At 35.9% G+C, this 144,179-nt stretch overlaps 1 protein-coding gene, 1 non-coding gene and 1 pseudogene across 2 annotated transcripts; 1 reads left to right on the top strand and 2 right to left on the bottom strand.

Annotated features, from left to right (window-relative positions):
- Positions 1-47,911: 47,911 nt before the first annotated feature.
- LOC143389688 (transport and Golgi organization protein 1 homolog) lies at positions 47,912-87,700 on the top strand. The gene is made up of 29 exons (XM_077108379.1): positions 47,912-48,044; positions 50,810-50,943; positions 53,819-53,926; positions 55,774-58,585; positions 60,170-60,373; positions 62,795-62,943; positions 68,843-68,974; positions 71,156-71,177; positions 72,088-72,176; positions 72,417-72,494; positions 72,581-72,691; positions 73,929-74,000; positions 74,198-74,302; positions 74,944-75,066; positions 75,165-75,273; positions 76,252-76,307; positions 76,396-76,486; positions 76,658-76,799; positions 81,716-81,817; positions 82,689-82,749; positions 82,878-82,913; positions 82,990-83,057; positions 83,168-83,268; positions 83,452-83,589; positions 84,362-84,430; positions 84,534-84,610; positions 84,736-84,807; positions 86,214-86,376; positions 87,387-87,700. Exons 1-29 carry the CDS (start codon positions 47,912-47,914, stop codon positions 87,698-87,700), a joined length of 5,871 nt encoding a protein of 1,956 aa, XP_076964494.1.
- Positions 65,976-66,082, bottom strand: LOC143386472 (U6 spliceosomal RNA). The gene has a single exon (XR_013089585.2). It is a non-coding gene; the product is annotated as a U6 spliceosomal RNA (small nuclear RNA).
- A 4,259-nt stretch (positions 87,701-91,959) lies between the features above and the next one.
- On the bottom strand, positions 91,960-95,067 carry LOC143640806 (axin interactor, dorsalization-associated protein-like; annotated as a pseudogene).
- Between the last annotated feature and the right edge of the window lie 49,112 nt (positions 95,068-144,179).

Raw genomic sequence — 144,179 nt, 5'->3', positions numbered from 1 at the left:
GTAGGAGGTAAGGGGGGTAGGAGCCTGGAGTCTGCATGGTGGTCAGCTAGGATGCCGCAGCGGAACCTTCCTTCCCACAGCGAGGTAAGTTGGCGGGGCTTGGGTCCGGTGGGCACCAGCCAGGGCGGCGGCTACAGCTTCACTCTGGCCCCGAGGTAAGGCGTTGGGGCTGGGGTCCGCGTGGGGGGCAGCCTGGGCATGGCGGCGGCAGCTTCCTTGCCACCGCAACGTAAGAGGGCTGGAGTCCGCGTGGGGGCAGTGGAGGGGGGCGGCGGTGGCTTCCTTCAGGCGGCGAGGTAAGGCAGGAGGCTGGGGTTTGCAAGGTCCGCAGCGGCAGCAGCAGCTTCGTCCCACCTCGAGGTAAGGCAGCGGGTCTGGGCTGCTGTAGGCGGTGGCAGCGGCTGCTTCCTTCTTGCCGGGAGGTAAGGCAATGGGGGCGTGGGGGTTGGCTTCGGCAACTTCCGCCTGGTTCCTGCTGCCGCCGCCGCCTCCTTCCTGCCGCCGCCTCGTTCCTGCCTCCGCCAACGCCTGGTTCCAGCCGCCGCAGCCGCCTGGTTCCTGCCGCTGCAGCCACCCGGTTCCTGCCACCGCCTCGTTTCTGCCGCCGCCTGGTTCCTGCTTCCGCCGCCGCCTGGTTCCTGCCGCCGCCTGGTTCCTGCCATCGCCTTCCTGCCGCAGACGCCGCCTCTTTCCTGCCGCCGCCGACTTCCTGCTGCCACTGCCGCCTCCTTCCTGCCGCCGCCGACTTCCTGCTGCCGCTGCCCGCCGCCACCTCGTTCCTGCCGCGGCCGCCGCCTCCTTCCTGTCGCCGCCGCCTCGTTCCTGCCGCGGCCGCCTGGTTCCTGCCGCCGCCTGGTTCCTGCCGCCGCCTGGTTCCTGCCGCCGCCGCCGCCTGGTTCATGCCGCCGCCTGGTTCCTGCCGCTGCCGCCTCCTTCCTGCCACCGCCTCGTTCCTGCCGCCACTGCCGCCTTGTTCCTGCCGCCGCAGCCGCGACGTTCCTGCCGCCGCAGCCGCCACGTTCCTGCAGCCGCTGCCGCCTGGTTCCTGCCGCCGCCGCCTGGTTCCTGCCACCACCTGGTTCCTGCAGCCGCCGCCGCCTGGTTCCTGCCGCCGCCGCCGCCTGGTTCCTGCCGCCGCCGCCTTCCTGCCGCCGCCGACTTCCTGCCGCCGCCGACTTCCTGCCGCCGCCGCCACATGGTTCCTGCTGCTGCCGCCGCCTTTGTTCCTGCCGCCGCCGCCTGGTTCCTGCCGCTGCCGCCGCCGCCTGGTTCCTGCCGCCGCCTGGTTCCTGCTGGTTCCTGCCGCCGCCGACTTCCTGCCGCCGCCGACTTCCTGCCGCCGCCGACTTCCTGCCGCCGCCGCCACATGGTTCCTGCTGCTGCCGCCGCCTTTGTTCCTGCCGCCGCCGCCTGGTTCCTGCCGCCGCCACCGCCTGGTTCCTGCCGCTGCCTGGTTCCTGCCACTGCCTGGTTCCTGCCGCTGCCTGGTTCCTGCCACCGCCTGGTTCCTGCCGCTGCCGCCTCCTTCCTGCCACCGCCTCGTTCCTGCCACCACCGCCGCCTTGTTCCTGCCGCCGCAGCCGCCATGTTCCTGCCGCTGCAGCCGCCACGTTCCTGCCGCCGCAGCCGCCACGTTCCTGCCGCCGCCTGGTTCCTGCTGCCGCCGCCCCCGCCTGGTTCCTGCCACCGCCTGGTTCCTGCCACCGCCTGGTTCCTGCCACCGCCTGGTTCCTGCCGCCGCCGCTGCCTCTTTCCTGCAGCCGCCTCCTTCCTGCCGCCGCCGCCGCTGCCTCCTTCCTGCCGCCGCCACCTCGTTCCTGCCGCCGCTGCCGCCTCTTTCCTGCTGCCACCTGGTTCCTGTCGCCGCCTGGTTCCTGCCGCCGCCGCCTCTTTCCTGCTGCCGCCTGGTTCTTGCCCCCGCCTGGTTCCTGCCGCCGTGTCTCCTCCTCAGGTGGGGGAACTGAGGTCGGCTTTGGGGGCAGCTATGGCTGTGGTAGCGGCAGCGGCAGCTTTGTTCCCGCCAGGAAGTAGGGCAGTGGGGATGTTGTCCACGTGGGCTTCAGCCAGGGCGGTGGTGGCAGCAGCTTCATTCCCACCGTGAGGTAAGGCGCCGGGGCTGGGGTCTGCGTGGGGGGCAGTAGGGGCGGCAAGGTAGGGCGGTGGTGGCGGCAGCTTCATTCCCACCGCGAGGTAAGGCACCGGGGCTGGGGTCCGCGTGGGGGGCAGTAGGGGCGGCAAGGTAGGGCAGCAGGGCTGGCAAGGTAGGGCAGCAGGGCTGGGGTCCTGGGTGGTGGGCAGTTAGGGCAGCCGCAGCGGCAGCTACATTCACGCCAGGTATCCACCGGTGTCCGCGAGGTGTGGGGCCTTTTGGCTGCTCCTATTATTTGGCGGCTTGGGCAGGGAGCTGTCCGTGGGCGGCCTTCCCCACAAAGGGCCGCGGAGCTGCGTGGACACCGGCAGCAGCAGCGACAGCAGCAGCAGCTCGCCTATGAGGGCGCAGACAATTGTTGCAGTTCTTGAGGCTTTGTTGTTTTTCCTTGGGCTTTTACCCTTCTTTTCGTTAATTTTGGATAAAATGCCCCCCCCATGTAAAGATTGAGCAAGGAACCTTGGTGATGTGGGGAGCTTTGCCTAAAGTGCAGCTTGGATTCTGCTTTTCCCATGGTGGCAGCTGGATGAATCTTCACTGCTGGCCCTGGAAAAGGCTAGGGCAGCTTGTTAGTTGAGTTTTAAATTTCCCAGTGTTGTGTTTAAAGGTTTTACGTGCATAGAAGAGGAATGTTCACCTTAAATAAACATATGAACGGTTAACAGGGAATGTTTTCCTCTGGGAAAGGGAATTTGGTAGCTCTGACCCATGTCAGTCTGTGAATATTTAGACCTGTAGTGACTTTTTAACATTTTTCATAAAAATCTGTTATTTACAGTGTGTCATGTTGTTAATACTCCTTGCCTTAAGTTCCCCGGCATATCTTTTTCATGCCTTCTGAGAAAGTAGACAATTGATAGATTATCCAAGGAATGGAAGAAAAAAAAATGTGAGTGGGTGATTTTGGACAATCCCTGAGAGCTGGCATTGTAAGACTCATCCTATCCCCAGTAACATTTTCATACAATAAATGTGAACACTTTTGAAGCCTTTTTATAAAGATACAATTTGGGCATGATATTAAGATAAGGAAAAGCTGTTGATTGATTTCTTAGATTAACATTTCTTCCCTTTTCTCTTTAAAAAAGTTTTCCAAGTGATAACTTCATCAAGATGGCCAGTGATAAGCAAATGTCCGATGATGATGACAGCCCCAGCACCAGCAGTGGCAGTTCAGATGTGGACCAGCAAGACGCTGCTGCTGCAGAGCCTGAAGATCATGAAGAAAGAACCTTCTGCCACCCAGTGGAAGAAGAGCACCAACTCTCTAGCAAAACCACTGCTAAGTTATCCACTAGTGCTGAAAGGTAACATTGTCTGGTTGTCTTCCAAGCAATTGGATGCTTTTATTTTTACATCAAGAACAATACTCCAGAAATACTTCATGACCAATTTTATTTGTACTTGAATGAATTGTCATCCTTTAGGGAGCATGAAAACATCCTCACTAAAACTATGCTTCTAAGCAAACTTATTCTGTATTTTGGTAATTTCAGCAAGAGTCCTAGAGACTGAATTCTCATCATGACAGTTTAAGGAGTTGGCAAGGAAAATGTGTGAAACTGAATTAGATGGTACACTGGGGATGTTTCCTTTTGTGAGTTATACTCTTGAGTGAAATTAGCACGTGTCCACCTGGGTGTCAGTCCAGGCATCTGTGGTGGCAGGTTCATAAAAGGAAATGTGTCACTTTTCATGAAAGGAAATGATCAAAAAAGTTTATATTTGCTAAAAAATGTTGAATGTCAGGCCTTGGCCTTTTTTGAAAGCAGATTTTAAATTTGCTTAGTTTTACAAACAAGTCTTTAAATCCTGCATAATAAGTATAATTTTTTTGTAGTTATAGTTATCCCTCCTTATTCTTGTGAGAACAAATAAAACTGAAAAGTAGCCATTAACAATCTCAGGTATCATTTTGCTGTTAAAACTTTGCACATCTTTAAAATTCGTGGATGTTCTTGACATAGTAGTGAAAATCAACAGCAGGAAAAAACATTTTGTTGGTTGTAAGTGAAAGATTATTTGTTTCCTGCTGACTTTTATTTTCTATGATGGCAAAAAAAAATCCATCAATGGGACTCCATCAGTGATAGTGGTTATATTGAGTAGAACTCTTGTATCAAACATAAAATGTACCTATAGCATTACTTAATGTTGATGTTTTGTTGTTTTTCATTGATCACAACTAAAAGAAAAATAGAATATAAAAACTGATCAATTATTGCATTTTATAGTGATTCATGGTCTTATTTTTCTATATATTTTCACCTTCATTGCACCATTAATCAAACACTAATGAACTTGAGAATATTATATTGAATAGCAGAAGTCATTGAAATAATTTAAAATTCTTCTCAGTGTGTTGTAATCTTGTGGAGAGAACATTAATCAACTTTTGAAAACATTGTAAATTTCAAGAAAATCAGAGAAATGCTCTTTTTCCCCTTACCTCAAGGCTCTCTTTCCTCCAAGAGTATGAAATTTAAATTTACGTGCTGAACCTAAGATCAGAGAAAAGAAATGGTTAAGTAAGATTGCTAAAATAGTCCTTGGAAGTTTTTCATTGGTAAAGGTATTTGTAAATTTTAAACTTTTTTTAAACAGAAAAATAATTATAAAACTATTAATGTGCTTTTGCAATAGCTTTCTAATTTTTACCACAATAAAATTGGATTGAAGTCATTGTCAAAAATATTCTAGTGCTTTTCCTCCTTCCGTTTTGTCTCAATGGCATATAAGCTTGAAAAGAGAATGTCTTTGGTAAAAAGAGTTTTAAAATAGATTTTATATCCTTTTGTTTAGTAGTAGTGGAGGACTTTCTCAAATCAGGTGTAAATGACTTACCTATTTACAGTAGCAAGTGAGAAAAAAGCTGCAATTTTCTGTTAAGGAGTTTGGGTTATGCCTATGAGAACAAAGAGGAAGCAGCCATGTTAGCATTACTGAAGGCAAAACCAGCCTTGCATTTACTTGCATGATGGTAGAGGGCATTCTGATTTTCTGGTTATTCTGTAGACTGTCTCAAATCCTTTTTGTCTGTTCCCATTTCACCAACGGAATTCAGAAGGATCCAGCTGAAATAACCCTTAATCCTCTCCTAACTGCAGGTAAGAAACAAATATTGTTGTTTTGATTTCTAAATTGTGGAATAATATCAGGAGATGAATGTATTATCCTTGTATGTATGTGCAGCAGAAGAGGCTAGCTAGCTATGTTTGCTTCCTTAAAGCTTTGCAAGTGCTTTAAACAAAAATTGCCTTGGTGAATTAAATTAGGAGAAAAATACTCTTAGTATGTATCATATATTCTGTACTTATGAATATAGTGATCTTGTGCTTCTTGCTGAGATTTGTTTGAGTGGTGTTGATTTTTCTGTTGTTTTTCTGTGGAATATATTTATTCACAAGTATTTTGTAGAAACCTGTAAGGTTTTAAGTTTTAAAGTTAGTGCTTGTGTGCAATCTGAATTGATTTTCCAAATTTAGAAATTGTTGAATATGGTGTTACAAAATGTAAAAGCATTAAACAGGAGTATAGTTGTATCTGTTGGATTTATTCAATAACTTGCCTAAAGGACAAATTTTATGTGCTAAGCTATGGTTGTAGTTGTTATTTTCTAGAAAGCACATTGTTGGAATTGTTTACATTTTAAGCAAATATCCTAATGACTTGGGAAATTTCTTAGCAGTAAATTAATTGGAATTGTGAGAAGAATCAAATTCAGTGGAACTCAGAATTTAAGATTGGTTGACAAATTGTACTAAAAGTAGCTGGTTGATTTTTTTTTCATTTGTGTCTTATATAGTGTTCTGGTTTTTTTTTGAATGGTGACTATGGTTGACAAAATTTATCAAATTTAGAGAGCAATATTATAAATAAATTGCATAGAAGTATGTGCTCAAGAATGAGAGGGGAAGGGATGCTATAATTAAGGCAGTGTTATGATTTGATATAAAAATGTTTTGGTGTTTAACCTGTGTTTTGGCTGCAAATTGTGTTTGCTCTTGTTGATCAGCACCATCTCTGAAGTCTACCTGAGACATAATAAGGAATAATCCATTTACTACTTTGTGTGTGTTAACCAGATCCCCAGATGAGGGGGATCTGATCCTGATTTATCTATTGAATTAACAGTTTTGCTTATATTTGTAGTCGCAGCCATTTCATTTTAAAAAGGAGACATGAATGTGAACTAATTATAAACAGAGTGGTATGTCAGATCTCAAAATATTACTTAAAAAGTATACTGCTCAGTAGTGTAGCCACTAGCCACATTCTGACTATGGATCAGGATGTTGTGGTTAGTTGAAAATGTGATATGCTGTAAGTGTAAAATGCATACTGGATTTTGAAAACTTAGTACAATTTGTAAAAGAATAAATATTTGAAAGATATTTATTACATGTTGAAATAATATTTGGCATGTTTAGTAAATGTTTTAAAAATTGTATGTTTATCATTTTAGCATAGTTATTAGAAAATTCAAAATTACATGTGTAACTTGCATTATAATTTTGTTGAACAGTATTGCTTTAGAGAAGAAGTAAATCAGTATTTCTTTTAGCCTTCTAAATGGTGTGTCAAATCTGTACCATTTAGGAGGTCAAGTTAAATTTGCTCTGTGGAAGAATCACTTAACTTTCAGAGTATATTCTGATAATTTCCATTACAAAAGATGTAAAGATCTGTCAATTTAAAACTCACATGTCTTAAAGTTGCATATCAGGTCAAACGTTTTTAAGGGTTTCTGTTGATTTTCTGCAAATGGCTTAAACCACTGTATGAATATACATCTAAAGAACATAGTAGACATATTGAATGCTTTCAGAGCAGTAATTTACTGGTACATTTGGTAAAGGAATGTACATTAAGTGTTTAACCCAAGACTGTTTCTACAAGGTCACAGGATTATTTTAGATGGAGTAAAATCTTTCTGTGAAATAGAAAGTAAGTTTCACTTATTGCATATTTTTTCTCTTTATATACCAGATTTCATTTAAGTTCATGAAATAATGCTTAACATTTAGTGATTTAACTAGTGAAGCAGTAAAACTTTGGGCTTGCTTGTGCACAGTAACATGGAATACTTATATCTATTTTCTTTTGTCACAGTCTTTGGTCACTGTTGGCTATTGAAAAGGACATATTTTAACTTCTCTAGTTCTTTAATATCTGAGTTTCTTTGTGCCTGTGTAAGTGATTCAGGAAAAAAAAATGTAAAATACAAGTTTCTTAGGAAATTAGAAGTTGTTTCTTACTACTTTGAGGAGAGACTTTTTTCCATATACCTCATTTGTAAAATAATGCAGATGCTTTTGTGTGTCTTTGGATTCTTCTGGGTAGTAATTTTGATAGAAAAGCCTAAATTTGTATTGTGTTTTTGCTTTCATGCCAGAAAATGCAATAGATTTTGGTATTATAATTCTTTTAACTCATAGCTGCATAAATGAGAATTTTAGTTTTATGGTAGTTGTATTATTTAGATTTGTTAATTTACGTTGTAATTAAAAATGGGATTCCACAATCATAAGTACACTTAGAATTTGTGGGTTAATATTGCATGAGACCTTTGAAACCTTATGCTTGCTACTTCCAGGTGTGATTATTTAATTATGGCTTTTGGTAAGTTGTGTGTGTGTGTGTGTGTGTGTGTGTGTAAACTTGTCAAAGTATGTGACAGTGTTAATTATCCCTCAGGGAAGAAATGTTAAGTGTATCTGGGTACATTCAGGAAAATGTTGAATGAGATATAGGAAAACCAGAATTACTTGTACTAGGGAGATTTGTCTTAAATCCCATATTTTGTTTTAATTAATAAGTTATTCTTTAGTTATATAATTAGGTCTAATATACACATCCAGGATGGCCTTTGGGTAGATATCATTGTCAAATTAAATGCATGACTTTAAAAGTGTTTGATTATATGTCAATAGGAATACTTCTTTTTCTTTTAGTAAAAAAGGTTGATAAACAATTAATTTCTAATGATTTGATGGTATTTTAGGTTTTAAGTATTGAAGAACTGTGGGCCAATGCATTTTAAACACAGGGAAATAATATATGTTTTTTGATTTATGTTTATACTTTTTACATTCTATATTTTAGATTAGGGTATAAAAATCAATTCACCAGTAAGCGTGAAGGGAAATTATAATGAACATCCCTTTGTTTTACAGAAAGTTATGCACGAGAGTTGTTTAGTAATGTGTTGACATTTACGTTCTATTTATCAAAGATGTGCTTCCTTCACTTACAGTCAGCACTTGTGTAAACAGCAAAAGTTTAGAAAGGTGCTGGATTTCTAAGTTAATCTTGAATTTCTTTTCCTGTATAGAGGGTACAAACATGTACTCATAAATATTAATGGGTTTGGACTGAATCTATGTTAAAGATTATATTCAAGAGTAATTGTAAATCTGTAAATCGTTTTTGGATGAGGGGAAGGCCTTATGGGGGGTAGATATTACAGTTTCAAGTTTATGTTAATCATATGTTGACTATCAAAACCTGAAATCAGCTACTATAATACTTGTAAATACTATAATACTTGCAAATTTTGTTAACTTCCCTTTTTAAAAGAAAGAAAAAGAAGTAGCCTAAGTTCTAAATCAGAAGTTTGCAATTTGTACATAAGAGTAATTTTCTGAGGATAAACTGTGTTTCTGATGGTTGCCATATCTCTCACTATTGTCCAGTGTAGATTAGAACTTTGCTAATTAAAGGGTGATCTTCAGACTAGCAACATCTGTATCATAGGTGTGATTGTTAAAACTCAGAATGTTGTTTTCCCCTAACCAGAAATACTGAGTCTGAATCTGAATTTAATAAGATTGCTAACTGAATTGTGTGTCTATTGAGGTTGGAAAAATCCTGCTACTGAAGCAAGACTGTTCAGATCCATTCTGTGCTATTATTGGCATGCCACTTTATATAAGTTATGGGATGTTTTTGTTCTTCAGTTTCCCAAGTTGTAAAATGAAGATTAAGTTGATCTCCCCATTGTATAATTGTTGTGAGGATGAAATAAATTTGTTGAAAGTTTTGTTAACCACATAAATTGGATCCCTAAAGTGGATACAGTATGATAAAAGTAGGTGAGACCGTTTAGCAGCATGCCCTCACTCTTGCTGGCTAAGGGAGTGTTTAAAAAAAAGTTTAAAGTATAAGATAAAAATCTATCTTTGCCCAGCTTCTGAGATGAATGAGTTTTAGTTGATCTGAGAAGGAGTAAAACATCTTTTGTGGGAAATTGAGCAGATATTAAAAGTAACAGCCCAAGGGTGAGGCCGTGGCCTCTGCACCCTGCCTCTGTGGGGAGTGGGGCAGCCTGTGTGTGTCCATTCAGCTGAGCACTAGGTTGAGAGCAGACCACCTTTCCTTTTTCTTTCTGTTTTTTTGTTTTGGTACCAGGATTGAACTTGGGGAGGCACTCGACCCCTGAGCCCCATCCCCAGCCCTATTTTGTATTTTATTTAGAGACAGGGTCTCACTGAGTTGCTAAGCACCTCACTTTTGCTGAGGCTGGCTTTGAACTTGAGATCCTCCTGTCTCAGCCTCCTGAGCTGCCTTGATGACAGTCCTGTGCCATCGCACCCAGAAGGCCACCTGTCCTTTGAGTCTTCCTGTCGTCCCAACTCAGTGTCTCTGCAGACTCAACCATATCTGTTCGTGTTTCCATAGCAGAGTAGGAACATCTCTTGGAGGAGAGATGTTTGAATCAGGTCAGGTGTTGCAGGAAGGAACCCCATTCCTGGGCTTCCTCCCACCCCCACTTCCTCGCTGCAGAACAGATCCTTCCCCACATCCTCTCCACTCCCACACTCCACAGGAAGCTCCTTCTCTCCCCATTTTGGGTTTGACAGTCTTCCTTGATGTGTAGGTGGACCCAAAATATAGTTCATCACAGGAGATTTATTTATGTCTTGTGAGCTCATCAAGGCACTTGGTGCAGATGTGCAGCTTCTATCAAAGGAACATTCTCTTTGGCCAGATGTGTCCAATAGCGGAGCTGAGGCCTGCCAGAAACAAAGGCAACATCAAAAAAAAAAAAAAAAAAAAGCAGAGGAATGTAATCTGCTGTCCTTCAACATTTAATTTGTTTATTTTTCATTAGAGGTCATGCCTCTGCGTGAATGAATCAGATAGTAAAGGAAAGCAGCTGCTGCCCACCCATCATCCGTCCCCTCTCTCCCCCTCCCTCCCCATCCCTGTTCTTCTCCCAGAAGACAGTTGGGTCTCAGCATTTCCTCTTGGTTTTCCTGTTTTCAGGTTTGCGGGTGGTTACTTCCAAGTTGGCACATCTTCACCAGTATCTTTACCCACTTCTTTCCTTCACTACTTGTCTTTATAACTGAAACCAAGCCCAGAAGCTTAGGTCCAGGCCCCACAGTGTACTGTGCAGAAGCATCTCTGCTTTGCATGACCAGGATGCTAGTGGCTTCTCCTCCTTTGCCACTTCAGCTGGGCTGGAGCTCTGTGGTGCATATTCCAGAACACTCTTCCTTCCTCAAGTCTGTCATTTAGAATCTGAAGTTCTAAGTTGATGATGGTCTGAGGATTAAGAGAATTTTCAGAAGAAAACAGTGTGAGGCTCTACCATTTCATTTTTATGTGGAACGAATTTATACAAATTAGGGCCGGTCATGGTGGTGTATGCCTGTAATCCCAGTGGCTCAGGAGGCTGAGGCAGGAGGATTGCCAGTTTGAGGCCAGCCTCAGCAACTTATCAAGATCCTAAGCAACTCAGCGAGACCCTGTCTCTAAATCAAATATAAAAAAGGGTGGGGGTGTGGCTCAGTGGTTAAGCACCCCTGAGTTCAATCCCTGGTACCAAAAAAAGAGCAAAATGTGCATCGGTAACTTCCATGAGAGAAACCAGGTGTCTAGGCAGAGCTGTCATTGGTGAGGATTCTGAGAAGTGAGGGAATGGCACACGAATGCTCTTCATTCAGTGGGGTCATATCCTGAGATCCCCACTGTGAGCTGAGGATGTCATAAGTTGAAAATACACTTAATTCCTAGTCCCCAGGGCATCCTAGCTTGTAGCACAACACATGGTAGAGTGTCAGTTGTTTCCTCTGGGTACCACAGGGCTGAGGGGGAGCCATCTCTCTGCCACTCCCAGCATTGAGAAAGGATTGTACCAGTTAGGAAAGATCTAGATTCGGAATTCAAAGCGGAGTTTCTGCATAATGTGTGTTAGTCTCACACCTTCATAGAGTGTGGACATCACAAGTTGGAATACTGTAAGTCAGGGACCTACTGTGCATACTTAATGAGCTTGTTGAGAGCCAGATCCTCACACTGCCCACAACCCCGAGGTACATTCTCTATTCCCTCTCCATACAGCACTATGAGGTGGATTCTTCTGGATATTTCCATTTAGCAGGTGTTCAGACTCATTAAGCCATCAAAATAGCAAAATCAAGATTTAAATCTGGTAGTCATGGAGCTGGGAGTAGTGGCACACACCTGTAATTCCAGCGTCTCAGGAGGCTGAGGCAGGAGGATCGTGGGTTCAAAGCCAGCCTCAGCAACTTAGCAAAGACCTAAGCAACTCAGTGAGACCCTGTCTCTAAATAAAAAATATAAGTAGGGCTGGGGCTGGGGCTCAGTGGTTAAGCACTCCTGGGTTCAATCCTGGGTACCAGAAAAACAAAAATCATACAATCATTGGACCCCAGAGCTAATGCCATGTCTCCTGGCCCAGTGGATTTTTTCAGTTGGATGAGGATAAGGGCTGCCTCCCTTTTCCCCTTCTCTCTTTGTTCCTCTCCTGGCTTTGCCCTTGCTGAGAGCTCCTCTGCCCACTCATCTGCCTGGTTCACTTTGACTTAGCTGAAAGTGACTTATGGCTAACATCCCCTGCCCTTCCAAACTTTCTGAGTATGTCTTGGCCTGCAGACCCTCCACTGGGGTCTGCCTGTCTTCTCTCCGCCATGTGTATGCACACCAGGGGGTCTCCATACTTCCCATGTGCTCTTACACCCTCAGTGTGACCGCCGTGTCTGATCGGAGCACTGACCAGGCACACTCCAGGTATTGGGTAAAGGTTGGACCCCTTTGACCCCGGGCACTGTCATTGCAGACACCTCGAGCACAACAGCCTGGTGGAAGTGAACAGCAGCTCCCTCTTTGGCCTCACGGCCCTGCACCAGCTGCACCTTGGCCACAACTCCATCTCACGCATCCACTGCGATGGCTGGAACTTCGGTCAGAAGCTGCTTGAGTTGTGAGTGCCCTCGGCTTTGGTCTGTGGAGGCAGATCCTCCAGAGCCCAGAGAGCAGTGGACTAAGAAGGGGTGTAGGCCTCGGGGGCAAAGGCAGCTCAGAGGCTGCCTTTTTCTTTCTCCCACTGGGGCTTGCATATGGTTGTTGTCAATAGGCTTCTGTTAAAGGAGTGATGGAGGTAAGGACTGTTACTAGACATCTGCAAGGTAAAACTTATTCACCAGCTTATTAACTTATTGTCTATCTTTAGTTGTTGCCCATATCCCTTGCACATTTTTTCCTACCATCTATTGTTCATATTTTTCTCTGAATTGTTGTTATTACAATACTCCATATTTAGCAAATAGCCACCTTTCCCTTTCATGCAGAATGATAGAAACATGACAGGCTGAATTGTCACTCTTAAAGAGAATTAAATAGATGTTATACTAAACCTTGAGAGTCTTATGGGTAGAAACTTACCTGAAATATTTTCCTAGAGAATTTTTTAAAATAATGTATGTCAATTAAACTTTTTTCCTTAGCCCCCCTCCCCCAAGTATGGCATTGTACAAAAAGGTTCAACAATTTTGGAATGTGTAACTGACACCTCTAATGGTTCAGTGCTGGTTAAAGTGAAGGCAGTTGCAAGGGTACTATGGAGAAACTAACAGAAAAGAACAGGAGACACTAATATGACATCCATAACCCCTAGCCAGTCTCTGGATGGGACTTAAGAGCTCTGTAAATCTCTTAAATTCCATGCAACATTTTGTATTTTGTGTTGATGGACATTTTTCCACCTATTCTTTCTTTGACTTTCAAATTCATAATTGAGAGAGCTTTAAAAAAAGAAATTAAAAAACCCCTAAACAAGAGAAGAAAGGGTGTTTATAAAAGTGAGGGGGATGTGTTGGGGAATGCTTCAAGACTTCCTGTGTTTGTAAGATACCACCTATTACAGACAAGCTGTAGCTTGTCTGGACAGTTAGTGGGGAAGCGTATATACCTACTGCACATGAAGAGTTATAAAAAATAATCACATGTTAACAAAAATAAATGTAAACAAAAATTTTCATAATCTTATATAATCTTATTTTAAACCATCTTAATTAGACATTGCAATAGCTGTGTAATGAATTTCCTAAAATAACTTGTTAAATCTTAATGTTAATTTGTAAATAGGTTCATCAAGCCTTGAAAACCTAATGAGGCTCCTTTGAAGCTGAACCACATTACTAAAACAAGAATAATATCCATAAATATTATAGATCTGGTGAAATGGCTTTGTAACTTAGCACTGCTATTTGATTTTAAACATGCCATATAATTAATCTAAATCTTATTATTTAAAAATGTTGGTTAAATGTCCCTATAGAAACTAAATTTTCTTTCTGTTAAGAAGTTTCCCTTTCTTTAAAGTTCAAAATGACTTCTGATATGCCAGTAAATAAAGCTAGGAAATGCTCCCTTTCCAGAGAAACAGACCAGGCAACTTACAAATGTGTGACATATATTTAAGAGGTATTAGGTCATATGATGGGAAATGAAGCAGGATAAGAACAACAAAGCAGATCAAAGAGAGGGTACTCTTTTACATGCAAAGACCGAGAGCAAAGAAATTGCCCTACTACTGTCATATTTTGATTATTGTGGACATCATACAAAAAATGTAAAAAACAACAAAGAAAAGTCAAACTTAAGTAACTTAGATATACCCTAACATGAAAATTTTAAGGGTATAAAATATTGATTAATAGTGGTAAATCTGTCAAAGAAATCCAAAAGAGAAGCCTTAATATCCAAAATATACAAAATTTGTACCTCATGACTAATAAATTTGTTTTAAAACTAGAAATATAAAACACACACTTATTCCAGAATATCAATGAATTTATTTTCATACGGCTTAAAATTTATTTTAAGGTGTTTAGAAATACATTAATTTATTTGAGTAGAAAAACATGTCTCAGTTCTAATAATTATTTTGCAAAGCACAGTACTAGTTATCCATAGACTTCATGTGTGTTAAGCAACATTTGAGGCTTACTCCATATCTAGGTCTTCCAGACCTGTGCTATATTAATGTCAACACCATGTGTTTTCATGAGATTAAAAAAATACTTGCTTCAACCCTCCTGAAATCATCTTGATAATTGCAGGTTGATGCATAGAAGTTATGCATTTATAATCTAACTTTTATTCTTCATCTTCAACATTACTATCTATGTGTTTTTTTCTTCTTTTTAGTATCAATCTTCCTATTTACCTGGATTTTCTTATCTCTCATGTTGAAGACATATGGATCCTTTTAATTTTGAATTTATTTAATGTGTTTGTAAGAGTGAAAAAAGTAGTTCAAAAAGAAAAAAGTCAACTTGCTAAATATTTATTGAACATTAATAGCAGATAATGTGCTAGATACTGGGTAAGAGTAATGTGAAAGAAAAAATACTGTATTCAAAATATTTGCTTCTTTAACATTCAGGAAATGAGAAAGAAAGAGGGAAAGAAAGAAAGGAAAAGAAAAAGAAGGGTCTTACTTCTGCAATTCAGCTCCCACACTGCTAGGCACATAATAAGCATTTAATAAGTGAACATTCACTAAATTGATTATAAAACATAGTATTTAGCTTTTTTAAGCTCTTCTACATAAAAACCTAAGTACAACAGCTAAGCATGAAACTTTATGATCTTTTCAACTCCCTGGGCTTTAATATGAAGGCAGCCACTTAATTTCTAATTGTAGTTAAGAAAAGAGATAGGTTCTTTCTCAAATGCCACGAAGGTGCACTCTACAAGCTCAAGATTTAGTTCTCGAGAGACATCATCCAGATTTCTACCACACAGAGACACTGGGCCAGATTAAACGAATTTTACCAATCTGTGCTCAGGGACAGAGCATGATGCAGAGTGGAGCAAGGTTGGAAACACGGGAGAGACTGGAGACAGGAGGTGGGATATGTGGAGGGGCTGGAAGGGGTTTCACCAGGACTGATAGGCCCACGAGGGCTGAGGTAGGGGAGGTTGGCCACTAAATTTAAACTTTTATATTTCCATTTAACTCCAGTTTAGAAGTTACCCTTCTAAACCAAAGCAAAATGATTCTTTGAATATATTAACACCAAATGGAAATATTGACTGCTGCTTTTTTTTCATAAGGTCTCCCAAAATGTTCCCTTTCTTGTTATGTTGGAAGCCATGCAAATCTTCAGGATGCCACCTGGTGTTCTTTGAACACATGATCTATTAAATTACCACTTAGAGACTGCTCTGTGCATTCTATCTCGATTCAATTTATCTTTTTTTATAATCAACTTTTTAATTTATATATGACAGTGGAATGCATTACAATTCTTATTACACATATATAGCACAGTTTTTCATTTCTCTGATTGTATACAAAGCATATTCACACCAATTCGTGTCTTCATACATGTACTTTGCATAATAACATCCATCACATTTCACCATTGTTTCTAACCTCCTATTGCCTCCTTTCCCCTCCCACCCCTCTGCCCTATCTAGAATTTGTCTATTCCTCCCATGCTTCCTCTCCCTATCCCACTATGATCAGCTTCCTTATATCAGAGAAAACATTCAACATTTGGTTTCTTGGGATTGGCTAACTTCACTAAGCATAATCTTCTCTAACTCCATCCATTTACCTGAAAATGCAATGATTTTATTCTCTTTTATTGCTGAGTAATATTCCGTTGTGTACGTATGCCACATTTTTTAATCCATTCATCTACTGAAGGGTATTTAATTTGGTTCCACAGTTTAGCTATTGTGAATTGTGCTGCTGTGACATTGATGTGGCTGTGTCCCTTTAGTATACTGTTTTTAAGTCCTTTGGGAATAGACTGAGGAGAGGGATAGCTGGGTCTAATTGTGGTTCCATTCCCAATTTTCCAAGAAATCTCCATATTACTTTCCATATTGGCTGCACCAGTTTGCAGTCCCACCAGCAGTGTATGAGTGTATAATTTTTTCCCACATCCTCACCAACACTTATTGTTCTTTGTCTTCACATAGCTGACATTCTGACTGGAGTGAGATGAAATCTAAGATTCACTTTATCTTTATGAAAGCATTATTATTATCCTTGTTGTAGCAATGAGGAAACCAAGTCCCAGAGTGTTTGTTTCTCTGTTCCAAGGTTGGTTACCGGACTCTCTTGGTCCAAAATCTGTGCCCTTAAATGATTTACAGCCTCCCTCTGCACAAGAGTTCCAGGATTGAGAGCTGGAAAAGGGAGGGCCAGATGAAGGCTCTGAGAACCCTTAGATGCTCTTCGAAAGACCTCAGTCCTCTCTTCCTTTTATTTCACTCAACACTGCTCTCTGCATTCTGGCTGCTTACAACATTATGGGCTCTCTCTCTCTCTCTCTCATTAATTACTTAATTAAATCTTAATTAGGTATATATGATAGCAGAACACATTTTGATTCATTGTATATAATTGCATCACAACTTTTCATTTCTCTGGTTGTACACAATATAGCGTTGCACCTTATATGCAGTCATACATGCACTTAGGGTAGTGATGTCCATCTCATTCCAACATCTTTCCTTCCCCCATACCCCCACCCTACCCCACCTTCCCCTGTGCCCAAAGTTTCTCCATTTTTCCCATGCTATCCCCTCCATTATGCATCAGCATCCACTCATCAGAGAAAACATTTGGCCTTTAGTTTTTTGGGATTGGCTTATTTTGCTTAGCATGATATTCTCCAACTTCATCCATTTACCTGCAAATGCCATTATTTTATTTTTTAATGCTGAGTAATATTCCGTTGTGTGTATATAACACACTTTATCCATTCATATATTGAAGGACATCTAGGTTAGTTCCATAGTTCAGCTATTGTGAATTGAGCTGCTGTAAACATTAATGTGGCCACATTACCATAGTATGCCATTTGTAAGTCCTTTGGGTATAAACCAAGAGTGGGATACCTGGTGAAATGGTGGTTCCATTCCAAGTTTTCTAAGGAATCTCAAAAATGCTTTCCAGTTTGGTAGCACCAATGTGCAGTCCCACCAGCAATGTATGAGTGTGTCTTTTCCTCCACATCCTCAACAACACTGTTGTTTGTATTCTTGATAACTGCCATTCTGACTGGTGCGAGATGAAATCTTAGAGTAGTTTTGATTTCCATTTCTCTAGTTGCTAGAGATGTTAAACTTTTTTATATACTTATTGATCAATTATGTATCATCTTCTGAGAAGTGTCTGTTCAGCTCTTTAGCTCATTTATTGATTGGGTTGTTTGCTTTTTTGAGTTCTGATCTTGGAGATTAATGCTCTATCAGACTTGCATGTGGCAAAAATTCACTCCCAAAAGGTAGGCTCCCTCTTCAACTTGTTGATTTTTTTTTTTTTTTTTTTTTGCTGAGAAGAAGGTTTTTATTTTGAGGCTATTTTCTTGTAATTATGCTATTTTTGCTTCTTTGATCTTCAGCCTGTGGGGCCAGAGAAGAGGCAGGACCAGTCTTTGCTTCTCTGCTGCTTACAGATTTTGATCTATCAATTTACCTGGCGCACAACCACCCCTCAAAAAAAAATCATCCCTAGAATTGTGGCTTCCAGAATATCATGTTTTCAGCCTGATCATCATCCACATGTTCTTGAAGCCATGCTTGACCATCCCCTGGTCTTTCCCCCTTCCCACTTAGGCACTTTCCCTAAATCCTTATCTTCCTGGTGAAATCAATATAAACATAAGTGATTCTTCCCCAAATCTGATCCCTCCTTTCCTTCACCTGCTCTTCATTATTGGTTTTGAATTCCACCTTGTCTGACCCACTCATTCCGTCTATCATATCCTGGACCCTCTCATTATCATTATCTGCCATTGCTATTGTCAATTTTAGGTATCTCACCCTCTCTCAGCCTTTGTCCTTGTTCATTCCTTCTGGCACCCAACTTTTGGGTGTGCCAAGTTTCCATCCTGATAATTTTTGATTCTGTTAAATTTCCATTGCTCCTGACCCACCACCTTGTTCCTTGTTTTTCTCCTTATTCAGCTTTTGTCCATGGCCCACTATTGTAGTCAGTCTCTTGAAGATACCTTCAACTCACTGGACTCTCGTTTCCTTTGTCTTAGTTTCCTTTTAACAATCCATTTCTTCTTTCTGTGGTGAAACCAGCAAAGGCTGGAGAACCTGTGGCTCCACTGGCTGGCGTCACTGAACTCATGACCTCCCAAATGCAGGTGCACGCTGGAGCTGCTCGGCGAAGTTGTTGCCAGTGGCTGAACAATCCACATATCCACTTTCCTCAGAAATGATTTCACGTCTTCACTTCTCTCCTCAAATCCCAAACTCTTCTCCTCCTCTTCTTCTCTAATGATGATGCTGCTGCCTGTTTCATGGAGGAAATAGGTTCAAAGACTCTTCCTCCACAAGCACCCTCCCAGCACCACGGGTGGGCTTATCTCACCTGTGCCCAAATGGGTGCAGCCCACACTCCCACCCAAAACAAGCCCCTCACTTGGTTCTAGATGCATAGTCTCAGCCACTATGCAAGCTGCTTATTCCCTGTGTCTGCCTCTATTCTCTCTGCTAGATCATTCCCATCAGCATAAAACTCTGATGGGATGCCTCTCTACAAAAGGAAGCCTCCTTCCTGGCCACAGCTGTCAATGCTCTGTTTTTCATTGTTCTTACAGCCAGGCTCCTCACAGCCATTATTTTCTGTTCACTATCCCCCTCTACTTGTAATCTTTTCCCAAAAGAATTTTATTTCCATCACCTGTTGAAACCACCTTTATCAATGTCAACCAGAAGGCTTTTAATGTCTCCCATTGTCATTCCAATGACTTAACTTCTGCCTTCTGAAATTCCAGTATCAAGACTCATCAATGCTCATCAAGGCTCAGCCCCCACCTAACATTAGCATTTGGGAACCTATCAATTGTGTGTTCCGATGTGTTCCTCACAGTCCTTATCTGTAATTATGAAATTCAATCTGCTCAGAAAACTGAAATGGTCTTCATAACTCATGACAGCAAAACCAGATCTGAACACCGTAGATTCTTTATTTAACCTACTCAGTGGTGATGCTGATACATAACGACATAGAAAACTACTGTAATTGATAGCAAAGTCAAGCCTCAGACCCTCCTTGGAGGTGTCACATAATATACAGTTTATGCAGCTGAGCACATCCAGCCTCAAGGAATCTAGAAAAACAGTTATGGACCTGGAGTAGAAATCTAAGATTACATTCAGGAAGATAAATTTATTTGTAACTAGGCATGTTTTGATCATATATTAGCTTTACAAAACAATGTTATTTTATGGGAATGAAAATAAACATTGGCGTTATGTTTATTTATATCAAATAACATCTTTAAGATAGTATATATCTTAATTTTGCATAAAACATGTAATTTCTAGTTATTGTATATAATTTAGGTAGATAATAATAAATAAACTTGTCAGAATCTTCATAAAACACCTGCTTCAAACAGTAATACTTGGAGAATTATTATTTATTAATAAAGGGGAAAATATCTATAGAACTATAATTGAATTTTTGCATAAAAACAAAGTAATTTTGTTAAGCATATGATATTATTCAATAAAATATTTTGTTGTCATTTAAGTTTACAGTATAAAATGCAAAATCATAAATGAGAACTTCAGTTGCTCTATTCAACAGGCATATTAATCTAGCTACTTTCCATAGTGCTACAGATATTAGCCCTTTTAAATTGTCAAATTGTCTATATAATAGGAAATACTATAATCTACATTACAGACAATGAAAGCAAGAAAAGAAATCTTGTATATATAGAATATCTTTTTATATGTCTTAGTGAAGCATATGTATGTTTTGCTCCTGTATAAATTTCTCTTATTTATTTATTTATTGTGGCATAAGGGATTGAACCCAGGGCCTTGTGCATGCTAGGCAAATGCTGTACCACTGAAATACACCCTTAACTCCCCAAAACATAGGTAGTTTTTAAATTGAGCCTCACTTTGGAAAATCATTTTTTCAAAAGAAGAAAATGAAATTTTATTTTAGAGAGTTAGCCATCTGTAACACAATGTGTTTTTAATTCAGTGATATCAGTTTTTCCATATAAATATTTAAAATAATTTCTGAATTTTTTTGTGACAAGATACTACTATATTTAACTGGAAAGAGAAAAATAAGGTAATACTTTGAAAGCTTCACATAAGTTTTACATATAAAATATGAAGTCCCAGGGAGAAAAAGAAATGTTCTAAAAATAGTTTTTTTCTAAATCACATTTCTTGATTTAAAGTGTCAATGGTAGTAAAGTACTTTCATTATAATAAATGATGCATGTCTCCATATTTATACTTCAGAGGTGTTACATAGTCAATAATGGCAGGTTCAAAATGGTTCCTGGTATAATAACTGCATTAGTTCCACCATTAGGGAAACTGTATAGTGGCATTTTTTACTACATGCAATTAATAATCTTTCTTTTTTTTGCATTTTAAAGCAATTAACTCTTTCTCCTCACCTCTAAATCATTAGTGTGGTAGATGTGCCAGATGTAGTCACAGTATCTACATTCAACTTCCATTCAACATTCAATAAACATTTACTGAGCACTTATGTGCTAGGCTGGGTTTGGTCCCGGGGATATAAAAATAAAATAATTATTGCCTGTTTGCAGGAACTTTGCACTCAAAGCACTCAAAATAAAAATGTAAATACATCACTCTAGTGGTGTTTTCTACCTGCAATAATTGGGCTAAGCACCCACTTGCATATAAAGGTGACATTTAATCCAGAAGTGAGGGACAGTGATCAGAGAATGTGTCTTAGACATGCTGATGCCCCTGGTTAGTCCTGAAGGACAAGTAGGAATAAGATTATTGGGTGTCGTGTTGTCATTTCTCCTGTAGGTTTGTTCACAGAGATATGGGCTCTTCTGTGATGGTCCTCTGTTTTGGTCAGTAACAGTGAGGGGGGATGAGACCAAGGGATTCTTAAATGAGACACAGGTTACTTCTCAGTGCTGGTATCCCCTACATCTCAACTGCTCTGTTATGACATTTCTTGTTTTCCAACTAGAGGATTGGGTTTTGGAGAATATGTAATGATAAGCAATTCATAATTGTCCTTTGTTAATTCTTTTTTTTTTCATTTAGACATTTTAGTCTGTGTACTGAGCAAGTTTAATATTTCAGTTTGGACTTTCTCTTTGTAATTCCACACATCTTAGCAGAGGTTAGTGGTGGAAGAATAATGTTGGTTTCTAAGTTATAAAGTTTCCCTGTGATGTACATTTTCTTAGTTTTGAAACTGTTTGTAGAGTGACATGCAAAATACAAATGTTAAGTTCTTGAAAATTTATGTGATATCAAATTTTAGGACATAGAACTATTGTAAGATGCAAGAGAGACATTTGGTATTTCAAATATCTTCTTGAATCTATGATATGTTGTAGAATGAGTATGCTAAAACTTATGTGTTTTTAAGGGTTTAACTTGTTATGTATATCAGGATATAACTGGCTAAAATTTAATTTATCATGCATGGGAAGCACTCTGTAAACCTTATGAGGTAATGCATAAGTCAAAGGTATAATTATTACCTAATATTAATATAAACAATGATTATTCCTCAATAAAATAGGTTGATATAAAGGGAAACATTTTTTACTTGTACTAGTAGATATTAGTAAAAGTGGTGATTCTTATTTCAGCCATGAAAATATCTAGCATTGTTAATATATTATTGATTAATAGTTAATTACTCAGTTGTTTAATTGTATAAATGTGGATTTCTTTTTTAACTGTTTTAGGTATATGAAAATATTATATATGGCATCTATAATTTTTAAAATAGAATAAGTGTTCTCTGTAAGATTGTTTTAAATACTGTCAATAAATGCATAGTACAAAAGTAGGTTAATATAATATTAATGCTAAATATCAGGTAATAAAATAGCCAAACTTGTAGAATTTTAATACACAACAGTTTTAAACACCTTGGAAATTGATTCTGTAATTATGAGACATTGAATAATATATCTGACATGTAACGTCAAACCATGTAGTTCTCAACCACAAATGCAAAACATTCTTAAATATTTATGTTGGCAATTAATGGCCACAATGAGTAAAATATTTTACTAAGAATTTTTCTTAAAAATTATTAAAATCTAGACAGGCATGGTGGTGCATGCCCATAATCCCAGTGATTCAAGAGGCTGAGGTAGGACAATCACAAGTTCAAAGACATCCTCAGCAACTTACAACGACCCTAAGCAACTTAATGAGACCTTATCTCAAACTATAAAAAAAAATAGAAAGGGCTAGGGATGTGGCTCAGTAGTTAAGTGCCTCTGGGTTCAATGCCTGGTACCAATTTTTTAAAAAAGATGTATTGAAATCAGTTTTTTTTTGAAAATATGGTGAAAAGGTGTCATGATAGAAAACAAAGTAATTTATAAAAATTATATTTATTCCATTCTTCTTAAAGAAAATTTTGAGGGGCTTCATTAGTTTAAAATATTTTTCAGTTTGTAAATATGAGCCCATTTTTATTACATTGCATGAATTTATCATCTTATTCTAGTTGAAACTCAAATAGCTATTATGTGTTTGATTTTTTTCCATGTGATTTATTCTGATTTTTATTCATTTTTTAAATCCTCAGAATTATATTTGACAGATAACTAGCTTTCTACAGATTTTATTATGAAATATTACTTGTAAAAATTTTTAGGCTTTCTTATAATTGGTGCTGAGGCATATATCTAAAATTCACATTCCAGAGATGTTTAAAAATTAAAACATTAGTCATGCTTTATGCTTTCCATCCTTAGCTCATAATTATATAAAACTAAAATTATATTGCCAACCTAAATAAAGTTATTACAAACAGATATCACTTGTTTTAAAATGAGTAATCATGAACAGTTTATAATTATACTGATTATTTTGCTGAATGTCGTCATTGAATTTCTGTAACCTCAATATCATGCCAAATTTTGTAAAATAAAAACTTAATTTGTTAGAGGGACTCATTACCTTAAGGCATTCTTTTGGCAAATTGTTTTACATCCTGATCAACCTTCTAGAAAAAGAATATTCACTGTTGTTTTTTTTAATCAAAGACCCCTGAAAACAAAAAGCTCCCCATCCTTGCAAATTAAGAACACAAGTTTCACCTAGTGAAGAAATGAATGCTTTTTCTCAATGATATCAAAATACAAAAAGGAAGGGGACCCTAAATGTTTTCTGAAAAATTATCTATGTATGTATGTATGTATCTATCTATCTATCTATGTATGTATCTATCTATCTACGTATCTATCTATCTATCTGTCTATATTTTAAGGTATATAGAACACTCTGAAATACAGAGTACCATACAAATGCACTTTTGTCAGTTTTTTTTTCTTTTGAGTATTGATGAATAGAACTCTTGGGATGCCAAAAAAATTGTCACTTTAAAATGAGGATTAAAAGATTCTTGACAAAAATCTGAAGATTTTAAAAATTTAAATCTGTGTATCCTTCAATATTGTCCGTAAGATTGCTTAAAATACTATATGTAAAGTTATTCAATACAATACAAAAATGATTTAATATAGAATTAGTACATAGTGGAGAATAACATACCCCAACATGTGTTGTTTTAAGATATAACAATTTTTTTAAGAACCACTGAAGTTAGTGCTCTAAATCTCAGATACTGATAAAATAACTTCCCAATTACCTCAATCTGAGTAGGTCTCATCTTGAAATATATGATATTCTAAAAAATTCCAGTAATTATTGTGACTGTTGATGACCGCAGTTAACCAGATTATTGAAAATCTACACGTGTATTTTTTTTTACTTTTCACTAAACCAATCTGCATAGTTGAAAAAAATAGGACTTTATGATGATGTATGAAAACATCTTTCACATGCTAAATACTGTTTTATCCTGGTAAGCCTGTGTTTTACAGTAACAGTCCTGTGAAATGTTCCTCACTACAGAGTTTTCACTTATGTTTCTGAATCCTAACTTCAGCTGTTTTTGGTGCCATCTCTGCCTGCACAAATTCCAAGTGAGTGCAGGTTGAAGTGTGGCCTTTGAGGAGCTGAACATGGCCCTGTGCTTGCCTTGCTATAATCCAATGATGACATTTGAGAAAATCCATTCAAACACATTCATTCAGCAAGTATAATGCACCTGGACTGAATCTTCTAAATCTGAGGCAAAATACATCTTTTTTTTTTCCTTTAAAAATTAATTACCAGGTCTGGGGTTGTGGCTCAGAGGTAGAGCATTTGCCTAGCATGCGTGAGGCACTGGATTTGATCCTCAGCTCCACACAAATATAAAATGTGTCCACCCACCTATAACTAAAAAATAAATATTAAAAAATTAATTCTCAGGTATCCCATTATAATGACAGGAAACTAATACATATCCTGCATCTCCAAGAGTCTCTTCTGCAAAACACACATGATTGTTATCCATCCTCTAGTCACTGATTTCAACTCTGAACTCAACTGCTTACTATATGATATTGACCAAGTTAATTACATATATTTGCCTTGGTTTTCCCATCTATAAAATACAAATAATAATATCTATTGCATGGTGTTGCTCTTAGGAATAAATAAGTTCATAAGGATTCAAACTTAAATAACTGCCTGTCACCTAGCACAATACTCTATTATCATTTATAATTATAACCACTTGAGGTCACAATTTTCTATTCACAAGAAAAAAAAAATCCTTGTTTCTAAGTTGGCAAAGTTCTATACAAGCCAGTCTCTCTACTTCTCATTAAAAGAAAACATATTTGACCTTGAACCATCAAGAACTGAAAAGCAGGAACCAATCCAAGTTAAAGCAAAATGCAGGAATGAACCAGATCCATGACATGAATCATTCATTTATTGAAAATTTAAGATGGCAGCATTTAAAAAGATTTTATGTGACTCCTAAAAGTTCAAAATTCTCTGTAATTTTTTTCCGCCTCTGGTCCAGGACTGGTCAAGCATGAAGTTTCCTGGAAGCTTCTTAGTTTTCTTTTGCCCACACCATCCCACCTCAGTGCCTGGGAATAAGTTAGCATCCAGCCACCATGGTGAGATCCATGTAATACAATAATGCAGCCAGTGGAAAAGTTAAGAACCCATCAAGTCCTGAAGATATTTTCTTGTGTTTCAGCATCTATTCGGTAACATTTTGTTATCGAGTGTTATGGGAACCCAAACAATGTTCTAAGCCATGTGCCAAATGCAGTTCAAGTTCCTAAGATGTTATAAGTAATAGTAAATGCATTTACTAAGTTTTTGAAAGTTTTTTATTCTATATAATGTGAAAAAATATTTTCACGATCATTAGATTAGTCAGAGTTTATTTAAGTGCATATTTGTGCACAAGGTACTGTTTAAGCTAGAAGAATTACTGTAGACTCAGAACATAAATCTCTGAAACTAAACATAGAAGATAATATGGATTTTACTTTTTAGACTGTCAAAAGGCCTGCACATTTTCTGGTTTTATTTTTCTTCTTCTTCTCCTCCTTCTTTCTTAAAGAAAACCTTCCTTGGTTTTGCTTCAAACTATTATACTTGGTTGTTGACATAGTGTCAACTTGAGTTCGAACTTCATTATTTAGATGGGAATATCCAGAAATCATTTGCAGAGAATTATAATACATGAAAATTAAAACATTCCAGTGATCATTTGCAAATCTCCTCCAAAGGAACTTTTAGTTATATTTTTAGTAGACATATTGAAGGGGAGTGTCTCTAACATGCTTTTGGTCATCTCTTCATTTGCATTAATATATGCAAAAATTTCCTATTCCCTAGAATAATAAACAACAACAATAAAAACCTTCAGGGGTCCAGAGATCTAACAGTCAGATGTATCACTGCCATGCTGGGTACTTTGTGTTGGGGGGCATATATGATACTATTTTTTGACAAAAAATAGTATAATATAGTATAATATATGTTATTCTATGTTGCAGATGTTGGGGAACAATCCTTAAGCTATAATACACACCATGAAGGAGTTGGAACATCCTTTGAGGTATTTATAGTCAAGTAAGAAATACAGTATGCAGTGTGTGTGTGTGTAGACACATATATACAAATATAATAGAAAGTAACCAATGTGATTCTGCAATCTGTACACATGGTAAAAATGGGAGTTCATAACCCACTTGAATCAAATGTATGAAATATGATGTGTCAACAGCATTGTAATGTTTTGAACAACCATTAAAAAACAAATATACTAGAAAGTTTTACAGATTACAACTTGAGAGTGTGAATTAGATTAATGGAGACAGGTAGTTAATGTCTGTGCAAGAAGGAAAGAATCAGAGAAAAGGAAAATAAAGTAACATTTATTAGGCAGTGCAGTAACTATGATTTCACATGACTCATCTCATTTATTTTACATATCGACTCTGCATAGTCAGTATTATTTTTGATATGAGTAGAAAGAGATTTGAACCGAGGTCAGTATATTCCAAAACACCAGATTTTGTGCACTATGATGCATTAACTCACCATGCCTCACATTATTAATTTGCTTCTATTTAAATATTTTCCTCTGTATTTTGGAGATTTTCCAGTGTGCATGTGCATGCACACATGACATGTATTGTATACTATATTTCCTACTATACTGTGAAGCATGCCAAAGGCAAGGGTAATCTCACTCATCATAGTATCTATTATAGCTTCAAAAGAGGCAATCTCTTGATGACACAAAATAAAATTGTAATCAAAAAGTTGTAATTGATTTACATTCACAATAAAGTGATTGCAAGTGACTACTACATTTCACTAAATAATTAACAAAAACTATGGAAACCCTCCATCCAACAAAATCTTATGTGTAACTCCATACATGAAATTAATAAAGATGGCATTTCTCTGGGGGAAGCAAAATTGCCTCCACCTTGGCCGTGCCTGACTACTCAACAATCTATGATCCACTGCCTGCAGACCCTCTCAACTTCACAACACAGTTTAAGAAACAAATAGATAAAAATACTTGAGCTTAAAACTTCAATTTCCCAGAGCAATCAACACCCCATTTTTGGCCTCAAATGGAGAGTTTGTAAGAATGATGATGATGATGATAACAACAACAAAATATGACTGGGTTTCTTCTTCAATTGCCTAATAAATACAAGGCACAGTCAGGATTCTATGCCCCAGAGTTGTTCCCAAGGCAATTCCCTAAGCATTTTGATAATGGGGGAAATTTAGTATCTGTATGAATATAAAAATGGGTCAGATGTTTTCCTCATTAAAATATTAGTCTAGAACATGCCATTTCAAGTATAATGAAGCACAGTTGAAATCAGGAAATTAGTTTAATTATAACCCACATTATTATTCTAGTTTGGAGTTTTTCCTGTTCAGAAATCAGAACAGATAAAAAATAGGGAAACAGGTTGCTATAGTTTGGATTTAAAATGTCCCTCAAGGGCCCATGTGGTAAATACTGGTCACCAGGGTGGTGGTATTGGGATCCTTTAAGAGGGGGACTCGTGGGAGGTCTTCTGATCACTGGGTGTGTACCCTTAAAGGGCAAAGGTGCTTACCAGTCCCTTTCTCTTTCTCCCTTTCATTTTCTGGCCCTAAGATGATCTGCTTTACTCTGCCATGTGCTTACTGCCATAATGTCCTGCCTCACCACAGCCCCAAAGCAAAAGGGCCAGCTGACCATGGACTGAAACCTTCAAAAATGTGAGCCAAAGTATTAACTTTTCTCTTTACAAGTTGATTTGTCTCCAGTATTTTTCACAGTGATAGAAAGCTGGCTAACATACAGGAGGAATCAAGGAGAGTTAGTGTACCACCACCAGGCAGTTTAAAAGTAGAGCAGATTGCTCCCATTCTAAGAAATGTTCAAAGAACTGAGTTTCAGAGAAATAAATGATAAATAGGGGCCTCCTTTGGTCCATGTCTCTTTCTGTTTTGGGTAATCTGCAACAGTTTACCCACTGAAGATTTACTGTAAGTAAAGACAATTAGTAGATTTCTGGCCCCCAAATAATTAGCATGTATTTTCACATAGTAGATTTCACAACTCTATCCTTTTTGATTCAAATAATTCATCCTGAGCTCAAACACTGAGGTTTCTACATAAAAGAGAATGTTAATGAATCAAAAGAGTAAAAATCCAATTTCAAAAAAAATAAAGATGATTATGAACACACAGATGAGTCAACCAAAAAATGCTAACAAATGATCTCAAAATCATTAATAATCAGAAAAATAAAATTAAAACAAAATTATATCACTTTCAGTCAAATACAATGCAATAATTTTCAAAATTCAGGCAGGTTTTGTAGTAGGACATCAGAAAGAATTAAATTACCTTCACTTGAGAAGAGGAAGGATAGAGCAGATTTTTGAGAAAAATCTAGATTTCTGGTGTTGGCACATTGACTTTGAGGTTCTATTAGATATTCAAGTGGAAAGGTCAAGAAGGTATAACCTTAGTTATACAAGACTGGAGCTTGAGTTACGATTTAAGCAGGGGACATAATTTAACTATTGTCAATGCATAGATGGCATCTAAATCTACAAACCTGGCTTAGATTATCAATGGAATAAGTATGGATAGAAAAGAAAAGAAGGTCAAGATTGATCCATGGAGTTCTCCAAAAATAATATTAGGAATAAAAAGAGAGCCCAAGCAAAAGAGAAGGAAGATTCAGGGAGTAAAGGATAGTTCAGATAAATGGGGTCTCTGGAAATAAGAAGGGGTGACTGACCATGTCAAATACCACTGATGTTCATGGAATAGAAAGATAAGACTTGGTCCTTGAAAACAGGTTGATGTAAAACAAAATTTTTAAAGTGCAAAGGAAAGGTACTAGAGAATGAGAGTGATCAAATTATGTGTATGAACAAAGATGGCATAATAAATCCATTATGTATAATTATAATGTACCAATAAAAAAGGTTTTTAAACACTCAGTGGAAGAGAATTAGGAGGCTAAAGCATAGGGGCATTATTATCTTTTGCATTTTATTTCTATTATATGTTCACAGACAAGTAGAATTTTTATGAATCAAAAGTTAAACAACAGATTAGTAAGTATGTTTGAGGAAGAGTTATTAAGCCATTGGATACATTTAAAAATCATTACATTGCAACATAGAAATACAGGAAATTAAGAAGAGGGATAAGAATAAACCTAACCAAGTAGGTAAAAGAACTCTTCAATAAAAATCATAAAACACTGAAGGAAGAAGGAAGAAATTAAAGAAGACACTACAAGATGAAAAGACCTCCCATGTTCAGGACTGGGAGAATTAATATTGTTAAATATTACTGAAAGTGATCCACAGATTCAAAATGCAATTATCATCAAAATACCAATATCATTCTTCACAGAACTAGAAAAAACAATCATAAAATTTACATAGAACCACAAAATACTCCAAATAACCAAAACAATTCTGAGAAAAATAGCAATGCTAGAACTATCATAGTACCTGATTGGAAATATACCACAGAGCCATAGCAACAAAATCAACACAGAATTGGCATATCAGACACATAATCAACAGAATAAAATAGAGGAACCAAAATAAACTGAAGCAGCAACAGCCATCTGATTCTAGACAAACATGCTCAAAACATATGCTGGAGAAAAAGCATTCTTTTCAATAAATGATACTAGAAAAATTGGGTATTTACATGTAGCAGATTGACATGAGGTCTCTCTCTCTCCAATCCTGTACAAAAAATCAGTTCAAAGTGGATCAAATACCTGAAATTCTGAAACTGTTAGAGGAAAATGCTTCAAGATATTGGCACATGCAACAATTTCCTGAATAGGACACCTCAGAAAATAAAAGCTAAAATTGACAAATGGTATTACACCAAATTAAAAAGTCTCTGCACAGCCAAGGAAACTATCAACAGACACAACCTACTGAATGGGAAAAAATCTTTTCCAGCTATTCAACTGACATAGGATTAATATCGCTCGAGTAGTGAAGGTCTGGGAATCGTTTCCCTAATGACCCATGCGCGCCTCTATCCCAGCATGAATCAATTTTGGTTTCAAATGTAGGTATACCATTTTCCCTTTACTCTTTTGTGTGTGGTTCTTTTTGCTAAGGCTTATTTCTGAACTCTTAATTAATTACCTGATATATTAGTGAAGCTGCTGCAACCTGACTCTGCTGGAAACCTAATTTCTTCCAACATTACCATTTAGCATCATCTTCAGTCTTTATAGCAGTCAAACTCTGCTAAGCCTTAAAGAGTCTCATCTGGTACATTCATATCAAAAATAAATTTCCTCCAGGCTTTTAGTATTCTCTCTCTAACACACACACATAATCACATTGCACCCACCATACATAACTCAGACATTCTTGTCCACAAAATTCCAACCACTATGATAATCTTGCACTTTGATAATTTTCTCCTTAACTCAGTATGACCACCATCTTACTTGAGCTTCATCTCCCTGTATAAGTGTGTGTTGTGCACCAGGCCTACAGTCATGTCTGAAATTAATACCTGAAAACGTTTAGTTTTTCTAGTTTTATACTCTTTTGTGTCAGGAAAACAAATCCAGTACAGTAGATCTATAACAGTTTCAAGTAAAAGTACTAAATTACTTATATCCTTGCCCATCAATAGTGGTAGAGGCACTTAGATGAACTTACATAAAAACTGCAACATCTTACATACTCAACAACAATTTCATTGCCCATGGAACCCAAAATTAATTGAAAGAGTAAACCACAAAATGGATATCTGAAAAATAAACTGGTCAAAATTAGTAAGGCAGTCAGACTTAAGTAATCATATATTTTACCAATAGCACTAGCTTAAAAGTATGGGTCTACATTAACTAGAAAAATACAAGTTAATGTCTAGAGTCATAACAGTTTCTATTACAATCCAATAGGCAGTCTCCTATGATGCTTTAATATTATATGATAGTTGTGAAATGATTACAAACTAATAATGAACATAATCTATTTGCAGATTAAAATGTTCTTCCCTGTATTATCTACAAAGTTTAGATACACTTCAAAATGTCCTGGAAAAGAAATTTCTTAACTCTCATCAAAATGAACTGCCAGGTTTTTTCCTACATTTGACATGACACAGTGTCAAGATTTCTAGTCCTGAATACACACTTTCTATAGGGAAGAGACATTTATCTTGGCAATTAACAGATCATTTATCTCATTTCATACAGCCAATTTTTTTCGTAAGAAAAGAAATGTTTATGTATTTATTCTGCTGACTTTAATCTATAATCTAATCAGGGATCAACAAACTTTTCCTGAAAAGAGACTGATAATAAATATATTAGACTTTGTAGGCAAGTCTTCATTGCTACTCAAGTGCCAGTGTAGCACAAAAACAGCCTAGAGTGTGGGTAAATAATATAAGCTTCTGTGTTCTAATAAAACTTTGTTTACAAAAGCAAGTGTTATTGTTGGACACCGTGGTGTGCTCCAACAGTCGCAACTACTCAGAAAGCTGAGGCAGGAAGATTACTTGAGCCTAGGAGTTCAGGCCAGCCTGGGAAATATGAAAGAAAGAGAGAGAGAGGGAGGGAGGGAGGGAGGGAGGGAGGGAGGGAGGGAGGGTGAGAGAGAAGAATGAAAAAAAAAGAAAGAGAAAAAAGGAAAAAAGAGAACAATTTTAAAAAAACAGTGTCAGGCTGACAGCTATGATTTGCTCATCACTGTTCCAGAGTATTAATTAATGTTTATGCTCACAACAAATGTTTGGCTAAGCTGTGTATATACATACATACATACATGAAAGCAATTTTGTTCTTTTTGTTTGCTTTTTTTCATTTTTTCCATTTTTTTGGTGATACATTATAGTCGTAAATCATGGCAGTATTTGTCGTTACATATTTCCACATGCACAATATAACACTACAGTTTGGCCAATATCATTCCCCAGTATTTTCCCTTCACTCCTCCCTCTCCTGGTCCCTTTCCTACACTCTACTGATCTCCTTTTGATTTTCAGTTTTCTTTTCCTTTTTCCTCTCTTGCTTTCACATACAAGAGAAAACATATGCTCCCTTGACCTTATGAGTTTAGCTTATTTTGTATAACAGAATGTTCTCAAGTTTCATCCGTTTTCCAGCAAATGATATAATTCACCTTTATGGCTGAATAAAGCTCCATTGTGTGTATATGCCACATTTTCTTTTTATTCATCCTTGATAAGCACCTAGTTTGGTTTCATAGTTTGGCAACTGTGAACTGTGCTGCTATAAACATGGGTATGCATGTACTACTCTAGTATTATGACTTTAATATTTTAGGATAAACATTGAGTAGTTGTATAGCTGGGTTATATGGTGGTTTCCTGCCTAGTCTTTTGAGGAACCTCCATACTGATTTCAATAGTGGTTATATTCATTTACAATCCTATCAACAGAGAAAAAAGTGTCCCTTCTTCTCCACATTCTCTCTAGCATTTATTATTGTTCATATTCTTTTTTTTTAAATAGTTGGACACAATACCTTTATTTTTATTTATTTATTTTTAATGTGGTGCTGAGGATAGAACCCAGGGCCTCGCACGTGCTAGACAAGCGATCTGCTGCTGAGCCACAACCCCAGCCCCATATCATTCGCATTCTTGATGGCTGCTATTCTGATTAGAGTGAGATGAAAGCTCACTGTAGTTTTGATTTGCATTTCCCTAATTGCTAATGATGTTGAACATTTTCATAGATTTGTTGCCCATTTTTTATTTCTTCTTTTGAGAACTATCTGTTTAATTCATTTGCCCAATTAAGCTAGGTTACTTGAGGTTTGATGTTAAGTTTTTTAAAGTTTCTTATATAGTCTGGATATTAATCCTGTGTCAAAAGAGTAGTTAGCAGGGCTGGGGATGTGGCTCAAGTGGTAGCGCACTTGCCTGGCATGCATGCAGTCCAGGTTCAATCCTCAGCACCACATACGAACAAAGATGTTGTGTCTTCCAAAAACTAAAAAATAAATATTAAAAAATTCTCTCTCTCATTAAAAAAAAAGAGTAGTTAGCAAATATTTTCTCCCATTCTGTAGGTTCTTTCTTCATGTTACTAATTGTTTCCTTTGCTGTGCAGAAGCTTTTTAATTTGATGCCATTCTGTTTATTAACTTTTGTTATTATTTTCTGAGCTTTAGGAGTTCTAATAAGAAAGTCATTGCCTGTACCTATATGCTGGAGTCTCAAACCTATATTTTCTTCCAAGGATTTGCATAGTTTCTGGTCTATTTCCTGGGCTTTTGATCTCTTTCAAGTTTGTACAGGGTCTAGTCTTATTTGTCTACATATGGATAACCAATTTTCCTGGCACCATTTGTTTAAAAGCCTGTCTTTTCTCCCAATATGTTTTGGCACCTTTGTCAAGGATCAGATGACTATGAACTGTGTTGGATCTTTTTCTGTGTCTTCTCTTCTCTCCCATTGGTCTATGTATCTGGTTTTATGTCGGAGCCATGCAATGGTTATTTCAATAGCTTTGTAGTATAATTTGAAGTCAGGTATTGTGATGATGCCTCCAGCTTGCTTTATTGACTTAGAATCGTTTTGGCTATTCTGAATATTTTATTCTTCCAAATGGATTTCAGGACTGTTTTTTCTAGTTCTGGAAAAATGACATTTATTATTATTATTATTATTATTATTATTATTATTATTATTATTTTAAATATATATATGACAACAGAATGCATTACAATTCATATTACATATATAGAGCACAGTTTTTCATATCTCTGGTTGTATACAAAGTATGTTCACACCAATTCGTGGGTATTTTGATGGGAATTGCATCAAATCTGTATGTTGCTCATAAAACCAATTTCAAACATATACAATCATATTAGTAGTGATTTTAGTGTCCAAAAAGAGATCTACTAAACAATAATTACTGGGCTGGTTTGGTGACTTGTAGTCCTAACTACTCAGAAGGCCAAGCCAGGAGGACTGCTTGAGTCCAGGAGTTGGAGATCAGGTTAGGCAACATAGCAAAACCCCCATCTTAAAAATAATAATAATTACTGATGTCAAAACACATCTCAATCATTATGATAGTCACTAACTCTTCAGTGTTTTCCTTGAAACTCTAATATACAATTAGTGAATGTCAATTTAGGACTAATTGTGCTGTTTTATAGAGGAGAAAGTTGATTATAATGGTAAATGAAATCAGCTATCATGAACTGATTTGTGTTTATTTAATTACAATTATCATGCTGATGACTCTACATATTAAGTCTCCACCTATAGTCCCCATAGGTGCTAATTTTAAAAACATGAGTTTTCATTAAAAATAAGAAAATAAACCCCTCCATATGCATTTCAATAATTCAAATTGTATCATAATTTGACTATTAACACAAAGGAAAATCAATGCAACTAATTCAGATTTAAATTTAAGATTACACAGTGCAAAAGAGGGAATAGTCTTGGAAAGGGAAGTAGAAAAATGTAAGATCCCTCTTAGATGTCAGAAAAAATAAATTCAAAAATGTGATTTTTTTGAAAGGTAGTGTTAACTTGAAGTGGAAAACAAAAAGCAAAAAACCTTTGAAGCAAAGTCAGTTGTGTTTACAAGGGCCTTTGGGTTTCTTTGATGTTTTAGTGCTTCTGGTTTTTAAAATGTTGATTTGTGGAGGATGGGCACAGGGGAATTGAATCTAGGTGCTTAACCACTGGTCCACATCACCAGCCCTTTCTAACATTGTTTTATTTTGAGATAGGAAATCCATAATTACTAAAGGCCTTGCTAAATTGCTGAGGGTGACTTTGAACTCAAGATCCTCCTGCCTCAGCCTCCAGAGCCACTGGGATTACAGTGTGCATCATGAAGCCCGGCCTTAAATGTTGATTTTATAATCCTTTCTTTTTAGCTGATAAGAGAAATTACAAAATGCAGAATACTTGCAAACTACAAAATATAGGATACTTACAACTAAAGGTGCTTTGTTAAATGATCAGAGTTTAACTTAAGTTTCAAGCAGTGACTCTCAAACTGGGAGAGTGATACTATCTTATCAAGAGAAGTTTAGAAATGCCTGAGGGCATTTTGTTGTTGTTTCACCATGACTGAGGAAACTACTAACATTTTTTGGCCAGGCCCATAGATAGTATATAACCTTCAGCTAGAAGGAAGAGTCCAAACCAAAGTACGAATAGAGTTCTATCAAGAAACCCTGGTGCAAAGAAGTAATCTACCAAGGTCTCTTACTTAACTGCAAGGAAAACACAGTTGCAGTTAAGTAAGAGAACAGAGCAAGTGCCCGGTGCAGTGCTGCATGCCTGTAATCCCAGTGGCTCTGGAGGCTGAGGCAGGAGGATCCTGAGTTCAAAGCCAGCCTCAGCAAAAGTAAGGCCCTAAACAATTCAGTGAGACCCTATCTCTAAATAAAATACAAAATAGGGCTGGAGATGTGGCTCAGTGGTCGAGAGCCCTTGAGTTCAATCCCTGTTACCAAAGAAAAATAGACCACCCAGGTGACTTGTTTGTACCAGTAGGTCTAACTAAAACGAAAAGGGATTTTATGCAGTCAAATTGTTTTATTATCCATTTAAATATAATTCTTTATTTCTTTATGTTTGTCAAGAAGTAAATATATTTAAGATAAAAATGAAAAATAATAAAAGAATGACAAGTGTAGGAACCTAATGATGACTTACACTTTTTGATTACAGACTTGAGATTCATCTGAAATGACAATGCAATCCCTAGCTATTGCAACAGAAATCTTAACCTCTGAGTGAAAAAAAAAGAGGGATGTTGAGATACCTTCAATCATCTTTTCTCACTTCTGCCTAAGTACCAAGAGAGGTTGGCCAAAAATATTTTAAAACCTAAAACATACTTTTAAACTTGGCTTTTCTTTAAAATAAGTGCAAATATATGATATGGCCTAGTGTTAATTTACAATCCCTACTTTCTTATGCTGCGACTGTCTTTAAATGTGCCCAGTTTGAACTGAGATGTGCCATAAGTCAGCTATCAAAGACTTATTATGAAGAGTGTAGAATAACAGTTATATATTTATTTTGATTACAAGTTAAAAGGATGACATTTTGAATATATTGAATTATGTAAAATGTATTATTAAATGAAACTCATCTGTCTTACTTTTTAAAATATGACTTCTAGAAAATTTGATTTACATGTAGAGTTAATATTATATTTTTATTGGTGGTTCTAAGGGATCAGTGAGAAATAAGAGAAAGATCATGTTCAGATTCTCTATTTCATCATTTGGGTTTGATGTCATTCACTGATCCTCTTATGTATTCCAAACCATTTCAAATTTCATGTGGATTTGGGTAAGACTGAGCTTTCATACTAATCGCAGAGAACTTACTTTCCCATATATGTTTGATCAGTGTCCCCCACTGAGTATAGTCTTCATAATAGTGTTTATGATCCTGTTTCTAATTTTATACTGCATGCATCAGTTAAAATGCTGAAGATTCAGGAGGGCTTGCTTTGCTTCAATGTAGGCTCTAGTAGACTATATGTTATCCCAAAGAACATATTTTCTCCCCCACTCTCCCTGTCTCCTCCAAGAGGTGCTTGTGATCTTCCAAGCACACTTTGGGAGGATGTTACCAGCCTTACTTTGTTTCAGTGAGAAGAGAACAGTTCCCAGAATAGGCACTATCTAAAAATGGCTCCTTAGTGATGAAAGCATTTATTGCCAAGACTTTTGTTGCTTCGTCAGTTGTCTATATTGGCTGTAACAGCCAGGATTTTGCTGTTTAATTATTTAAACCACATAAATGGGCGATCTTTCATATATTATCTCATTTTCTTCTTAAAAAATGAACTATACAATTTTAACTTTGACCCATATTTGTATAGATGAAATATCTGAGACTCAGAAAAGTTAATGATTTGCCTATAGTCACACAGACTTCTGACTCTTACTACAATCCTTTTGGCTATATTCCTTACTTCTGCTGTTGTTCTGGTAAGGAAGTAATTTATATTTCTGAAAACTAAATGGATCAAGCCAAACAGTGCAGGGCTGGGGATGTGGCTCAAGTGGTAGCGTGCTCGCCTGGCATGCGTGCGGCCCGGGTTCGATCCTCAGCACCACATACATGTTGTGTCTGCTGAAAACTAAAAAATAAATATTAAAAAATAGCCAAACAGTGCACTGTGGAAATTGAGATGTATAGGCCACATGTCCGCAATATCTGTTCTGCATTTATTTCAACACACCAAATATTTGACCTCCATGAAAAGAATGTCAAGGTACATTAGGCAGAACCAGAAACAGGAACTCATATACATGCCATATATTAGTGGCAATTTCAGATGTTTGAGTTTCTTTCTTTGTACAGTTGAAAGTGGAATAATATTTGTCAGGGCTAGACAAACAGTAGATGCTGGCAGAAGACCTTGCCTTGTATATGACTCACTCCCATTAGTACAGTACACTTCAACATGACTTTTTAATTGTGGGGAATGCCTCAGCCCTACTGGTCATGCCCAGCCTAAAACTCCATCTTCCCTGGATCTAAGGACAAGATACTTGTTTAAATTCCACTTAAGTTATATGATCCCTTTACTTAAAGTCTAATATTTTCTGCATTTTTATTCTATTAAGTCTAAATCCTTATGCTTGATTTTCAAGGAATTTCATAATCTGACCTAAGCACAAAAATATGTCATCCTTTATAGAATCCTTTCCTCTTAGCAAAATGAGGTGTCTTTACTGTCCTTTAAACATATTTCTTTCTGCTGAGTCTTTCTTATGCTGTTTAATTCACTTGCCTTTTATTCTCTTTTTAGAATCTGAATCCTATGTACTTATCCAGGTCTAACTCAAATCCCAAGACTCATCTCTTACTTTTAACTATTTAGTGTTTACAATTTGTACCAAAATGCATTTTAGCATTTATTTTGTGGCAGGGTAGGGCCCTTGCCACCCTCTCACTACACTAACTCTTACCAAAGAGGAAACTGGTGTTACCAAGAAAGACCTGTTTATTTTTTAGGAGTTCCCACTCTTGAGATTATAATGAGGATCTAGAGTCACCTCCACCCTTGGAGATAGATCCAAGATTGGGGTCCTTAGGCACAGGTGTAAAGGTTGATCCATTGCCTAAACCTCTTACACTGGCACAGAAGATGATGTGTACACACACACACACACACACACACACACACGCCAAAACTCAGAAAGGAAGAAAGGAAGGGAGGGAGGGCAAGGAAAGAAGGAAGGAGACCCTTTGAAATCCATTGAGAAATGATATTGTTCTGGTCAACCTGAAAGAAAATGGATATTTGTTGTCATTTTCTGACTTACCATATTGTGACCAAGCATAGTGCTCTCATTTTTATTAATTTTTTACTAAGACCTTTACTAGGATTCACCTGGTTTATAACTTTCTACCTTTAAATATAACTGAATCTGCTGGGAGGTGGTGGCAGAGTCTGTAATCCCAGATATTTAGGAGGCTGAGGCTGGAGGATCGCAAGTTTGAGGTAAACTTGGGGAACTGAGCCAGACTCTGTTTCAAAATAAAAACTAAACTGGGCATGGTGGCACACACCTGTAATCCCAGTGGCTCAGAATGGTGAAACAGGAGAATTGGGAGTTCAAAGCCAACCTTAGCAACTTAACGAGGCCCTGAGTAACTCAGTGGGACCTATCCCTAAATAAAATACAAAAGAGGGCTGGGGATGTGGCTCAGTGGTTGAGTTCCCAAGAGTTCCATCTCTGATAGCAAAAAAATAATAATAATAATAGTAAATGAATAAATAAAATAAAAAGGGCTGGGGATGTAGCTCAGCAGTAGAGCACCCTTGGATATTTGTACTAGGAAGTACAAAAAAAACGAATTTTTCAATGCATATTACTTTTTGTCTAGTTTATTTCATTCAGAATCTCCCTGTTTTTGCTATTATCAATAGTTCTTTATTCTTGCTAAATATGTTTCCAAAATTTATTATGTATTTTCCTATTGATATACATTGGGGATTTTTTTTAAGGAAACCAGGTTATATTTATACAGTTGAAAATTATTAAGCAATGAAAATAAGAAATACATTCACATTGAACAACTTGGATAAATCTTATAAAAATGCATATGGAGCTAAAAAAGCCACATACCAAAGAACACATGTGTATGATTACACTGAATAAAGTAACAAAATAGGCAAAACTAGTCCTTGTTATTAGAAGTTAAAATAGTGCCTAACTCTGGGGGAACGTAGGGAATAATTAGGGGAGCCATGAGAGAGGGCTCATGAAGGTGCATTTGATGTCCAATTTCTTGACCTGGGTTAGGGTTTAGTGGATATGTTTACTTTGTGATAATTCATTGTGCTATACGTGATTTTCTTTTGGCTGTTATATTTAATAAAAGAGAATTTCTATTAACAGTAAAAAAATCAATCTCTACATTCATGGAATAGTTAGTAATCAAATGCCTACTATATGGTTAATATGAGTATAAGGGTTCTGAGGCATGACCTGTTCCCACAGTCCAACATTGGGGATTTTTTGACTATTACAAATAAAACCACCATGAATAGTTGTGCACAAGTCTCAGTGTGGATGTATGCTTTTATTTCTCTGGAGTAAATATCTCAACAGATGTGATTTAATTTTTAAAGCAACTGCCAAACAGTTTTCTAACAGTTTGTGCCATTGTTTGTACTACATGTTATAGTCTGCAGTTCTAAGAGAGATACCATAGTCTTCATCTTTGTCAACATTTGTTATGATCAGTCTTAAATTTTGTCCATCCTACTGTATGTGTAATAACACTGCAGTTTTGATTTACATTTCAAATTATGTTGGATATCCTTTCATGTGCACATTCACCATATTTGTATCTACTTTGGTGAAGAAAAAAATCTTCTGCCCATCCTATCAAATTGGGTCATTTTTCTTATTAATAAGTTGCAAGAATCATTTGTATATCCTAGATATCATTCTCTTGAGAGATATATGTTTTGCCAATACTTTGTCCTAGTCTGTCAGCTTACCTTTCCATTTCCATAACAATGAATATAGAATAGACAAAGTTTGTTGTTGTTGTTGTTGTTTTTAGTACTGGGGATTGAACTCAGGGGCATACCACCACTGAGCCACATCCCCAGTCCTCTTTTGTATTTTATTTAGAGACAGGGTCTCACTGAGTTGCTTAGTGCCTCACTTTTGCTGAGGCTGGCTTTGAATTTACAATCCCCCTGCCTCAGGCTCTTGAGCCACTGGTATTACAGGTATGTACCACCACGCCCAGCATGAGATGCTGCGCCCCTCCCCTGACTCAGGCAATGGCAAGGCCCTACTGAGGTGGATGGCGCAAGGCGTCCATCCTCTGAAGGAGCGCAGTATGTTTCTGGGAATGGGCTAATTTGTTTTTGTATTCCTTTAATAAGTATACTTGTGACTTCTCATATGACCATTAAGTATGAAGGAAAAAACATGACTTTCCCAATTAATGCAACTACTTCTAAAGAATAGATCTGTTTGCTCTAAATGCAATGATTCAGCTGTGGAGTGTAAATTGTTAATGTCTAATGAAAAACTCCCTGTATTCCTGTCAAGGAAGTTTTTGAGAAATTAAATTAAAATCTAGAGAAGAAAAATTAATGTTAAGAAGACAGATTAGTGCTTAGTACTGGGCAACTTGTTCTTGTTCCTGTGCACAATGGTTTGTGCTCTTACTCTTGTTTGATTAAAATTAATAACAAGTCAACCACTTGCCATAACCATGGCACCGGTTCCAGTCAGTAAGTCAAGAAAGAATAGTCAAGGTATAGGCCAATAGTTTGGGACATTTGTAACTATTATTAAAAGTTAACTAAGCAAAAACAGCTCAAAGCAAAACACGAACTGAAAGTACAAATGTTTGCTTATGTATAAGCCAAGATACATTCTTCTATTCTGATTGTAGCTAGGTAATATTTTGTTTCTTTGAATAATGATTCCTGTTTTGTAACCACAAAGTACTGTGAGCCTGCCAAAATGAAAAGTATATATGATCAACTTCACAAGTAAAGATTGGGATCAACACCTGCACTTTGGTGTCTGTGTTGTTTCTCCACCCCTCTTTCGCCGACTCCTCACCATCCGTTCATCTCCTGAGACCCCCTGTTGGAGCTGGTCTCCGACAATGAGACAAAGTTTTTAAGTCTGATCTATTTCTGAGAGGAGAGAGAGAAAAAAGAGAGCATGAGGCAGAGAGAGTCTCTGCCAAGCAGCTTTTTATATTTTCTTCCAGAAGTTGTAGAGGTTTAGCTGCTACATTTAGGTCTGTAGTCTATCCCTACCAGTAGTGTGTGAGGGCTCCCATTGATCCACATCCTTGCCAACTTATTATTATCTTTTTGATTATAACCATCTTAATAGATGTGAAGTAGTATCTCACTGAGGTTGTACATTTCCCTAATGGTGCTGGGTATCCTTTCATTTGCTTATTGGCTTTTGCTTATTTTCTTTAGAGAAATGTCTATTCTAATTTCTTGCCATTTGTCTTTTCATATTGAACAATAAGAATTGCTTATATATTCTAGGTAGTTATATTCTAACTACATGAATTGTAAATATTTTCTTCTATGATTGTATTTTCACTTTCTTCGATGGTAGCCTTTAAAAGTTTTAAATTTGATGAAGTTTATTACTTTATTATTTTTTCTTTTGGTGCTTGGGCCTTTGGTGTCTTAACTACGAAGTCATTGTCTACTCCAAGATTTACTTATGCTTTCTTACATTTGGTTTTGGTTCTTACATATATATGTGTTGTCCATTTTGAGTTCTTACATTTATGTCTGTGGTCCATTTTGAGGTAATTTTTATGTGGGGTAGGGTTTAACTTAATTCTTTTGCATTAAAGACTACATCATTTTGAAATATATTTTCATTTGGAATGCAATTCTAGGATGTCAATGTTTTTTTCTTTCAGAACTTGAAAATACCGATGTACTGTTTTCTGGTTTGCATGGTCTTGAATGAATTTTGAGATTTTACTCTCACTCCTTTGTACATAATGGTATCTGTTTTCTGTAGATGCTTTTCAATTTTTTTCTTAGCACTGGTTTTAAGCATTTAGTGTATATCTGTGTCATCTTTATCATTTTTCTTGTTCATTGAGCTTTTTGAATCTGAGTGTTCATCAGATATGGAACATTTTTATTTATTATTTCTTCAAATGTGTTTTTCTCACCTCTTAACATAACACATATATTGGACTGGTTGAAGCTGTGCATACTGATGCTCTGTTCAGTTCAGTCTCTTTCTCCATGTTTCATTTTGGAGAGTCTTTATCACTGCATATTCAGTTTGCTGATATTGACTTCTTCAATGTAGAATTTGCTGTTAATCTCATTCAGTGTAATTTTCACCTTAGCCATTGTTTTTTCTGAGTTTGAATTAGATCATTTTTATATCTTCTTTTTTCTCCTTTACATGCTTACGCTTTTCCATAGCATCTTGAACATATGGTATACAACTGTATTAATGTATTAATATCCTTGAATAATAACTCTATCACAGTGTAATTAATGATCATTTCTATTAATTTTCTTTTCAACATGGGTTATATTTTCCTACCTCTTTGCATGCCTCATACATTTTTATTGGATTTCAAACATTGTGAATTTACCTTGTTGAGTATTGGATATTTTGTATTCTTTTAAATATTCTTGAGCTGTGTACATTTTTTTTCTGAACTATCTTGGAAACATTTTTATCTTTTTAAGATTCTGCTAGATAGGAGTTACCTTCAATTTTGGGCTAATTTTTGCCTTTTACTGACTATGTTACTTGATGCCCTTTTATTATAGATTTTCCATTCCAGCTGGTGATTACAAAAATTGATCTCCATGCCAACAATCACCACCACCTTCCATCCTGTTTCTTTCTGAAGAGACTTTCTCTGGCCTTACATGTGTGCCCATTGTTACTTAACCACAGACTTCAGGGGAACCCTCCATAGATGTCTAGAGAGCTAGTACATGTACACACTCTCTCTCCCTCTGTAGTTCTCTACTCTCTCCTTTACTCTGATCTGTGACTTCCAGCTGCATCGGTCTCTTCAGACTTTAAAATCCATCTCTTCAACTCAGGAGATATTCTATTTGAGTTTCCCTTCTCTGAATGTGGCCTGAAAAATTCTTTCCAGGGAGTAAATTGGGATAATCCTAGCACTCATCTCTCATGCTTAACTTTATCTTAGAGGTCACTCTTATGCTGCTTATTATCTAATATCTGAGAACTGTTGTTGTTTTTATTTTGTCCACTTTTTTCCAATGTTTCATATGCGAGGATAAATCTGTTGCCCCTCTTGGAGAGATTCAGTCCTCCATAATGTTTAACACTATTCTCTGGCACATCATTTACAATAGATGAGGTTCTTCCTGGTAATGGCAGCGTTAGGCCTTCTGAATGCTCCTAGGCAAGTGCCTTCACAAGTTTCCAATGGTATATGTTATTATGCTCCCAATTATTTGTTTCAGATATGTTTTTCTTGTCTCATTTAGATTGTACTCTGACATTAGGAACCCTTCATACTTACAATTTTATGTCCCCTCCACCCAAACTGGATACATTTACCTTTAACAATTACTCAACCCTTACCCCGTAAGAATTCCCTTTGAGGTATTAAAGAATAATGCACTTGAGATTATTTATCTCCATGCCAACAATCACCACCACATTCTATCCTGTTACTTTTCTGAAGGTTTTTAACATAACCTTATATTAAACATCAATGCCACATATTTAAATGCTATGAGTAAATGTGAATGCTGATTCATCCACTAATTGTATGTATCCTGGTAGAAAGAACTACCACTACCTTATTGTGGCCAGTTGAGAAATTTTCTTCTCATTATCCACCAGACTAGTTAATATGTCTTTAAGGCAATAAGTTTAAAAAATGATACTGATAAATCAAAATATTGAAAACTCTACAAACTAAGCAGCTAGTTCTTCATTAACTGGAAGCACTAACTATGCATATAAAATTCTATCTGATTATGAGTCAAAGTAAGTATCAAGAAGATAATATGCAATTAGATCATGTTGCTATTCTGATTTTTCCACCAATGAATTATCATTAATCTGTATTCTATAATAAGAAAAATTCTACAACATACCATATTCTATAATAAGAAAAATAAGAAAAAATTAAAACTAGTTTTTAAAGATCTGCTTAAATATTCCAGTATCATGTAACCAAACAACTACTCTTCACAACAACTATGTTTTTATTCAACACAAACATTCAGGGGTACATTCCTGGAGTTGAGGATGCATGCTGCTGAGAGGTGGACCTTAAATGCTTTGTTCCCATAGTTTATTTCCTCTCAGTACTATTTATATATGGGGGCTTAATAGTTAATATATGTGTTTAGGTTAATAGTGTAGTATATTTATAATATCATTGGAACCATGAGTTTATCCAACAAATCATTTGTTAACTCTCTCATACATTCTAGGCATTTCCCTAGTCACTGATGTAACAGTAGCGAACAAAACAACTAATTTCCTGCTCGTGTTGGAAATTGTGTTTGAGGTTGGGTTGGAGCAGTCAAGTAGATAAACAAATGTAAGGCAAGTAGTAAGAGAAGTCTAAAGTGGTAAGGCAAGTCTGAAGAGAAAGAAAGACAGGGTGATGGGCTTGATAGTCATGGCAAGCGGCTCTATTTTGTGTAGGGTGGCCAGGGAAGGCCTTTATCACATGAAATGCCACTGTTACAAAGACATGATAAAGTGAGGGGGTAGTTAGCTAGTCAGATGATTTGGGGAGTTAAGGTTGAGGCAAAGTTGCAAGTGTAAATGCTCTGAAGCAGGGGTGGGCTTGGTGTATTTAAATGGAACTAACAGAGCAAAAGAAGGATGTTAGGAAATGGGGAGAAAAGGATGAGGGGAGTCACATTGATTAAGAGCAGTCCATAATAAGGCAGGGTAGTCCATTATAAAGTCATGGCTTTTTTTCCTTTTTTTTTTTCCTGATACCAGAGATTGAACCCCCAGGGGCACTTAAACACTGAGCAACACCCACAGTCCTTTTAAAAATATTTTATTTAGAGATAGGGTCTCACTGAGTTGCTTAGGGACTCACTACATTTCTGAGACTGGCTTTGAACTGAGGATCCTCCTGACAGCCTCCTGAGCTTCTGGGATTACAGATGAGTACGACCAGGCCTGGCAAAAGTCATTGCCTTTTATTTGGAAATGGGAAGCTATAGGAAGATTTTGAACAGAGAGACACAATCAAATTTATATTTAAAAATATCAGTCTAGTTGCCATCAGGACAATAGATATTGGGGAAAATGAGGGCAGAAGCAAGGACAGAAGAAGGCTATGGAAATCATTCAGGTGACTTATGATGTGGGTTTGGCCTGTATATTGGCTTAGCAGATGCAGAGGAGTGGTCAGATTCTGGGCATGTTTCGAATGCTTACTTGGAAAGAAGGAAGTCAGAAAAATAAATAAATAAAATGCTGTATAATTTATATCAAATTCTAGAAAATGCAAAGCAATCTATAATGACAGGAGATGTTTGGAGACAGCCAGAAAAGGTGAGGGGAGGGATTACAAAGAAGGATGAAAGACTCTTTTGATTTTGGTGATAGTCTCATGGGTATATTCATGTCAAAACTTATCAAATTGTACACCTTAAACATTTGCAATTTATTGTAGGTCAACTATATCTCAATAAAATTATAAAAATAAAGACATAATATTGTCTAATGGACTGGAGTTGGAATGTGAGAGAAAAGAGATCAAAGATGCTTTGTAAGTTTTGGGCTTTGAGCACCTGGATAATGGGAATTAAATTGTCATTCTTATTTCTGAGATAGGGAAGACTGAAAGGAGCAGATTTTGAGAGAAAAATGAGTTCAGTTTTCAACATGTTGTTAGAGATGCCTACTAGATACGTTTTATAACATAATAAATACATGGTAGAAAAGAAATGAAGAATGACTCAGTTTCTCTCTATGATCCACTGGTTCTCCAGAAAGCACAGAAGTACACTGGACCAACGGGGACATCTCATGGCCCCTGTAGACAAATGTTTGTGCACACCTTTTTTTCATTGTTTTCTTTATTTAACATTATGAACATGGTGGACTACATTCTTTTCTCTAAGTTTTAAAGATTCAGTTAATTTGGGAAAACAACTGATGGGTTCATTGTTGGAGGTTGATGAATAACTTTAGCAGAGACTATAGTAACAAGCCCTTGGTCACAGACAAATGAGAATGGCTCCACCAAGGATGGGAGCATTGCAGACACTCTTCCTTGGGCTGGCTAGCTTGTGCCTTTCTCCCCCCCTTAACTGTACATATCAGTAATTCAGCTATATTATGATTTACATCAGATTTTGCTCCTCTTGTCAGAAAGTACAGCATTTGCTTGTTAGTTGATGGGTTGTCATGAAAAGGAGTCTACTCCTTGGGTTTGAAACTTAGCTCCATTGCTCACTGGATGTGTGACTGCCTCAATTTACTCTAAAATAAGGATTGGAATAGGACCTACTACTACTGCAAGGTACTATTGTTATAAAGATTAAATGAACTGATATGTATAAAACCTTCAGAATAACAACTGGACATAAAGAAAGTGTTCAAGAAATGTTAGCTAATAGCTTCTCTGACAATCGATTTTGACAGTTGGTTCCCACTAAGTTGTGGACTTTTTCAGACCAGGACCAGATATCTTGTCTTTTGATTTTCATCCACTCCCACACCATGCTAGGGCTTTGTCCAGTGTCTGGCATGAATGGTAGCACAAAATGAAAGTTAAAAATATGCTGTTGAATTAAATGATTTCTTCCCTTATGGATAAAGATAAGAATCTCAAGATCTTAGCCTGAAGACTACTGTCCATCTCTCTGCCCTCACTTGTCCCCGCCTTAAAAAAAGCAGGCCATAGTCTCCAGTTTACACCCTCACTCACAGTTCCATTCACTTTCCCACTTTCCCCTTTCCTAATCAGAGGGTTCTTGGGGTGGGGCTTCAAGGAACCTCTAGGAGTTTGAAGGGGAGGGAGCTTGAAACCATAGACTAGCTGTCACAAGTCATGGGTGGGATTTGGTAGTTCAGAAAAGGAGGTACCAGACCAGGAATGGGGGATGGGAGGGATGGTAAAGTGGAGTAGGCTAGTTCAGGATGGACCAGAAATGAGACGTTGAGGAAAGCCAGAAAGGACCAGTTGGTGGAGTGGCGGGGGATGGGTGGGTGACCAATGGAATCACGCGGAGGGTGGCTTGTGAGGGTACAGAAGCAAAGGCAGGTGATTGGACGAGAAAGAGAGTCCTAGTTGCCACGGCAGCGACTAGAGGAGAAGGTCTTCAGTTGAGGAGAAGGTCTCCACTAGAGAAGGACGGGGAGCTCCGGCTCCGTGCGTTCCCCAGTAGAGCCAGTGCATCGACCCCCATATATCCCTGCTGACGTGTCAACTGGGAAAGGCTGAAGCCTTCCTGGGCGCCGCCCCTCCACGCCTCGCTACCTACCGCCCCCTGAGCCCTGACGCCCGCCGCAGCCTACTCCACCGCGTCACAGGCTCCCCGAGGTGACCACAACATGGCTGCGGCGCCAGGGCTGCTCTTCTGGCTGTTTGTGCTCTGTCCAACCTGGCGAGTGCTGGGCCAACCAGACCCCAGCACCGGCCGGCGATTCTGGAAGCACAAACTCTGTGCGGACCACGAATGCAGCAGTGAGTGCGCAGGCAGGCGGGTGGCCCAGGGTCTCCGCAGTGCCTCTTCGGGGCTGCATGGGGCTCCGATCCCCCCCAGTCCCCAGCCCCGCCGGCTGGGCTAGGGGGTCACAGGACAACAGGTGGGGCGTAGGAGTGACAAGAGCCTCTGGACCCTGCGTGTGTCCCCTCTGGCTCTGCCAGCACCCCGGCCAGCTTGCTCAGGTTGCCGGGGGCTTCGACTCCCACTTGTTGCCAGCATTTTATTTTTCTCTACTGACTGAGGCGGGGGTTGGGAAACAGGATTCCCCAGGGACATCTCTCAGTTTATTCCCTTCCAGGATTTGCCTAGGATCTCAGTGGGTGATGGGGTTGCGCCCTGCGCACCCGGGGCTCCCCACGCTGTAGCAGAGCGCTTTTCTGCCCCCGCCACAGGGACCTGGGCCAGTGCGGTATCAGGGAAGATGCTCTCCAAAGCTCGGTGGCCCTAATCCCAGCGGCAGGTTGATGGTGGGGCTACTTGGGAAAGGCTCACTGGCCCCTTTGTCCTTTTGCTGTACTGGGGATTGGGCTGGTTTTGCCTTTTAACAGGGACTAGAGTTTAGGCTTGGGAAGAGCACCGAGTCCAGGCACGCAATGTGTTCCGAGGTCTCGGCCCTGACTCTGCTTCAATCCTGTCATTTCTGTGCATAGAAGCCTCCCTTCATATTTGAGGTAGGGTAGCAGGTGGGCCAGTAATCTTTTGCTTTTGAAAGAGGCCAAGGATCTGCACCGGCCACCTGGGAACTGCAGCCTCTTCTGTGCGCAGGAAGCAGACAGAATTGCTTCCCAGTCCTGGATTGGAGGTGGGCGGTGGGGAGGATGTAGCCATTCAGATTCAGATGAAGAGGTTTGTTGCAATAACAATAATAAATACTCCAAGATTTTTATAAGCCAATTCAGTTTTAGACTCAGTCCCTAGTGTTGTTGGAACATCTTTCCTCTATATATTTACTGGCTCAGAATACTTCTTATGGCCTCCCGCTTGGTTTCTAGTAACCTTGTAACTTGATGACCGTGTTGTCCATAAATTGTAAGCAGTACATATTTTAAAATATTCATGCTAAAAAGGCCAAGATGTTTACCATTGAGCTCTTTATGCCTAAATTGGTGTTACCAAAAACAAATTTTATAATTTGAATTGTTTGTTCCACTCCAATAAAGAAAAGAGATGTCTCCAATATATGTTAAGCAGTTCCTAGAGGTAACCCTAAGGCTGGAGTAAATAAACACTCAGAAAAGCAAAGCAGCTGCCATGATATTTCCTTTCATTTTTGGGTGAACAAAATCAGGCTTCCAGCATGGTAGAATGTTTGCTATTCTTCTCTATCAAGCACTATTGTACGTGGGCTACCTGGACAATCTCATCACTGATGCTTCCTCAGTACTAAGACATGGTGTTGGTAAGGTTCAGTGGGGTAACATAACTTGAGAAATGGCCTGTGTCCAAACAGATGTGATCAAACACAACAGGTGGGTCTGTGTTGTGTTGTAGGAAGTAGTGAGGTGTGTATGTCAGGTGTCCTTGTGTGCCTTTCAAATAAGTGCTCCAAAAAAAAAAAGAACTAAATAGGTGCTCCATAGTATGCATTATGTTGTCACCTAATATATTACTGATTTGTAAATCCTCTATGACCTAAGGGGGAACAAGAGAAACATTGCCATTTCCACTTGTGATGAGAATTCCCCACCTTAAAGTTGGCCTCTTAATTATATATGAATTAGGATGCTGACAGTTTTGAAAATAGTCCTATTTTAGCTTCAAAGAAACAAGTTACCCTCTCCAAATCTGTGTTTGTTCCTCAGACATATATTTTTATAAAACACACATTCTTGTGTATTTTACTGCTAATTGGCTTTTCGAAAAAGTGTTATTTCCATTTCTTCTTTGTGCTTTTTACATACATCTATTGTCCATTTCATCTTAAATCAGAAACTGTGTATTTGGTCAACCAAAAGAAAAATGTTGCTTCTACCAATTTCTAGATCAATTGTGATTCTAGTCCTGCATTTTAAGCATGAAGGTATTGCCTGACCTTTTCTCATGGTTAAACTTGTTCCTTGTCAGATAGGATACCCACTTTTGATTTTGTTTATTAAAAAAAAATACGAATGAGGATGTTGGATATAGTCAACAATATTTGCTCAGAGAAAATACATTTCCTGGTAATTTACCCAGATCCTGAACACACAGAGACAGCAACTCTCCTGCAAATGAAATTGACAGTGTTTACGGCTGCATGGTAGCACTTGCAGCCACTTAAAGGTAATGTCTTTTAGCGGTTAGTTCAAGTTAATTAACCCCTTGGGGGTTCCTGGATATTCTTCCCTCTTCCCTCCCTATTACCTCTGCATGAAGCCATACTTAAGCCTGTCCGTGTCTACACTTGGATTTACATATTTGCAAAATGAAGCTTTTTAAGATTAAGAAACAGAAAAAAATTGAGGCCTGAAAGAACCAAGAGTTTCACTGAAACCAGCCATGGTTGGTGGTAGCCACATTGCTTTTTATTTCTCAGCACAGAGAAAAATAGAGAAGCTTCCTTTTCCCCTGTCTAATTGCAGGGAATATTGTATTTTATAGCAATAAAATCTCTAAGAATTTTAGATACTTTGAGCAGGTGAGAGAGTACTGGAAAAACTTGATTTTTGTTCATAGTGGGATTCATATTTCCTGATGGGTCAATGTGGATTGTGAAAAATCAAGTTCTAATGTTTGTTTTTCTTTTTTCAATGTTCATATACAGTGTTAATGTACCGAGGTGAAGCTCTTGAAGATTTCAGAGGCCCAGATTGTCGTTTTGTGAATTTTGAAAAAGGTGACCCTGTATATGTCTACTATAAACTGGCAGAGGTATCACCAGAACTTTGGGCCGGAAGTGTAAGTAAAAGTTTGACAGGTGTTATATTCTTACTTTTGATGGGTTTTTCAGCAGTGTAGATTTAAATGACTGATTTCTTGGGGTCTTTGTAGAGTTAACCTGACCTCTCTGCCAGGCCCTGTGCTCCTAACACGCCTTAGGCCTGGCATAGCATAGAAAGTCAGTAGACTTTCTGAAACAGAACTGAACTGGTTGTGGTTGCTACCCCTCACATCAAGTTCCAGAATGCTCTACACATCATAAAGGTTGTCACGGTGAAAACGTGACAATTCTTAGCTTTGCTGCTTCAAAAGGGAAGGATTCATGGACATTAAAGTTAGTCCTGTAAATTAAGTCTGAGATAGTAACTCAGGCATGCATATTTAAAGTTGATTTTTTTGTGTATTTTACCTAATCATTTGTGCTGTTTTTACTCTAAAAAAGCAGAATATTATGTCATTATGTGCTTTTTTTTTTCTTTTTTGCAACTTCTGGGTCATCCATTTCCTGCTTTTCCTATAATCTATGCCTGAAGGTTCCCCCAGGGGTTCTACTTCTAGCCAGTTGTATGGATCTTCTGATGAAAGACATGACATTGTTTATATCATGCTTTGATATTTTAAATGGGGAGATTCACTAGGAGTGACCTCATTGAGAGACTTATGAGTATTGTCCTTTTCATTTAAAAAATGTGATATGTGGATTGTTTACTTAAAATAGTAGCAAGGGTCTTTGATGACTGTAGGAATGTTCCAGTTTAGAGACATTCCAGGTTGCATCCCTGCAAGTTCTCACCCTAAATAAAATAGCACACAGCAGAAAATAAGAGTAATCCCTATGGGAAAACTAGTTTCATTTTGTTGCAATTTCTGATTCTTAGGGAATGATCTTGAAATTTGGTGACTTTAGGTACAAACTTTATATTTAGACAGAGTCCCAGTTGCAGTACTCCATATAAAGAACCATCTATTGTTTCTTTCAAGTATACCAAATAGGATTCGTAATCTTTAAACTTGGAACTGTTTTTCCATGTACCTAAGTGGCATTTTTCATGCAGTAGTCGTCTTTCTCCCCATCTTTGAGCTTTTGGATAAATGGGCTTGATTTACATTTTCTCCTGTCACATTGTAGCCTGTTAACTATGTTCATCCCTAGGACTCTTGCCATTCTGGGTGGCAGCACTCATCCTGTCTTCCTGAGGAGCCCTGCTTTCAGCACCTGACCAGAAAGGATCTTTGCCGACTGATGAGTGTTTGGGTGGCACTTTGTTTGCATTGCTCCTGTGGCATTCATTTGTCTTCTTTGCCTTCAGTCAGGTTGTGTTTTATCTTAGCTCCCTATAAAGTGAAAAACTCAGTTAGGAAAGGACCCCTGTCTAAACCATCTTCCTTTTGAATATTTCCTTTCAGGGCAGTGGCACTTAAGTACATTTGTTCTGATAGTAGCTTATGTAGAATTTGTTCTCTTGTGGCAGTTCTTTACTCCCCACCCACAAATCAAATCAGCAGTACCTTGGCAGGGATGATGTATAGAAGCAAAATTAGGTATAAAAATTATTTCCAGTCATGAGCCTCCGTGATTCTGCATCATTTTTTTTCATATCACAAGAAATGGGATACCACCCAGTGTGTAATTATGGAGCTTTATATAATCTATGGTCTCAATTGACACAGATTAAGAAGAGATAAATGTGTTTCCTTTCTCCATACAACTCTGTTTTTTTTCCTTTTCCAAATTTAACCTTAATAGAATTTTCATCAGAAGGGAAAAGTGTATTTCCCCTCAGACTCGCCTCTCATGTCATGAATGTTATACTTAGGAAATTAAAAACTCTTTAGTTTTCAAAATGATTCTCCTTTTGAGTTTTTAGTTTTCATTCTGCAATGTTGTTGGTTTTCTAGAGTCTCAAACTTTATCTGACAGTGATGAAGCTTTTAATTGCTTCATCTTATCTAATCTTCATGGCAGTATTCTACCACTAATACTGGCTCTCAGATGGTTTCTAGATATAACAAGAACATTCATGAATGGGGATATTTTAGAGTTGGTGATAAGATGCCTTTTTTAATTTTCTTTTTTGGGCGTTTGATTTGCCTATCAGTTTCCTTTAATTATTGGCAAGAATCTTCTGTTCCTTTTAGTCAGTAGTTAGTAATAAGAGTGTCTTTCTCAAGGGGAACTTTATATACCTTTTGTACACTTTATGTAACTTCATATAATTTAGCTGTTGGTGCTGAAAATAAATGGGGTTCTTTTCTGCAGAGGATTTATTTTGGGTGAAACTGAAGCTTGATATGTGGTTTACTATGCATTATATTGTAATTTTATTTTCTCCCCAAGTACTTGTAAAAGTAGATTTGGAAAAAGCTAGGAAAGCATATACTATCAATACATTTGCTATAGTGGTAATACATTGTAGAAATTTTGTATTGTTTTTACTTATTAATTTTCATGACTGTTGTGTATTGGTTAAGAAAGACATAAATATTGGTTTATGAGCAATGCTACAAAATGTACAGGTAAATTCTTGCTAGAGGTTATTTGGAATTGCATTTATAACCAGCTTTGATTTGCATAGTTTTAACCATATAATATACAATAATCTCCTATGCAGATCTTTTATTTACTTCAGAAATCTTAACTTTATATGCTCTGTGTTGAGAATTAATCTAAATGTAAAAAAGAAAACTTCAGTGGTTGGAAATGTTGTTTTAACAGTTCTGTACTTAATTTTTATTTGGAATAATAATCTCAGTGTAATTGTTATAGCAACTTTCTTTCTTGGTTATGCCATATACCTATCTATTATGTGTATATTTCCTGCCACTTCTGAGAATCTCTTATTTATATTCCTTGTACAGAATTTATTTGATATTTGTCTCCTTTGCACTATAGGTTGGCCATATTTTGGCCATATTTGGCCATATTTTTGGATATTTTCCAAAAGATTTCATCAAGGTAGTTCATGAACATACTAAAGAAGAGCTACAAATTCTAACAGATGTAAGTTATGGATTTCTTTTTTGTTCTCAATTGTAAACTGGCTTATAAATCCATCCGTTATATTCAGTTAACTGCTTCTGAAAGTTTTATAATGTGTTTATAACATTTGTGTATCAGATTTTCATTTGAAATAAGACTACCTATAAAAAAAAGTTTGAAAGGCATTCAAGGGTGATTATATTATAATCTGAGTGTTTTCTAATATATTGAAACAGATATTCTTATAGAAGGCTGTTTACTCAACTATAGGGCTTTTCTCTTCTGTTTTATATGTGAAAAATAAATAATTTAATATATTTGTACTTGGCTATTAAATTCAAGAGGTAAATAATTTCATTTTACAGGCAAAAGGAGGTATTCCAACTTGAAAACTACTCATTGGATAGTTATTAGACATTTTAAGTATATTTAGGTTAAATTAATAAACTCTAACTTTTATACCAGGCTAGAAATACGTACTTACAAAGGTTTTCTTATTCTTAGTCATATATGGGATCATAGTCATGTTATAGATTTGGAAAAGGGGACCTGAGCGTTTCAGGTGATGTTCAGTCTCAGATCTTTTAAGGCCCCAACTGCTTCCTTTATACAGCATTCCTGTATTGTGCTCTGACTTAAATTGATTTTGTGACTGAAAGGATTTCGTGTTCTAGAATTCTCACTTCAGCTGATTATTTTCTAGAATTTTAAATTGTGTAGTAATTGATGCCCACCAACATTGAAACATCTTTGGGCAGCTCTTTGTAGTGGCTGTAGAATATGCAAGCTGCTAGGCTAGGATAGTTCTTAGATTAGATGGGGTGAATGGATAAAGTCATCCTGTTTGTTGTTGCTGTTCCTAAAATTTCTTCATAATCTCAGGGGCCATAAAATCACTTCTGTTGCTTGTTGGACTTCATTGTTGGTAAAGAGAGTTAGTTCTTGGGATTTAAGCTGTGACAGCAGTTCACTGATTACAGATAACTCATTTGTTTTGAACTCTGCCTTCTCATTATGTTTCCCATTGCATGCATCCCTCATGGCTTAGAAATTCATGTGATGGGGAGAGGAAATCACTCATCCCTACTACATTGAACTGCCTCCCCCACCCCCAGAAACCCCACAGAATATTATGAAGATTTAATTAGGAGATGGAAATTTTTTTAAAAATTTCCATTCATACTGTGGCTCCTTTTATATGTCAGTTTGCTTACTAGTGGCAAGAAGGAAGACTAGATAAATATATAGATAGTCCTGAGAGAGGTCTTAGTGACTGTGAAACCATGATGAAGAGGAAGGTGTATAACTTGTTGAATCTTGTTTTCAGTTTGTTCTTGTGGTAATAATCATGTGAGGAGCCTCCTTAATATCATTCTTTATTCCATCAAATGTACTTGTATCTCAGTAAGATACTTTAAAACTGATTCATCTTTCTCAATGCCGCAGGATCTTCCAGCTTCTCCTGAGCAAATGATTAAGAATTAAATTCCTGAAACATTGATGTAGATATTAAGAGCTGAAGGATCCTATAAGTGATACCTTGCCTTTCCCTACTTATGCTCAGAGCAAATTGAGAGAGACCCAAGAGTCAGGCTGTTGGAGACCAAATTGTCACCATTTTTACTCATTATGCTTTTTAAAGAATATGACCCATGTTAAAAAAAGAAAGAATAGACTTTCTAACACTGTAGTCTAGAAAAAGACAGATTTACTCAGCCATAGAAGGAGTTAGCCAATGGGGGTTGGAGGAGGGTAATCTGGTTGACCCCAAATATTCTTTAGAACCAATCCTGAATTTGGGAGCGTGGATGAGTTTGCTTTTGTGACACTTTGTTATTGACACACTAATGTTTTCCTTTTTCTTACAGGAGACAGATTTTGTCTGTTTTGATGGTGGAAGAGATGATTTTGATAATTATAATGTAGAAGAACTTCTAGGATTTTTGGAATTGTATGATTCTGCAAATGAAGATTCTGAGAAAGCTATAGAAAAAGTGGAACAATTTCCTGAAGTCTCCCAGGACGTTGAACCTGAACCCAAACCAGTAGTAGCAAACTCAGAGCAAATTGAAAGTGCATTCTCACAAAACACTATGGATCTTGAGGAACAAGTTTTGGCTCAGAAGAACCATCCTCATGCAGATAGTCAAACAGATAATGCTCAGGGTGAACAAACTTCATTTGAACCCTTTGAAGAAATACTACAAGATGAATTAAAAGTGCCAGAAAGTGAAAACAACAAAATCAGCAACAGTTCTCAGGTCTCAAACAAACAGAAGACTGATGCTTATACACTTTTGAAAAAAGAAATGACATTAGACTTGAAAACCAAATTTGGCTCTACTGCTGATGCACTTGTGTCTGATGATGAGACGACCAGATTGGTGACTTCATTAGAAGATGATTTTGATGATGAGGAATTGGATGCTGATTATTATGCATTTGATAAGGAAGAAGAGGAGAATGAGGAAAGCTTTGGGGAGCTCCCGTTACTAACCTTTATAAGTGAAGAAGGCATGAAATTCCCAGTGGAGTTTGGAGTGGAGAAATATTCAATAGGTGAAGAGCAGAATTCAAATGAAGAAGATAAGGTTCAGGTAACTCTGCCCCCAGGCATCAAGGATGATGATAAAAATATACTGACAGCCTTAGAGGATACTTTATTTATTGGCACAGGTGGTGACGAGAAAACAGATATGATGGATTTGGGGAATTCTTATTCAGAAGAAGAAAAAGAAGATGAGGAAGCTTTAGTTCCAGATAGAAAACAGAAGAAACCAAAAGCAGCAACAGATTATATTTATCCTGAAAGTGCAAAATATGGTCTTTTTGTGGAAACCTCTAAGACAGATAATGATAAAGAGCCAAAAGTGGACATCGAACTTCATATTAAAGGAAAAGAGACAGATGTTCAGGAGCCTAAGAAGCACCTGATGCAAGATGTTTCAGAATTAGAGGATGAGAAGATAGAAGGGATGATTGCATATACTTCTCCCCAAAGCAATAAGCTCAGCTCATTGCCAGCTGTTGAAAAGGGCAAGGACACATTAAAATCAGCCTTTGAAAACAAAGAGAATGGCCTAAAAGAAGCAGTTATCCATATCTCAATAGACTCAAAAGAAGTGAATGAAGAACTCTCTTCACCTGGAGAGAAGATTTTGGAAGATAGCTTAGAGAATAAATCTCTACATAAAGCTGTAGGGAGTCTGATGACCCAAGAACAGAGTAAACCACCAGAATCCTTGGGTATTGCAACATTCCTGGGAGATAATCAAAATGATGCATCCAAAGATGGAATGGAGGAGCCAGGTTCAGTAAATACACCAACCCTGCACATAGACTCAGTGGAGCATCAACCTCAGGAAATTAAAGAGGGACTAGTTCTGAAAACTGAAAATCAATCTGGATTCTCCTCTCCAGATGGAATTGGTTTGTTAAGAGAACCGGAAGAAGAGGTCCCCAGTCCCGGAAAAAATCTTTCTTGGCAACAAGAGAGAGATGTGATTGTTACAGTTAGTCATGTAAATGAGAAGATAGGGCTCTCCAAGGACGAGGGTAAAGAGCAGTCCTTGGCTGAAGAATTTATTCAGCATAAGGCAACACAGGGGACACAGGAAATTAAAAAAACAGAGCAAACTGACGAGGTAGAAGTACCGGGTCTCCATACCAAAAGGCCAGCAGCAGTAGAGGAGGATTATTATCCCCCTGAAGAGCTACTGGAGGATGAAAATGCTGTAAGTGCAAAACAGTCAAAAGAAAAACATTCTGGGATTCAGAATGTTAACCAGCACGTTCTTGAGAAAGCAATTTTAGAGACTATCAATCCTGATCTAGAAACCAAAGAAAACAAACAAGAAATGAGTATAATTTGGGAGATTTTTAAGAAAAGTGAAACCACAGCCAAAAGGGTAGACATGATGGACAAGGAACGAGGTGATATGGAAATGGGAAAGGAGGAAAGTCCTCTGGCAGATGAGGAAGCCCAGGGACTCTTTGACGGAAGTGATGAGAAAAACACTCAGGCTTCAGGGATAAGTGAAGTATTTCAGGATAAAGATTCTGATAATCTTGAAAAACACAACCCTAAGGAACATCTGAACACTTCAGGGTCTACAGAAAAGGCTACTGGAAAAGAAATCTCAAAAGAGGACCTTGAGGACATAGGGCATATCACGGATGCAGAAAGCCAGGGTCCTGCTTCTGCAGATCTTGAAGATGATATACTCCCACAGAGTCCACATATAGCCCTAAAGCCAGAGCTTAGCGATCAGAAGGAAGACTTGCCCATAATCCGCAGCTTCTTTACAGAACAAAAGTCCTTGCAACGCTTCCTGAAGTACTTTGATGTCCAAGAACTGGAATCCATGTTGCAGGAAATGTCATTAAAGCTGAAGTCGGCACAGCAGGAGAGCCTGCCCTGTAACGTGGAAAAAGTTCTAGATAAGGTCTTCCGTGCCTCTGAGTCACACATTTTGAGCGTAGCAGAGCAAATGCTTGATAATCGTGTGAATGATATTAGAGACATAGGAATAAAGGAAAGTAACATATTTGAAGAGGCTGCCGTGCTTGATGATATCCAATACTTGATCTATTTTGTCAGGTACAAGCACTCCACAGTGGAAGAGACTGCTCCATTGATAACAGCGCCTCCTCTAGAGGAAATCTGGGCTAAAGCTGAAGGTAAATTTCTGCCTGCGGCTTGAGCTGGAGAAAAGGAGTTGTTCCATCCAGGTGTTTTTGTGTATTATTGTAAAGTTCTGTTCAGTTTCCATGTGCCTAAAGGAGAAAGAAGGCTGACTCAGGAGCCCCATATGTTCCTTTATTCATTCTTTTGGGCTAGAGCATGAAAGAACATTGCTTATTCTTTTTTTCCTTTAGGACATTTGGGATTGGTTAGCATGTTCAAAGAGAAATTTTATAAAAAGCTAAAGAGAAAGATATAAATGAGAAACTAATGCACAAAAGTAGACCTGTTAACAGTACAGATTTTATGTTAAAATTATAAAAGGGCTTTATTAAACATAATTTCTTAATCATAAAATATCTGTACTAGATCATGTGGGTGTGGAGTGACTAGCATAACTTTTTTTTTTTTTAGAATTTAATCTCTTTTTATGTGGTGCTGAGGATCGAACCCAGTGCCTCATCTGCACTAGGCAAGTGCTCTGTCACTCAAGCCTAGCCCTAGAATAACTTTTAATGGATAGCTTGCCTGAATTCCCCTCCCCAGCATTTATCTTTTGTGGATACCATGCTATTTCCAGTCTCTTGGGGGAGAGGTCACTTATTCTGGTTTTACTCCACTGGGTTCTAAGGTCCTTGCATTCATATTAATCAAGGATGGAACCAGGATGACAAGCCTTATAATGTAGTGCTTGACACATAGAAGCCTTTCAATTAAATATTCGTCAAACTGACAATGAGCCAATATCCTGATAAAAGCTTTCTGTTTCCTGGTTTCATATTTGATCATCTCTATCCATTGTTTTTCAAAATGAAATATTTCAATTGAGAGTATATGACAAGAATTCCAGAAGGACATAAAGCCATTGGAAAAATTTACTTCCCAAGAATGCAAATTTTACCTGATAATTTGGGGAAGAAAACAGTTGTACATTTAATCAAAGCAGATATATTTTGGATAAGAATGCAAAGTACAAGTGAATGTTCAGGGTAGAATATGAAGCTGTAAAGAGATAATCTTTGCTCTGGATCCTATTGGTCTATGTCCTGAGCTCAGGAAGGAGATAGGTTCACCATTTGGCTCCTAGGTTACTTTGAACATATTTGAAAGGCACATTAGCAAGCTAGACTTACGGAATTCCCTTCTCTATACTGGCTCGGTGAGACCAGCACACTTGTAGATGAAAGAGTTCCTGTTATTTCTGAGCAGAATAGACATTTCACATTTTTGTTCTGGACCAAAATTCTCTTCTGCACATTTATTCATGTGGGTGTATGTTGGTTTGCCAAGGGAAGGTAAGTTATTGAAGCCTCTATCATAAATGTATTTGTTTATGAAATACTTTGAATTAAAGGCTTCTTTATAAATTTGACTGTATAGTTCAGTCATCCTTTAAATGGGATGAAAACAATTAACCCTCCCATATCCTTGCCCAGTTGTTCTCATGGGCGCAATCCAGGACATGGAGGGCAGTGTTGAGGTATCTGGAGCTGTGTGCTGAGGGGGAGTGCTGATCATTGGGCTTAAGTGGGGGTAGATAGTGTCATCCAGCTGGCTCAATGCATTCTTCTCCCCTGTAGAGATGCAGCCACGCCACGAAGATGATTTTCCTAAAGAGAACACAAATCATCTTAATAGAAATCTTCATGAAGAGCCTCGCCTCCTGAGTCATCATTTAAATATGAACCATCCTGAAGAGCCCAGCCTCTTGAGTCAACCTGTGACTGAGGACATGGGTGTCTTAGAAGTGTCTCAGATCCCAAATACTGAGAAAGTAGACCCAGGTAAAGCTTGCCAATTTTTCTCTACAAAGTAGAGGCATTATCATAATGAAGGCTTTCAAGGATATTTGTTGCCAAAGGTACAAAATAGAGCAGCGAGTGATATAGGTACATGTGAGTTCAAAAAAAAATCTCTTAAGTGAGAGAAAATCAAGAATAAAGATGACTAGAAATCAAAAATAGGCCAGAGACTGTAACTCACCTAAAAGCAAATGTTTAGCTATGACTAGCTTGTGTAAACCATTTACAACTAAAATATTATTCTTCAAAGGCCTTATGCTCTAAAACTGTAATTTTCAACCAGACCAACAGCACCAGAAACTCTGGGGGTGGGACCCACAATCTGTGTTTAGCAGGCCTTCCAGGAAAGTCTGGCCTGGTACAAGTTAGCTTGAGAATCACTGTTCATAGTCTCATAAATGCTGTGTTTTTTCTCTTTTCTTCTAAATGGAATGTAATATAGCTCAAGTTCTGTTTTGACTTGCTTCCTGGACATGGTAATTAAACTTTTTCAAATGCAGTCAATCGTCCAGATCTTTTTTTTAATTTAATTTTATTTTTTTATTGGTTATTCAAAACATTACAAAGATTTCACTTACAGGAAACAGTACAGAACTGCAATCCATTTTAGACTGACACTTATGAATACTTCATCATAGTACACAGTATCCAGTGGGAGATGAGAAACAATTTTTCAAAAAAATCCCCAATAATGGCATCAACAGCATTCTACTTTTGTGTTGCTCACTCTCATTTTATCAGTAAATTAGATGATGACTAATTGTTTTATTTTATCCATCCAGTATGGTGCTATGAAGCTATAATTACTGTATTTTGTATTTTTAAAGGTTCTGGTCTGTAAGCATAGCTATAGCATTATCCTGCACCAGTGCAGGGCTTAGCAGCACTGATCCTGACCCCCCCCCCCATCTGCACACACAGAGTGTAGAAGAACTCATAGCAGGGGGGGGATTCAGTTAATTTGAGAACGAATAACATATCAGTTCTCCCATTTTCCAGAAGACATTGCATCCATATATGAACACTACTGACTTATGAACTGTGTTTAACTCCATAAGGTTCTGAAAATGAATCACGCACCATTAAGATTTGTTATTTTCATGCTCCAAAACTTTCAAGATTAGGGAAAACTTGGCTTACAAAATTAAGCATGAATTATTTCCCTGGCCTTTTAGGTTCCACCACAAAATTATGTCAATCACCTTTATAGGTAAAATCTTCCCAAATGTCATTTAATGTGTCTCAGGTGCTGAGATGCTGAGCCAATGGGCAGACTTCACCAGCAGTCAAATTCATAGACCAATAGTGAATGGAGGGCCTGGGGTTGTAGCTCAGTGGTAGAGTGTTTGTCTAACATATGAGGCACTGGGATTGATTCTCAGCACTGCATACAAATAAATAAAATAAAGGTCCATCAAAAACTAAAAAAAAAAAAAATTTAAAAATTAGGCAAAAGCTTAAAAAAATAGTAGTGAATGGAATCTCAGGGTTGAGAAAGACCTTAGAGGCAACTGGTCCAACTTCCTTTTCTTTTTTTTAGAGAGAGAGAGAGAGAGAGAGAGAGAGAGAGAGAGAGAGTTAGTTAGTTTTAATATTTATTTTTTAGTTATCGGCGGACACAACATTTTTTTTTTTTAATGTGGTGCTAAAGATCGAACCCTGGCCTCACGGCCAGACGAGCACACTACTGCTTGAGCCACATCCCCAGCCCAACTGGTCCAACTTCTTAATAACTGCATGTTGGAATCCTAGCTGTTTAATCAAACGTACCCCAGGCTCATGTAACTCATACTGAAATTCCACCCCTATAAGCTCTCAGGTCTAACTGGAATTCTACCTCATTCACAGAGCCTCAATGCAGGTCTGTACCCAATTCCCTTTAGTCTCTCTTGGTATTACTGTGTTCTTTTTAAATAGCTGTCATCTGTCCACTCAATAAATAGTTGTTGAGTATCTCTGCCGGGTGCCAGATGCTGTGTTAAGCCTTGGCTTATTCCACCTGTAAATCTGCAAACCAAGACTCCCTCTCTTTCAGCTTTCCTAAAATTTTTAACACAAAGTTTCACCAGCACTAAATCCATGTTTGTTGAATGTGACCCTGTCTATATATCTCTGGTTTTAAAAATTTTCCTTTAGTAAATATTGTTCTGATAGCAGTTGTATGGCCATGGAAGTAGTGGAGAGTAGACTGGAGATTGTTCATTTTATAATTGAAGGGTCTGACAGCTCTAATTAGGATTTTGAAGTTTTCTTCTCTGTGTTAATTGTCTTTAGGAGAGCCACATATTCCAGGCACTGTGACTCATATATTTAGTGAAACACTCGATGAATATTGAAACTGAAGAGAGACAATTCTTATTCTATAGCATAAAATAAAATAGCCATTTCCCCTTTCAATTTTAGAGCTACTTATAACAGAAGGTACTCCTGTTGATGATGCTGATACAGAAAACCAACTAAAGGAGATAAAGGTGGAAGAGCCAGCAGATGCCACCCTTTTGGACAACATGCTTTCCTTGTTATATTCATACTTGCTTTATTTCACTAAGATGGTAAGTTTGACATAGTTTCTTCAATTAGAATGTTGATTATTTATTAGTTTTTAAGTGGCTTCTTGTCATGAAGTGAAGAACTTAAAATGTCTTTATGAAAATGACTCCTGACCCTTTGAGTAGATAGCTCCTAAAACAAAAGCCATAGAGGTGTGGCTTAATGGCTACTTAGTTTAGCATATGAGGAAGATTTGCTGTCTACCAAGGCTGGACATTTGTACACCTGTAAAAACTTGGTTCTTCCCCTCAGAACCTTTCATTCTGGCAGGGAGATAATAGCATTCACTTGAAACCCAGTAAGATAATGGCAGAAAGAGAGGTATTTATTTGATGGTAGAACATTATTGTCCATAAATGCATTTATTATGGTTGGAAGGGTGATCAATAAGGTCAGAAAGTAGTTGAGATGTGTTTGAAGCACAGGCCAAGGGCAAACAGGAGTGTGACATGTGGTTTGTTGTTGATTAGACAGGCTGGGGTGGAGGATGGTGGGGGAAGCTGGCAGTCAGAAGAAATGTGTTCAGAGAAATGGAAACATGAAGAAAAGGATATTTGGGGAGGCCAGGAGAATGTGAATAGTTGGTGTTGTATAACGTGTGAAGTTGGAGGGGGATGGTCAGTTGGAGAGGCCAGCAAATCTTAAAGGAAGTCATGAGCCAAAGTAGCATTAGACCATTAATAGTGGGGATCCTTAGAAAGTTTTAAGAATGAAAGGAATTAGGTTAGATCTGTTTCTTAGAAAGAGTCACTTAAGGCTGACCTTTCTAAAGAAAATCATGATCCAAACAAGACATTTAATCTGTCTAGAAGCTTATCTAAGCATTTTAGGACTTACCTCCCCCTCATGGTATTTGTTGATGTTGGATTTCTAGAGTTTAATTATAGGAATGAGAAAGCTTTTAGAGCTTGGAGGATAAGATGGTCCTAGGGCCATTGTGACAATAATCCTTCTCAACTAAAGTTGTTTCCTGTAGGTTGTGTTATTTCAAGACTTGTGTAAGAAAAGTGTTGCTGTTGTTTTCCTTGTAAAATGTATAGATTTTGAAGCCAGGTAGATCTGGTTTCAAATTCCAAGGTTATCATTTAGAAGTTTGGACAAATAACTAAACTTTTGAATATCAGATTCCCCATCTGAAAAATGTAGATAATGCTTACTCCAATCATAAGAATTAAGTGATTTGACAAGGTGAAGTGTCTGGTGAGATGTCTGGCAACTTGTAGGGTTTTACCCCCACGCACCCCCTAATTCTCATGTAGGCAGTCAGAGGTGGTATAAAGACAATGAATACCTGGGGAGGAAAGACCGCCAGGGTGGAAAAGATGTGATGGGGAGAAATGAATCATTTTTCAGTTGGCTCCATGTTTGTTCATGGTGGTGGCAGCCACCTGGGTAAGGAGTATGTACAAGCCAGGCAGTTAGAATAATATTTCCAGTGATTAAAGCCCAGTCTTCCACAGTCATAATTTGATTATCAGAATGAATCAACATCACTTGGAAAGTTTACAGCCTCATGATATGGGAAGGATTTCTTTATTCATATTTTTAGGTATGCACAGAGCCCTCCTCTAGGTCTAGGTCGGGGTACACGAATGTGGTGCAGGTATGGTCAGTGATTTTGTGATGATAGGTAAGACATTGACGTGAGTGGCAAAGAAGAGGCACAATGTTACGAGACTGATTTGAAAGGAGCCTTCAAAAAAGCATTTTGATGGCCCAGTATGTACAGGACATTGTGCGAGGACTAAAAGAGTCTAACAGGTGTAAGGCATGATTGTGATTTTTGAAAGCCTTAAGAAAAGGCCTTAACAAATATATGCAAAAATTATGAACAAGTCAATGTAAAATCTTAAACAAGTAGTATGATATCTGATAGGACTGGAGAGTAATAGGCTCTGATGTGTTTGGGAGATGTGCACCAATCAGATTCATTGATCAATGGAATCTTAGTAGAATCTTAGTGTTAGAAGAAACCTTGGAAGGCTCTTAGTCTAGTTTCTCACTCATTGCGGTAATTTTCTTTACTGTGGCCCTGACGAGTAGTTATGAGGCCTGTACACCAGTATTTCCTAGCATGAGTCACTCTCTTACAAGGCTATATGTTCTTCTGTTGTCTAGTTCATTCTTGTATTGACTCCAAATTTTCCTCCACATGATTTCCTCTATAAAATTGAATTCTTTTCTACATAGAAATCCTTTAAATATTTGAAGTTATATGTTAATTTAAAAATTATTTTTCGTATTTTTATCATGGAAACTTTCAAATAGAGCAGAGAGAATAGTAGGGGACTATAGGTAACCATAATATACTGTACATTTCAGAATACTAGAAGATTGTGAAAGTTTTACCATAAATGATGTTTGAGGAGGTAGATATATTTAACCTGATTTAAACTTTACATAATGTATACATGCATCAAAATGTCATGTTACCTACTTCAATAATTATAATGTTTATTTCTATGTACTAATTAAAAAATAAATTTAATTAGAAAAGCTTTAAAGAAAAGCATAGAGAATAGTATAATGAACCCACGGGCCATCACCCAACTTAACAGTAATTCCTTGATAGCCAATATCACTGAGTTTTTTTTTAATTTGTTCTAATTGGTTATACATGATAGCAGAATGCATTTTGATTCATTGTACATAAATGGAACAAAATTTTTCCTAGTTGTACACAACACGTGTAGTAGTCCTACATGTACCTCGGGTAATGAGGTTCATCTCATTCCACCATCTTTTCTATCCCTATGCCCTCTCGCCTGTCCTACCTCCCCTTTGCCCAATCAAAGTTCCTCCATTCTTTCCATGCCCCTTGCCACCCACCTCACCCCCATTATGGGTCAGCATCCACTTTCAGAGAGAACATACAGCTTTTGGTTTTTGGGATTGGCTTACTTCCCTTAGCCTGATATTCCCATTCACCGCAGATGCCATAATTTTTTTCTCTTTTAATGCTATAAGTAACATTTCATTTTGTATATGTACCACAGTTTCTTTATCCATTGATCTGTTGAAGGGTTGTTTCCACAAAACTATGGAATGCTTCACAAATGTGTGTGTCATCCTTGCTCAGGGACCATGCTAATTTTTTCTGTATTGTCCCAATTTTAGTATATGTGCTGCCAAAGCAATCACACTCTGAGTTTTAACAAATGTAGATACCCATGTAAAAACTACCATAATCAAGATATAGAACAGTTTTTTCACTAGAAAAGGGGTTTCCTTGGGATCCTTCCCAGTGAGTTCCTTCACCACCTGTTCCAGGCAACCACTGATAACTTTTTTTTTTTTTAAACTATAGATTCATTTTTCCTACAGTACTATTTCATATATATGCCCCTATAAGTGGACTCATATCTAGGCATGCAATTGCCTCCTACGTTTAATGTATGTTTTTATCTTATGTGATACTGTCAAGCCATGCTAAAAAATGACCACAATCATTTTATACTTCCACCAGCAATTTAGGAGACTTCCACTTGACTTCATCTTCACTAGCACTTGGGCCATTTTAGTGGGTATGTCTTTGTGAGTTTATTTCCTGATAATTAATGATATTGAGTGAACTTTTTTTTTTTGAGATAGGGTCTCACTAACTTGCTTAGGCTCTTGATAAGTTGCCAGACTCAAACTTGGGATCCTCTTATCTCAACCTTCTGAGTTGCTGGGATTAGAGACATGTGCCATCATGCCTGGATCAAATACTTCTTCATGAGCTTGTTGACCATACTGTTTTTGTATGTCAACTCTCTCTGGCTAGCTGGAATCCAGACTTCTCCCAGCTCAGTGCCAACTGTGGGATTGGTTAGCTTATAGTTGTTCTTGGCCCTCGCAGGTACTGCTTAGAATGTAGCCCCAAACTGAAGACCACCTTTATGCAGATTTCTGGAACTCTTTTTCTTTGTGGCTCCCATCTTTCTGGTAGTTTTCTCTACATGTTTTTGGCTGCTTAATCTCCTGGAACTCTGGTCTCTTTCTCCTCAGTGAGACTGTTAGGTCCCATTTGGGTTCCCCTTCCCAAACTGATGTCTAGAGGGTGCCTCAAGGTAGAATGCTCACCTATTTGTTCTCCTGCTCTTAGGGGTGACAGTTGCATGTCCCTTGTGGCTTTCTATCTGAAAAATAGCTCTTTAAAAATATATTTTGACTGGGCATGGTGGCACATGCCTTAATATCCTAGTGGCTCGGGAGGCTGAGAGAGGATCACAAGTTCAAAGCCAGCCTTAGCAAAAGTGAGGTTCTAAGTAACTCAGTGAGACCCTGTCTCTAAATAAAATACAAAATGGGGCTGAGACTGGGGATGTGGCCCAGTGATCAAGTGCTCTTGAGTTCAATCCCTGGTACCAAAAATAATAATAATAATAATGATAATAATAATATATATATTCCAACTTTCTGGTTGCTTTCAGTGGGAGAACAAGTCTCATATAAGTTACTATCTATTGATTTCTCCTTTTGTTGTAACTTTTTGCAATAATTGAAAAAAATATGTTTGTGGGACTTCTAGGATATATTGTAGTTTTGGTGAATAAATGACATCCCCCTGGTACAACAATTTAACCTGTTTTCTCTATTGCCTTTTTTTTTTTTTGGGTGGTGGTGCTGGGGATTGAACCTCGGGCTCCATGCATTCTAGGCAAGTGCTGAGCTAACAACCTCAGCCTCTCTCTGTTGCTTTATATTTCTTGGAAATTGGTAGTCAGGTTTAGGTTCAATTCTGTTTCTTATGAAAACTTAATAGGAAATATTGCATTGACATATGCATGTCCTCTCCTTTGATGTTGACTACTAGTCAACAGTGACATTGGTGAGATTTGCTAATATATTATAGGTTGCAAAATAGCAATGGTCTGAGTTGCTGGGATTTTTCGTTCTTCATTTAAAGGCTGGGATGCCTACACAAATAAAAATTTGATTATTCTTTTTTTTGGGGGGGGTACTGGGGATTAAACTCAGGGGCACTTGGCTAGTGAGCCATATCCCCAGCACTATTTTGTATTTTATTTATATACAGTGTTTCACTGAGTTGCTTAGCAATTCCCTTTTGCTGAGGCTGACTTTGAACTTGCTATCCTCCCTCCTCAGCCTCCCTAGCTACTGGGATTACAAGTGTGTGCCAAGGCGCCTGGCTATGATTGATTATTCTTTACACAGATATTTGGTTTGTATAGTTAAGGCAGGAGATAAATATTTGATTCCTTTTCTTCATTTAAACACTTTTCAGAATAGTAAGGTATTCTTCTAGCTTATCAAATGATACCCAAAGGGGCTTGAAATCTTTTTATTGTTTCATTGTTTTTATTTGTTGCCATAAAATTAATTAGTTCTTTCATATATTTAAGTTTTTGTCTTAAATGAATTTTTTAAATTATAAAAACCAGGTTATCTAAGAGAAAAGAATGATCCAGAGGGATTCTAGCCAGGTTTTAGACAATGTGATGATATAGGGCCTGTTACAAACTGGAAATGAATGCTCAATTTAAAGTATTTAGATTCAGGCTGGGGTTGTGGTTCAGTGGTAGAGCGCTTGCCTAGCATGCATGAGGCACAGGGTTAGGGTTAGGGTTAGGGTTAGGTTTAGGGTTATGGTCAGGGTTAGGGTTAGGGTTAGGTGTTCGATCCTTAGCACCATATAAAAACAAAATAATGTGTCCACCTGAAACTAAAGATACATAAATAAATTTTTTAAAAATATTTAGATTCATTATACTTGAAAACACTGCAAGTGAACAAAAAATATGAGACTGCCAGTATCCTTTCTCTTGAAGAAGCTATTGGAAAATATTGAGGAGGTGGATTTCTGATGAGGAGGTTGGTTTAGAATTGCCATGATTCTTTGTGACTGTTTTGTTATAAATTTAAGGTTTCCCATTTCTTCTAATTTGTCTGTTTCAGCTGTTTACTACATTGCCTGATGAGTATCAACCTGGGCCTGATTTTTATGGACTACCATGGGAGCCTGTAGTTTTCACTGTTTTCTTTGGATTGGTATCCTTTGTCATTTTCTTTTGGAGAACTGTTCTTGTTGTGAGTAAATTAACTTACTTATACCTTAGCACATAAGCACAAGGATTATTTTATATAGTCACTGCCCCCCTTTTTTCCTTTTCAGTTGCTAAAACACAAATTAGTGATTTAAGTCAAACTAACCTTATAAAATAATTTAGTGTGGGTGCAGCTGGTAGAACTGGTAATTCTTACAGCCGTCCTGACCAGTAGTTTCATACATATCAGAAGTCTTAAAAGTGGGATAAAAGATGGGATAGGTTAGATAAATATCATTTTATGTAGCATATATGTCTAGTAATCTATATTAAAGAAATAACTATGCTTTGAAAATTTTGGTAATGTTTTTCAGTGGAACAGTGTATTAGATTGAAGACTTAGCACAACATAATTCATTTAGGGGTTATTGTATGTTCGCTTAATGGAATAGTAGGCAGATTTATCTATTTCAAAGCTTTGAGGTACAGAAAATGCTCACAATTAAATGTGAAGTGGAAAAAAAACCCAGAAACTAAGATTTAAATGTTGATGAACTGTATGTTAATATAAACACATATAAACAGGGGGAAATGCTACAAAGAAATACAGTAAAATGAGAAAAAGGAGATGAGATAATTTTTCCAGTCTTTTATATATTCAGAAAATACCTTTTTATTTGGAAGTATAGATTATGTGTTGTCCAAAAATCCATTAAATGTTTTGTTTATTAAGTCTTTTTTTTTCTGAGCAGAATTTGTCTCTGTGTATGTGTGTACATATATGTATAAGCGTATATATATAAGCTTATACATACTTATGTTTGTACTGTAGGTCATTCTGTTTCATAGTTATTTAACATAATTGGAAGAAAATTATTTTAGGTAAATGGACTTTGCATATGAAAAGCCTAACAGTTAAAGAGGCCAAAAGCATTGGATACAAATCTTTTCAAATCTGAGTGTTCTTTTTCTGATTTCTTAATTATATCAGACATATCATTGTTAAGATAAGTTTCCTCTCCTTGTACAATTGAGTGTAAAATCTCTTAAAAAGTATTCCCTTCTTAAATAGAAGAATCATTTGCCTGGATTCCTGTGAGGAATTTTCTAATCTCATTGAACTTTTTCTCAGCTAAAAGGAAAAAGGAAATAGAAGGATAAAGAGAAGGGAAAAACATGAAAACACTTTATATTTCTCTCTTGTTTCTTTCATTTCAAGAACCCCAGTACCTGTTTCTCTTTTCACTAGGTTATGTGGGATCTGGTTCCTAGCTGTTGCTCCTCAGTTTCAGCATTTGACTTTGGAGCTTTAGTCTCTTCCTTAGATGACTGCTTTTATGCTACTTCCCATTTTCCTCTGTTGTCATTTTGAGTAAAAGGTTAGCAAGGCTATGACATTAAAGAAATGCCATTTCTTTCTGTGTTGGAGTTTTCTGAATGCAATTTCCTATTACGAAGATTCCATGGATGATCCATGGACACATCTGAGTATCCCATCACCATTTATAACATTTGAAAGGACAAGTATATGCTAAGTTACAAAGAAATTTAGTGATGTTTTTTAAAAATTTCTGCTTAGGTTTTATTATCAGGCAGTTTATTGCTGTCTTTAGGAAATGATTGTTTTTGTCCTTTCCAGAATATGTTAATTGTCATTTCTCTTGTTGCTTGTGCATTTTCTTCTAGCAGTCTTCCCTTTCAGATTTCTTGCTATATATTTAGTGGTTTGTAGAAATAAGATGATGTAGCCTCTTAGTTTCTAAATTCAGCCAATAGCCAAATTTAAATTGGAGTTCTAAGATGTTTTCTGGTGAGTGAAAGTGGCATATCTTAGTACAAAGATTATGCCTTTAATATTGTTTCCTCAGATTCCTTTTGAATAGTCATTGTTTCTAGACTTTATCCTGGTTATTTAGAATTCTCAAGTAAATGATTTTGAGTACACACACACACACACACACACACATACACACACACATCTTTACTGTGAAATAAGGTACACATCTTAGTGTTTTTATGTCAGAGCCTATTTATGAAATGTCACTACCAATTAAATTTAAAATGCTTGTTAACCTTTATTTATTTTTAATCCTATAAATTTATTATTCTGAACAAGAATGTTATTAAATTCTCACTTGGTTATGATTCTGACTGTTGTTTTAGGAATGCTGTTTCTATTGAGCATATGTTTGACATCAAATTTAATCTTTTTTCTCTCCTCTAGGTAAAAGATAGAGTATATCAAGGTAAATTTTTAGGTTTCTTAAACTTGTATTGTATTGGTGTTTGATGTGTGTTTTATGTATGTTAGAAGTAGATACAGTGACTTTTAATGTCTATTACTTTTTTAACTCCTGAAAATTTTACTATTCCTAGGTTGCTAGCATGGATAACTGAATAGATGATGATGGTTCCAACTCTGAGATAGGAGATAAAGAGGAGGAACAAATTGTGGATAGGGAGATGATAAGTTTTAATTTGGGGCAGATTAACTTTGAATATTGATGTAATGCAGATGTATTACATTTGAAGAGTATTTCTATGCTAATGATTTAATCATGCATTAAGTAATTGAGTAGATAATTTAAAGAATGTTAATGTGAATCAGTATGCTTTCATTTCTGTTTTTCTTTGCAAAGAATTAAATGATTCCATTTTCTGAAAAGAAAGTGTTTTGAGAAGGGAGGAATATCAAGCTACAACACTTTACTGTATTTCCCATCTGTGAAATAAGCTTAAATTAAAATATTATTTTGGATGGGAGGGGTACCTGGGATTGAACTCTGGGGCACTCTACTGAGCCACATCCCCAACCCCCTATATTTAGAGACCAAGTCTCACTTAGTTGCTTAGTGTCTCGCTCTTGCTGAGGCTGGCTTTGAACTTGGGATCCTTCTGGCTCAGCCTCCTGAGCCACTGGGATTACAGGTGTGCACCACCGCACCCAGCAAAATATCATTGTTCTTATATTTTTCTTAAATTTTAATAATTTTATACTCTTATTGCTAATAAGCATAGATTGCTTTTTAAAAGCATAATAGTTATGCTAAGAAGTATTTCCTCATAGTACCATATAACATGTCTTTGCTTTTAGTAGATTGAGTAATTGAATTTCATTTAGTGATTATAATAATCTTGTGTATTTTCCCCTTTTAGTCACTGAACAGCAAATTGCCCAAAAGATAATCAATTTCATGAAAGAAGATGAAGAATTGATACAGAAATTTTCAAAGTATGAACAGAAGGTATAATTATTTTTTTGTTTCTTTCTCCCTTGGTTCTAGCTTGAATCATTTCTACCTGTTTTAATTTAAAAATCGTATTTTAAAATTTTTATTTCATTATTTTCTACAAATCATCCAAATTCTAAGCAGTCATATGTATTAAGTACTGCTTTCTTTTGGAAAGGGTCACTTGTCTGGAAGTAACTTGTATAGTAGCACTATAATTTGTGTATCTTAATTCTGAATGTTTTATTTACATAGATGAAGGAATCAAAGAAACAGATCCAAGAAACCATGAAACAAAATATGATTCTTTCTGATGAAGCAACTAAATATAAGGTAAAAATCCCTTCTTTGGGGGGAATTACATTCTAAACTCAAAAGTAAATGTAATGAGTGAGTAATCTTGACACCTTTTTTCCCAGGATAAAATAAAGCTTCTTGAAAAAGCTAAAGAATTTCTGGATGAGAGAGCTAAAAGTCTTCATGTTATGTTAGAATCTGAAAGAGAACAGAATGCTAAGTATCATGACTTGGTAAGAGTTTTGCTGCTAAGTGTTGCTGTAATTTGGCTTTTGAAATATTTTGTAAAATTGGTTAAGTTGAACTTAGTCCAGCTGTTAACTAAAGCAAGATTAGGAGTCAAGGAAGTTGAACCCACTTCTGTGCCCATTTTGTGGAACTTTTAAGTACTGATACAACAAGTTATTTTTATGGGCCTAAGAAATATTTTTATTCTCAACCTTGGATAATTTTCATATTGCTTTGCTCTGCCCTTGGAAACATGCAGATCAACTAAAAAACTATTGTCCAATTGAACAGTATTTGTTTACTTTTTACTTGAAAGAGTAATGAATTAATCAATTTTCTGTACTTAAAAAAATTTACTTACATATTTCATTTTCAATTTCTATAAGTTTCTGTAATTACATAAAAGTTGCAAAAGATAGTAGAGAGTGTGTTCTGAAATATCCTACCCCCAAGTAAGCTTGATCACCTAGCTGAGGTAGTATTTATCAGATTTCTCCACTGTAAAAATTCTTTCCAATCCTTTTCATATTATATTCTTTGGAAGTTACCATGCACAGCCCACGGTTAAAGTATGAAGAGTTACGAGCTCAGGATGCAGCTCATGGTAGAGCACTTGCCTAGCATGCATGAGGCCCAGGATTCAATCCCAGGCATTGCAAACAAAGATTGCAGAGTTATGTCCACTTCCTTAAGGAGCGAATATCTTTATAAATTTTTTGGAATTCTTCTGTATGTGAGATTAGTCTATTCTCCCTTAAATTTTATTATTTTTTACTTCAGATAAGAAAATTTTAAAAATGATCTTGGGAAATTTTTTTCTCTATCACTAGAAAAAAAATTACTAATTTGAACTGGTTTATTTGAAACAGTAATTAATTAATTTTCTATGCTTTAAAACATTTTATTATTGCATTATGATTTTCTATACTTTGACCTTTTTTTCTGGTTATCTCATAAACAGTAAGGTTGTGGATGCCATGAAATATTTATGACTTCATTTTTCCTCATCTCTTTCAGTTCTTGATTTTTTGCTTAGTCCAAAGCTGGATCCCCTGCATTTACCTGAAATGTAATGGGATGGCTTGACAAATATTTTGTTGTGTTCATCTTTTTTAGTATATATATGTGTGTACACACACACACACATACACACACACACACACACACACACACACACACACACACATCACCATTTCTACTGAAATCCTAATGCATATTTTGTGTTCTGTTTTCACCTGGCAGATAATGGAAAATAAGAAATCTATAGAGAAGCTTAAAGATGTCATTTCAGTGAATACTTCTGAATTTTCAGAGGTAAAGCTGCCAACTCTTGCTAATGGGATAGTTGGCATAATGGGATATTAATACTACATCTTAGTTTTGTTGCGGACCAAAAATTTGAAGTGTGCTAAAATGTGCAAAAAATGAGAACTATATGATGTCTGGTTTGGGAAAGTATAACTTTGTTTTTTCTTTGGAATTAATTCACTAACTCTAGTGTTTTGCATTAGCTTCAAATTGTCTTTAATGAAGCTAAGCTTCGTGAAGAGAAGGTGAAGTTGGAATGCTGTCAGCTTCAGGAAAAAAATACCATGCTTACGAAGACGAAAGAGCAGGTAAAGAAAATTTGATGTCATACATAATGTAAACTAGAGAAGTGAATATCATTATCTTGTATCTTTCTTGGATCTGTTTCTGAGGTAAGGAATATTCATGTAGGACCTTTTCTAGATATGCAAAGTTTAAACATGCTCCCTAAATTGAGTGCATATATATGTTCTCCATCTGTTTTGGATTTTTGGATTATTGCTTTTCTTATCAAATGTCAATCAGTTATTATCTTGCATAGCCTCAATGAAACTTTTTAAACCAGAAAATTAAGTATTTTATGATCCTCTTTTGAGTAGTTACTGATTCACTGGCCAAGGGAAGATTACATAATAAGGAATCTAAATTTAGGAGACAGTCATATGTGCCCAGCCATTCCTGCTGGAGGTAAATTATTTGAATTGACAGCAATTTTCTGGGGAATGCAATAAACAGGGTCAACTTCCTGAGAGCTCTGATGTTCTTACTGCAGCTGTGAGAGTTGGGGCCACTCGGCCCTCTTCCTTAACCAAGGTCTCAACCCCCTCGATTGAGGCAGGCCACCGAGGAGTATGGTTCTCTATTTCTTTGTCTAAGTCTTGTAGTCTTGATGTATCCAGTGCAAAACCCCTCCCTAACCCACAGGAATTCATGTGTTTTGACTTTTCAGTTGCAGCAGGAAGTCAAAGACTGGAGTACATCACATGCTGAACTCAGTGAACAAATCAAATCATTTGAGAAGTCCCAGAAAGATTTACTTGTAGCTCTTAATCACAAAGATGATACTATTAATGTAAGTTTATACTCCAAATACATGTTTCATCTCATGAATTCTCCTGAAATCTTCTGAATTAAAATCGAGAGTCTTCCAACCTTTTGCTTCTTTTCTAGGTTTTGACTAATTATATCACACAGTTGAATCGGTTACGATGTGAATCTGAATCTGAGGATCAAAATAGAGAAGATGAGTCAGATGAATTAACCAATGGAGAGGTAGCAGGTAAGATCAGTCTCAGGGAGGTTGAATCCTTTTTTTGCTTTCCTGTCTTTAATTAAGCATTTATACAGATGCCACTTTTCAGCTGGCTGATTTTCTTCTTAAGCTTCATATCACTGGATCTATAGATATGTCTGTTGCATTGGCAGAGGTGGGTTGCTGGGGTATAATGTAGCAATAGGCATGTGAAGAACACTGACTTTTTCTATCCCATTGAAAACTAGTAAGTACACTGAAGCTATAATAGTCATATCCTATACAATACTTAGATTATTGAACATTGTACAGTAAGAGAAATTTGTTTCTTAACTTATGCAGATGATAGTTGATTTTGATAATCATCATCTCTATGGCTCTGTGGTTTTAAGGTCCACAGTCAGTCTTAAGAGTCCGGAGGTAGTTGGAACCATAAACTAAGGCTGTGAGAACAGAGGCTAGAGACTATCAGAAAGCTAGAGAGAGGGAGTGTAACAGTGTTTACTGATGAGGAAAGTATTTCAAACCACACCTGGTAGTAGATTCAGGGAGAAAATAGAGGATTGAATCTTTCTAAATAAGACACTTACTTGTTCAGGTGAAGATAGATCTGAGAGAGAAGAAAAGCTTTTATCTTACAAGAATAGCATAGATAACATTTTAGTTGTGCAAACTAGAAATTCACCTTTTTTTGTTTTGTTTTTAAGACAGACACAGTACTTTTATTTATTTTTATGCTGAGGATCAAACTCGGTGCCTCACACATACTAGGTGAGCACTCTACCACTGAGCCACAACCCCAGCCTGAAATTCACCTCTCTCTCTTGTTTTTTTTAAATCTAAGCTTGCAATTCTCTTAAAAGTCATTAGTCTAATCAGTTTAGGTATTCAATTGATTTTTTTTTCTTCTGGTGTTTGAACACAATCATTATTTAGTTTGGGGAAGTTAGGAGAATATAGAGTTAAAAGTAAGGAAAGAAAAAGCTAAAGTCTTTTGTTTTTTAGGTGATCGGAATGAGAAGATCAAAGATCAAATTAAGCAGATGATGGATGTCTCTCGGGTATAGTTCTTTGTAAGAGTCCCATAGTGCCTGTGAATTCTTCCTGTGCCTCACTTTTAAGAATACCTCTCTTTTCTGCAATTTTTAGACACAAACTACAATATCAGTAGTTGAAGAGGATCTAAAACTTTTACAACCTAAGCTAAGAGCCTCAATGTCCACAAAATGTAATCTAGAAGGTGGGTTCTTCTTGAGAAGAAATTGCCATGTTGGAAAGACTTAAAATTTTATTGGAAAGATAAAGAATGGCTTCTTGCTTTCATGCTTCTTACTTTTCTTGGCACTACTCCCTCAAACAAGTTCTTAAGTCCTTGTACACATATAGAGATAAGCTGTTTTATCCTTTACAGACCAAATAAAGAAATTAGAAGAAGGTGACTGCAATTCACTACAGTCTTCTAAAGTTGGACTGGAAGAGGAATGCAAAACTCTAAGGCAGAAAGTGGAGATTTTAAATGAACTCTACCAGAAAGATGAGATGGCAATACAAAAGTAAGATTTTCATTGTTTGTTATTGTTATCACTGTGTGAACTAATAGATAATTTTATCTTTTCTTAAGATTATTTACAATTTCTTCTAGTTGTAATAAGTAGAGATTTGTCTTTTTTCCTTTGTGTTTTGTTTCCTATAAGTTGCATTTTTCTTTCCATCGTCAGTCTTAAGAGTCCTGAGGTAGTTGGAACCATAAACTAAGGCTGTGAGGACATCGTAATCAATTGTCAAATTCATATGAAGGCAGGAAGTGGTAAAATGGTATTAACAGTCACTGATGTGGAAATACCTCTCAAAGTTCTAGACCCTTTCTATGATCCCCCTATTTATTTTAATTACCTTTCATTGTGATCAGTTATGTAATTCTAATGTTTTGAACTTGTATCTCTAACTCTGGACCTTTAAAAACACTGAGTGATTTTGGAATGACATGTTTTAGTAGAATAAAAACTTCAAAAAGGAATAATATTTACTTATTGATGGTACAAGTTTTGTACTTGAATATCTCAGATGTTCACACAAAATTGAACTGTGGCAAGGACCTTAGGAGTTATGATTACAGAAGTACTTGTTTGTAGTATGTATTTATATATTAATCTTCTCAGTGTGGAGCTAGTTATTTTTTGAAAGTTCATTTGAAGTTTTTAATCCACAAAAATACTTGAATTCTCTAAAAATAGGTTGTGTCAGATTTTATTTGTTTGCACCTGATTTTACTCTTTGGCATATATATATATGTATGTATGTATGTATGTATGTATGTATGTGTGTGTGTATATATATATATATATATATATATATATATATATATATATATATATATATTGTAAAGCAAAGACAGACCTTCTTACAGACCTAACTATTTTTAGGTATTTTGACTTCTGTTGCCTAATTAATGCATTAAATATTGAAACCTTTCCATTAACTTTTCTAAAATTCTGTGATCTCCAAGCGACCTTTTTAGAATCTCAAATTTTTGTTCAGGCCAGTTCTAAATTCTTGGCCTGTTTCAAAGAAACATTTCTCATTTTATCACTTTTTTTTAAAAGAACACTTGTTTTCTCTGTCCCTACTAGTAATCTGAATGACCTAAATGGCAATTAATTTTCTTTGTAATGCAATTAAATTGTAGCACTATTTTTCTCAACTCCTCCAAAATTTATTCAGTCATCATCTGTGGTTTGTACTCTTTTTACTCATCCCCAGGTACTATGTTAGTTCATGCCTCTGTCATCTTTTCTGTTTCTAACCTAGATCATCTGTCTTCATTCTCCATTTTTTATATTTGTATATAACTTATTTCAAATTCTTAGTAGTTTTCTCTATAGCCGCTTGAGTGGACTTTCTAAAATATAAGTCTGTCCATGTCAATATGTGCCTGTGGTTTATGAAGAATTTGCTTTCTATTTGATGACCTGTTCTTTTTTTCTTCCTTGTATCTTTCTAATAGTTTAAATATTTTTAATTATTTTCCTCATCCCCTGTATAAGCTTGATGTAATCATATATTATAATGGAATTATAATTATATAATTATAATTTTATTCATCTTCTCATATTTTAAAGGCCATGGTATATATTCTGGATTTAATAAAAACCTGACATAGATTAATAGGTTTATTATTTTTTTTATGGGCTTTAAGTAGCTCCTGAATCAGATAACTGTTGTGGCATTGTATGTTAGTACTTCATATACTGTGAACTCCACAAGACATTCATTCAATTTATACACATATTTAAAGTTTCTGTAGTTCTGCATTCTACACTGTTGGTTTCTCATTTGAAATTATTTTCATTCTATTTGAACATTGTCCTTTAATGATAGATTTGATTAGTGTATCAAAGGTAGTACAAGGATAAACAGAGAATAGTATTTTATTCACTAAATATTGCTACCTTTATAATCTGTATTAGGTTGACATGAACTTCATGATTAGAGTTAAAACCAGTTTCCATTTTTAAAGGATCTTTCTTTTGGCTACTGAATTTTGACTGTTACTTAGTTTTAGCAATTTTAAAATATCCAATTAATTACCATCTGTTTTAAATTTTTTCTTTAAGGAGTCCATTATCATTGTTGTTTGGTCTTATCCCTCCGCTAGTTTCTGTAGTCCTTTCTCTGTTTTTTTAACAGTTGTATTGGGAAGTGCCTAGGTGTAGTTTTCCCCACCCCACCCACTTTTCCTCTTTCAGTTATGTTGTTTGGGACCATTAAACACTTCTTGAATTTTCGAGTCTTTTTCTAAATGTTGATTTTACCTCATTCTCTCTTCTGATTATAATAATGCATATTAGAATTTGATTTCCCCTGCCTCCTACATTCTGGGTTTACTTCTTCTGGATATTTTCTTCTGACCTGTGTTAAAAGCGCTAGGATTTATTTTACTTCCCAAATCTGCTGCTAAAATCATTCATTGAGTTTAGGATTTTAAAAAATTCAGGGTTTAAAATATTATTTTAGTTGTAGATGGACACAATATTTTATTTTTATAGGATTTTTTTAAGAGAGAGAGAAAGAGAATTTTAATATTGATTTTTTAGTTTTTGGCAGACACAACATGTTTGTTTGTATGGGGTGCTGAGGATTGAACCCGGGCTGCACGCATGCCAGGCGAGCACGCTACCGCTTGAGCCACATCCCCAGCCCGACACAATATTTTATTTATTTTATGTGGTGTTGAGGACTGATCCCATTGCCCCACACATGTGGGGCCCGTGCTTCACCACTGAGCCACAACCCCAGTCCTATTTCAGTACTACAGCTCAAACCCAGGACCTTGAGCCATGTGCTCTACTATTGAGCTACCTCCCCAGACTCCTTGCTCTTTCTCATAAGGGACTAGGGTCTTACTGCTTTCCAAGCTATCTTTAATCTCATAATTCTGCCTCTGCCTCCTGAGTATCTTCGACTGTAGGTAGGTCACCACACCCAACTATTTCTTGGTTTTATAGTTTCTAATCCTTTGACAAAATTCATAATCTTTTTTTTCCTCTTTTGTGGTGCTGGGGTTTGAACCCAGAGCCTTGTGCATGCAAGGCAGCACTCTACCAACTAAACTATATTCCCAGCCCTGAAATTCATAATCTTGACTTTACTTTTTTGACTATATAAACCACAGTGATTTTAAAACATGTGTGGATAACCCTCCCTAGCCAGGCACTTGGGTTGTGAGACAGTGAGTTGCCTGCACATTAGACAAGAGTACAGGAAGAGTCTGGGTGAGAACAAAAGGTCTGAATAAAGGACTGCAGGGGATAAAGATGACTGGGAATTAGCTACTATTGGCTTTGGAACTCACTGCTTCTTATATACCACTTTTCTGTGGGATTTTTTCTCACAGAATTTTGTCTTATGGAGTGCCTGGTCAGTTTTGATTGGCCAACATTGTTGTGATAATTATAGATGAGACGAAGTTATCTTCTTATAGAAAAGTGTTGAGGTTACTTTAGTAAGATTGTCACTTCAAACTTAGCAATTAAGATAATTCAAAAATGACTTGTCTTTTCAATGTTTCAGTATTGTTCCTTTTGGATTTTTTGCCTGTTCATAACTTAAGTGTGCAGTACTTTCTAATCTAAACTCAAAGGCTAGGGCTTTTATTAAGGGTCTCTTTATTGGTAGCCTCTTTTTTCCTCTAAGCCCAAAAATTTAATGAAGGCTTGGTTCAGACTCATATCTTTGTGTTATCTTCAATAGGAGAAAAGTACCTTAAAGTGCCAGCCTTACTTGTAATTCTGAGATTTCTTTTTCTAATGGATCTTGGCCACATACATATATCTTCACTGACTTTTTAGCTTGGATCCCTTCAAACACAATTTTATATTCTTATAAAGATGTTTGGATTGTTCTTAGTGTTCTCAGACTAACTCTTTGATAATTGGAAACAAAATTCTCTCTGTCCTTCAAGATTCAGTTTTCTCCATATTCCTTCTTAAGCCAGTGGGGAAAATTATTATATTCATTTAGGCATCATTTATACCTGAAACAGTGAGCTCTTTTATTCTTTAGCATCTTACAAGGTAACTAGTATATTATAGCCACTCATAAAATACTTGCTGAAGAATTAAATGAGAAGCTATATAAGAATATATAATCCCCTTTTTCTGTTTGGTATCAGTAATCCTTTTTTACTGTAGTTCTTCTGATTTATGGAAAATTAAGTTTCAAGTTAATTATCTTTTGAATTGGAACTAGGGCTAAAGTAGTACAAGGATAGCAGAAAATAGTATTTTTTAAATCATTAAATGTGGCTACCTTTGTGTCAGTAGATGAACATCTTGAGTTTCATGATCAGAGTTAAAACTTGTCAGTAGATAATACTCTGATAGTGGGTAAGTTTGGCTTCTTTTTCTGGTTGATAGACATTATCAAAACTCAGATTTGTCTTTTTGCTTAATTTACAATTCTTTTGAAATAGATATCTAAAGTGTGAAAAATGTTCTGTGGTTAATTGCATAGCTAAAAGACATATTCTAGAAGATTTTTTCTTTGACTGACTATATCTTTATTATGGTACCAGTCTTGGATTGAGAAAAGAGTTCCTCCATGACAAAGATAAACTTAGTGTCCTACCCATGGCAGAAACTAGAAAAGAATTATCCCCTGCTTTATCCTAATATGATTAATTATGTTAAGTTGATCAGTCCTGATCTTCCACATTGAAGTAAAGTGAGTTTTTATCATCTTACACACAGGAGACTTGCCCTTGGGGCACATGTTGTTTTCACATTTATTTTATTTACTGGTAAGTAGAGAATTAAGAGGAGAAGTTAGAAAATGTATGTGATTTGCCAGAGTTTGATTTATGAAATTGCAGGTTTGAATTCCCATTTTATGTGCCTAAGCATTTTATAGAATTGTGGGAAGTGATATTCACAAAGGAAAACTTTTGATTTGATAACTGGCTTGATTTTAGGAAACTGAGTCAAGAAGAATGTGAGAGACTAGAAAAAGAGCAGCAGCTGTCAGCTGCAGATGAAAAGGTGGTTTCCGCTGTACAGGAAGTTAAAAATTACAAGTGAGTTCAGTTTCTAAAGGAGGGTGTCAATGTCTAATGAATTAGTGTTAGCTTTCTTTTTAATCTTTTTTTTACATTATGTAGATAGAAGAAAATAGCATGGAAGTATAAATAACGAGAGGATATGAACACATTCATTTCACACAGGAGAAAAAATAAATTTCAACTTAACAAATGAAAAATGTTAACAAAAATTTACTTGTAGCCAATGGGCAAGACCATAGGGAACTTGGTCAATGCAAACAGTTCTGGGGGTTTTGTATGTTGTAGTAATTCTTTAAGAAATCAGTTTTCTGTGTGTTATATCAAGAAACACAAAAGTGTGGCATTTGATAGACCTTGGAAATCTTCTATGGATATAATTTGAAAAAAAGAAAAAAAGTTTTAAGGAGGAAGATATTTCTAGCAGAATTACTTGAGAACACACTGATGAACAGTTAAGTTATAATTATAAATTATAATTTATCAATTCAGAATCTCTAGCAATTAAATGATAAAGAAGTTATTAGTATTAGGTTTTTATTTTATTTATTTATTTATTTATTTATTAATTTTTGGTGCTTTACTACTAAGCTACATCCTTAGACCTTTTTTTTTACTTTGAGACAGGTTCTCAGTTGCATAGGTTCCCACTTAATTGCTGAGACTGACCTCGAACTTGTGATCCTCCTGCCTCAGCTTCCCAATCATTGGGATTACTGGCATGTGGCATTGCACCTGGCCTGTAGTATTAGTTTTGATCACACTGGATTCATATAACTATAGAAATGTTTTTCTTATGTATGATAAAAGTCTTTAAAAGTATAGCTGATGGAATAAAGGGAAAATGGTCAGAATGTTTCAAATTGTATTCAATTGTTGTAATTCTTAGGCAGAGAATTGAAGAGTTGGAAGAAGAATTACAGAAAACTGAGCGCTCATTTAAAAACCAGGTAGTAATTAATACTGTCCTGTAGTTGCAGAATTCTTTGATATCTAATACAGACAATCTAATACAGACAATTATAGGCTATTATAATGAGTCCCTAAAAACATTTTTTTAATGTGTTGTCTTTTTCAGATTGCTATGCATGAGAAGAAAGCTCATGATAATTGGGTAAGATTTTTTCCCCCTTTTCTTTATTTTTTGCATAGCCTACCGCAACTGAATTTGAATATTTTCTCTTTAATAGCTCAAAGCTCGTTCTGCAGAAAGAGCTATAGCTGAAGAGAAAAGGGAAGCTGCTAATTTGAGACAGAAGTATGTGATTTTTGTGTCTTACTGTATGTTTTATAGTGTTTTAAGGTTATGCTAGATATTATCTATGATTGCTGTTTCATAATTCAGCCCATTCTTTCTCAATATTCAAGACTACTGGAAATGACCCAAAAGATGGCAATGCGGCAAGATGAACCTGTGATTGTAAAACCAATGCCGGGGAGACCAAATTTACAAAATCCTCCTCGGAGAGGTAGGGAGAACTTTGTAAAAGGAGCTATTTTATTTCTTGGTGCAGAATGTATGTAAATTACTTTTTATTTCTGTGCGTAAAGGTTATGAAATAATCTGAATGATTTGCTAAAGCGGGAGGTGTGGGGGTTGGTGTCAGGGAGAAGGCTGCCTTAAAGTAGTAACACGGCATTGTTGTCTTAAGGTCCACTGAGCCATAATGGCTCTTTTGGTCCATCCCCCGTGAGTGGTGGAGAATGTTCCCCTCCACTGACAGCAGAGCCAACTGGGAGACCTCCTTCTGCTACTCTTAATCAAAGAGATATGCCTAGAAATGGATTTGGTGAGCATTCACATGTTGATTTATAGTAAACTGCTTCAAGGTTTTGGTTTTTTTTCCCTTTTGAATATTCTAATGAAAACATAGAATTTGGGCCTGTACAATATATAGAAGATAATTTCTTACTTTATCTTAGTGAATGATTTCTGTAAAATCTTTTCTAGAATAGAAAACATTTTTTTTTCTGGAGGTCCCTGTATTGTTTTTTTCTTTTAAATTTTACACTGTGAAGTGTAAACCTTTATCTTTAAATTAAATCTCTATGGTGTTCCTTTCCCAAATATTATAAAAGTAGCCTTAAACTTTATGTAGCATACATATTTCCAATATGAAATACTGAGTCTTATTTCCAATTCTAAATAGGACTGTAGTCTTGGTAAGATTGGAAGTCAGGTTATACAGACTAAAGAAAAGCCAACCTACACATACTTCAAGTCTATAGCTAAAAGTTTAGGACCAGTATGTATTAATTTGCTGTTCTATCAACCCAAGGCAGTTCTTTATTTTACTTAAGTCTCTTCATAAATTGTGATTTACGTATTGGGCAACCCATTTTTTAAAAAAAAATATTTTTAATTGTAGATGGTGTGGTGCTGAGAATCAAACCCAGTGCCTCACACATGCTAAGCAAACACTACAACTGAGCTATGACCCCAACCCCTGGGCAACCCATTTTTAATGTTGCTTTCTAGTTATTGTTGAACCCTGACCTGTCCACCAGTGGTTTATTTCTTCTGAAAAATACATACAAGGGCTCTGATCTTTCTTTCCCAAGGGTCAATGGATGGACCTTTACCTCGTACTCAATGGTCTTCTGAGGCATCTGGGAAACCCGTTGCCTCTGGTAAAGAGACCAAGTAATTTCAAAGAATCTGTAATTGTGGATGCAGGATTTTTATTCTTTTCATGTTAGAATAAGTCTGAATCCATTCTTTGATCTCTAACAGACCCAGGATGTGTTCCAGCTCACATGAACAGCAGCTCCAGAAGTTCTTCTCCAGCTAAGGTGACGGATGAGAGCAAGGTAAGTTCTGTAGTTACTGTGAATCACGTGGTTGTGCAGGAACATGTAGCTTTCCTACAGTACTTGCTCTTTGCTTTATCCTTCTTTGTGTTCTATTTGTACTATCCCATTTGGTTTTTAAAAAGCAAACTGTTCCCCAAGAACCTGAGACCCCCTCAGTTTCTACCATTACTTCTTTGACTGAGCATCCAGTTGGAGTAAGTACTTAGAGGTTGAGAACTGAATTGGGTTTTATTCTGTGCATTTCTGGGAAGGATATTCAGAGCATGACACTGATCTTCTTGCTTTAAACTGCATGCAATATTGAGCTTACTTTTCTCCTTAACTTGGAAATGTGGCTTAAGTGTGTACAACTATAATGAACTACAGAATGTGAAAAGTTATCACTCTAACTTTATATGGTGTTTTGTGTTGAATGTTCTAAGGCAAAGTAAATTCATTATAAATTATATAATTCATCATTTTTATTTTTGTTTGGAAGAATGCTATTTAAGAATTCCTCCATTTGAGCAAACCCTATTTTGAGTAATTTGAATTAGATTGGTATCAGATTTTCTGAAAGTGAAATACTGTTTCAGTGCAACAGTGATAATCTGAAATGACCTCTTGAGCCAGTCCCAAGCAATGGTCTCATTTGTTCACATAAGTGTATTCTCTTGTAACTGTGTTGTTATTATATCTGGTAGGTCTTCTGCAGCTCTATAATAAAATAAATTTTTAATTGTTTAGTTTCAAACCCACTACTCATAGGAAATGATAAATCAATATCTCAAATGGTGTACAGTAAATGAAAGTAAATATTAAAGCCTTGTCTTCCTAATTTGTGTATATAGCATTGTGTTGGAAAATACTTCTCAAGTTCCAGTGTATACATATTCCAGGAATATACATCTCTGGAGCAATCTAAGGGCAGCTTAGATAAGACCCCCAAACCCCTTTGTAGTAGAATATTTAAAAGAGAGCAAAGACCCGTTGTTAGAGAGGAGTAGAGGTGGGAAAAGCATGGCTTGGAGGCAAACCTGGGATTGAGAACCTTTAATATGCAGTGTGGCCTTCAACAATTATGATAATCCATTTGCTTTTGTTCCCTCTTATTTAAAACAAGACAGTCTACTTAAAGATCTCAGAGGTTGAATAATATATGAAAGACTTACTGAAGATACTCTGAATAGTAGCTATTATTACATGGGTAGAGAATGGATTTTTCATTTTATTCTGTTCATTCTTAATATGGAAGTAATGAGCTATTGTGATGAAAGGGAAGTGATGGGGAGGGGGGACTCCCTTTGAGATAGGTTGTAGTGAATACAGCATGACATACTGGTCAGAAATCACCTCTGTTAATAACCTCTGTCAGTCCTCTTGCCTTTCCCTTTCCTGTGCAGATATAATCAGTAACAAACTTCTCCCTCTTGTGGAATCCTTCTAACTTCTGTAAGCTGTCAGTGGGAATACACAGGAGGGGTGGGTAGAGTTTTGTTGCACTGATGGTGTTCTGTGGACAGGTGCCTGTTTTGAGTTTTAGCTTTTATCGGTGTTGGTACTTTGTCTTAATACATAGGAATTTTAAAACTTTTAACTGCTTTCCAATCTTAAATTGCAGGTTAATATGGCTATGAAAGGGCCCCCTCCTTTCTCAGGGGTACCCTTCATGGGCCCCCCTATGGGACCCCCGATGGGACGGCCTCCACCACCTCCCTTTTGGTATGGACCGCCATTTCAGCTCGGTGGGCCTTTTGGGCCTCGGCCAATTCCTCCACCATTTGGTATGATGATCTGAACAGTAGTGATTGACTTCTAAATCACATTCTTCTTTCATTTATATTGCTTGCTAAAACAGTTGGTTGCTATCTCAGGTCTTAACAATGAAAGGATACAGCTGAGTACATTTTAACTTTTCCTCCAGTTTTCTGGGACATATGGGACACTACATAATCTTATACTGAGATAGGCAATAGCTATCTCATAGACAAGTATAAGGGGCTATATAGAGAAAAGCCAGAAATATTACTTCTGCAGATGTTTGTTGAAAATATGTTGATATGCACTGCAATAGATGGAAAGGTGGATGAGACACATGCCATAACTTAAAATTTTGTCACAGATATGAAAATCCTATAGCATAAAGTTTGTAATCACCCATAATGGATGCATAAGCAGTAGGTTATAGAATATAGAAAAGGAAAAGTCAAACCCTCCTTACCTTGAGAAAAGTCAGAGGGAAGTGTTAAAGAGGAGGATTTAACAGTGACCTAATAAATGTTGCTGATTTAATTAGGTGGCTGTGGAAGGCCTTTTCCAGGAGGGCATGCACCTTGATTCTGATGGCATGTGTAAAGTCCATTCTGAAATACTTCATAAATTTTTAATGGATACAGTAATAAATAGTGGGATTTCCTTTTATCAAAATTTCTTTGATGTAGTAAAGTTCTTATTTCATAATCTATCATCTTGTCATGGTAATATAGTACTTCCAAATATAAATGGAGCTCTTGTGAGATAGAAATAATTCTGCAATTATATAGTAGGGAAAGGAAAAAGATAAGCCTGGAGCTAGGTAGAGCCATGTTTAAATCCTTAATATGTTGCTTCATGGCTGGTTGGCCAGGCTATAACCTAAACTTGTTCCATTTCAGTTTGCCTCATCTGGCAAGTCAGGATGTTCACCAGTTGATGTTCTAGGCTTGGGAGAAATTAAAGACTATATTAACATACTTGAAATCACCCAAGTTCAGAAATTTCTGGGTATTTACATAACTTCCTTTTTATTTTCCAGGTCCTGTTATGCGTCCACCAATAGGCTTCAGAGAATATGCACCAGGTGTTCCACCTGGACAATGGGATTTGCCTTTTGACCCTCGTGATTTTTTTCCAGGACCTGCACCATTTAGACCTTTAGGCTCATTTGGCCCAAGAGAGTACTTCATTCCTGGTGCCCCATTACCACCTCCAACTCATGGTCCCCAAGACAATGGGCCACCAACTGCTGCCAAAGACTTAATGTCTTCAGGCTTTAAAGATGAACCTCCACCTACACCTGATTCTCAGAGTAGTGAGGGTTGTTCACAGGCCTTAAAACAGGGCCCATAAAATTAACCTCTGACACTTAGTCAGAAAGTGGACTATGAACTATTCATTGTGTTGAAGGATTATTGGCTTCAAAATATAAAAGTTTATTTAAATGGTTTATGTTTTTAGAATGAAGCTGCCTTGGCGCAGTATACATTTGGAGCCAAAATATTTTCCCCCTAAATATCCCCCACTTAAAGTAGAGTATCCTTCCAACTTTAAAATGTGCAATAAGGAATACCTTTGTTTTAGTTAATGTAGCATATACAATTGCTAAATGATTTAGAATGTCATAATTATGGACATTTCCTGTGGAAATGCTTTAAGAACATGTATTTCCATTATCCTATTTTTAGTGTATTCCAGTTGATAACAGAGAAATGGTGTTTTATAAGCTTAATTTTTCTCTTTATCTGGTCGCAGAGACTGTTACGCTAAAAATGTTTACTCAAAGATCATAAACTTCATTTTCCTTCTTGCTGAAGTTCTTTGTTGTAATAGTTCATAAAAAATTGTTTATTAATATTTCCCAAGTGTCTGTTGATTCATTGGATCGTCATGAGACTTTGTGCCATTGGGGAAGCATGTAAACTCACTCTCAGAACTGAAGATGGTGACTTGGCAGTATATTTCCTGTTGCTCACTGTTAAGGAGGCTGGACCTTGGTCAACTGTGGACTTATACAGAGGAATTTCTTTTACTTGTGAGAAGTCTTGTGGCTCTATTTTTGTAGCACATTCATGTACTTTTTTCTAACCACTGTCCATGTGAGAATGGTTTTCTGAGAATGAGTTTACATTAGTAGCAAGAGTTGTTTGACCTGAAGTTCTACTGCTTTTGCCATTATTGCATTATAACAGTAAAATATAGAGTGGTATGTTGTGTCTATAAAAAATAATGAAATTTCTTTTTAAAAAAATGTACACACACACTCTTCTCTTTCCCATACCTTGCCACTGATTTTCAAGGAATATGATAAAAAAAATTAGAAAAGTATAATCCTCTGAGAAAGAATGAATGAAACTCTAAGGCTTATAATGTCTTTAATCAGCAACTATGGGCTGAATTAAATTCTTTTTTTTACAGATACTCAAATATATTTTATTTAAAAATCATTTAAAGCAAGTCCTGAATCTGTAACTACTGTCTTTAAAACAATGTTTCTAAGAACTAGCTCTCCAGAGCTGTAATTTTAATTACAGCAATTTTAACAGTACATTTTAAGAGGTTTAAGATTTAAATAAAATTATAAAAGCCTGGTACTTTTGTTTACTGCTAGACCATATTCTTCCATTCTTTAAAGTTCTAGAAAGTAATAGGATTGTTGAAACCTAGAACATATCATTGTTCTTTTTATGTCCCCTAAGTATTCTCAAAATAGGGGCAAAAGCTTCAGTGTGAAACAAAATCTCTGTGAAACAAAATCTCTAAACTATTGAAGATGACTCAGAATCAAAAAGAATTTGAGTCCGTTAGGAAGAATTCAATCTACATAGCCTCCATTTAATATCAGAAGCAGCATCTGTGTGTAAGAGGAAAACCATATAATAGCTTATGCCATTTTTAACCATGTAAAATAAAATTTAAGTCACAAACACCAATTTTGAATGTATCTTTCAACCTCTACAGGACACAAGGCAATGCTGAAGTTACTATAACTTCTAATTTTAAAATAGAATTTAAATAAAGGTGATGTCAGCTAGGAAGATAGATTTTCAAGGAAAGGCGGATTTATTTTTTTATTCAAAGCAACAGTAGTTTTCCCTCTAAAGCCTTTTTTGTATTTATTCTATTAGTAAGCTATAACGCGTTCTACGTAGTTTATCTGAGCAATTCTGAACCCACCCATAGTTGCCTCTCCTTACAGCCACCTGATTGTACCACTTCTGTAGCAAAGCCCAAGGTAGCTGCCCATATACCGGTTGTGAGAGAATACTGTCCCTTGATTCAATTATACTTTTGTATCTCAAAAGTTTTAGAAGTCCTCTCCAGCAAATTGTGTTTGAGTTTAGTTACTAAAATCATTGTATTTGTGAAGCAGTAGTGTTTCAACCTGAAAGTATTACTGCTATAGTTGTAATTATTGTCCAGTGACTCATCCCCTCCCACACTAGAAAGTAAATTTAAACAACTAATTTGTGAGATACAGATTGTTTTGTGTTAACTGCTTCAAGATAAAACCACCTTTTTGGCGGGGGAGGTTTGGTCATTCAGGTCTGAATTAAAGCTAAACTAATGACAGTGTTCAATTTAAGTTTGTTTAATGCTGATGAAAGACATTCATACAAAGCATCCTCTTTTTTTTCATATAACCCCATTCTTTGGTGGCAGCTGGGGTTGTGGCTCAGTGGTAGAGTACTTGCCTAGTACAGGCAAGGCCCTGGGTTTAATCCTCAGCATCACATAAATAAATAGAGATTTAAAAAAAAGCATTCTTATGTGAAACATGCTAAATGTTTCTTCATATAAATGATCACTTTGAGGGGCTTGGGTTGTGTGTGAGGCACTGGGTTTGATCCTCAGCACCACATATAAATATAAAGGTACTGTGTCCATCTACAACCAAAAAAAAAGGTTTGTTTTTTTTTTAAATTATCACTTTGATATACATGTTTTACAGTCTATGAAAAAAACAGAAAGAACAATGTATCAGTTTTGCTACATTTTAATAGTAGATTTTAAGGGAGCAACTTCAAACATCAGTAATATCAAACAAAAAGGTACTGAGTACTCCACAGGGTACAGAGTGCTGCCAAGCACCTTGGAAAGTTTTCATGACATGGAGAAGATGAGGCCCTTCTCTTGAAAAGTTTACAGTCTGGAAATTTTGACTACTCAGAGTTTCAGTTGAGTGAACATTTTATTAAGGCAAATTCTTCATTTCCTAGAACTACTGTAGACTGAACTATTTTTGCACTTGTGAAATTAACTCAATCCAGATGAAAGAAAAGACTAAATTTGGTTGAGAATTCTTTCAGGCTCATATAGTTTTATTAACATTCATCTAGTAACCAAAATTGACCTAACAGACAACTGAAAAATTAAAGACTAGATCTCTTGAAGTGCAAGGGCTAAAATAACTGTTATTCGTTTTAAAAAGCAAACAGATGGTATGATTAGGGTTTACACTAGCTTAAAAATAGGCCAAGTATTGCATTCCCTTCATGCATTGTTCATTTAAAATAGTGAATATTAAAATACATGGGTTCTACATGTAACCCACAAAAAAGCTCCTCACAAATCTTTATGTTCTGTGTATCAAATATCCAACTTGTGTACTATGAAAGTTTTATTTATGTCTCATCATTAAAAGTAATGTAAATGGTGAAATTATAATAGGCTAATGACCTGCATATTTTCATATGAATGTCAATATATCTAAATAGGAAATAAATGGCAGTTGTATCTACCTATATTTAAAAAAATAGAATATCTTTCCAGATTTTGCATACTCATCACTTTATAAAGACAAGGTATGCAGGTTTTAAGGTTTCACAGTCAGTTGTCAGAAAAACAGCAGTTGTTCCTGCAGTATCTCATTAGCATCTGACTCAGTTATTTTTAGATGACATGATTTAAACCCACCCAAAAATTTGTAATTATTCTGAGAGAGATGGTTTTAATGTTAACCCTAGAATCATTAATGTTAACCCTAGAAACAATAGCAATGTGATGTAGAACAACTAATCAACATGACTAAAAATATGCTCACTTTCAGAAAAACAATCTGGTCATCTGGAAAAAAATCACAGTTACAATCTGGGGGGCACTCCCATATAAGATATTGATCTGGTCAAGGCACACTATTTCTAAGTAGAACTATCAGATGAGGGTGAATTTAGGCCAGCTCTAAGGAATAGCCTATAAGACAGACCATAACTGATCCAATTTCCTTTCAAAGCAATCTGGTACTATCCTACCCACTTCAATTCAAAAGTTTGAAGTTAATTCAAATCAAAAGACCATATTGGAGCAAATGTGTAAACTCTAGCACATTCTTATTGCTGTATTTTAAAGTTTGAAGATGAGCATACCTACCACAGCAGTATTGTTCCAGGAAGCAGGGTAGGAACAGTGGTAAATTAGGAAAAAGACTATTAATTGCACAATTAATAGAAAAGTAAAAACATGTTTCAAAATCTACAATAAACCTTGTATCCAAAGGAGTCATAACAATGAGGTGCTGGACTTTAGTTCTGTGGTACAGCTTTGCAATGGACTCACTGGCCTATAGGTATGGCTTACTTCCTGCCTCCTGAAGAATGAATATGCTACCCAGAGCTATGATGGTTTCTACTGAGTGGTAAAATTCACAGAAATTCCACATTACTCATGTCAGAATCATTCCTTGTGCAAAGTTTGATGTAGATGAAGATAAAGTGGTTTCTTGGTCAATAACTGCAATTTCTTTTAAAGTCAGTGGGTTTCTTGTATCTGTAACCACAATAGAAAGATGATTGTTTAAAATACTTTGATGATTGATTTACTCCAATGTTACATCCTAGATAAGAGGGACTAAGAAGAAACATGAACTAGTAACCATTAGAACAGTATGAATCCTATATGTATATCACTTACAGTTCTATTACAATTGGCCCAGGTTTAATCTCATCCATTTCCATGAAAGCAAAACACTTGGTGCTGGTAAACGTTTTTTAAGGCTTGTAGTGTTTGAATTCAAAGAAGATAGATGCACCTAAGGAATTAAAACAAACCACATAAGCCAGAGACCACACATTTCTTATGTGTCACCAGAAGCCTTTGATTTTACAAAGTAACATGTGTCAAACAGCCTGATGACACAACTGTTGATAACTCACTGTGGCTGTCACTCCAAGATCTTCTACCATGTCTGAGTGACATTTCTCCATATCATTTAATTCTACAAAGTATAACAAAATTGTATAGCAAGAATGTAAGTTATGTACACAGGTAGAATCATAAACTACCAAAGAATATAAAATATTAAATACCACAAGAAAAACAGAGGTTACTTAAGTATCAGCAGTACCTATAGAAATGGTTTCAATAAGCACCTATATTAGAATAGAAATTTAAAAGAGTTCCTTTGATATTTTATTTCTCTCCCTCCTGAAACCACCATGCCCAGATTGTCCTTTCCATATTCTTACAAACTAACTGCCAGTTATAGTATCTTTTTACCCAATGCATCTTTTTGAAAGAAAAAAAAATGATTCCTTAACTGTTAGAAAGTAATCATTAGGTTCCTAAAAGGACTTAAGGTAATTATTAGAGAACCTGCTTCCTTAACTCTGTATTATGAGAAATACTTCCCTGTCAAATAATATTTAACCACATTATTAGACAACTAGATAATGCAACTGCTAATTCTCATATTTTAAAAAAAATTGTTGATTTGACTTTCTTTAAGTCAATATTCATAACTCTGTGACATAAGATCTTGTTTTAAGTACACTATCAACACAAACTCAGATAAATACTGTCCTTAAGAAGTCCTTAAGAAGTCAATAACTGATAATTACAAACTTTTGGTTAATTTTTCAATATGCTTCTGGAGCTCAATGTCCACATTAAAATGAACATATGTATCTTCTTTTCTTGAAGCCACAGGAGTATCTTGCACAGGAGTTAAATCTATGCCATTCAGATCTGGAGAAACAAATAAGTTTCTGCTTATGAGCATTCACATATACAGATGGAAAATCTAGAAACTGCAAAGATTACAGTTCCTAAAGAGGCATGGAAAGAGCTGAGAGGAGATTCTCAGCCTAAGAGATTCCTATTTGGTGTGAGCAAGTATGTGAGAGTTGTTGAAGTTCATGGGGTATGTGGAGAGAAATGAATATAGACTGGATAGGAGACCTATGAAGGGGACAAGGAAGCCTTTACATGACCAAGTGGACAAAACTTGATCTTCATAGTGAAGTGGTAAAAAGAACAAACATGTTTTCCTTAGGGAATAGCCCACTATATTTTTCTATGCAAAAAAAAAAAATCTGGAGTATATAATTTGCCACAATGGAGCTCTGCCACCAATTTCTAACTTTGATCAAGTATATGGCTTATTTAGAAAAGCCTTTAAACCTAACCTTATAATTTCCCTGTTAAGAACCAAAAATGGATGAGAACAGCCAACAAAAACCCTTTTGTTAATGAATAATTTTTCATATATATTATCTAAATTCTGGTTATACTGTTTACAACATACCATGAATTTACAACAACCAGATTGTACGTTACATATAGTTTTAATTTTCTGGGTTTTAAAATCTCAGTTTAATCAAATTCAACATGGACTCATTTAATAACTCCTCAGTGTTTATGTGTTATTCATTTATGAGTCTCAAAAAGCTCAAAAACAATTTAGTACATTTAATAATTAAAAAATATTTACATAAAAATATTTCAGTTTAACATATGCAAAGGTAACTTAACATTTACAACATCATTAAATATTTTTGTGTTTTAAGTATACTTTCTGAATGAGTATGCAGTTTTACAAATGGTCTATCAAACAATGTAAATATTTTCCAGTATACTATATATTTGATAACTGGTAACATCGGAATTTAAAAGTGTACCAGTATTAGTGCTGTGGATTATGTTCTTTAAATTAATCTTTTTCTTTGTGGTCATATTTTTCTTTTAATTAGCACTAATGAACCCATGGATCTGACTTTATTTCTGCAATTGATAAAAGTTCCTCCATTTATTTTCAGCACTGATCTGTTCCTTTGGTGCAAAACTACAGATTAAAATAAGCCATTTGTAATAACTATAGTTATTTCTGTAAAATGGTATAATTTATTCCTTAATCACATCATCATCCCACAGGATTGCTTTCAGGGCATGGATGTTATGGACGCACCCTACTTCCCTGTTCCCTGATTTTCATCTGCCTCTGTAGGACTCACCTATGTAGATACCTCAGTAGCACAGGAAGAAGAGGGGCTGAAGCAGGAGAGATGGGAAAACAGGACATGGGGCTTTGTGTAGAAAACTACACACCCATAGAAGGTGAGGAGTGCTATTGTTAATCTACATCCTGAAGGCTGTAGCTGCTGTTAATGACAATGTGTATGTTTAGTCCGCACATTAGCTGGAATCTGAAGAGCAAAAATCTATACAAACTCAAAAGCAAGTAGGAAATATATTTTGTAAGTCTTTCAGAACTATGTTCTGTTATGATCTCTTCTAGGATTTTGCCTCATTATAGAATGCATTAAAGTAAGTTGTCACATATACAAGACCATCCCCTGTCAAAAACTTGCCAGTTATTTACCCTTTACACTAACTATAATATAGGGATCGATGCACTGTCCAGCATCTTTCAGACCAATTTTCTCAATGCTGATAGTGAGTAATGTCATTCCCGGTTCTGATGGCAACCTTGGTAATAAAGTACCTGGCAACAGAGAAACCTCAATAAAAGTTAGCTCCACCAATAATTCAGAGTAAATACTTTGACAAACAGAAGATATAGCCTACCTCTTAAGAACTAGCTAGGCATTATGTATTTTTATTTCCAAAATTCATGAACATCTGATTTATACTTTTTTAGAAAAATATTTAATTTTACACATAATATATCTGCATTTCCCAACCATACAATCACCTTTAAGCAGAAATAATAATTTCTATAATAATAGTGTATAGTATGTATAATAAAAGTTTGTTAAAAACATCACTTGAGGAAGCCCAATTATACATAATAGTATAATATGCTCACATAATATTTATATTCCATATGTACTTCTATATTATACTCAGCATCTTAATATGAAGTGGTAGAACAAAGACAAGAAAAGCTTTTAAAATACTTGTTATTCTGTTCTAAAGTCTGAGACATTTAATATCAGAGTTGATCAATACATTCTTTTCTTTAGTTACTCCTAATAAAGAATAATTTACAATTTGATATTTATGTTTTAATTTAACTATATAGTCTAACTTCTATTCTTCATTCTATTTTGTATGATTTATTCTCAGAAATTAGTACTATACAGACTGCCATATAAAAGGGCCATTTGTATAACTGAACATTTTCCCCAAAACCAACTAAAATTTTTAAAACTAAAAACCCCCCAGAACAACATGACAACATTCACCCACCAAAAACATATGAAGGAAGAAAACTGTTCAGTATGTTCCCTTTTTTGAAACTACCAATAGAGAACAGATGCAAATAAGCTGATTTTAATCAAGTATGTATACAGAACCTCAAAATACATTTAACAAAAGATTTTGGTTGATGTTTTTCAAGTTTCTATTCATCAATGTGTTATGCTACTTTTAATGATGAGTTATTCTTTATATATTAAGAATGTTGGGTTGGGATGTAGCTCAGTGGCAAAGTGTCTGCCTTGCATTTGCAAAATCCTGGATTCAACCCCTAGTTCCAAAAAAGACAAAAAAAGAACCCACCCTACCCCACCCCCAAAACCCCCAAGAATGTTACCTCTTTTATGTCTTACCTCTTTACTACCCTTTATTTGACAGTCAAAAGACGATTGCTTTACAGCTTTCAAAGTCTTTTTGATGTTAAATTATTTTTTTCCAAGTTGATATTAAACTTGTTGTTACTTTGGGGTGAGTCAATTTTATAACCTGTCATCATCTAGATCTTTCAGTTGAAATGGTAGGGCTGATGCTACATTCCTTACCAACAATCTTTTTGCCTGAGACTACACAGTAAGGTTTAATGTAATCATTATGCTTCGAACAATTTAATATGGAGGCAGTGATTGCAAGTCTGAATTTCTTGTTTAATTCAAGGTAGAATGTCAAACATTGTGCTCCATGAAGAAGGAAGCTGACTGTAATTAAGATCATAGATTACATAGAAAGGTGCCTATTTAAGGTGTTTCAGAATGGTCTATGATGTGCTCTCTCTCTGCATGGTCAACTCCTGCATACTCAGTGAGTCCTAAATCTGGCTAGATTTATTGAACTCCCTCAGCCCTTCTTTTTGCCAACCTATGACATTGGTGCACATCTCTAATCATAATCATGTGCTTTTGGCTCTGTCTTGCTGACTACACAATAAGCATCCTGAAAGGTGTGGGAACTGTTCCTTTTGTAGTATGCACAAGGAATAAACAGATCTTTGTTGAAGAAATATTTTATTTAATGAATGACTGAATTTCTAGTTCTAGAGGTTATCATGCTATAGTAAACAAATGGCTAGAGAATCTATATCAATGAGTGAAGAAATAATAAACATAAAAGAAGATCAAATACTAAAATAATACCATACCATCTATAGCTCCCAGGTTAGATGAAAAAGGTTGCATGTTTTTGCCACAAAGATAAAACCATGATAGTTGTAAATTGAGCCAATGCATTAAAAGGAAGATTTCTAAGTGAAGAATTAACATATCCAATTTCATAGTGTAATATGAGAACAAGTCAAGTAAATTCATAAAATCTGAAGACTAACAAGGATAAGAAAGAAATCACTACACACAATCCAGTGTAAACTGTGCTATTCCAGCTAGATCATCTGCTCTCAGATCTAGAGCAAAGATCAGAAGAAATGTTCTTCCACATGGAATTGATATGTAAATAAGAAATAGCTAACACTTGTGAGCATTTTTGATGTGCCATGTACTGTCCTAATATCATTTTTGAAGCAAAACTCAAACACAGTTTGTTGTAATTAGTAACCCTAATATTACCAGTAGATGTATGACTACTTGGATTGAATGTTTGTATGTGAATACCAGATTTCATGTATTTTTGAAAATATCATTTCAATCCATTATTTAAAATAGTAAACTATTATACTTTTTATTCACCGTATGGTCTATTCATGCATCATCTCTATATACGTAGACCCAGGGTACACCTATTTTTATCCCCAAACTCTGAATGATAGGGTTTCAAAACATGCTCCCAGAAATGGTGGAAGAAATATGCATGTCACCTGCTCCATGTATTCTTTTCATCACCTCATCTTCTGGACACAAAATGCAAAACTCACACTTATCTTATATTTCTACTAAAGCCTAATTTTAATGACAGCATGAATAACTAAAATTATCTACATCTGCATTGCCTATTGTTTTCAAATTTCAATCCTACGGTGAGTATACACTTGTTTCTTCCTAGAATAGTGTATTCAACCATCCCCCTGTTGAAAATATCCCTGATCTTATCACTCATTTTATACTTTGCCCGATCTCCTAACATCCCTATGGATATTTATTTCCCCAAGTGCCTTGTTTTGACTGACTCTTCTTGTGTGCTTACATTCCCATTTACACTCCAATGGAAATTCATTGGATTGCAAAAAGGGCCTTTAGTTCAAATCCTAAACTCACTCTTCTTCCTTACCCTAGTCTGGAATCCTGCCTACTCTCTCTATTTCACTGGAAGTTCTCTTTTACATTCAGTAGTCCCAGGTACAAGATCTTATGCCATTGTATATGGATTTACAGGATTCATCTCTGCAGAACATAATTAAAAACTATGTATCCAAATCAAGGGCCCAACACCCTTTTGTGCTTCAGATCTTACCTACTTTTCTATTTTCATACTTACATTTCACCTTACATTCATAAAATCTGAAGACTAACAAGGATAAGAAAGAAATCACTACACACAATCCAGTGAAAACTGTGCTATATCCCAGTTGCCTAATACCCGTATTCATCCAGCAGAATGACTCCTAACCCAAATCGAACATGATATGACCCTTAACCATACTCTGTTCCCTCAATCTATTTTCACATAACAGCAGGTCCTTTGTTGATCTTGCCATACAGGTATGTAGGGAATCCTACAGCTGCTGAGAAGCTCAAAGGTATATGCCAAAATGATTCCTGGAGCAAATGTAGGCAGCTAGGTAGGACCTGTGAGGTCTAAAGTAAACTTCCATGGCCAACAACCCAGTCAGGATGAAGGGATGTGGCTGAATCAGCCTCTCTCTTCTCAATGCAGGGAAGATGGACACAATCAGGCCTGTGTGGATTGCTGATCCCAGGCTCCTAGGGTATATAGAGCTTTATGTCTTGTGAAAATGTCACAGGAAGGTGGGGCAGCCTCCATCTCATGGGACCCTTGGAAACAATTGTTAGGACAAAGTGGTTGCCAAGGCAATGACCTCATTCACTTCCCTGAAGGAGGTGACCTCACGTCACTTCCTTGGTGATGGAACTCTCTGAACTTGGGATCCAGGAGGCAAGGCACCCAGAGGCAGTTACAGTCCCATTGGGCTCACTTGTTTGTCTGTACCAAGGCCAGAGTCATCCTTTCTTGGCACCTAGTGATGTGTGGAGAGCCAAATGCCTTAAATGGTCTGAACAGGGACCTTTCCTGAGAAAAAAGTGTTGGCTCATTGCTGGCTCCTGACAACTACACAGAGATGGCCAAGGAGACCAGAGCTGAGACAGGGCAGGCCACAGCTGGGGAACATATTTTCACCTACCATTCAGAGGACAGAGTGGATAGATGCAGACCAAATACAGGGGCGGTTTGTGTGTCTTAGTGGGTGTGTGTTGCAATTTGTCATTTTGTCTCATGTTCTGAGAACATGAAGGAAAAAAGTTTTGTTGTTGTTGTTGTTGTTGGTTTGAAATGGGCTGTAGACTAGTGAGTCTTTCTATGTCAGTGGATCCCACTGGGTTTGTGTTTACAGAGAGTAGAGAGAAGAATGCAGCCGTGAATGTGTCCTGTCTAGTGGAAATCTTTGCAGGACTTCTCATGGCCAATTTATGAATGGACTGCTGCTTGCCTTGCAGATGGGCAACACCTACCAAGATCCTAAGTTCCTGTATTCTTCCTGAATTTTGGCCACTCTCTGAAGGGGTTCGTGGTTTTGTGTCCAAGATGTGTACCACCTTCAAGCTGGGTGACATGCCCATGGACTGGATTGCTGAAGGGAATGCCAAGCATCTCAGAAAACTCAAAAATTAGCATGACTGGTAAGGATCTCTCTGGAGAATCCCTGCTTGGATAAATGGCAACCCAAGTTGCATGATTAGGAGCTGTCAGTGCCACAGTGTTCAATTAAAGCCAAGTTTTTCTCCAGGCTTCTTTCTTCCCTATTGTTCTGTTCCCCTGAATGTCAGGGAGGTGTTTGCCTTAGGGCATTCCTCTGGGAATCCTCAAGAAAACAGTTTCAAATGGAAATGAAGAGGCCTAATCTGTGCCTTTGAGGTAAAGTGCTTTGTAAAATCTGTGTCTGAATCAGACTCTTGGTGAGGGACAAGAAGCATGTACTATTTTTTGAAGGATTGTAGTTAAGTTTCCCATTATTAGTCAGTTATATAATACTATGTGAATAAAACACAATTATTTTGAATTTCTGTAAACAGGAAGATAATATATTTAATCTTAGGATATTGATCAGATCTTGAGAAAAGTTTATTTACTATAACAAAATATTTGCTTGGTTAAGCATACAGAAAATAGGTCATTAGTACTTCTTTTCTGTAGGCTTCTGAATCATGAAATTTGTACTGGTATTTGTATTTAAAGATTTTTAAGAGGTAGAAAAAATATTCATGTGTTCCAGAACCTCTATACTAGATGCAATCTTTATGACATTTATTCATCAATGTATTATGCAATAAAAAATAAATGGGATATGCAGTTTGGATTATTCATAGACAATTCACCTAACATGGATGCTTTTGTACAGATTTCTTACCATTGCCAATATTTATCCATGATTTTTATTGCTATTATATCTCTAAGTTTTCTCCCCATTTCCATTACTATCACCATTAGTTGGTCTCTTAAAATATTTTTTTAAGATAGTATTAGTAATCAAACCCAGGGACACTCTTACAGTGCACTACACCCTAAGTTCTTTTTAGATTTTGTTTTGAGGCAGAAGCTGACTCAGTATCTGAGACTGATCTTGAACGTGCTGTACTCCTGCCTCAGACTCCTGAGTCACTGAGATGACAGGTATGCACCATAATGTTTGACTTTAATACTTTAACTTGTAAAACAGAGTCTACCTTAAAACCTTTGAAACATGATAATCAGATACAGTTACTATTTCACTGTGAACCTCCAGTGGCTTCCTATTTCACATAGGATGCATTTTAACATCTGATTGGGACCAGACAATTTGTATTCATTCAGCCCCTTTCTCTCTTTTGGTTTGACTTCTGGAACATGCCAAATTCTTTCCCCACCTTTGTTTTGCATTTGTATTATTTTGCAATGTTGCTTACATCATTTCCTTCTTTAAATACCATGGGTCTCCTCAGTTCAAGTGCCATCACTTCAGAGAGCCTTCCCCCAGTCTTGTTATATGGCCACCGTCTTCCACTCACTCTTTCCCAAAAAAAAAAAGAAAGAAAAAATTACTATTACTTACAATTTAAATGATTTTGTATACTCATTGTGTGATGATAAACTCAACATTTTAGTTCAATATATGAACAAATGGGTAAAAATAATAAAATTATATGCTTATTCTTTATCCAAAAAGTAAAGCAATAATTTCTAAGATTGACAGTTTCTGAAATGTCCACATTCAGTGATATATGCATATACAGATAATACTTGAAAAAAAGTGGCAGTATTTTGGGTGTAACATCAATGGTTATTAAAAATTATGCCAGACTAGTGAAAGATAGATGTCTGCTTTAGTTGGTGCCTATAAGGAAGAGCATCAGATTTAGTTAATCCATGGATAGTAAAAATTAAATAATTCAGAAGAAGAAGAAGAATTCAGAAGAATAACACCACAAGAAATACTAATATGAATAATGGGAAGTTTTTTTCTTTCTTACTGTTTTCTCCTTCATTTTGTCTCATACTCCATTCCCCCTACTTTAGTTGTTTCTATGTGTCATTTTCTGAAGTTCCATCTGGATTTCTTACCACTTTCTCAACTTACCACTCTTCATTTTGATGAATAAAACTTACGTATCAGTGGTTCTTCTAGGGACACTACCACTGAGTTACCCCTATCCCCTTTTACAAAAATTACTTTGAGGGACCAGGTTTGTGGCTCAGTGATAGAGCACTTCCTGGCATGTGTGAGGCATGTTTTGATCTCCAGCACCACATAAAAATAAACAACAACAACAATAAAAGCTTCCTTTAAAAAATTACTTTCAGACAGGTTCCTGAGGCTAGTCTCAAATTTGTGCAACTCCGGTCTCATCCTCCCATGTAGCTGGGATTACAGTTGTGCCCCATCATCATTGAAGCTTTTTCTGTCAGCATATGCCTGTTTCAGGTTGTTGACTTTTTAAAAAAATAATTAATTATTATTTTTATTTATTTATTGACTCTTTAACTATACAGTTGATATTATCCTATGTGTTCCAGAAAAACAACAAAGTATCTTGGTCTTATAATTTCTCTGAGAAATATTTTTGACAGTTTGAAAGAAATAAGAAGACAACAAATGGCTTTCAGAGATACCCATTTTTTACAATCCAGATTCATTTTTTAATGCTTTAGGCCAAATTTCAAGTCCTTAACACCCCTCTCTAAAATGTAGGACCATCCTGCACATGCAACCTGATTTAACTAAAGATATGGAGCCCGCTGCTGTGGCCCATGCCTGTAATCCCAGCAGCTGGGAAAGCTGAGACAGGAGTATCACAAGTTCAAACCCAGTCTCAGCAAATGTGAAGTGCTAAGCAGCTCAGTGAGACTCTTTCTCTAAATAAAATACAAAATAGGGCTGGTGATGTGGCTCAGTGGTTGAGTGCCTCTGAGTTCAATCTCAGATACCCATAAAATACATAAGTAAATAAATCAATGAAAAGATGAGGTCAGAAGGGATAAAAGTGCTTAGAAAGGGTATTTTGGCTTTCATCTCTGTTCATCTCTTCTTACCTCTGTTTTTTGAAAATCAAGTAAAAAATAAAACAAATCTAATGAAAAGATTGTCAAATAAAAAGATATTTGAAAAAAAAAACTTGAGAAATGTTATAGATCTTGTATTCATCAAGACCAGAGACATGGATTTAATGCTTCTTAAGTCTGTGCATTGTTTTATTTTGATGAAACTACCGAAGGATTAGCAAAATACTAACTCTATAATCTTAGACCTGGAAGAAGGATAACAATATAAGAACTGGCTGTGATGTATAATATGGAATAATTAGCTTGCATTATGATTATGAATAATGTTTCTGTGAGCAATTGCTTTGAACATTTTCATTTAAAAATGTTTGTCATATTAACCTTGGAAGGGGATTAAATTAAAAGAAATATTCTTAATCATTACACATTTTAACTAAAACTTTAGTTAAACAGGCTCTAATAGTTCACAGCCAATGGAGTTAGGAATAGTTCTTGAATATTATGTTTGTGTTTTTCAATATAATATTTTGCATAAAGATTCATGTCATTTTTGCTGCCAAGTAGGTAATTTTTCTTTGTTTATAAGGAGAATATAAAGTCTTTGTAAAAAAAAGAATAAAAAGTTTAATGTCACTGAATAGCAAATATGAAAGAAGCACATTAAGAAGTTTGAGCTGTTAAGATAAAATTCCAAGTGTTGGTCTGTTTATTCACTAATTCAGACAACATGCCAACCTATGAGAAACAGGTAACAGATACAAGCAAAATAAATTTTCTTTCTAGTTCAAACTGCTTCAGAGAAATATGATGAAAGAGCTAGTGATACCTGGATTACAACCTTAGTAAGATTAGCTATAAACACACACACACACACACACACACACACACACACACACACATATATATATATATATATATGTACATATATTTAAAGAAAAGGATAAACAAATATGTATTAAAAATATACATATAGAATTGGATATAAAATTAAAGCAATATTGAAATGGAAACTGACATGATAAAAAGTTTTGTTATGTTGCACTTCAGCAATGGGACTGCTGTTTCGTTTCTCCTATTAGCTGTTAATCAAATTTATGTTGGATCTTAATGTTTTGCATATATAGTTGGAAAACATTACCCTTTTTATTGTATTTAAAAATACCCATAATTAGAAATAAGAAATAAAATTCAAAACATGGAAATGGGAATTCATATACAGAATATATTTAACAATACATCAATATATACACTACATGTAAGTAACACTAACTATAAACGAACTGTGTGTTTCTGATTTGATTAGCTTTTGGTTACATAGTATCTGTTAAATGTGAATACCAATAAAATATTTTAATAATTTCTTGCAAATATGTTATATATGTTATATAAAAATAACTTCTTAAAAATCAGTACTCTTGGTAAAATCTTTATTATATAGTCAGTATTTTAACATGCTCTTATTTGCATATTGACAGAATTTGTTTATGCTATGTGACATAGTTAAAAAGTTTCAAAATAAGATGATTACAAAGAAAAATATTCCTCATATTATAGAAGTGATTACAGCAGTACCTACACAAATGTAATATGCTTAGATATTAAAATTATGTAAATTTTGACTTCATTAAAATTATGAATATTAGAAAAGTTTTGCAGGAACAACATGATTTTATAGAATAGTATCAAGGAGGAAATATCAAGTATCATTTTGATATATATCTAAAAGTTTAGAAATAAAAGACCTACATATGACCATTTTATTCATTTCTAGAGTAAGTTCATCATTATCTGAATTATATTTCAAATGCTGAAATGCCAAGCATGCAGGAATGAGATAAAAGGATGATCCAACTAAGTTATTATCTGAAAGTTGAAAGGAATTTGATTTAGTGACAGGATTGGAATAGAATACCATATAATGGTAGGAACCAAAATTAGTTTCTTGGAAATAAGGGCATTTAAAAAAATACGTATTGAATAAGCTCAATCTTATTTAAACAGAGAGACATCCAAAATTTAGATGTAATGGAGAAACAGATTAGTAGATCCTGTTTTACAATGGTCTTAAATCAATTTAGAAAGTAAACTGAAAGGCACATGTAGAAGTAGAGAAGTGAATGAAAATCACAGATAATTAACATTTCTAATTATTTGTTGTCATACATGTAACAAACCACACACACACACACACACACACACATACATACACAATGCCTTTATTATTGATTATAATCATCAACACAGACAGTGTCTATTAGGACATTGTTTCCTTATTATAGAAATTAAAGTTGAAGTTCTGGGAAATTGACTATTGTCAGACTGCATTGCCCAAATCTTTCTTTCAATGCTATATTAAAAGATTTCCTCATTCTTTATAAAGCTATGTCATATATTCCCTGTAATTTAGGCATTTAAAATTTCAAAAAGTATATTCAAACACTGCTGGAAGCCATCAGCCAAGTAGGTATGACAATTTCCTTGCCAGCGTACCCCCATGTTTCTTTAGTGGAAGGACTCATGGAAATAGGACATTTTGCAGGACATTGCATGTAAGGTGACCTTGCTCAAGGACCAGGGTGGATCCGTGTTTAGGGTGTTCCCCCTTTAGAATAGGGCAGTTTAGCATAATAGGAGATTAGGGTGTTCCCCCTTTAGAATAGGGCGTATCCTGCTGCTGAGTTCCTCTTCTGCCCCGTATATTTGTGGTTGTGGGCCCCGGAGCATTGGGCCCCCTTGACCGTTTTTTGGCAACGGAGCCTGATGCCTTTCTCCATGATATCGTGGGTAAATACCTGGTCCATGTCCGTTTTTTGATAAGGGAGTACCCTCTATGGTGGTTTGAGAACGGCATTCATTAGCCAATGTCTCCCTCTATGGCATCTTGGGCAAATACCCAGTATTCTATTTCTTTGATACCTAGTTTTGTTAAATCCTCCTCCTATGGGGCAACTCCTTTAAAAATGTCCTGTTTGTTCACAATCATACCATGTTTTTGGCCTGGCATCTAAAGCCTGTTGTACTGCAGCTGCCAAGACTTGCCCTTGTTCATTAATATCTCTACATAATTTAATATATGTGTTTAAATCTTCATGTCTCCATGGTCTAATAACCTCTCTGCAGCAATTTGCTTGGTCATAAGCCAGTTGTTTTATTAATGGCATTGCTTGTTTCGTATCCCCAAATATTTTGGCATTTTTTGAGGGTAACCAGCTGCTGCATTTCGCCTAGCCGTCTCTGCGCAAAATTCCTCATTGGCAACCTCCATAACAAATATTGTCCTCCATTTAGCACAGATTTACACATGCTAGCCCAATCTGCTGGCGTCATGTCCAAGTTAGTAATGGACTCGACCATGCTTACCGTGAAGGGAGCTTGGGGACCATAGGTTGTTACAGCCTCCTTTAACTGCTTCACTGTTTTAAAATCTAAAGCAAGGTGAATTCGCTGCCTTCCTGCCTGCTCAAGTACAGGGCATGCTAATCTTCGAGGTCCTGTCTCAGGATCCCAATTATCAACTACGGGGTTTGAGGGCCACTCAGCTGTCTCTATCAGTGGGGCTGTTGGTTGAATTAAACCCTCTTGTGATAGAACGGAGTTAGTAACAGCCTCCTGTTGTGGCCTTTTTCCTAACAACCCCTTTTCCTTTAAGTTTTCTTCCTCTGTCTACTAGCTCGAGAGACCTTCTCTTTTGCTTGATCTAAAATGTCTTTCTCCATGTTCTGAACCTCTAACAATTTACTTAACATCTTTTCAGTTTGTTTTAATCTACTATAAAGATAACACAACCCAATAAGATAACACAAAACAAAACCGAAACTGAATGAAACAAAAACGGAATAAAAAATCGTTGTATCAATTTTCTCTTCCTCAGGGCCGACAAACTTCAAACCTTTAGTCAACCATTTTTTCCAGTTTGCCTGAGAAATTTCTAGGGATAGGCAGCTTGAAAGAAAAACAAAATAAATCAAAAAAAGAACACATTGTTTTTTGAAATGCTCACCCATTCTTTCGCTCTCCTTCAGGGGCGAGTAATTTCACTTACCCTCAAGCTTCAGGCGTTCCGCGTATGAGCCACCAGATGCCGCAGTCTCTGGCTGGGCACAAATCACGAGCCTCCACACAGCTTGTAGATTCAAACAGCAATTCTTTATTCCCGAACTCACACCGGCCGTCTACAAACACGTTCTGGGGGAATCCACATTCTCTGCCCAAATCCACACTCTGCCCAAATCCACTACTCCTGGGCTTCTGTCCAATTGCAGTGGTATCAAACTAAGACAGGAGGCTGACGCCTAAAGGTCAGATGCCTAAAGGTCAGTTTTCCGATGACGGGTAAGAACCATATGTTGAATTGGAAAACCTACCAGGCACGGTCCTTAAGCCACATTAACCTCACTCCCCCACTGGCACCAAGGCCAAATTTGGGGGCCAACAGAGGTGAGGCAAAGAACCTCACCGCCCCCACTGGTGCATAGACCTATCCACAAGTATGGCTGTATGCTGGACCGGTAGTCAGTGACAGGTATGATCCAGTTGCAGTGGTATCAACCTAAGACAGGAGGCTGACGCCTAAAGGTCAGTTTTCCAATGACGGGTAAAAACCATATGTTGAACTGGACAACCTACCAGGCACGGTCCTTAAGCCACATTACTTGTTGTTTAATTAATCAGAAGGGGGGAGATGCTGGAAGCCATCAGCCAAGTAGGTATGACAATTTCCTTGCCAGCGTACCCCCATGTTTCTTTAGTGGAAGAACTCATGGAAATAGGACATTTTGCAGGACATTGCATGTAAGGTGACCTTGCTCAAGGACCAGGGCAGATCCGTGTTTAGGGTGTTCCCCCTTTAGAATAGGGTGGTTTAGCATAATAGGAGATTAGGGTGTTCCCCCTTTAGAATAGGGTGTATCCTGCTGCTGAGTTCCTCTTGAGTTCTTAGGGTCAGACAGTATTTTTGGGAGACAGAAGCCCAGGAGTAGTGGATTTGGGCAGAGTGTGGATTTGGGCAGAGAACGTGGATTCCCCCAGAACGTGTTTGTAGACGGCCGGTGTGAGTTCGGGAATAAAGAATTGCTGTTTGAATCTACAAGCTGTGTGGAGGCTCGTGATTTGTGCCCAGCCAGAGACTGTGGCAAAACTCCTTAGATAAGAGAAACATTTTAGTCAATTATAAAATAAAATTAAAGAAATAAATTATTTTTCAGAAATCAGTACTCCACAGGACAGGAGATATGAAAGTTGAAAATATGATTAAAATAAATCATCATTATAGGAATATCTCAACAGGTTCATTTTCTATGAAGTGAAAATAATAACAATTTCTTTTGGAACTTTTTTATTAATCACTCAATACAAGTATAAAATAATGGTATAACACATTGTATTGTGTCTCATGCACAAGGCAAGAAACTGTACATTTGGTTGACATTTTTAAAAAATAACTTTATTTTATTTATTTATATGTAGTGCTGAGCATCAAACCCAGTGCCTTGCACGTGCTGGGCGAGTACTCTATCACTGAACCACAAACCCAACCCCAATGTGGTAGACATTTATATTCTCAAATTATTTTACAACAAGTTTGCTGATACTAATAATCAAATAGCTCATATTAACTTCATTTGATTAGTGTCAACAATTTAAAAAACATACATCATGATGGATATCTTACTGTCTCAAACCTATGTACAATGTAATGGAATAATTATGAAGAAAACAGTGTATAGTATGAAAGCAATACTACATATGATATTATAAAATGATCTTCCTACATAAGTTCTTTGAAAATATAGATAACTATGATAATTTCCTGAGCAGAAAAGTTTTATTCTTTTCAGTTTTTTTCTGTGTGTGTGGGAGATCTCTCTCTCCCTCTCCCTCTCTCTCCCATTCTCTCCCTCTTTCATAAATTTTTATGTCAAAGAACATCAGATAGGCTGTATATTCATGAACATAGAATTTGATAAATCTGATGGTGAGCTGTATAATAATTTTGTAAAAACTGAATGGAAAAAATAATTGTATAAAAGCCAAAATTTAAATAGACATTGGTATTACTAGTTAGTAAAATTAAAATTTAATAGAAATGCCAATGGAGATATTATTGAAGAAAAATAGAAGCTGATAAGGAAACTAAATAAAAAGAATATTGTCAGAGTCATGTAAAATTGTTGAATTGTTTCATGATTTATTGTGTTCTTGTTTTAAGTCTACAGTACTTTCTGGTTTTGAAAACATAATAAATATCTACTATCAAAACATTAATAAAAAACTTATCCATATAGGATGATGCTTACTAAATCTAAAATTATAAATTTGTGTGTACAGAAAAGGGTACAGCAAATGTACAGATATTTGAAAGTAAAGCCTTTCTTTGGATATAATATTGAAAATTTGTGCTGACCAAAGAAGGACGAAGAACACTCTATCAAAGAGGTAAGTCTAAGTCAAAATATATTAAATCATATTATAATGTAGGCATATACTTTATGGAAATATCATTGTATCTAAATAAAAGCATTAAAGTTGGATAAAATACTTTTAAAATGTATGGCGTCTCATTGTTTGCTACCATTTTCATATTTGAACTTTACTTATAGAAAATGCTGCAAGCTAGGCAATATTATCATCATTTGAGTTTTCAATAAATTTCCATTGAATTTTTGTCAATGCTCTGAAAAATTGAAGATTCAGAAAAGGAAGGAAGGAATAAAGGAAGGGAAGAAGAAAGGAAAGAAGGAATGGAGGAAGGAAGGATGGAAGGGAGCCGGGAATGGAGGGAGGAAATAAAATAATCCTGCTCTTTAGAAGCATGCACTCCAAATGCAGATGCACAAGTATTTATAAATTGCTTATACAAAGCTTTTATTTTAATTGCTATGGTTTGAAGGCTGTTAAAATGACAAATGATTTGTGCAACTCATTTAATCCCCTCAAAATGATTTCATAATTTTTAAAATGACAATAATAACAATACCTACAAATAACATAACATTCAAATTTCTTAAATAAAATCAAGCAAGATCTGCAAGATTATCAGAGAGAGAGAGAGAGGCAAAAAAGGAGCTGATAGAGGAGAACAACAAATGCCCTTTTTTCAGTGAAGGAATGCTTTCTTTTTGATAATTACAACACTTGAATATAAATATCTCAGCACTGCCACTCTCCTCTCTCTCAGATCTCTGGCTTAGGACTAAACAAGACCTGAAACTCAAGAGGAAGGGGACTGATCAAATAATCTTCAGAGGACATGCTCCTGAGAATTAGATGGAGATCTCTGGAGAACTGATCCACAGGGGCAATAAGGAAATACTGTCACTTCATTAAGTGTTAAGGTTGTGGTGAGGTAGGAAAGTCAATTAGATCAATGTCAAACTGATATGTAGAAGTTTTATCAATGCAATTTCTTAAATACCGTGTCTATGTAAATGACTAAAACCTCCAGGGAAAGTTTTCAGGAGACACTTTCAGGGCACATTGAGGAATTACCTATAGCCAATTTACCTGGATTCCTTCTTCACATACGTTCCTAGTTACTGCCCATGAAGTTCAACTTCATCTTTTGTTTGAAAGGCAAGTTCTATTGGCTCAAGCAACATTGCCAAAAACTCTGTAGATGACTGTAGCTTGTGAAATAAAAGATGTAATATTTCCTGTAGGAAAAGTTGCCTTAAAAAATAAGGGGGAATGGTAGAGGGGAGATCACTGTACCATTGGCCCCCATGATTCTTGGATTTTCAGATTAGATCTAGAAATACACTCTGGTTTTCCAGGCGACCGGATTGAAGAGGCAGATCATAGAATTTCTCAAATGCCATGATCATATTACCTAATTCTGTCATTATAGATATTTATTCAAACATGAAATAATGTATTGATATTACTATTCATTTATCTATTTATCTAAATTCATTCATTCATTTATCTACTTATCCACCATACTCTCAGTTATTTCTCTGGAAATTCTTGAATAATATACTAGCCTACAAATAACTACTACAAATGTGATTTTAAAAATCTGATCCAAGTTACAGATACAGATCTTTGGGAACACTTTTTTTATGCATCTATATTCTTTGAACTCATGAATATTAAAAAAAAACATTGTACTTAGGAAATAAAAAAAATGCGTTATAACAATCTGCAAAAAAAAAAAAAACCCACAGGGAGTGACAGAAATAGAACTTCTATTTACAGAGACTGGGGATAATATAAAAGTTTCTTAAAAAGTTGACACCTGACTTTGACACCTCCAACACCTAGTACCATCAATCATTACCTTCACAACACTGATAAACACTCCAAAATGCATCACAGAAGTTCTGGAAAAGCTCAGCAAGAAAGTGGTCACAAATTGAATTTCTTGATTAAAATAGAGTGAATCAGGCAATAAGGGGCTGAGTTACCTGTAAATGGAAAGCAGGGGATACAACCCCCATCAGTGTTATTACAACTTACAGAACAGGTGAAGGTAACAACTAATAAATATGGTTATTAATATTTTGACTACAAACATCTGTAAAAGTCTTCTGGCTTGTAGGTGCACATACACACACATACCATTTTTACATATACACACAGAAACATAAATGTATGTATTATATATTATATACAGTTGTTCCTTGAAGTATAAATGTGATACATCACAAAAAAATTCAACATATGCCAAAAATATTATAAGTTAGAATGTATTTAACACTTTCACAAACTTAGCACAAATTGAAACATCATAAGTTGGATCAGGAACCATATCTACCTGCATATATATACATATGTTTATATTGGTAACTATGTATGCATATGTGCATGATAAAAACAATGGCTATATTATATAATTTATTCAAGATGTTTTCAGACAAAATTGTTAATGCTAAATTTTAGTTCTGATACAAATGAAAATTTTATTAAATTTAAATTTAGAAGCTTAAGAACAAGTAATTAACTTAGTATACCCTAAATATAACTGCATGTCTTAGCTATTAATTTAAATTATTCTTTATGAAAAACCATGAAGCCCTAGGGCAAATATTAACAATGCTAATTTCTAAAATATTTTCTTATATTAACCATAAACTAGTGCTTGTCTTATTTCTGTCCCATGATATATTATATCCATGCTAATGCATAACAGAATAAATTATTATCTATTTCATAGTTTTTAATATGAAACTGCTGATAGTTGCTTAAAGCTAACACTTTCTTGTAGCATTTCAGAGAATAAATTGAGGATTAAGTGTATGAATATCTTTTTTCTTTACATCCAGTAGATCTTTACTTACCATTTTTTCAAAGCTCAATATTTTAACTATAGGAAGTTAAGAGAAGTTTTTCATACTACTTCTATCAATTGTCTATTATTTTTAGAAGTATATATTTTTATACTGTAACAATCTTTTAACATTATATTTAATAACATAAGAAATTGGTATTTTATGATCATGAGTGTTCTTAAACTTGTGACACAAGGCCAAATACTTAGCTTGATATCTCCATTAGGAAAATATCTAAAACTTTACCTTTCAAGAATAATTTTACTGTTTTCTATCACACTCAAATTCCAATTAAGTGGAAATCAATTGCTATTTTTCAGGCTCTGGACCTTTTACCATATATTGTAGAATCCATAATATAATGTGATTAAAAATAATGGTGGTGACAGAAATATGTAAAAGTCAATACATGGATTTTTACACCCTTTAAAATTCCAGACATAATTACATAAAATGAAAAGCATTCTTTTATAAGCAAATGAACTTTACCTGGTTGTGCTTGATAAAATGATTCCCAGTTGACTTCTAACAAGTTATTAGCATGTTTTAAATCTTACAAATCTTATATCTAGAGATTTTTTTTCATTTTGAAGGTTTAGGTTTCTATAAGTCTTGACATTTAACTACTGTATATGCATTGTATAAATTTATCCTTTAACATTACTAGTCTTCTTTAACATAATGATGAACATCAACATTACCAGTCTTCTTTAACATAATGATGAAGGTTATTATTTTTAAGTTTAAAAATAATTATTGTACTGATATAACCATTCATTTAAATATTGAAATTAATATCAAAAATCACTGATCTGTAGTCACAAAGTGCAACATCTATATCAGTTTGAAGGCAAAATATTCTGTGGGATAATTTGATATATTTTTTTAAATATAACATTTATTTCACATATTTTACTAGAAAAAACCTGCATTATTAATTTGTGTTTACTTCCACAGATTTCCTGCAAATGCTATTTATGATAGAGCATATACAATTTTCCAAAGTCCAAAAATTCTAGGACTGTATATTTGTCTATAAGGGTTACGTAAGATAGTCTATAAATACATCACAATTTCATAGTAAGTAAATTTTATATATTGTTTTACTTAATATAATGCATGTTTCTTAATTCAGAATTTGAAAAACAGAACATGTCTTGCTTATGGACAAAGCATTTCAAGGCCTCTGTACTCAGGCAAGCACATTCAGGTCACATTAAGCTTTTGGAATGCAGGTTGCTTGCTGTGGGTTTGTCAAGACCTAGTTCCCTTTAATAACCCTCTGATTGAACCAGATAGAATATGTAGAGAAGGAATACTGATTCAAAAATCTTTCTTCTAACAGCAATGCTCATTAGTGTACCTTGTGTTCTATGGCTTAGAACTAACTGCACAGTGATACTATGTGAGTAATACAAGGAGAAAAAAGTATGCAACTTGTCAGCACCATTTGAAACATGTGTCTTTATTATGAATGAATGAGCACAGCTTTTTGTTAGATAGAAAAAATCTATGCATTAGGTTCTATTGTTAATATAATGCAATGATTTAAAATGTTATATTTTATATTCATACCTAGAATTATGTTCCACAAATCATAATTTAATGTTATATGCATGTACAAATACAGCATAATGAATCCCACTATTATGTGTAATTATTTTTTAAATTATTTTTAATTGCTTACATACATGATAATAGTGGAATGCATTACAATCATAATTATCCATTCACAGCACAATTTTTCATAACTCTGTATATAAAGTATGTTACCGATTTTTAAAATGTAAGGTGAAATTACTTTTATAGTCAGTTTTATTTTTCAGGATAAAACTTCAATTGAAACCTTTAACTTTGTGTTTCCTATTTTAAATTGTTACCATATACTCCTGAAAGGTGAATATTAGTCTCTTGTTGGCTGAATATTCCTGAATCCTTTAGAACCTCTTATGTGCATAATTAAATATAACTCACTATCGTGAAGGTTAAAAACATGGTTATAATCACAATTATTCTCATGGATTCATGCATATGCACACCTGAGGTTCTTGTTCTACAAAATAATCTATCATGAAATATAGACAAAAGTGAATTCTTCAAGGACAAAATGTAATAGTAAAGGCTTTGAGGAAAAGATTACATGTAATTATGATGCACCAATAAAAGTGCCAGTTTCTCTACCAAAAAAATAATAATATTATTTTTGTTGGCTTTAGTTGGTGGTGGTTTTTTAAATAAAATGTAACTTTTTTCTCATTTTAATTAGGAGATTAAAATGGTTATTAATTTATATTTCAAAATACAGAGTTATTATATGTTTTGTAATACATATGGTATATTATTATGTGACATGCAAGGATGCTTTGGTCAATGATGAATCACCTATGGTACAGTATCTATTAGTACTGTTTTGAAAGATGCTCATTCCTATGTATAAGTTCCAGCCACCAAAGGCAGAGGATACTATGACATTTGGCTGTTGGAGCTAGGATTGCATAAAGTACAATTTACTGGAGGCTTACAGATTGGAAGATATGTTGTAAAGCAGCAAGACAGGAGGATACCTGAACCCCATGGCAGGAGGAAGAAGTTTATAAGATAAGCTGAATGAAGGTTGACTACAGATAACCATAGTATACATGGCCTTTCTTAAAAGTTAAAATATTCAACATGATTTAAGAAATAGTGTGGTTTCAGAGGATGCCATAGCACTTTTGGCTCATTATCATAGCAAATTTGTTTCTATTGTATTATTTGATATATATTATAGAGTCATCAGGTAGGTAAAATGTCAATTATGATGAAGATGGTTGTAGTAATGTCAAATTGGAGTTCTAAATATGCTATAATCTAGTGACTTCATAGCCATTTTATTTCATGTAAATGCACTTTATGATGTTCACACAATGGTTAACTCACTTAGGGATATAATTCTCAGACCTAACTCCATCAATAAGTGATGCATGATTGTTCAGAATGAATGATATTCTTCTAATTGAATATATTTTGATTAAATTTAAAGAGCTGTCTCTGCAAGATCCTAAGAAACAACTTTTTTCTAGACTTTACCAGGCCACCTTGGAAAGTGTTATGCAATGAAAGAATCAAACATTGCATGCAGATTCAACAATAAAATAGGCAAAACAAATATTGGTCTTGGAACTTAACATAGTGATAATAGTATGATAAATGGTAGGCCCCCCAAAATATATGTTCTAATAACTTTATCCTGGAATGGAACATCAATTCATAAAATAAAATATATATTTTTAGGTGTAATTAATTTAAGAATCTATAGAGTGACACTGCCACATCAATGTTACAGAAACACAATTCATAATAGCTGAGCTACGAAGTCAGCCTAGGCACCCTTCAAGAGATGAATGGATAAGAAAATATGGTACATATACACCATAGAATATTGCTCAGCCATTAAGAATGTCTTTATGGCATTTGCCAGTAAATGGATGGATCTGGAGACTATCATGCTAAGTGAAACAAGCCAGTCCCCACAAACCAAAGGATAAATGTTTTCACTGATATGTGGAAGTTAATCCACAATGGGATGGGGGGAGAATAGAAGTTCAGTAAATTAGAAAAAGGGGGATGAAGCTAAGGCAGGGAGGATCGGAAAAGGAAACACAGTGGCATGAATCTGACATAACTTTCCTATGTACATATATGAATACTCCACAGTGAATCCCACCAATTTTGTACATCCACAAGTATGGGATCCTAATTAGAACAGATATATTCCATGCTTGTATAATTATATTAAATTGGATTATGCTGTCATGTGTAACTAAAGAGAAGTGAAAAAAAATCTAAAAATAAAATTGTTCTCATTATCCAACAGTTGAAAATTCCAATGAAACATGTGGCTATCAAAGAGGCAGACAAGAAACATTCAGAGGAAAGGGACATGAAAAGATGGAAATAGAAGTTGGGATGATGCAGTTACACATAAGAATTCATGGAGCCACCAAGCTGGAAGAGGAAACCAAAGATAATCTGTCAGCATTCTGAAGAATTAAAGTCCTTTGACATGTTTCAGACTTCTGTTTCCAGAAGTTTTCTTCATTTTATAACTCATAGACTTGAACACTTATGGTGATCAGCTTCAGTATCAATATACTTTCAAGAGTTAATTATAAAACAAATTCATTTTTTTGGTAATTAAGAACAGAATAATGGACTAGATGAGGAAAACTCATTGTTCTTTGTAACATTAATCTGTATTTTAAGTAGAACGAAATATAGCATGTAAGATCCTACTATAGAGAACTTTAAAATTAAATTAATGCATTGTTATATATGGGGAAAACTATGTACTATAGAGCTGATGATATATTTTTTTTTCTGTTTTCTGGCATCTAATATTTTAATATACTTCAATCTCCAGCATCAGCTTGTAATAGCTATTTTCAGCAAGATTTTGATATAGAAATATTAGAGAAAATAGATTCAATCAATTCAACTTCCTAATGAAACTCCACAAGCTCATTCTAACTCAAAAGGATGCATTTAATTCTGATAATTTAATAGATTATGGTTAATCTATTGTGTAAGAATTAATTAATTAATTTCTGATTGTAATAGTAAAAATTTCATTTGGAAATCCAGGGCAGGTATTGATCTTTCACATAAAGGTCTCATTTTTAATTCTTCTAGTGAATAAGATCAAGCTTAATATGCAGAGTCTTTTGCACATTATACAAACAAGAACAGAGGAATTTTTAATTTGTAAGAATGATATTTTTTCTATTTCTTATAATATAGAGAGGCTATATATAAAATATTATGGAATTGAGATTTGATATCCCCAAACATCTTTGTTTTGGTGTTTTTAGTATATATTATGGAATGCACTTCTTTCACATTATTTGGTTTTTGTGACTAGCCTTTGTCAAACTGCAAATTGGCAATACTGATGCTATTGAGGCAGATGAGGATGATTTACTTAATATGATGTGAATATTAAAATGCATGTCCCTTATTTCCACTGTAATCTGAAGGGAGATATTTCCAATTAAACTTCTTGTAGATTAAAAGGAAGAGGAAATATTTATGTTGAATGATAGAAGGAGCTCTTCTTGAAATTGTTTGTCCTTCTCATATTCTGCTCTTCTACTCTTTCTACAACACCTAGGACTTTGTGTTCCTCAAAGACACATATCTTCCCTGATTCAATGTAGTAATACTGATTCTTATTACTGTGGTATTTACATTACAGGAGTATAGGTGTGTGAAATTGCCACAATGGAAACACATGGTTAGTTAACAAATGGACAAATAAATATGGTACAGAAATAAATGGGATATTATTCAACAATAAAGGAAAGTACTTATCCATTATAAGTCATTACCAATATAGATATTGGCAATGACTTATAATGGATATGACGTTTCTATTGAGGATCAGAAAAATGTTCTGAAATTAGACATTGATAATAGATGTAAATCTCTCTGAGACCTTTTTTTTTTAGAGAGAGAGAGAGAGAGAGAGAGAGAGAGAGAGAGAGAGAGAATTTTTTAATGTTTATTTTTTAGTTTTCGGTGGACACATCTTTATTTTATTTTTATGTGGTGCTGAGGACCATACCCAGCGCCCCGCGCAAGCCAGGCAAGCATATTACCGCTTGAACCACATCCCCAGCCCAAGAACTATTATTTTTTTAATTAATTTTATGGAAAATATTTGAAAATTTTGTGAAGTGAATGTATTGCTTCTCTACTTTACAACTTGGTACATAAAATTTTATTTTGCATATAACAAAAGCTAAGCATTTTAAAATCTGCAGAAAAAAATACCTCTAGCAAAGAGAAATTGGTGATTTGTCTAGGACAAGGAATATTTTAAATGTAGGTTAGAATTTGAATGCCTGTATATGTTTCTGAATTTTGTCTTTTTGTCCTTCTAATATCGTAACTTTTAACAACATAAATCCAATATGTGCCACTGTTAGCCATCCTGGGAACTTTGCTGTACACTTCATATGAATTATTTAATTTATTCCTAAGAATCACTGTTTGAAGTAAATTGCCTTATTATATGAATATTTTAGATTAGAAAATTGTAGCTTGAGTATTTATGTCACTCAAAATCATCTAGAGTTTTAGGAGCTAGTACTCAAATCCAGGTGAATTTGATGCCAGACATGAGCCTTGAAAACTTCCTATATTGCTTACAGGGTATATTAAATTACGTGGGATATAAAGTGCATTCAAACTTAGGTATTTCTGTAGGCTATAATTTCTGCAATATTTAATTAGAAGCTCATTTTTTAATTGAGTGTGTTTTTATTCTTTAGGGACATACTACTAGCTGTTTTGCTGGGAAGTCTTTTGATCATTTCACTTGAACCTATAATCAGAAGTCATCATCAATATAAAGTGCTGTTTCTTTTTATGCAAGTATTACATTGCTTAAATAGTATGTGTCCAATATTTTAACCAATTTAAAATTATCTGTCCATTGAAAGTGAAAATCATAACAAATGTCTTGGGGATATAGACATCAGTGATGGTCACTCTGTTTATAATCAGCAGTGTGAGTGGCAGTGTGGAAAATGCAGCTTCTACTTCAGTAAAAAATTATCACTCGTTACCTTGCAGGCAGCACAGAAAAACCAATTAAAATTACTAAAAATATTTTCCTTAGATTCCTCTGTTTTTTTTTCAGTAGAAAAATATATTTGATATTGTTTTTTTCTTATTTTAGAAAAACAATTTATAAAGAGTATAGTTCTTAAAAGTTCAATATATGTGTGATTTTCCCATAAAAAAACAAGTCAATTTACACTATTATTTTAACATGTGGAATAATTGCCTTATTTCATTTAATATCCAGGTAAAGATTTCTAACTAAAGTATGTAATGCATGGACATGATTCTCAGAAATAACAAAGTTTAGTAGTTTTCTTGTCAGTCAAAGAAGCAAGACAGTCTTATTGTCTCAACATATCAGGATTGTCCTGAAGTGTTTTTATATTACAACAAGCGGAGCTTTTGGAGAGCAGACCATGACTCAGATTCAGAATATAAATACAGATATAATATCTATAAGACCTAATTATCATAATGTTATCTATATGTGACTAATATACCATATTTTCATTTCCAGTTTAATATTTTTATTTCATTTGACCAACCTTATATTTATATTATTATAATATGGCTTTTAACACATCTGCAGATTACTATTTTGATTCCTTTCTGATTATTCTTATAGGTCAAATATCCTAAAGTGGGGATGTGCAAAATTGCTAGATCAAATAAGATAAAATATTCTGGAGCTTTTAATAAAAATGTTAAATTGTTCTCGTAAGGCATATTAATGTATGTGATGTTCTTCAATGTGAATTCCTGTTCCATCACAATTGTGGAATTGATGTTAGCCAATTTTACATGGCAAATATTTCTTATTATTCTCTTTATAGATAGTTGTTTAAGTTATACAGGTTAAAAACACTTTTGTTAACATCTATTAAAATTTTGTATTTTTTTGTGAGGATTGCCTCTAAAATTTCTTTAATAGACTTCATATCTCATTGTTGCTTTCTTTCTTCTTATATTTTACTTACATTTTTGGCAATGTGCTATAATGTAAGAGCATAGGCTTTGGTATTAGAAATTTATCAGATCAAAGCCCAGCTCAATCAATAGCTGTGTTTCATGAGAACACAATCACTCATGCTACTCTCAGTAGGTACAAAATAAGAATACTAATTGAAATCAATAATCATTATATCTGACTAATTCTATATGCTTACTATAGTATAAATTATATCTAAACATACGAAAAAAAGATGTTTACCTTTGTTAATGAGTAAGGCGATTTATTTATTTATTAATCTATTTATATTTGGCATTGGGATATATGCTGTGGACTGTATCAAACTGAAGAAAAGGTGAAAATTGAGGGTCTTAAATGACTCTTGTTACCCACTCTCTGATGTAACACACCTAAAGTTTCAGTAATTAAATTCAGTCATGACAACAGTTTCAGAGATTAGGGTCATAAATGGAGTTGCTTTGGGGCATTGTGATGTGTGTTGTGCAAAGTAGATATGGAATACTCACGAATTAAGAGCTATTGTTTAAATAGTGCAGTTCTGACTACTTGGAAAATTTTATAAATTATAAATAATGGGAAAAAATACTGAGCTACCAGATATTTGTTTTTCAAGACATATAAAAGAAAATTTTGTATACAATATATTCTATTATCTTCATTATATATTCCTAGAATCTTTTCATTCAAATCTAATAAAAACTGAAATATGTTTTTTTTCAATATTGTCTATAGTTTATTAATATGTGTTGAATATTTGATTTATTTTACTATAAGGAGAGAAAAATTAATTAAAGTTTTAATACCAGGTGGAGAATTAATTTAAAAACAACAGCTCTCCAGGAATGCTCTTTACAAGGACATTCTGTAAGGTCAGGAGAAGGTGCCCTTCAAAAGATGAATGGATGAGCAAAATCAATTCACAATAGCTAAACTATAGAATCAACTAAGGTGCCCTTCAACAGAAGAATGGATAAAGAAACGTGGTACATGTACACAATGGGTTGTTACTCGGCCTTAAAGAAGACTGAAATCATGGCATGTGCAGGTTAACAAATAGAGTTGGAGAATATCATGCTAAGCAAACTAAGCCAAAGCCCCCCACCAAAAAAAAAAAAAACACAAAGGCAAAATGTTTTCACTGATAATTGGATGGTAATCCACAATGGGGGGGGGGAGGTAAGGACGAATAAAGGAACTCTGGATTATGCATAGAGAAGTGAGGGGAAGGGTGGGGTAGTGGCGATGGGAAAGATGGTAGAATGAGACAGACATTATTACCATATATACATGTATGATTACACTACCAGTGTGACTCTGCACCATGTACAGCCAGAGGAATGAGAAATTGTGCTCCAATTGTATATAATATGTCAAAATACATTCTAATGTCATGTGTAACTGATTAGAACAATTTTTTTAAAAAAAAACCTAGTTCAAAGAGTACAGCTGGGTTCAACCCTCAGTGTGTACACACACACACACACACACACACACACACACACACACACATACACACTCCACAGTTGCCTCCTTTTCCTGTTCCCATTCATGTTCATTTTATCCAAGGTAACATGGTGTTCTCAACCAGGCAATAAACTTACCTCTCTACTTAAGGTATTAGACAGAAACATTATTGACTGAGCAATTAGGACAAGCCAATACTTCTCTGACAAAACCTTCCCCACCTATAGTGTTTTCCATCTCAGTTAATACTCTATCCTTAATTCCTCTTTTTTCCCAACTTTCACATTCAATCCATGAGCAAATACCATAACTGTTTTTTCTTTAAAATTTGACTATTCCCATTTCCATGGTAACAACTCCACACAACCACTGAAATAATCTTTCTAACCCCTCTTGACCAGTATCTCCTTACAGTCCACTCAGCACAAACCATTAGGAACATCCATTTTCATTATGTTTCTACCTTCTAATGACTTCTTGTCCTTTGGAGAATTAAGAGTAAATCCCTTACACAACCCATGTGTCCTTTCAGGATTTGACTTGTCAGTGTCTCTTGCTCCTTATCTTAGATTCTCCTCTTTCTCTTCTCCCTCTGGTCCACTAAAATCCAGCCATAATTCCCTCCTTGCTTGTTGAGAGCCACAGCCAAAAGGGCCCCAGCAAACTTTCAGACTGCCAGCTGATGATTGGCTCACAGCGGCCCCAGCAACACCTAGCTGATTGGCTCCTCTGTGGTGATGCTCATTGGAGATGCTCATTGAGCTGTTTCCCCACCCTTTCAGACTACTAGCTGATGATTGGCTCACAGCGGCCCCAGCAACATCTAGCTGATTGGCTCCTCTGCAGTGATGCTCATTGGGCTGTTTCCTTGCCCTTTCAGGCCACGGAGCTGCTCATTGGGGGACTTTTTTGGCTCCACCCATGCAACCCAGCCAATCGGCCTCAAGAGCAGGAGGATTGTGGGAGGTGGAGAGGCTGGTGGTTGGGGGAGTGGCTTGTGGGAAGCCAGTGGTGGCAGTTGGGCTCTGAGGGTTTTTCCTGAGGAGCTGTTTTGTTTGGCATGTGTGGTTCTAAAAATAAAGTTAGTTTCTTTTGACAAGTGGCTCCTGAATTGTGCCCAGCCAGACTGCGGCACTTGCTGTTGTCACCATAACTAAATGAACTAAATATGTTCCAACTTAATGGAATTTTGATCTTATTAGCCCACATCCTTAAGCAGCTCTTTCTTCAGAAATCTGGAGAGCTAAATTCTGCTTAATTTAATGAAACCATCCATTTCTACCTATACAATGTAAAACTCAGTGCTCATCTTTAGTGCCTGGATTCCCCAACCCTCTCACCTTTTTAATTCCACAATTATTTAAATCCTTTCTTTTTAAATCATCTGCCTGATTCCAATGGAATATAAGTTATATAGGACAAAGATTTTATCTCCTTTGTTTTGTAATAAGTTTCTGATGTTTTCCAAAATACCTGGCATTAAATTAGACTCAATAAGTACCTGCTAAGTGAACAAAAATAACAGCTTACACCTTCATAACTCTTAACATGTGTTATGATCTGTTGTAAGTGCTTTATATATATTATCTCATTCAAAATTAAAATTTTGGGATTAATACATAAATATATTTGTGCATTTTAAGTATAAGGACTCAAGTATGAGCTATAAATTGCCATTTGTGCTATAATTATTAACTTGCATTTCATGAATATACAGATATATCACTTAAAGCTTTTTTTATTATAACTGCTTTGCTAAAACTTTTTAGTTTTATAGTATTTTATTATAGTATGAAATGCATTTTAAAATGAAATAAGTGAGTAATATATTACAAAAAATTTCCCTGTGCATTGAGAACAAATAGAACAAAGATTTAGGTATGATAATATGTTCCTCAATGATTTAAGAGAAAAGGAGATTATATGAGAAATCAAATAAAAATGCATATGTTAGTTTTTCGTCACTATAATGAAAACCTGAAGCAAGCTACTTATGAAGAAAAATAGCTTTATTTATCTCATAGTTATGGAGGTTCAAGGGCATGGCTCCAAAGTCACTCAGTCCTGTGATGACCATGTGGAGGATGGTGAAACAGATGCAGGAGGAAGGATCATAGAGTGAGGCAGGAAAGACAGAGAAGGGGAGGAACAATCTTTATTTCTTTAACAGCAAACCTCTCAAGAGAACTAATTCAGATTCTCAGAACTACTTGAATCCCTTTAGAGAGCAAGGGCAGCAGAGATCTCTCACTAGGCCCCCACCTATTACAAGTTCCACCTTAATCCCACCACACAGTGGTCCAACTCTCCCAACATATAGACATTTGAGAGGACACATTTCATGTTATCCAAACCATAGCAATACATTATTTGAACTGAAGAAATTGTCAAGATAAATCTATGTCATGCTGTAGTAACAGAGAGGTAGCACATCTTGTGCTAAAGAAGAGTAATGTTATGGTTATTATTCTTGTTACATGTTGTTATAGTTTGGATATGAGAGTTCATTCAATAAAGCTCATGTTAGACATTGAAGGAATGTTCAGAGGTGAAATGATTAGATTATAATAAATGCAACCTCATCAGTGGATTAATCCATTTGGTGGATTAATAATTCGAAAGGACAAATGTTCTGGGGTATAATTGCAGGAAGGTATGGTATGGTTGAAGAAGTTGGTCACTGGGTGTGACTTTGGGATTGATTTTTGTCCTAGACAGCTCATTTTCTTTCTCTCTGCCAGAAGCTGAGCAACATGCTCAGCTGCCATGCCCTTCTAGCATGACATTCTGCCTCATCTTGGGCCCAGAGCAATGGAGCCAGTTAATTACAGGATGAAACTCTGGAACTATGAACAAAAATAAAGTTTTCCTTATTCATGTGTTTCTGGTACATTATTTTGGACACAGTAACAAAAAAACAAAACAAAACAAAACAAAAAGCTAACTAGCAGGGTTTTAATGACCCTAAGGTGGCACATGCTAAAATAGCACTCCTTGTATGAACCAATTATGATCATTTTAGAAGAGGAAAGAGGAAACTGTAGAAAAAAGTATTGCATCTCAAAGTTCACTAACGAACAGGTCATAGACCAGAAGAGTTCAGTTTATTTTCAGATTAAGTCATATGGCCACATCTAAGTACAAGTGCTGGGGAATTTGTCATATGTCATTTGCCCAGAGAGGAATCAGACTGGTTAGGGTTACAGAAAGTATGAGATTCAACGAAGGGCAAGATAGCTGACCTTTTTTTTAAGGTTAAAAGAAAAGATAGGGGCCTTGGCCACTGAGGAAGGGAAGGGAGATAGCACAGACCATGCAAGTTTGGTGCATAATAGCAAAGTTGATCTTGGTATGCAGAGGAAGTCTCCCAGGTCATAGTCCCCTACTGTAATCTGTCTGGGTAGGGTGTTAGACTCCTTACTTCTTATAGATAGATATTGCCTATGCAGAAGGGTATATACCAGGTAGGAAATCTAACTGCACCCACTCTTTGCTTTACTAATGTAGGTAAATGGAATTTTGTGCCAAAGGACAGCTTTTTGGACTCATTCCTGGGTCTATAGAAGTCTGCAGTTTCTCCAAATAATCAACTCTAAATATGCCAAAGAATTTCTTTGCTTGTTGAATATTGAATCACCCTTAATATGTACTATAGTAATATTTACGCACATAATATAATTCATTTGTATCATGAGATCATATTGTATAATATTAATTTATAGAATTAGTGTAGTAGCTTCATTCAAGAAATACTATTATTTAAAAATTTAATAATTCAGAACCTGAGGGTTGGAGTTGTAGCTCAGTTGTGGAACACTTGTCTTGAATGTGTTATGCATGGAGTTTGACCCTAGGCACCACATAAAATAGATAAATATATAAATTCTAAATAAAAAAATAAGATGTATATATTTTTTACAACTATTATAAAATATTGTACTTGATTTTATGTTTCACATAGTATCCAAAAGAGTAATGCTATTTTTTCCTTTTTTTTTCTTTTTGTGTCCTAAGTTATGGTTATTTCAGTATAACGAGGGCAATATAAATTACTATGCTTTTGTATGGAAAATGTCTGGTTAGATGTAGCTGAATTTATATAAGAAAAATTCATGTTTAACATATTTTGATTTGGTATGTTAGAATGTATGACTTTTTTCTCAGTTTTTTATTTGTTTTGCACATGTCATGACAGTGATTGATAAGTGAAAATATCTGGCATCTGATAAGAGCATATTTAAACAAATCATTGTTGTATACTTTAGAATTGTACACAAGGACAGGTCATTAGTTAGTGCTTTTATTTAAAATAATGAAAAACTGCATGAAAATGGGCAGAAAATATCTTATAAAATGTTTATAAATGAATACCTGATTTTTGTAGACTAATCTGAAATGTCACAATATATATATTAGTATTTATCTAACAAAATTACTTAACTCAATTTTAGTAAAATTCTTTTTGGTTTACTAAGTGTGAAAAAATATTCTATTAAGTACTGCTGAATCTGACATAACTATGCTTACTTAATTTTTTTGTAAAAAATAGGAATCAGTAAGTGTTTTTTCACACATCCTTTAATTCCTCTAATGTTTATTCTAACAAACTTCAAGTTTAGGAAATAGAAAAATGAAATAAATAGGACATGGTTTATGAAGCACCAAGGAGAATCAATGAAGAATAAATGGTAAATAATTTACTATAATATAAACTGCATGTCATTTTATAACAAGGGGAGATACTGAATAATAATGGGGTACATACTGAGATGTAAAGCACTGTCAGTACATGGTTTACAATCAGGGAATGAAACAAAAAGCAACTGATGGATTGAGATTTAAAGAAACATAGGAGAATATTAGAGAGAAAAGTAAGAGAAAATAAGCCAAGTTGTGAAGCGAGTTTATTTCAACTTCTAATGTAAAAGGCTGAACCTTTTAGAGACAGCAGAGTGGGGAGTCAATACCTAAAGATCCATTTGTTATGTTCATATTAATCAGCTTCGTTGGGAACTACTCAGATAATGTGGAGTCACCTTTTTCTTTGGTGTCTTTCTTAGGTGCACAACATGGACTGGCCCAGCATTGGGTTTGCCCTGTGCACGCCTTGCCCTGAATTAGTGGAGGGAATCAGGGAAGCTTTGAGCATATATCAAACTAACATTCTCAGATTTTCTCTATTCAGAGATGTTTTACCCTATTTACATTGAATTTAGAAAGGAAAAAAAATGCATTGTTATAAAATTGCAAGTAATGAAAACAAATGGAAATAAAAAGAGAAATAGTAGGTCCTCAAGAGATTTTGGTACCTAGTTATTGCCTTTTCCTGAGACTTAATACCTACTGAACCAATTGACTCTGGTGGTTTATTTTTAAAATATCATCTAAAATTATAACAAAAGCATGCAAAAAGGAGACTATTATCCAAAAACAATAAAAAGAGAATACTAGAAAATTTTAAAATTGGAAAGTTAAATTAGGAAATCTTATTTCAAAAAAGTTTTATTTCTCTGAAAATGTAATACTGTGCCCCAAATAAGCATTACTTTCAATTATGTCTACAAATTAACAAAATTAAGCACTTTTTATTCAGCCAGTATGAAAGATTTTTGATCTCTCCCAAAGAGTTAATTTTGTTTAATTCAAAGAACTGGCCTTTTAAAATTTATTTCCTGCTTTTTTACATTTTGAAACATTAATTTGATAAGTTAAATTATATTTGAACTATTGAAAGATAAACCAAATTACATGTGTAAGATAGGAAAGAAAAAAAATAGAGCAACCAAAACTATGGAACTTTTAACAATGCTGAATTTCCAAGTTTTGAGAAGTATAGCCTAGTTTAAAAGCAGTATGTGAGATAATAGACCAAAAAAAAGTGATGTAACACACTATTCATGCTTCTCTGTAATACTTTTAAGTGTTATATAATATAGGTTATTATAAAACACAACAGACAAAATATTTTCCATGATATCTATGTTAAATATCTTGAAATAAAGGCTATTGGATGTAATCTTAAGAAAGAAAGAAATAAAATAAAATTCAAAAAATAACTGAAAATAAATTCTTCCTGGAGTGCAATGATCTTTAGTCAAAAATTCTTATTTCATCAGCTTTGGTGGGAACCACTCAATTGCAATACCATATTTAGTCAATTTTCATTCTTTTTTCTAAAAAGAAAGAATTACTTTCTTTTTCAAGTTGGGAATGATGTAGATAATGATTTCTCAGTCCAATATTAATCTTTCTACAAAATAACTCATTAACCCAAGGTGTTCAGGATATCAATTTCTCTGAAGTTGGAAACCGTAACTTCCCATTTAAGACTTGTAATTTGAAGTTCACCTTTAGCTATGCTGGACTGCTTTCCATTTTTCAAATATGTTGCAGATCTACTACTGACAGGCTTTTCCACATGGATGTCCCTGAGGTTAGAGCATTACTTTTTCCTCTCTTTTCTACTCAGCTTCTTTGGGCAATACCACACATTCATGTGGCTGTATCTTAAGATGCAGAATCCCTTTCTTGCATTTGTGACAACTCTTTTAAAACCCAGTCTACAATGTCAGAATTTACATCATCACTTGAACATGTCCCAAGTGTCTTGAAGTCAATGTGTTTAAATCTCAGCATTATCTTCTTTCCTTAAAAATCTGCATTCTTCTTGCTGTTCATAGGCTAGTTTATTTAACACCAGCTTTCCTAGGTCTTACCTTTTAATTCTGTCTCTGCCTTTTTCCATTTCTCCTCAACCAATAACCAAGCTCTGCTGATTTGATTTCTTCTTAAATATACTTATTTTCATATTTACTGCTTTATGCCCTCTAGTATTATTTCTCAATATATTTCCACCCTTAAACATTAGAAAAATTTCAGGTAAATATTTTATCAGAAACATTAATGCTTAGAAGCAAGATGATTAGACCTAAACTTAGACCTAATGTTTAGATCTGAATTTTTTAGAAAATGAGATTATAAAATTAATATTAAAATATAGATGATGTTTTACACTGTGTACCTCCTGCTTTGAAGAATGAGCATTAGAATATATAGAATCTCTAATTGTTTCTAATGTCTCTTTTGTAGTTGTTGACATTTTTTAATAAGGCATTATAAAACTACATTAAATTATTTAACAGTTGTATAGATGTATGTCTATAATCACTTCAATGTGAATATAAAATTTATTTCAAGTTAAACATTGACTTTTAAATCATTTCCTTTTATTATGTTGTATGGCTCAGTGAACCCTGTTCCACAACACAAAAAGATACAGTATATAAAAATAGTTCTAAGTTTATGAACATTTAAGAGACTGTTTGCAGACTTGATTCTTTAAAATTCTTGTTTCAAAATAATGTTTCTCAGAATTTAAAATAAACAGTATTCTTTCCATATTTTCTCTTTATATTGGTTTTCTTCTTCTTTGGAAATATGAGCAGTGCTTTTTCATGAGGTTTCAAGTTTTAAATTCAAATAAACTCTCTATAATAAGTCCTACCATGAATAATTCAGTATCTTTTTCACACATTGGTATAATGGAATTAGTTTTTAATTTTAAGGTTAACTTTCGTATATAACTATCAGGCTTTTATTTATTTAATTAATTTATATCTACAATTTCATCAGATAGATAAGTAGAAAGATATATGTTTTTTTTTGTGTGTATTTATCTATGTATGTATGTGTATTTCTGGTGATTGAACACAAGCACTCTACTACTGAGCTACAACTCCAACGTCTCTAGTCCTCTTTATTTATTTATTTTTAAATTTTTTAAAAAATTTTTTAACAGGGTCTCACTAAGTTGTTCAGTTTGGTCTTGAATTTGTGATCCTTCTGCTTCAGCCTCCCAAGTAGCTGAGGTTATGAGTGTATGCCAACGCACACAGTTTATGGTTACAATCTGTATTGTAATAGTCAATCTATGGAACAAATTTAGGTGCCTTTCAATAGATGAGTTGATAAAGAAATTGTGGTACATATACACAATGGAATATTACTCAGCTTTGAAGAAGAATGGCATTATAGCACTTGCCAATAAATGAATTAGTGATGACTATGCTCAGTAAAATAAGCCAGTCATCTGTTTTCTCTAATATGTAGAAGGTAATCCAAAATAAGGAGGGAGGGATAAAAAATTTTAAAAAAATAATAGCAAAATGAGAAAAGGAACAAAAGTGGAGAAAGGGAATTTATTCAAAATATAGAAAGAATCCATAGATTAGATGTAGGAAATTAAGGATGAAGAATAAGGGATGGGCAAAGAGAATAATTGTGAATGAAGTAGGCCAAAATTTTGTATGTGCCACTGTGGGTCCTGCATCTTGTGTATCCACAAGACAATAACTAAAAATAAAAGTAGATTATAATGGGGGGAGCAGTGGAACAAGGATGTGCTGGGCACTGATTTAGAGCTGGATCATTCCATGCTTTTGTGATTATGTCAAGGTGTTGTATGATAATTATAAAAAAAATCTATGAAATGAAAGAATATATATATACCTATATGAACCCTGAAAACCTGTCATATTCTTGATTGTGTTTTCAATTATTCACAATAAATTCCTAGGTTTTCATAGATTATTTCCTTCTTTCAAGAAGGAGACAGAAACTTAGAAACACCAGTGTTTAAGAGACTGATAGTAAAAGATAAACAGAAAAGTGAGTTAAAATAGTTGAAAGAAGATGCAAAACAACTGAACAGATTGATGTCAAGAAGGCCAAGATCCAAGAATACTATTAAGAAGGAGGGAGTGGTCAATACTTTTAAATGTGGCTTATGAATTGCAGGAGCAGGAGGCGTGGCTGGAGAAAGCAGTCAATATTACTATTTCATGAAGAAAATTATGGCTAAAACATAAATGGCCAAGAGAGACAAGGAAATAGAAAATGGAAATAAAAGTAATTTTACTGACTGCTCTGATCAGTAAGAGTTACTCATCATATTTTATGTTACCTAAAAATGGCTTAATTGGGCTGAGGTTGTGGCTCAGAGTTAGAGCATTCGCCTAGCACGTGTGAGGCCCAGGGTTCAATCCCAAGCACCACATAAAAATAAATAAACAAAATTAAGTTATTGTGTCCAACAACAACTAAATAGTATTTTTTTAAAAAAATTGCTTAATTGTATTACACTCTGTAATTTTGTTTACTTATACATAATTATATTTTAGGTTACTGAAAAAATATGCATCAGCAATGCAGAAGTAGAGCATAAGAAAAATTGAGGTAATTCTGAGAAAACACATTTTTTTCCAAAGGAAAGCATAATTTTTTACCAAATAGTTTATATAAAAAAGAAATATTAGAAATAATTTTAAGTGGTGTGTGAGGACTCAGAATGAGAGGCTTACCATTAGTGGAGTTTAGTTTCCTCCAAAATATCTTAGAAGCATGGAGTGAGACCAAAAATGGGAAACAAAGACTTATTAGGGAGGATTCTTACATGATACACCAGTGCAAAATGAAAAAGAAAAGATTTGGGCAGATGCACAACATCACATCTGATGAGACTGCAACAGAGACATCTCAGATGGAGGTGAGTAGTTCAGGCCTGTGAGCCACAGGGCAGGTTACAGGGTGGTCAGTTGGAGGAATGGGCATATCTGTCCTAACAAGAGAATCTAAGCAGAGAAACACAAATGCTCCACGCTCTACACATTATGCCTCTCATATCTGTTTCGTTCTTAGATTATTCCTGTTTGAAAGAGCTGTTCCTGGTGTCTTTTCCTATAAAAATATTCTGAGTAAGTTTAATGAACTGTCTACTCTGTTGTTGTTGATCTTGAACATGTAACTCACACTCATCATCCTTTTTTTTTTTCACCCTGAGCTAGCATCTCTTTGGGATTAGGTCCCTCGTTATCATTTCTTTTTTATTATTCAATCCTATTTACCAATAAAATGGAATGGGTCATGTTGGTACCAGAAATAACCAGTGGATAAATTGCATGCCCTGTTTTCCTTCAGCTATTACATACCAGTATCTCTAACTCTATTTGATGAGGTAGGCTGATCTTAATTAGGATGGAGGATTTTCCCCTTACTTACTTGGTAAGAGGGGCCTGAATTCACCAGAGAGGATCACTACTATAAATTATTATTGGCTTCCTAATGGCCCCTCTAATGAAAATGATCAACTTGAGAATACAACCTCTAAAGCCACAGCAATGAAATTTGCACAGGGTTGGAAGAAGAAATTATCCAAAGTAGACCTCTGAAACTATAGGAATCTGTGGCATTATTCCTCTCTTCTAAACTTGTGTGTGCTATTTATGTTGAAAGTAGCCTAGTGTATATATGCCACATTTTTTTTAATCCAGTCATCTATTGAAGGGCATCTAGGTTGGTTCCACAGTCTAGCTATTGTGAATTGTGCTGCTATGAACATCGATGTCGCAGTATCCCTATAGTAAGCTCTTTTAAGGTCTTCAGGGAATAGTCTGAGAAGGGCAATAGCTGGGTCAAATGGTGGTTCCATTTCCAGCTTTCCCAGGAATTTCCATACTGCTTTCCAAATTGGCCGCACCAATTTGCAGTCCCACCAGCAATGTACAAGGGTACACTTTTCCCTACATCCTCACCAGCACTTGTTGTTTGACTTCATAATGACTGCCAATCTTACTGGAGTGAGATGGTATCTTAGGGTGGTTTTGATTTGCATTTCTCTGACTGCTAGAGATGGTGAGCATTTTTTCACTTGATCTTAGCCAAAAGGCCGAGAAGCGATACTGGTGAGCATTTTTTCATGTACTTGTTGATTGATTGTATGTCCTGCTCTGAGAAGTGTCTGTTCAGGTCCTTGGCCCATTTGTTGATTGGGTTATTTGTTTTCTTATTGTTTAATTTTTTGAGTTCTTTGTATACTCTGGATATTAGGGCTCTATCTGAAGTGTGAGGAGTAAAGATTTGTTCCCAGGATGTAGGCTCCCTATTTACCTCTCTTATTGTTTCTCTTGGTGAGAAAAAACCAGAGAAGGGAAATTGCATGGAAATGGAAGGAGACCCTCATTGTTATACAAAATTACATATAAGAGGATGTGAGGGGAAAAGGAAAAAAAACAAGGGAGAGAAATGAATTACAGTAGTTGGGATAGAGAGAGAAGATGGGAGGGGAAGGTAGGGGGATTGGTAGAGGATAGGAAAGGTAGCAGAATACAGCAGTCACTAGTATGGCAATATGTAAAAACGTGGATGTGTATCCAATATGATTCTTCAATCTGTATACGGGGTAAAAATGGGAGTTCATAACTCACCTGAATCAAATGTATGAAATATGATATGTCAAGAGCTTTGTAATGTTTTGAACAACCAATAATAAAAAAAAGGATAATGAAGTCAACTCAAGCCATTGTAAGGGTGGGGAAGTATAATTTAATGAGAAAAAGAGAATGAGAATGTAATGCACTAACCCAATCTACCATAATAGTTTAACAGAAAAATTGAACATGCAAATAAACAATCATAGCATGAAAAAAAGAAAGAAAGAAAGTAGCCTTAGTAACCATGTGGATAGAGCAACACTGGATTAAATTTCAATAGTAAGACAAAATACAGTAAACTTATTTCAGTTAGCATAAAAAGATTAGAAGTATATATTAAATCATTTATATATAATAAGTAGAGTGAAATATTTAATGTTGAAAAGAAATCCACTAACCTTGAATTCTACAATCAGAAAAAAATAATGCTTCAGAGATGAAAAAGAAAATGAACAAGAAATGCAACAAATACAAAACAAAAAAATATTGGCTATTTATACCTCTATATCAATGGCCACTTTAAATATGAATACTACCATGATATGGTAAATTTTATTAGTTTATAAAGAAACACATATAAGCTGTGTCTGAGAATCTCACCTTAAATAGTAATATATGTGTATTATTGATAAAGAAATGAAGAAAGATATAACATGTTGTGGTGATGAATTTCTTGGTCAACTTGGCTAGGATATAGTATCTGGATGTTTGCTCAAGTGCCAGCCTGGATGTTGATGTGAAAGTATTTTTACATAAAAAATTAATGTTTTAAACTGTACATTTTAAATTAAGATTATATTTCATGATTTGGGTAGATCTCACTCAATCTCTTTAAGGTCTTAGGCAAGAACAACAACAACAAAAAATCCCCCAAGTAAAAATGAGTGGTCTGCAGAGTGTCTTTATAATTGAGACTACTGCATCAAATATTCCTTTTATATGTGTCTCCAGCCTGTTTTGTCACCATGAAGATTTTATTAAGTATCACTTTTTCTCTTTCTCTGTCTTTTCTTCCATAGATAAATAGGTAGATAGATAGATAAATGGATTATAATATATACTATGTATAATTATATATAACATATAGGTTACATTTATCTTATTATTTCTATTTCTCTGAAGAATACTGACTAATACATGTTCTTATCTTCATATAAAAACCCTGGAATAGGAATAATAAATTTACATACAGCAAAGTTTAAAGCAAGAAATATTGTTACAAAACAAGTGGAGTATCATATGATAAAAAGATAAACTGACCAATAGGAGGTAACAATGTATAAGATATATGTAAGCAATAACAGAAGATAAAAATATCTGACTCACAAAATATAATAGAACTAAATTGAAGTATAAAGACACCATCATTCTCTTTGAGACTTAAATAAAACTGTTTCAGAAATTGACAGATTCATCAGGCAGAGCAATAATGATGGTGAAAAACACTATCAAAAAACAATCTGATTGAAATTTAGACCATGCAGCCTCTAACAACAGAAAAATACATCTTCTATTGTAGCTCATATGGAATATTCTGTGCATACTATGGGTCATAAAACACTGATAAAAACTAGTCTGGAAATTATATGAGGTATGTTCTCAGGCCACAATGGAAATAAATTAAAAATCAAAAGTTGAATGATAGATAGAAAATCTCAAAAAAAAATGGAAGTTAAATAGCATTATTCTAAATAACACATGGGTCAAACAATCTCCAGATATTTTAAAATACATATGTAACTAAATGTAAGTACAACTTATAAAAATTTGTGAAAGACAATGAGAAGTGTGCTAGAGTAAAATTCATATTATTAAATACATATATTAAAGTTCAAAGAGTTTCAAAATAAAATATATTTTATTTAAGGATCCTAGAGAAATAGGTTTATTTAACTCTACAATAAAATGTAGAAAATAACTAATAAAAAATCTATCACAAAACAATGGTATTAAAAACAGAAGACAATACAAAAAAAAATAAAAAATAAAAAACATAGTTATTTTAAAAGATCAATTAAATGTAACAACTTATAGCCAAAGAGAAGAAGACAATGCACATTTACTAATTTCAGAAATACTGCTTCTCAAGCATGTTAAAAATAATAAATACTATATAAAACTTTATATCTACAAAATGGGTAACAAAATTTTTGTGATAAACTGTTACCAAGATTGAAACAAATGTAGATATGTGTGCATAATACTTAAGTGAGTATATTAAGGACACCAAGTCAATGATTTATAAAGTACCAGAATAAAAAAAAAATCTAGGGCCAGAGTGCCACAGTCTGGCTGGGCACAAATCATGATCCACTGAAGCACGAACAAACTTTATTTCTGAACTCCACCAGCACACTCCACACACCTTCCTGGGAACTCTCCCAAATGCCACACAGCTCCTCCAGGAACCAGCAACCAGAAATCCCTCCTCCGGCACTTCCCCAACCAATGGGAACTCTCCTTGAATCCCCCCCCCCAGAACTCCAAAGTAGCAGGCCGAGGCAGAAAGCAGGGGTCTAATATACACAGCTTAACATAACCATTATCATCTCAATGGCTTGCTGGCGTCACCTCTCAACCACTCCATTCTGGCAAAAATGCCATGCATCATTCGGACTCGGCTATGGCTCTCAGCATCTCCCCCCTTCTGTTTAATTAAACACCAAGCATGTGACTTAGGGACTGTGCCTGTTAGGCTGTCCAATACTACATATGGTTCTTACCCATCATCGGATGAACTGACCTCAAGGTGTCAGCCTCCTGTCAGCCTCCTGTCTTGCAATTGGATCTTACCCGTCACTGACTACCGGTCCAGTATATAGCCATACTTGTGGATAGGCTTATGCACCACTGGGGGGGGGGCGTGAGGTTCTTTGCCTCACCTCTGTTGGCCCCTAATTTGGCCTTGGTGCCAATGGGGGGTGAGGTTTTTTGCCTCACATCTGTTGGCCCCCAAATTTTAGACCATCACTAGCAGAAGGGAGCAGGATACAGAAATGCCATGACACCAAGCCAATTGATGGCTCCTGTGGAAAAATTGTACCACCAGTGACACCATCAGCAAAGATACGCCAGCACTACCACAATTTGCTGCACCAAAAGATAGTTCACAATGTATACAAGTGATACATAGTCCAGGCAAGTTCTGCAAGTAGTTCAAAGTGGAGGAATCTATCAATATGTCCATTTCCTCCCAAAATAAATCGACTCTTTGATTGAGCATTACTTGTTGAGTTATTATTCATTGATGCATCAGTTTATACAGTTTACTGTGATAGCTATCAAAGAAACTGTAGTTTGGTTTTATCTTTGTCTTCACCGGCACTGGGATGAAGATAGGAATTCTGGTAATGATGGCTAAAAGAAAATTATGTAACATTCCAACAGGGACTAAGAAAACAATTTTCTGAACAATTTATGTTATCCTGAACAGAATTATTTAAATAAAATGAAAAGGAAAGGTGAAAGTAAATAAACAGTTCTGTTAACCTCCTTATTTGTTCACATATTTAAAAAATCCTCAACAGCTGTTTACCCAATTTAAATTAAACCATTAAAATCATGTGAATAAAAAAAAATATTTGGATTCATTTTTTCATGAGCGCTCCTCATATATGATATATGACATATGCACATACAGACATACAACAGAAAACACAAGTGTGCACACATAACATACAACACATAAGACAATAGTAAAGGCCTTGTAGCTTTACACAGGTGAAATCTCCATTGCAATGTTTAAAAACTCCACAGTCAAAAAATAAGAAGTGATCAGAAAAACGTTAACCTAGGTCTATATGAGCTCAAAAAATAAAATAGAACTTTATGATGTGGGAAAATGCAATAATAAAATACATATTGAAAAAGACATCCTGGTTACCACCTGGGTTTGACTCTTTTTTGGATATCCCATCCTTTTTTCTGTAACTTGCATAATGGGTCTGAAGGTATTCCCACAAGCAAGCCCCAAGGTTTTATACATTTGAAATAGGCTTTAATGGTGTTCATTATTCATTAGCCTCCCTGTGTGGGAGAACCACTGTTGCAGATGTAAAAATAGCCAAGCTGGAGCTCTGGATATCAGCTGTTATGGATTTGAGTCAAATCATCTTCTTTTGGGTCTATAGAAATCGCTTTGGTTAGTCTCCCTGGAATCCAAATCAGCTGCTGTTCTCCCTGTGGAAACATACAAACAGACCTCTGACTCCAGACAATCACTGGGTCAGGATCTTTATATTATCCTGTTAGAATATTCTTCCAAAGTACCTTGGGCTTATGTACATTTTTTGGACAAATATGCCTTTCTGCAGCACTAAGCCCTGATGAATTCAAATTTTAAAAATTTAGAGTTAAAAGCGTTATTTTATGTTTATCTTTAAGGGATATATACCCTTTTCCAATTCACTTTTTTTGCTTTAATAAGTACATTTTAATAGTTTGATGAGCTCTTTCAACTATGCCTTGTCCCTGTGGATTGTATGGGATTCCTGTTATATGAGTAATGCCAAATGATGAGCAAAATCGTTTAAAAGAGTTAGAGGTATAGCCAGGGGCATTATCTGTTTTTAACTGTTTTGGAATGCCTACAGTGGCAAAATTTTGTAAGCATTGAGCTATAATATCTTTAGTTTTTTCTCTGGCATAAAGGGACCCCATCAAAAGTCTGGAAGAAGTGTAAACTGTATCATGCAAATATTTTAATTTTAAAAAATTCTGGCAAGTGTGTGACGTCCATCTGCCAAATATGGTTAGGTATCGGTCCTCTAGGATTGACTCCAAATTAACTTGTGGTGAAAAGATCAGACAATTTTGGCATTGTTTTATTATTTCTCTAGCTTGCTCCTTAGTTATTTTAAAACGCTTTTGTAAAGTATTAGCATTGAAATGGAACCTTTTATGAAAATTTGTAGCTTCTTCTAGTGTAGAGAAAATATGTATGTCATGTGTACTTTTATCTGCTAAATCATTGCCCAAACTAAGGGCTCCAGGCAATCCTGTATATGCCCTGATATGTCTTATAAAGAATGGATCTTTTCTGTCCCAGATTAGACTTTGTATAATGGAAAACAAAGAGAAAATAGTAGAGGAAGGGGAAATTCTACCAGCATCTTCAGGGATAATATAGCATTAACTATATACTGACTATCAGAAAATAAATTAAATACAGAATCTTTAAACATCACAAAAGCTTGTAATACTGCATTAAGGTCTACCTTTTGAGCTGATTGTTTGGGTACTAAAAATGTAAAAGTTTGATCAGGGGTAACTACTGCTGCTGAACCATTATTTGTCCCATCAGTGAATATATTTGGAGCATTCATGATAGGTGTTTTTCTTGTCATTTTTGGAAAAACTACAGGATGTGAAGACCAAAAAGACAATAAAGGATTAGATGGTAAGTGATTATGAAATGAAACATTAGATTTACACATGACCATTGCCCAAATATTTAACTCATTAGCTAACTCATCAATTTGATCCATAGTATATGGAGTAATAATTTTATTGGGAGAAATTCCAAATACTCCCTTTTTTGCCTTTATTCCTTTGAGTATTAATTGTCCTACAGCGTCAGGATACCTAGTAAGAATAGTGTTAGGAGAATAAGATAAATGTATCCACAATAATGGACCTTCTTGCCAAAATAGTCCTGTAGGAATGTTTTTTGTTGGTATGGTATTACAATAAATAATAAAGGCAAACTTATATCAATTCTATCCAAATGCATATTTTCCATATATGTTTCAATAATTTTTAATGCCTTTCTTGCTTCACGCATTAACATTTGGGGTGAATTTGGATCTGATGGAGCTTTTAGGATATCAAATAAAGGTCCCAACTCTCCTGTTGGTATGCCTAGATAAGGCCTTATCCAATTTATGTCTCCTAACAACTTGTGAACGTCAGTAAGTGATTTGAGTTGACCTACTCGTATTTGAATTTTTGGTGGACGGACCATGGTTGAGGATAATAGAACTCCTAAATAATTAATTGGAAAATTTAATTGTACTTTATCTATTGCTATCTCTAGACTACAATTTTTTAATAAATTTGTAAGTGTGGCATAACATTCTAGCAATGTGTCTTTATCTGTATGCCTTAACAATACATCATCCATATAGTGAAATATTTGTAGTTCAGGAGTTTGATTTCTAAGTGGCTGGATTGCTTTGTTAACATAAATTTGGCACATAGTTGGGCTGTTAGCCATCCCTTGAGGGATTCCTTTATAGTCATATCTCTGATCAGGACCTTCATGATTCAGTGCAGGGATAGTAAATGCAAAATGTGGACTATCCTCAGGATTAATTGGAATTGAAAAAAAAAACAATCTTTAATAGCTATAGCTAAAACATACTAGGGTTTTTGGAAAAGCAGGCAATTGAGGAATCCCTGATTGAGCAGGTACCATAATAACCATCTCATTATTAATGGCTCTTAAATCTTGCAATAATCTCCATTTACCAAATTTCTTTTTAATGACAAAAATGGGAGTATTATGGGGAGATACAGAAAGTTGTATATGGCCCTCTGCTAATTGTTGTTTGACCAGGTCATGGGCTGCTTACATCTTTTCTTTAGTCAGGGGCCACTGAGGAACCCATACTGGTCTTTCTGATTTCCAAGTAATTTTTATTGCCTCAGTGACCCCTTCTGAAAACCCAATTCATGTCTATTTCTTGATCTATTTGTATTGGTGCTGCTATACATTGTTCTTGTTCTCCTAATCTTTTTTCTTTCCTAAAGCCTTGTCTAGCCCTCATAGTGGGCACATTTGGATTGATGTTATTTGTTAGTGTCAAACCTAATTGATCTAGGACATCTCGTCCCCATAAATTTATAGGAGGATGATTCAATACATATGGCTGTATACTTCCTTCACATCCTTCAGGATCCTTCCAATCTAATACCATTGCTCTTCTATGGGGATTAGTTGCCACTCCTAGGCCTCGAAGCATTTGAGTGGCTTGTTGTAAGGGCCAATGTTTTGGCCATTCTTGATGAGATATGATGCTAAGGTCTGCACCTGTATCCAGTAGCCCATTAAATTCATGTCCTTGAATATTTACATTTAGCATTGGGCGAGAATCTAAATTCAAAGACAACATAGCCCAATCTATACCTGTGGAGCCTAATCCCCTGGAACCTCTTTCTATACTACTACTGGAAAATTTATCATGTAGGCTGGGTATTATTAATAACTGTGCTATTCTATCTCCTGGTGAAATTACTGATATACCCTTTGGAGAACTAGCTATAATTTTTATTTCACCTTCATAATTGGGATCAATTACCCCAGGACTTATCATAAGTCCTTTTAGCATAGAAGAACTGCATCCTAACAATAAGCCTACTGTTCCTTGGGGAAGAGGTCCTTTTACTCCTGTGGGAATGATTTGAACTCCCATCTCTGGAGTTAGTACTGCTCTCGCGGAGGCACAGATGTCCAACACTGCGCTCCCTCTGGTTCGTCTGATGAGAGATCTGATGGATAATGTGTCCTGGGCACTACCCTGATGGTGTTGCTGGGTTTCTCCATGGTGTTTCTGGATTCCTCCAGTGCCCCGTATATTTTTGGTCATGGGCCCTGGAGCATTGGGCCCCCCTGTCCGTTTTTGGCAATGGAGCCCGATACCTTTCTCCATGATATTGTGGGTAAACACCTGGTTCTTGTCCATTTTTTGATAACAGAGTACCCTCTATGGTGGTTTGAGAATGGCATTCATTAGCCCAATGTCTCCCTCTATGGTATCGTGGGCAAATACCCAGTATTCTATTCCTTTGATATCTAGCTTTGTTAAACCCTCCTCCTATGGGGCAACTCCTTTTAAAATGTCCTGTTTGTTCACAATTGTAGCATGTTTTTGGCCTGGCATCTAAAGCCTGTTGTACTGCTGCCAAGATTTGTCCTTGTTCATTAATGTCTCTACATAATTTAATATATGTGTTTAAATCCTCATATCTTCTTGGTCTAATGACCTCTCTGCAGCAACGATTTGCTTGGTCATAAGACAGTTGTTCTATAAATGGCATTGCTTGTTCTGTACCCCCCAAAATTCTGGAAGCTGTTTGAATAAGCCTATATACAAATTCAGTGTAAGGTTCATTAGTTCCTTGTATTACCTTAGATAATTGTCCTTGTAAATCTCCATGCCCCTGTAAAGTTTTCCATGCCTTAACTGCATCTACAGCAATTTGTGCATATACACCAGGATCATATTCAATTTGTTGCCATTGACCCTCATAAGGTCCTTTTCCTAACAACATATCTAGATTTCTTTGAGGGGAACCGGCTGCTGCATTTCGCCTAGCCGTCTCCATGCAAAATTCCTCATTGGAAACCTTCCATAACAAATATTGTCCTCCATTTAGCACAGATTTACACATACTAGCCCAATCTGCTGGCGTCATGTCCAAGTTGGTAATGGATTCGACCATGCTTACAGTGAAGGGTGCTTGAGGACCATAGGTTGTTACAGCCTCCTTTAACTGCTTCACTGTTTTGAAATCTAAAGCAATGCGAATTCGCTGCCCTCCTGCCTGCTCAAGTACAGGGCATGCTAATCTTTGAGGTCCTGTCTCAGGATCCCATCTATCAACTACGGGGGTTGAGGGACAATCAGCTATCTCCATAGGTGGAGCTGTTGGTTGAATTACGCCCTCTGGTGATAGAACGGTGTTAGTAGCAGCCTTCTATTGTAGCTTTTTTCCTAATAACCCCCTTTCCTTTAAATGTCTGACTAGCTCAAGAGACCTTCTCTTTTGCTTGATCTAAAATGTCTTTCTCCATGGTCTGAACCTCTAACAATTTACTTAACACTCTTTCAGTTTGATTTTTCCTAATTTAAAATCTACTATAAAGATAATGCAACCCAACAAGATAACACAAAACAAAATCAAAACAGAATGAAACAAAAACAGAACAAAAAATTGTTGTATCAATTTTCCTATTTTCTTGACATGTGCATTTGTGGTCTATTTCTATCTCTTCCTCAGGGGTGAACAACTTCAAACCTTGAGCCAACCATTTTTCCCAGTTTGCCTGAGAAAGTTCTAGGGATAGGCTGCTTGAAACAAAAACAAAACAAATCAAAACAAGAACACATTGTTTTTTTGAAATGGTCACCCATTCTCTTGCCTTCCGTCAGGGGCGAGCAATTTCACTTACCTCCGAGCTTCAGGCATTCCCCGCATGGGCCGCCAAATGCCGCAGTCTGGCTGGGCACAAATCACAAGCCACTGAAGCAGGAACAAACTTTATTTCTGAACTCCACCACCACACTCCACACACCTTCCTGGGAACTCTCCCAAATGCCACGCAGCTCCTCCAGGAACCAGCAACCAGAAATCCCTCCTCCGGCACTTCCCCAACCAATGGGAACTCTCCTTGAATCCCCCCCCCAGAACTCCAAAGTAGCAGGCCGAGGCAGAAAGCAGGGGTCTAATATACACAGCTTAACATAACCATTATCATCTCAATGGCTTGCTGGCGTCACCTCTCAACCACTCCATTCTGGCAAAAATGCCATGCATCATTCGGACTCGGCTATGGCTCTCAGCATCTCCCCCCTTCTGTTTAATTAAACACCAAGCATGTGACTTAGGGACTGTGCCTGTTAGGCTGTCCAATACTACATATGGTTCTTACCCATCATCGGATGAACTGACCTCAAGGTGTCAGCCTCCTGTCAGCCTCCTGTCTTGCAATTGGATCTTACCCGTCACTGACTACCGGTCCAGTATATAGCCATACTTGTGGATAGGCTTATGCACCACTGGGGGGGGGGGCGTGAGGTTCTTTGCCTCACCTCTGTTGGCCCCTAATTTGGCCTTGGTGCCAATGGGGGGTGAGGTTTTTTGCCTCACATCTGTTGGCCCCCAAATTTTAGACCATCACTAGCAGAAGGGAGCAGGATACAGAAATGCCATGACACCAAGCCAATTGATGGCTCCTGTGGAAAAATTGTACCACCAGTGACACCATCAGCAAAGATACGCCAGCACTACCACAATTTGCTGCACCAAAAGATAGTTCACAATGTATACAAGTGATACATAGTCCAGGCAAGTTCTGCAAGTAGTTCAAAGTGGAGGAATCTATCAATATGTCCATTTCCTCCCAAAATAAATCGACTCTTTGATTGAGCATTACTTGTTGAGTTATTATTCATTGATGCATCAGTTTATACAGTTTACTGTGATAGCTATCAAAGAAACTGTAGTTTGGTTTTATCTTTGTCTTCACCGGCACTGGGATGAAGATAGGAATTCTGGTAATGATGGCTAAAAGAAAATTATGTAACATTCCAACAGGGACTAAGAAAACAATTTTCTGAACAATTTATGTTATCCTGAACAGAATTATTTAAATAAAATGAAAAGGAAAGGTGAAAGTAAATAAACAGTTCTGTTAACCTCCTTATTTGTTCACATATTTAAAAAATCCTCAACAGCTGTTTACCCAATTTAAATTAAACCATTAAAATCATGTGAATAAAAAAAAATATTTGGATTCATTTTTTCATGAGCGCTCCTCATATATGATATATGACATATGCACATACAGACATACAACAGAAAACACAAGTGTGCACACATAACATACAACACATAAGACAATAGTAAAGGCCTTGTAGCTTTACACAGGTGAAATCTCCATTGCAATGTTTAAAAACTCCACAGTCAAAAAATAAGAAGTGATCAGAAAAACGTTAACCTAGGTCTATATGAGCTCAAAAAATAAAATAGAACTTTATGATGTGGGAAAATGCAATAATAAAATACATATTGAAAAAGACATCCTGGTTACCACCTGGGTTTGACTCTTTTTTGGATATCCCATCCTTTTTTCTGTAACTTGCATAATGGGTCTGAAGGTATTCCCACAAGCAAGCCCCAAGGTTTTATACATTTGAAATAGGCTTTAATGGTGTTCATTATTCATTAGCCTCCCTGTGTGGGAGAACCACTGTTGCAGATGTAAAAATAGCCAAGCTGGAGCTCTGGATATCAGCTGTTATGGATTTGAGTCAAATCATCTTCTTTTGGGTCTATAGAAATCGCTTTGGTTAGTCTCCCTGGAATCCAAATCAGCTGCTGTTCTCCCTGTGGAAACATACAAACAGACCTCTGACTCCAGACAATCACTGGGTCAGGATCTTTATATTATCCTGTTAGAATATTCTTCCAAAGTACCTTGGGCTTATGTACATTTTTTGGACAAATATGCCTTTCTGCAGCACTAAGCCCTGATGAATTCAAATTTTAAAAATTTAGAGTTAAAAGCGTTATTTTATGTTTATCTTTAAGGGATATATACCCTTTTCCAATTCACTTTTTTTGCTTTAATAAGTACATTTTAATAGTTTGATGAGCTCTTTCAACTATGCCTTGTCCCTGTGGATTGTATGGGATTCCTGTTATATGAGTAATGCCAAATGATGAGCAAAATCGTTTAAAAGAGTTAGAGGTATAGCCAGGGGCATTATCTGTTTTTAACTGTTTTGGAATGCCTACAGTGGCAAAATTTTGTAAGCATTGAGCTATAATATCTTTAGTTTTTTCTCTGGCATAAAGGGACCCCATCAAAAGTCTGGAAGAAGTGTAAACTGTATCATGCAAATATTTTAATTTTAAAAAATTCTGGCAAGTGTGTGACGTCCATCTGCCAAATATGGTTAGGTATCGGTCCTCTAGGATTGACTCCAAATTAACTTGTGGTGAAAAGATCAGACAATTTTGGCATTGTTTTATTATTTCTCTAGCTTGCTCCTTAGTTATTTTAAAACGCTTTTGTAAAGTATTAGCATTGAAATGGAACCTTTTATGAAAATTTGTAGCTTCTTCTAGTGTAGAGAAAATATGTATGTCATGTGTACTTTTATCTGCTAAATCATTGCCCAAACTAAGGGCTCCAGGCAATCCTGTATATGCCCTGATATGTCTTATAAAGAATGGATCTTTTCTGTCCCAGATTAGACTTTGTATAATGGAAAACAAAGAGAAAATAGTAGAGGAAGGGGAAATTCTACCAGCATCTTCAGGGATAATATAGCATTAACTATATACTGACTATCAGAAAATAAATTAAATACAGAATCTTTAAACATCACAAAAGCTTGTAATACTGCATTAAGGTCTACCTTTTGAGCTGATTG

This window comes from Callospermophilus lateralis, unplaced genomic scaffold (genome assembly GCF_048772815.1).
Source record: "Callospermophilus lateralis isolate mCalLat2 unplaced genomic scaffold, mCalLat2.hap1 Scaffold_63, whole genome shotgun sequence".
Taxonomy (NCBI): domain Eukaryota; kingdom Metazoa; phylum Chordata; class Mammalia; order Rodentia; family Sciuridae; genus Callospermophilus; species Callospermophilus lateralis.
This window is presented reverse-complemented; position numbering and strand designations above follow the sequence as displayed.

What these genes read in the sequence shown, in the direction of transcription:
- LOC143389688 (XM_077108379.1), top strand. Translation starts at nt 47,912, where the DNA reads ATGGCTGCGGCGCCAGGGCTGCTCTTCTGGCTGTTTGTGCTCTGTCCA. An exon ending in ATACTTCTGAATTTTCAGAG is followed by an intron (nt 74,001 to 74,197) that starts GTAAAGCTGCCA and finishes GTTTTGCATTAG; the next exon opens with CTTCAAATTGTCTTTAATGA. An exon ending in AGGTGACGGATGAGAGCAAG is followed by an intron (nt 84,611 to 84,735) that starts GTAAGTTCTGTA and finishes GTTTTTAAAAAG; the next exon opens with CAAACTGTTCCCCAAGAACC.